A 144,179-nucleotide genomic window follows, 5' to 3' on the forward strand; every position below is an offset into this window, starting at 1 on the left:
AGATAAATCACTTGAATTCAGTCCTGGACTGGTACCACATACCATTCGTCTTTGAGAACAAGTCCATCCTTAGTACTTAATTTGTCCTCCCACTTGCTATACAAGGAGAAGCTTGCTCCTTCCTGTATTGCTTCAACTTGGCATCACTGCTCTGAGCCTACAACATATCTTTAACCTTGGTTTGGCTCCCAGCGATGGCATCTATTTGTTCTGAAATGGGCGGGAGGGAGCTGCCATCCTTCTTTATGGGCGCCCTTCTCAGCCAAATCGTCTGCACTTGGGTTCCCAGTCGGGGGCAGGCTCTAACCTTAATGGTAGCACATTCACAATCTTGGGCAGTTTGGAGAATAAATTTGAGCAGGTGTGCAGACAGTAATGGTTTCCTGTCTGCTGAAACAAATACTCTATCTTCCCCCAGTGACAGGAAGTCAGTTGAATGGATGCAGACATACATGCTGTCTGAGTGTCTGACTGCTGCTGGGGGATATTTTTCAGAGTGGCTGATCATGTAGACCACAGCTGCTAACTCAGCAGCCTGAATGCTATTTTGTCAGGAAGTTTCAGTGCTAACACGATTAGGAGTTCTCCTCTGTGGTTCTCCATATATATGTCACATCCTGTCTCTCCACTGTAGAGTATCTGTCTCCAAATATTCTTCCGGCGATCTCTCTTCTGCTATCCAGATTCCCTTGGGTCTTTCCCTATTTTGTTTTTTCACAAATGGTTTCTTAGGGATATTTGCTGCCACTCTCTTCTGGAGCTCAAAGTTTTGGCCAGGAAAGTGGGCACTTTGAAATCAAGAGAGTGGTGCTAGAAAAGCACAGCAGGTCGGGCAGCATCTGAGGAGCAGGAGAATCAACGTTTCAGGCATTAGCCCTTCATCAGGAATTATGCCTGAAATGTCGATTCTCCTGTTCTTCAGATGCTGCCTGACCTGCTGTGTTTTTCCAGCACCACACTCACGACTCTGACTCAGTCCTCACCTTCTCCAGATACTTTGATATGTTTGATCCTGTAATATTAGGGTCCAATATGTTGTCTTTTATCTTGCCATCAGATGAATGGGGGTGTGCTACGTCATCATAGTTAAGGGGTTCAGGCCAGTAATATATGCAAGATGTTGTACCACCCAGAACATGGCCAGCAAGTGCATCTCATGTGTAGCGAACCCTTGCTCTACTGGTGAAAAACTCCAGGAGGCATAGGTGATCAGTGCAAGTTTATCGTGTCATTCTTGGAGATGTACAGCTGCTGGTGTGGCACTGCGGCTGCAACTTCCAAGGCGAAGGGAAATTCTGGGTCAGATATCTGCAGGACAGGGGCCTGGACTGGGCAGCAGCGGTGTACTGTTCACAAAAACCATTCCTGTTAAGGAGGTTGGAGTGACGGTCAGCTTCAGTGGTGAAACCACCAGTATAGTTCTGACAGTATCCCATTAAACCCAGAAAGGAGCTCACATCCCTGGGGAGGGGCAAACAGGTTAGAGCCTTGAGGTGTTTCATGTTTCCCTGAATTCCCACAATTTTTGAGTATGAGACGCGGGATCTCATGATCTATGTCTTTTTGGGGTTAACTACTCCTGGGGTGGTGAGGAAGGTTAACAAACAGTTCCATTGACAGTCCTTATCTCTGTCTGCAGGGGCCATACATCCATATCCAGTACCCGGGCAGTCTGGTGGGGAAAACCTCTCCAGCCCTTTAGCCAGCCTTAGCCGAAATATTGATGGAGAATTGTGAAAACCCTGGAGCAAGCAGGACCATGTGTACTGCTGGCCCTGAAATGTGAAGGTGAATTTATTGGCTGTGTTGGTGCAAGTGAATGAAACAAAATCCATTAGTTATGTCCAATATGGTGAAATAATCTCCCTGTGGGTCCTGCCTCATTATGGTTTCGGGGCCAGTTGCTACTGTTGATGCTGTGAACTGACAAGAGTCATCCAGTTTCTTAACTAGTCACATTGTGGTGGCACGGTGACTCAGTGGTTAGCTTCCTCACAGGCAACTGACTGTGTGGAGTTTGCACATTCTCCCCGTGTCTGTGTGGGTTTTCTCTGGGTGCTCCGGTTTCCTCCCACAGTCCAAAGAAGTGCAGGTCAGGTGGATTGGCCATACTCACTTGCCTACAGTGTCCAGGGATATACAGGCTGGGTGGATTAGCCATGGAATTGAAGGGTTACACGGTTAGAATAGAAGTGCGAGTCTGAGTGGGATGCTCTTCGGAGGCTTGGTGTGGACTCAATGGGCAGAATGGCCTGTTTCCACGTTGTAGGGATTGTATGATTAGTATATCTGATATTGTGTTGGACTCCTTGCTTTAATAAGTTGCTAATCACATTGGCTATCTCCCCTTTGCCTGCTTGGGGTAAGTGTATTGTCTTTGTGCTTTGGGTCTATCTGTTTATCATGACTTCATCCTCTGTATGACTAGTTATGTTTGTGACTGGTAAACAGACTCCTGCTCTCTATGAGAGTTGCCTGTGCTGCTGGATCTCATTCACCCTGATGGGGCTAATCCACAATTCCCTCGGTAAATGTTTCCCATGGTGAAGGCTGCTGCCTGATCCCTGCTACGGGTCTCTATCTCTCACTGCGATGGGCATATGGATGTGATTGGCCCCAGTGATAACTCCTGTTGTTTCAATCGCCCTCTTCAGTGCTCCACATGGGACTGGGGTTTGGGGATTTACTGGGTACAGTTCTCCCTTTCCTGATTTGGGGCATTCTGATTCAATTAAGCTCTTTTTCCCAAGCCCAGGCCATCTTCCTTTTCACCCATTGTTCTGTGTGGATGGTGTCTGTGGGATCAGAATTCTCATAGGCTTTCCTCATTGCCTCAGTGGTGATACTAGGGTTTGGATCCAATTTTCCCTGTGTGGCAGTGTCCGCACAGTCTGACCTAGGTTACCAAAGACTCCTGTGAACTGTGTCAACAGGTATCTGACAAATCCAATTGGGTGCTCTCCCTTTCACTGCCTACACGTATTTAATTTTATTTACTTTGAAAGGGTGGATTCCAGGTGTGGGTTTTTATCCCCATTTGTCCCAGACCTTCCTGAATGATTTGCACCCTTTGGCCAATAGGGTCACAAGCAGTATTCAATAGAGTCGCATCAAATCCCTTCACTATTCCCACCCTGGGGAGGTGTAATCTGCATGTCCTCAGGCACTGGCTAGAAGTCAAGGGGGCATTAAGTCTGACTGAAACTTCTCCAATACACGCCCTCAGGCTGGTTGTAACTGGTTCCCTTTCAACCTTTGTGACCTCTTTGACTTTGGTGTACACTGTTCTTTGTAGCCAATAGTAGCTGCCTCTGTTAAACTTGGCTTGGTCAGTTTTCTGTTAGGCCTAATTTCTTTAGCAGTGGCCAATTTGGAATGTCTAATTTTGCGCCCCGTGATTGCTTAACCACATCCCATACACTAGATAAAAAACAACACAGTGACAATTCTTGACATGAAAGTCCAAGTGGGTACCTGGTAACTGCAGCTCACCACTTGCTCCTCTGGGCCTTCACCTTGGACAGCATCCCTAACACCTCAGCTCACTCTCCATTAGCAGTGACCATCTGCACCCTCCATCTACAGTATCTGGCTGTAGAAATGCACCACCCCATTCTATCCTCACAGCACATCTCTAACCACTTACACTATTGTCTTTCGTTGGCACAATGTCATCAGACCCCTGTGCAGTGACTCCTGGATTGGACCAGGCTGCATTTCGCTTGCTTTGTTAGTTTTCGCTTATTCTGTGTCCACTTGAATGTTCATTGCCTCTCTATTTTGTCTTGCCTTTTTGCACATTGCCATCTCATTCAGAATTTAAAGGCCCACAATATTTCTGTCTTGACTTACGGTTTAGTGCAGACACAAAGCCAGGCAGCTTGTCAAGGTTGCAGAAGTGACGAGTAATCCTGCAGCGGTTAGTTCACCTCTTAACTCCACAAAGCCTATCCTTCATCTACAGGATACAAGTCAAGAGTGCGATGGAACCCCGCTGACTTTCCTGGATGTGCCCAATTTCAACAAAACTCAAAATGCTTGACACCTTGACATCCTACCAGATGTATCACAGCTGGTATGGCACCTGCTCTGCTCAAGACTGCAAAAAATTACAGAGAGTTGCAAATGCAGCCCAATCTATTGCGAAAACCTGACTTCCTTCCATTGACAAAGCAGCCAACTTAATCAAAGACACCTCCTGCCCCGATTATATTCTATTCCACGCTCTTCCGTTGGACAGAAGATACAAAAGTTTGAAAATGTACTAACGGATTCAAGACCAGCGTCTTCCCCCCGCTGTTATCAGAATTATGAATGGACCCCTCATGATCTTTCTCTGCACATTCTCTGTAGCTGCAACGCTGTATTCTACATTCTGTTCTGTTACCCTGATGTAATTATGTAAGATATGATTTGTCTGGGTAGCATGCAAAATTAATACATTCCACTGCATCTTGGTACATGTGACAATAGAGTCATAGGGATGTACAGCATGAAAACAGACCCTTCGGTCCAACTTGTCCATGCCGACCAGATATTCCAACACCACCCACGCCCTCCACCTCCTCCAGGATTTTCGCTTCCCCGGTCCCCAACGCCTTATCTTCACGATGGACATCCAGTCCCTGTACACCTCCATCTCCCATCACGAAGGACTCAAAGCCCTCCGCTTCTTCCTTTCCCGCCGCACCAACCAGTACCCTTCCACTGACACCCTCCTTCTACTGACTGAACTGGTCCTCACCCTGAATAACTTCTCTTTTCAATCCTCCCACTTCTTCCAAACTAAAGGAGTTGCCATGGGCACCCGCATGGGCCCCAGCTATGCCTGCCTCTTCGTAGGATATGTGGAACAGTCCATCTTCCGCAACTACACTGGCACCATCCCCCACCTTTTCCTCCGCTACATCGATGACTGTATCGGCGCTGCCTCGTGCTCCCACGAGGAGGTTGAACAGTTCATCAACTTTACTAACACCTTCCATCCCGACCTGAGATTCATCTGGACTGTCTCAGACTCCTCCCTCCCCTTCCTAGACCTTTCCATCTCTATCTCGGGCGACCGACTCAACACAGACATCTACTATAAACCGACTAACTCCCACAGCTACCTGGACTACACTTCCTCCCACCCTGCCCCCTGCAAAAACGCCATCCCATATTCCCAATTCCTTCGTCTCCGTCGCATCTGCTCCCAGGAGGACCAGTTCCAACACCGCACAGCCCAGATGGCCTCCTTCTTCAAGGACCGCAGATTCCCCCCAGACGTGATCGACGATGCCCTCCACCGCATCTCCTCCACTTCCCGCTCCTCCGCCCTTGAGCCCCGCTCCTCCAACCGCCACCAAGACAGAACCCCACTGGTTCTCACCTACCACCCCACCAACCTCCGCATACAACGTATCATCCGCCGCCATTTCCGCCACCTCCAAACGGACCCCACCACCAAGGATATATTTCCCTCCCCTCCCCTATCAGCGTTCCGCAAGGACCACTCCCTTCGTGACTCCCTCGTCAGATCCACACCCCCCACCAACCCAACCTCCACTCCCGGCACCTTCCCCTGCAACCGCAGGAAATGTAAAACTTGCGCCCACACCTCCACACTCACTTCCCTCCAGGGCCCCAAGGGATCCTTCCATATCCGCCACAAGTTCACCTGTACCTCCACACACATCACCTATTGCATCCGCTGCACCCGATGTGGCCTCCTCTATATTGGTGAGACAGGCCGCTTACTTGCGGAACGCTTCAGAGAACACCTCCGGGCCGCCCGGACTAACCAACCCAATCACCCGTGGCTCAACACTTTAACTCTCCCTCCCACTCCACCGAGGACATGCAGGTCCTTGGACTCCTCCACCGGCAGAACATAACAACACGACGGCTGGAGGAGGAGCGCCTCATCTTCCGCCTGGGAACCCTCCAACCACAAGGTATGAATTCAGATTTCTCCACTTTCCTCATTTCCCCTCCCCCCACCTTGTCTCAGTCGGTTCCCTCAACTCAGCACCGCCCTCCTAACCTGCAATCTTCTTCCTGACCTCTCCGCCCCCACCCCACTCCAGCCTATCACCCTCACCTTGACCTCCTTCCACCTATCCCACCTCCATCGCCCCTCCCCCAAGTCCCTCCTCCCTACCTTTTATCTTAGCCTGCTTGGCTACTCTCTCTCATTCCTGATGAAGGGCTTATGCTCGAAACGTCGAATTCTCTATTCCTGAGATGCTGCCTGGCCTGCTGTGCTTTGACCAGCAACACATTTTCAGCTGTCAATCTAGTTTCACCTGCCAGTATCTAGCCCATATACCTCCAAACCCTTCCTATTCATATACCCATCCAGATGCCTTTTAAATGTTGCAATTGTACCAGCCTCCACCATTTCCTCTGGCAGCCCATTCCATACACGTACCACCCTCTGTGTGAAAAAGTTGCCCCTCAGGTATGTTTTATATCTTTCCGCTCTCACCCTAAACCTATGCCCTCAAGTTCTGGACTCCCTCACCCCAAGGAAAAGACTTTGTCTATTTATCCTATCCATGCCTCTCATGATTTTATAAACCTCTATAAGGTCACCCCTCAACGTCTAACACTTCAGGAAAAACAGCCCCAGTCTATTCAACCTCTCCCTATAGCTCAAATCCTCAAACCCTGGCAACGTCCTTGGAAATCTTTTCTGAACTCTTTCCGTTTTCACAACCAAATCAAAACCATCCAGGGCAAATCAATCCATTTGTTTGGCACTGCATCCACAAACATTTACTCCCTGTCTATCACAGCAGCAGTGTGAAGCATCTACAAGATGGCAGCAAACCATCACCTCCTCAAGGGCAACTTGGGATGGGCAATAAATGCTGCCCCAGCCATCAATGGCCATATCAGATGAATAATGTTAAAAATATATAAATTTACTATAATTGGTTTTCATTTGAAACTAGATGACCAACTAATTAATGCACACAGTATATCAATGCATTATATCATTACCTTGGGGATTTCTAGGCTACATTTCTCTGCATCCAACAATATACTGATAGAGAGACATAAGTATCACCTATGACTCAAGACGTTACACTCTTGCTTCTGAGTCAGAATGTTACAAATTTAAACTACATTTCAGTGTCTTGGGCACATAACCTAGACTGATGCACCTAATGCAGTGCTGAGGGAGTGCTGCATTGTTGAAGATGTCAACTTTTATTAAAATGAGGTCCACTCAAGTGTAGAAGATCTTGGACCACTGATTTTGTAGAAAGAAATTTGCCCTAGTTGTAATGGCTCATGTTTATCCCTCAACATCAGAAAAATAAAATGCAATCATAATCCTATTGCCATTCATGGGAACATGCTGTGTGTGTACTGGCTGGTACATTTCTTATGTTGCCATGACTTAACTTCAAAAAAAGGTATTTCATTCACTAAAAGTGCTCTGCACCCAATGAAGTACTTTTTGTGTATATTTACTACTTTGAGTCATGAAACAGTCAATTTAAGTGCAGCTAGGTCCTACAGACTGCAGAGTAACACTGGCAACATAACTTGTTTTTCCTTATATTGGTTCAGGGACAATTATTGATAGAACATTAGTGGGAGAAGCCCACTGCTCTCCTTCAAAACAACTGACCCATCATAAGGGCAATTAAGGAGGAAAAAACAAATGCCAGCCTTGTCAGTGATACTCACATCCTGAGAATCAATTTCAAATAAAAAAAATGAGGGATCCATCAGCCCAGATGAACAGCTGTAAGAATTATTGAAATAAAAAGTTACTCTGTAAATTTTATTAGAATGATGCCATTGTAAATGTTTCCAATTAATATTTATATTTGTTTTCTGATAGAATAAGGCATATGTGTAAAATTTGGTGTGTGAAAATAAACAAATTCATTGAGATATAGATAGCCCCAGCTAGATGTTATTTCTGCTATTAGCAAGAGGGAGACTTTCAAACTATTGCCATATTCCATTATTCCAGCACTACTGTACATGACCTAACTGGCTCATTACAGGAACTTTAGCCTGATGCAGGAAAAATGGCTTCTCAAACAGAAAACAACAGTGACAGCCCTTTCAAGGTCATGGTTGCCAATTAGAAGCATGGTCGGCCTGTCTTTTGAGGCCATGTCCTCACTGGGCCATTCTCTCTTCACTTGTAACTGCAGCACCCAGTTTGAGCAGGTGTTAGAGATCAGCCGCAGGGCTGAAAGATGGCACCTCTGTCTGTCAAGTTAATTAGTGCATAACTAAAGCAGTTTCAATGGATACAGACTGATCTCATTAGTGCTTTAGTGCAACTCAACATTGTTATTCTGTCAAATCTCTATTTCTTTCACGAGTCAGTTTGTAGGTGATCAGAGTCCTTCTAATCCTCTTAGAAAAACACACAGAAATAATGATTGCATGATTCCTAATTGAGCTTGCTGCACTGTACTCTACAGACTTCTTTAGGTCAGTCCTGGAAGGAGATCTTACTCTCATGTTTAAATCATTCCACTGCTACACTCTTCTCTGCTATAACATCTTCCAGTCCCACAGCTCTGCATGAGCTCTGTGTTGCTCCAACTCTGACTTGTTGTATATCCCTGATTTGAATCATTCTGCACCTTCAGCTGGATTCTCTTTTAACCTCTCCACTTTGACCTCCTTGTTAAAACCTACCTCTTTGACCAGGCATTTGATGACCTGTCCAAATGCTTCCTTATTTGGCTTGGTATTAGCATGTTATCTGATGATGCTCCTCCAAAGCACCTTTGACTACATTCAGGTTGTTATATACATTTGCGTTATTGCTGAAGTTTACCGTATTCCCATGGTTATTCAGCCTTCACAGAGCAGCAACTCTTAACTCATGGGTCTGTGTAGAAGCAGCTGGCCTCAGCTTGGGTATCATTATTGGCCATGCTGATTCTGGAAAAGTGTTCCAGTTTTAAACGCAATTCCAGGTAGTGGGACAGCACGGCATTTGATAAGGTTCTCTTCAACCTATATCACCCACCCAGATTTTCAACACATTAACCTGTCAATAAAATATTTTGGAAGCCTAACCAGGTGTTAATATTGGTCTTCCTTTTGAACCGCTCTGCATTGGATGACACAGTGGCTCAGTGGTTAGCATTGTTGTTTCACATTACCAGGGACCAAAGTTCAATTCCACCCTCTGGCAATTGTCTGTCTGGAGCTTACACATTCTCCCTGAGTCTCTGTTGGGTTTGCTCCAATAGTCCAAAAATATGGATTGACCATGCTAAAGTGACCAGGGATGTGCAGGCTAGGTGGATCAGCCATGTGAAATATAGGGTAGAAATTTGGCTGGGATGCTCTTTGGAGGGTTGGTGTGGACTTGTTGGGCCAAATGACCTGCTTCCACACTGTAGGTATTCTATGAATGAAAATGTTATGATTAAAACAACTATTGAAATGTCTTGCCTACAAAAGGAATAGATTAAAATCAAATAGGCTGTTTCTGTGGCCCTCTCCCAACTGTTACCTTCATGTGTAAATCTCATGAAGGCAAATAATTTGTTCATTTGTACATCAGAGCCTCAGCCCCAAACCATTAACACCCAACATTCTACATGTTTGTGTTGCTTTCTAGTCTTCATCATAGCATGAACAATGAAGGCTACTGCGTGTAGAGTCAAAAAGGGCAGCATTGAGCATAAGCAAATATTCTTCCAGTATTTTGTTACTGGAAGTTGCCCAGATAATAAACAGCTTGTTGTAAAGGATCAGTAGCTGGAAGATTAACCCATGGGATGGTTTTAAACCTCCCCACTTCCGACAAAAAAAAACAGGCAGGCCAGCAGTTTAAATCACCAGGTGTCCTCCTGAAGTATTGTCCAGCCTTCTAGATCTTTCAGACGTGCAGTTAAAATATCCTCAGCCAATGGGTGTTTCTTTTTAAATGTGCAAATTGGGGTCTGATGATGTACAGTTACACTACCTGGTGTCAGATGGTGCTGGTTGGGTTGATACATAATCAGGCTCTGACAACCATTTTAACTCACCTGGCCGCAGGGTAGGATTAACACTTCTCTAGCTTTACCTCTGCCAGGTTAGTAAAGGATAGTGATGCGAAAACTGGGGAAGATGAATCTTTCACTTTGTTTGTCTGTGGCAGGAGTAGCAGATGGAGGCCCCATGAGATAAATTAGCCTTCCACAACCTGATCTAATCCTCCTTCCGTTCCCTCTCAGAACTCTCTTCCTCAAACCTACAAGGTCTTGCTTATACTTGAAGAGACAGGGTTCAATCCTTAAATTATGTACCTAGAAATAGTTAAACCACTGGATTCAAATTAGACGATAATGCATTCATTGTCTCTTTTAAGGCCATGTATGTGTTTCATATAAGCTAGGTGCCATTAGGTAGCTAATGGTAACTTACCTAAGTTTGTAACTTAGTTATTCATAAATTTTGCCTGAAGAATTCTGCTGCCAGTTAGTTTACATCAGAGTTTTGAAGATCAAAATATATCAAGTTTGGATACTTTAAAGATATGAAATTTGCAAGGACATGAGGAAAGAACAGGAAAGGAAAATTGAATTGCTCTTTCAAAACGCCAGCTCAACTCAAAAGGTCAATTGATCTCCTCTTATGCTGTAATAGTATTCAAACTTAAGAGATCTATCTATTCACTTGGAAATAGCCTGCAGGGGAAGCTGGGGTGAGCAACATAGTATGCTATGACTTTAGGTTCCTGTTTGTTGAATCTGCATCTCTGTATATATGTACATGGTGCTTGGAATCTGTCAATAAAGCTTTGAGTAGTTCAGCAATATCACTATCAAAGACATGGGAGCTTGTAGTATTGAAAATTCACATTGCAATATACCATGTCTTCAGCTGTCCAGGACTGAAGCACTGAAAATTCCTTGCCAAACCTTTCTGTCCCCCGACTGTCATTGACTCACAGCTTTACATTACAGAAAGAAGTCTTGGGGCCCATTGTGTCTGCTCCAGTCATCAAGCAAATATCTATTCTAATCCTATTTTCCAGCGCTTGGCCTTAGCATTGTACACTATGGCATTTTACACATTTATCTAAATACTTCTTAATTGTTATGAGGGTTTCAGTCTTGACCACCCTATCAAGCAGTGAGTTTCAGGTACAACACACCCACTGGGTGAAAAATATTTTCTTCAAATCCTCTCTCAAACCCCTTCCCCTTGTCTTAAAATTATAAGTTCTGGTAATTACTTCTCTCCTAATACAAAAACTTTCTTCTTCTCCAACCTTTCTCAAATTTGTGAGACATGATCTCTCCTTGACAAAGCTATGCTGACTAATCTTAATTAATCCATGCCTCTCCAGAAAGAGATTAAGTCTGTCCCTCTCATTTTGTTCCAACATTTTCTAATAGTGAATTCAGACACAAGGTACACTACTTCCAGCTCCACAAACAAATTACCACTTGGGTTCCTAAGGGGATTCACAATTTTCCTGATTGCCCTCTTGCTCCTAATATACTTAGAAAACATCTTTGGATTTTCCTTTATTTTACCTGCCAGAGTTTTTGCTTGCCTACCTTATCATTCTCACATTTTTTTTTAAGCAATCTAGTAGTTCACTCACTGTTTTGAGCCTTTCATAGCTGCCATGAGCTTCCTTTTCCCCCGATCCAACCATATACATCCTTGAAATATAGGGTTCATTAGACTAGTTGGTTGCACCCTTCAACTTAATGTGAACATGCTGGCCCTGCACTCTCGCTATTTCCTTTTGAATGATCCCATTGTTTGGAGGTAGAGACTGCATCCAGTCCACTTTGGCCAGATGCTGTCTTGTCATATTAAAAGCTGCCATTCCCAAATTCAGAACCTCTACTTCCAGTCCATCTTTGTCCTTTTCCATAACTGCCTTAAATCTTAATGAGTTATGATCACTATCACCGAAATCATCCCTATCGACACTTCTATCACTTGCTTGACTTCATTCCCAAAACTAAGTCCAATATCATTCACTCTCTTGTCACACTTTCCACATGCAAACTAAAAAGCTCCCCAGGATGCATTTTAAGAATCCCAGAACCTCTATGCCCTTTACACTATGTCTATCCCTGTTAATATTGGGGAAGTTGAAACTCCCTACTATTATTTTTACATTTGCCTACATGTCTGGACTTCTATCTTTCCTGACAGGGTGTCTATAATATACTCTCATCAAAGTGACTGCCCCATTTTTGTGTTTAATTTCTATTCATATAGCTTCATTTGATGATTCTAAAATATCAACCCTCTTTATTGCAGTAATTGACTGTGATCAATATTGCAATAATACTTCCTCTTTAACAGAAAGAGTCCCACTCCATCTCACTTGAAGATGCTATACCCCGGAAATATTCAGCTGCAAGTGCTGCCCCTCCCCCAACTGTGTCTCTGTGATAGAAATGACAACATATTCCCACATGTTAAACAACATCCTCAACACAACTGCATCATTTGCAAGACTCCTTGCATGAAAATAAATGCCATCTAAGCTTGATATGCTCCCTTATGCTTTAACTTGACGATATGCATTTTGCCTTTCAGACTGAACTGGCTTTTCTTCCATACTTGTCAGCACATCCCACCCTTCTATACTTTATTTTGTATCCCAATCCCTTGCCAAATTAGTTTAAATTCCCACCAACAGCACTAGCAAAACTCCCCTCAAGGATGTTAGTCCTGTTCTGATTCAGATGCAACCTGTTGGATTTGGACCTACTTTACCCAGACACAGACCCAGTAAAACCCAATCCTCCTGGCACCAACACTTCAACCAATCATTTATCTAATCTGTCCACCTCTTCCTTTACCCAATAGCAAGGGGCAAGGGAGGAGCGAAGGACTTCTGGGAAGTCATATATTTGTGTGGTTGCGCTACCCGAAATACTATTCGGTTAGTGTCTCCCATCCTCCTCCTCCTCTAACCAAAAAAAAGGTTCTGTGCGCCAGATTGGTAAGGCAACAAGTTTATTTTTTAATTCTTATTTTTCAACAGTCTCTTTAGAAATTTTGAATAGTGGGAATGGAGGTTAGGGCAGTTGAATGTTCCTCCTGCAGAATGTGGGAGGTAAGGGTCACCACTAGTGTCCCTGCTGACTACATTTTTGGGAAGTGCACCCAACTCCAGATCCTCGAAAACCGAGAACTGGAGCTAGAGCTGGATGAACTTCGGATCATTCGGGAGGCAGAGGGGGTTATTGAGAGGAGTTACAGGGTGGTAGTCGTTCCTCAGGTACAAAAACAAGGCAGATGTGTTACAGTCAGGAGATGGAAAGGGAACCGGCAGGCAGTGCAGGGATCCACTGTGGCCATTCCCCTCAACAATAAGTATATCGTTTTGGATACTGTTGGGGAGTGGGGGAAACTTACCAGGGGAAAGCAATGGGGCACAGGGCTCTGGCACAGAGTCTGTCCCTGCTGCTCAGAAGGGAAGGGGGAAGAGGAGCAGAGCAGTAGTGGTCATTGGGGACTCCATAGTTAGGGGGACAGATAGGAGGTTTTGTGGGGACGAGAGAGACTTGCGGTTGGTGTGTTGCCTCCCAGGTGCCAGGGTTCGTGATGTCTCTGATTGTGTTTTTGAGATCCTTAAGGGGGTGGGGGAGCAGCCCCAAGTCGTGGTCCACATGGGCACCAATGACATAGGTAGGATGAGAGAAGGGGATTTAAGGGAGAAATTCAGGGAACTAGGATGGAAGCTTAGAGCTAGGATGAATAGAGCTGTTGTCTCTGGTTTGTTGCCTGTGCCACGTGCTTGTGAGACGAGGAATAGGGAGAGAGAGGAGTCGAACACTTAGCTACAGGGATGGCGGAGGAGGAGGGTTTTGGATTCTTGGATAATTGAGACTCTTTCTGGGATAAATGGGACCTCTACAAGCAGGATAGTCTTCATCTGAACCAGAGGGGTACCAATATTCTGGGGGGGGGGGGGGGGGGCGGAATTTGCTAAGACTATTGGAGTGGCTTTAAACTAATCCAGCAGGGGGATGGGAATTAAAATTGTAGTTCGACTATAGAAAAGGTTGAGAGTAGGGAGGTCCGAAATCAAGTTTCAGGGACACAAGATGGCACTGGCAAGCAAGAAGTTGGTTTGAAATGTGTCTACATCAATGCCAGGAGCATCCAGAATAAGGTGGGTGAACTTGCAGCATAGGTTGGTACCTGGGACTTCGATGTTGTGGCCATTTCGGAGACATGGATAGAGCAGGGACAGGAATGGTTGTTGCAGGTTCCAGAATTTAGATGTTTTAGTAAGAACAGAGAAGATGGTAAAAGATGGGGTGGTGTGGCATTGTTGGTCAAGGATAGTATTACAGTTGCAGAAAGGATGTTTGGGGACTCGTCAACTGAGGTAGTATGGGCTGAGGTTAGAAACAGGAAAGGAGAGGTCAACCTGTTGGGAGTTTTCTATAGGCCTCTGAATAGTTCCAGAGATGTAGAGGAAAGGATACCAAAGATGATTCTCGATAGGAGCGAGAGAGACAGGGTACTTTTCATGTGGGACTTCAACTTTCTAAATATTGACTTGGAACACTATAGTACGAGTACCACAGATGGGTCAGTTTTTGTCCAGTGTGTGCAGGAGGGCTTCCTGACACAGTATGTGGATAGGCCAACAAGGGGCAAAGCCACATTAGATTTGGTACTTTGTAATAAGCCCGACCAGGTGTTAGACTTGGAAGTAGGTGAGCACTTTGGTGATAGCGATCACAATTCTGTTATGTTTACTTTAGTGATGGAAAGGGATAGATGTATGCCACTGGGCAAAAGTTACAGCTGGGGGAAAAGCAATTACGATGCGGTTAGGCAAGATTTAGGAAGCATAGGATGGGGAAGGAAACTGCAGGGGATGGGAACATTAGAAATGTGGACCTTATTCAAGGAAAAGCTCCTGTGTGTCCTAGATAAGTATGTACCTGTCAGACAGGGTGGGGGAAGCTGTAGAGTACGGGAGCAGTGGTTTACGAAGGAAGTGGAATCTCTGGTCAAGAGGAAGAGGAAGGCTTATGTTAGGATGAGATGTGAAGGCTCAGTTAGGGCACTTGAGGGTTACAAGGTAGCCAGGAAAGACCTGAAGAAAGAGCTCAGAAGAGCCAGGAGGAGACATGAGAAATTGTTGGCGGATAGGATCAGGGTAAACCTTAAGGCTTTCTATAGGTATTTAGGGAATAAAAGAATAACGAGAGTAAGATTAGGGCCGATCAAGGATTGTAGTGGGAAGTTGTGTGTGGAGTCAGAGAAGATAGGGGAAGCACTAAATGAATACTTTTTGACAGTATTCACTCTAGAAAATGACAATGTTGTCGAGGAGATTACTGAGATACAGGCTACTAGACTAGGTGGGATTGAGATTCACAAGGAAGAGGTATCAGAAATCCTGCAGAATGTGAAAATAGATAATTCCCATGGCCGGATGGGAATAATCCTAGGATCCTTTGGGAAGCCAGGGAGGAGATTGCCAAGCCTTTAGCATTGATCTTTAAATCATCATTGTCTACAGGAATAGTGCCAGAAGACTGGAGGATAGCAAATGTGGTTCCCCTGTTCAAGAAGGGGAGTAGAGACAACCCTGGTAATTATAGACCACTGAGCCTTACTTCAGTTGTTGGTAAAGTGTTGGAAAAGGTTATAAGAGATATGATTTATAATCATCTAGAAAAGAATAATTTGATTAGGGATAGTCAGCACGGTTTTGTGAAGGGTAGGTCGTGCCTCACAAACCTTATTGAGTTCTTTCAGAAGGTGACCAAACAGATAGATGAGAGTAAACTGGTTGATGTGGTGTATATGGATTTCAGCAAGGCGTTCGATAAGGCCCCCACAATAGGCTATTGTACAAAATGTGGAGGAATGGGATTGTGGGAGATATAGCAGTTTGGATCAGTGATTGGCTTGCTGAAAGAAGACAGAAAGTGGTGGTTGACTCATCCAGGAGTCCAGTTCAAGATTAGATTAGATTACTTAGATTACTTACAGTGTGGAAACAGGCCCTTCGGCCCAACAAGTCCACACCGACCCGCCGAAGCGAAACCCACCCATACCCCTACATTTACCCCTTACCTAACACTACGGGCAATTTAGCATGGCCAATTCACCTGATCCGCACATCTTTGGACTGTGGGAGGAAACCGGAGCACCCGGAGGAAACCCACGCAGACACGGGGAGAACGTGCAAACTCCACACAGTCAGTCGCCTGAGGCGGGAATTGAACCCAGGCCCCTGGCGCTGTGAGGCAGCAGTGCTAACCATTGTGCCACCGTGCCGTCCTAGTGGTGTACCACAAGGGTCGGTGTTGAGTCCACTGCTGTTCATCATTTTTATAAACAACCTGGAATGAGGACGTAGAAGGGTGGGTTAGTACATTTTCAGATGACACTCAGGTCAGTGGAGCTGTGGATAGCAACGAAGGATGTTGAAGGTTACAGAGAGACATAAATAAGCTGCAGAGCTGATCTGAGAGGTGGCAAATGGAGTTTAATGCAGACAACCTCACAGCGCCTGAGACCCGGGTCCAATTCCCGACTCAGGCGACTGACTGTGTGGAGTTTGCACGTTCTCCCCGTGTCTGCGTGGGTTTCCTTCGGGTGCTCCGGTTTCCTCCCACAGTCCAAAGATGTGCGGGTCAGGTGAATTGGCCATGCTAAATTGCCCATAGTGTTAGGTAAGGGGTAAATGTAGGGGTATGGGTGGGTTGCGCTTCGGAGGGTCGGTGTGGACTTGTTGGGCCGAAGGGCCTGTTTCCACACTGTAAGTGATCTAAAAAAAAATGTGAGGTGATTCACTTTGGTCGGAGTAACCGGAATGCAAAGCACTGGGCTAATGGTAAGATTCTTAGTAGTACAGATGAGCAGAGAGATCTCCATGTACACAGATCCTTGAAAGTTGTCACCCAGGTTGACAGGGTTGTTAGGAAGGCATACAGTGTTTTAGCTTTTATTAAAAGAGGGATCGAGTTCCGGAACCATGAGGTTATGCTGCAGCTGTACAAAACTCTGGTGCGGCCACACTTTTTAGATTAGATTAGATTAGATTACTTACAGTGTGGAAATACTTGAAGTATTGTGTACAGTTCTGGTCACCACATTATAAGAAGGATATGGAAGCTTTGGAAAGGGTGCAGAGGAGATTTACTAGGATGTTGCCTGGTATGGAGGAAAGGTCTTACGAGGAAAGGCTGAGGGACTTGAGGCTGGTTTCGTTAGAGAGAAGAAGGTTGAGAGGTGACTTAATAGAGACATATAAGATAATCAGAGGGCTAGATAGGGTGGACAGGGAGAGCCTTTTTTCAAGTATGGTGATGGCCAACACGAGGGGGCATAGCTTTAAATTGAGGGGAGATAGATATAGGACAGATGTTAGAGGTAGTTTCTTTACTCAGAGAGTAGTAAGGGTATGGAATGCTTTGCCTGTAACGGTAGTAGATTCGCCAACTTTAAGTACATTTAATCATCATTGGACAAGCATATGGACGTACATGGAATAGTGTAGATTAGATGGGCTTCAGATTGGTATGACAGGTCGGCGCAACATCGAGGGCCGAAGGGCCTGTGCTGCACTGTAATATTCTATGTTCTATAAGGTGCACAATTGGGTAACCCAGAGATTACACCCTTTGAAGTCCTGCTTTTTGATCTGTTTCTTAGCTCCCCAAGTTCTTGTTGCAGGACCTCAACACTCTTTTGATCCATGTCATTCGTCCCATTGTGAACCACAATCCCTATCTGTTTGTCTTCTTCCTTCTGAAATAAACTGCAGCCATTCAGTGATACACTTGACCTTGACCCCTGGGAAGCAACACACTGTCCTGGAGTTGCATGAGCAGTTGCAGGTACACCTGTCTGTACCCCATACTATGCCCTATAATTATTGTTCTCCCTCTTTCCGCTCCCTCCACAGTGCTGTTACACTCAGGTTGCACTCCCCAGTGAAACTGTCACTCTCAATATGAGCCGACACCGAAAATCTAGATTCAATGAGATCCACATGGGGACTTTCCTGACTACCTGTCTGTCTCCCTTCTATGACTGATGGTCACCCATTCCCTCTATGACTGCAATTCATTAAGCTGCAGGGTGACCACATCTAAAAACATGATGGATACATAATTCTCAGCTCGCAGAGCATAGTCGATTCTTAAGTCCTGAAACCTGAGCCCTGAAGCCAGAGGAGATGGTGGAGGCTGACACAATTACAACTTTTAAAAGGCATCTGGATGGGTACATGAATTGGAAGGGCTTAGAGGGATATGGGCCAAATACTGGCAATTGGTATCAGATTCATTTAGGTTATCTAGTCAGCATGGATGAGTTGGACCGAAGGGTTTGTTTCTGTGCTGTACAACTCTATGATTCTATGACTCCAGCTGGCCAAACTGATGGCACTTTCTGTGACTGTGGTCATTCTGACTGTCTCTATAAAAAGGAGCTAGATCTCTTACCTTTCCTCAATGCAGCTTGAAATTGGAGGATAACAATTTCCCTGATATTTATCGAACAGTTCTCTGCTTTGCATTGATGTCCCTTTAGTCATGATGACCAACTTCTGGTGGGCTTCCTTCTGGGCTGTGGCTGCGGCTCCCACAGACTCGGTCTAGACATAAACTCCCATCATTTTATTGGGAAGCTCTGCTGCTGCTGTTCATCCCCAATTTTGATCCATTATGACCTTTTTGACCTTTTCACCCTTTGGCTACACTCTTATCATGGGCTTTGTGACATTTTGCTAAGCTAAAAACATGATATAAATGCAAGTTGTTGCCTTAATAATTCCAGCGTTGAGGGAATTTTGCACAAAGGTTAGGTTGGAGAAACTGGGACTATACTCCTTGGTATAAAGGAGACTGAAAGGATATTTGGTAAAGGTGTACAAGATTTTGAGAAGTTTGAAAAGGTAGATTAGTAAAAAGTGTCCTGACATGATTTATAGATTTTGGAAAGGTATTAAGATTGTGTGGAAGAATTTTAGGTACCATATAATGATATGGAACTCACTGCCTACAAGATAGTGTAAGTAGAGACAAAGAATGATTTCTAAAGGAAATTAGATGGATTCTTGAGGGAAACAAACTTGCACAGGTAAGGAATGGGACTGAGTGGATTGCTCTACAGAGAGAGGCAGCATGGATTCCATGGGCTGAAAGGGTTCCTTTTATGCTGTATTGATTACATGTGTTTACAAGTGAAGTCTAATCTGCATATGTCACATAAAACAACCCATCTTAATGTCCCCTCCTTTAATGAAAGTATAAACTGATATTTTAAATCTATAATTGTAACACATTTATTCTGCCACCTGTGAAAAAAGTTAAAAATCACACAACACCAGGTTATAGTCCAACACGTTTATTTAGAAGCACTAGCTTTTGGAGCACTGCTCCTTCATCAGGTGGTTATGGAGTATAAGATTGTAACACTTTGAATTTATAGCAAATGTTTACAGTGTGATGCAACTGAAATGGTATATTGAAAAGACCTGGATTGTTTGTTAAGTCTCACATCTTTTAGAATGCACATGTTAGTTTCAGTTCTTTCATATGTAAATCTCAGAACATTTTTTTTAAAAGTGAAATTCTCAAGTGATCTTTAACATGTCTTTTCAGGTAATACATTGAAGGTATGAGGTGCCCTGTGTGAGGCTGTTCATGCCCCAATGTTCAGACTGATTCTATGTTTAAAAAAGGGGATTTACAGAATCTGAGATGGATTCATGCAGTTTTTGAACAAAGTAAAATATATTTCTGCAAGTACAAATTTACCCCACAAACTTTTATGTGAGTGTGCGCGCAAGTGGGTGTGTGTGTATAGGGTGTGCTATGAGTGTCTGTGAGAGAGTGTGTGCAAAGTATAAGTCTGTGAGAGGGTGCATGAATGGGTGTGAGTTTGGGTGTATATGTGTGAGCGTATGAGAGAGAGCTTGTGGATGAGAAAGGGTCTGTGTGAATGTATGGGTCTGTAGGTGTGTGTGTGTGTGTGTGTGTGTGTGTGTGTGTGTGTGTGTGTGTGTGTGTGTGTGTGTGTGTGTGTGTAGTGCAGTGGGGTCATCTGTAGTGTGACATGAATCCAAGGTCCTGGTTGAGGCCACCCCCATGGGTACCGAACTTGGCTATCAGCCTCTGCTCGGCCACTTTGAGTTGTTGCCTGTGCTGAGTCCACCTTAGAGGATGGTCACTTGACGATCCAAGGTCAAATGTCCCGGACTGTTGAAGAGTTTTCCGACTATCAAGGAACACTCCCATTTGTTGGTTGTTGTGCAGTGTCCATTCATTCATTGCTGTAGCCTCTGGTCAGTCTCAACAATGTACATTGGTGAATGGATACCATACAACAATCAGCAGACAGGAGTGTTCCCTGACAGGCAGAGAACACTTCAGTGATTCGGGACATTCGACCTCAGACCTTCGAGTGACCAATCTCCGAGGCAGACTTTGGGACAGGCAACAACTCAAAGTGGCCTGATAGCCAAGTTCAGTACCCATGGGGATTACCTCAACGGGACCTTGGGCTCATGTCACACTGCAGGTGACCCCACTGCACTAAACACACACACACACTCCTACAGACCCATACACTCATGCAGACACTCTCTCACACACAAGCTCTCTCTCATATGCTCACACCCACATACGCAACCCTGGCACAGACTTATACCCCTTTATACTCGCACTCATGCACATACACATACACACACTCTCTCACAGGCACTCACAGCCCCCCATACTCACACACACATATATGTTTATGGGGTGAATTTGTACTTGCAGAATTATATTTTATTTTGCTCAAGAATCCATCTAGGAATCTGTAAATCCATTTATCAGTAATAGAATCAGTCTGAACACTGGGGCACAGACAGCCTCACACAGAGCACCTCACACCATCAATGCATTATCTGGGCTGACATGACACCTGTTGTAAAAGTTCACTTGAGAATGTAACTTTAAAAAATATTCTGGGAATTACATATGAAAGAACTGAAACCAACATGTTCATTCCAAAAGATGAGAGATTTAACAAACAATCCAGGTCTTTTTCAGTATATAATTTCAGTTGCATCACACTGTAAACATTTGCTATAAATTCAAAGTCTTACAATCTTATAGTCCACAACCAGCTGATGAAGGAGCAGCGCTCCGAAAACTAGTGTTTCTAAATAAATCTGTTGGACTACAACCTGGTGTTGTGCGATTTTTCATTTTGTACACTCCAGTCTAACACCGGTACCTCCAAACCATGTTAAAAAAAAGGGCAGGTTTGGTGTATTTCTTCACGCAAATGTCTTTAATATGCAGCAGCCCATGTCATATTGTTTCCAGAGTACAGATGTTCACACTTATTTTATCTCAGCCATGCAGAGAAGGTGTAATACATTAGTGGGCAGACGGTGGCATAGTCATAGTGGTTCCTGGATTAGTCATACAGGAGCCCAGGCTAATGTTCTGGGGAAATGGGTTTGATTCCCTTCATGGCAGATGGTGAAATTTGAATTCAATTAAAAAAACAGTTCTGAAGTTAAAAGTGAGCCCAGTATGTATCCACTGTCAATTGATATTAAAAAAATTCTGTATTGGGGATGGAATTCTGCTGTCCTTACATGGTCTGGCCTATATGTGATTCCACACCCACAGAAATGTGGTTGTCCCTTAACTGCATTTTAAACAGCTAGGGTTGGGCAATAAATATTGGCCTAGCCATTGATGCCCATGTCCCATGAATGAATAAAACAATTGAGCAACTTAACTTCCTAAATGTTAACAATTGTCACATGGTGTGTAACAGTCTTATCTCTGAGTTAGAAAATTGTTCATTCTAGTCACACTCCAGACTGTCTAGATTGACACTCTTGATGCATTACTGAGGATGGCAAGCTCTGTCAGAGGTGCGGTGTTTCAGGTCAGATGGTAAATTGGGGCTTGGCCTCTTTTTACAGATAGATTTAACAAATTCCTGTCAACTGTTTTGAAGAGAGAGTTCTGCAACATATGCCTACCCAATGTTAATTAACATCACTAAATATAGATGATCTTGTCACTGTAACAGTGTTTCTGTTTGTTGACTGTTGTTTTTCCTTCAATATATCAGTAACTCCAAAGGTATTTTACCGGGTGTAAAGCATTTTGGAACATTGTGAAATTGGGTAAGGAGCTACACAATTGCAAGTCCTTTAATTCTTTTCATAACTAACTTGATTCACATAGATTCCCTTCTCTCAGGAACCACACAAAATCTTAACTGTCTTTTCCATCTCAAGAGGTTGGGAGATTTTACCTTTTCCACCATCCCAGAGTCCTTCATTCACATTCTTCCAGCCTGAACCCATGACCCCATTGTAAACAAACGGATAGTGCAATTTATTTATTTCCGCCAGTTGTGGAACCTAAATGCAGCACCCTTTACAGGAAAAATAATCTTCCACAGGAGAGCTTGGAATCAATTGAAAAGCTGATTGCCTGTTAAATGTAGAAGGTGACACTGAATTAACATTCCCGGCTCATTTCTTCACAATGTCAGACAAGGAGGAACTATTTTCGTTATCTCTGCGTGATCCCTGTTCCCTTGTCCCACTCTCCTCCAGGCTTGCTGAGCCCGCACTTGTTGTAATGTCTCTTGCTCCCTTTCATTCTACACAGCTGCAAAGAAAGACACCATCTGGCAGCATTACACCAGGAGGGAACTTATTGTAGCAGCCACGACAAATGCTTTTTTATGTGGTGAATGAGTTATTAATTGTTACAATTGTCGATGACAAGTCTTGGAGATAAAACACCCCACTGCAATTATTCCATCATTGTACTGCGCTCTGAGGAACTGTTTACTAACCTGGTGTGTGACACATGTGCTGTGCTTCATTTGTTTTATTGCTGTTAGAACATTTGAACGGAAGCCAGTGCACTCCAAGACAATGCTAGTGTTTCCTGCTTTTCAGAGCATTTTATGTACTACCTATCAATGCCTCTACTTTTCGGCTTGCTCAAATCTAAACTCATTACACTGGTTCCATGTTTTAACTCATTCCTTTCCTAGATTTTAACACTGTCAGGTTGTTTACCTCATGAATTTTTCTTTAAGCAATTTGCAATCATTTAAAACCCAAGGTCAGATTTTTGACATAACCTGTAGCTTTGAGGAACTGCCTCATATTTGTTTCCCTTAGCAGTGAGCTCTGAAATTTGCTCTGTAAACCTCTCCATATCTCTCTCCTTCTTGGTGCTCTCCATAAAATCTACTTTTTCAACTGGAAATTTGGCCAGCTGCCCTGTTTCCTCTATAAGTGGCTTGGTATCACATTTGTGAAACGCTTTTTATGTTTTATTCCATTAAAAACACTATATAAATGCATTTTGGCATTCCCTGTAGATTATGACTGAAACTAAATTGAATCAAATTAAATTAAATTAAATTAGACGAAGTCCTCCAATCATTTTGCAGTTTCCCTCATACCCATCACCATTTTGATTCCTTAATTCGAAAAACAAGAACAGGAGGATTCTGAATATCATGTTCAATACCCCCCATCAAGGAAAACATTCTTGGCAGTCATATAAAATCCCTCCCACTCAATTGGTTGATTTATGATTTACCCTGAGCTGTAAAAGGGTGAGGGAAAATGGAGTTGGGAAAGGGAAGAAATCAAGCTCAAATAATTCTCTCCATTAACAGCCAATCATCTCCTTCTGAAAGGTTTGCACATGGATATTGAGAGAGAACAGTATTAGGATTGTTGAAGATAACCAGCCTCCCACCCTCCTACTCTGTGCCACCAAGGATCCATAATCCTATCACAGTCACCATTCAAGTTCATATTGATTACTTGACACAAGTATCTTTCTTTAATACAACGTTCTCAGAATATGAAAGAATGGAGGCACATTTACAAGTTAAACATTAGTAATTCAACAAGAAAATGTTTACTTGAGAGCTATATCAAGACTTGCAAGTTTAACCCCATGTTTATCTACCTTCTTTGGAAGATGAATTTACCACGGAACAATAAGCATGCAGGTAATTGGAAGGAGTAGGCCTTATTCACCCACATGATCCTTTCCTTTCCTACAGTTATGTGGATGTATCCAGTTAATCTTAATGTACAATGGTTAAATGCTCCCTCATTGATCCACATATTAGGTGTGATTATGTCAGCTCAAGATTTTCTCACCATGGTAATATTCTGAATCAGAAAACTGGAAAACAACAGAAGGTGTTAGAAAACAAAGAATTGACTTTCATTTCAGAAATTGTGGAAGAGAGTAGTGTTCCCACATGATGTGGCACTGATGTGCAAATGTGATTGCATTCTCCTGCTATGAGTCTTAATTTTAAGCTAAAGGTAAAGTGGAGAGGAAGAACAATTCAGAAGCAACTAATATGTTAGAACTTTGGGGGATCAAAAATAGAGAAAAAATCAACAATGGCTATTTTGAGTAACTGTGAACAACTGGTTTTAAATCTGTTGTGGATGAACCGGGAGTATGAACCTATCAGAAGATAGCACTCAAGTGTGGAATGAGCAGTTCCTCTGTAAAATTTAGGTAGAAGCTCATATTTTGCTCTTTCTGGATCATCATGGCCAAAATGTTTTAACTGGTTTCAATCGTTTCGTCTGATTCAGGAACACAGGAGTAAGAGTATGCCTTTGCCACAGATTTTCAGGCTGTTGCAATACCAAATGAATCTTCATGCCTTCAGCAAATTTGAATAGGTGGCTTTCCATTCCATCATATAAGTGCTTAATAAATACAGTGAATGGTTGAGGCCCCCAAAGCACCACTAGTTAAATTATTACAATTAGTGTACTTGCCAATATCTCTACTTTCTGTCTCCCAACACACAGACAAATCAATAATTTATCTTCAATTCTATGAAGTTTAACTTGAGGTGACTGTTTCATGTGGAGATCTTTTATCAAATGCCTTTCTGAAGCCCATAAAAATAGCATTGATGGATATTCCTTTGTTAACATCTCTGATCACTTGTTCAAAAAATTAATTGCGTTTATCAGACATAATCTTGCCTCTTTGAGTCCATGTTGGCTGTCTCTGATCAGCTGAAAATGTTCAACGTGTTCATTCTAAGTCTAAATATAGACTCTAAAATTTCATAGCACTGACGTTAGTACCTGGTGTATAATTTCATGTTTTCCTCTTATATCTTTTTGAAATAGTGATGTGACATATACAGTTTTCCAGTCTAAAGGAGAATGGTTCTTGAATCAACAGAATTTGGAAAATTATAATTAGGGTGACTGCAATGTTCTAACTTTCTTCAAACTCTGGGGGAGAAACCTTCCTAGTCTTGAGAATTTGTCACTCTTTAGTATCATTATTTTCTTCATTCTTGTTATTTTGCTTGGATTAAGTTTGGTGCGTCCTTGCCTTGATTCATTATGAACTTGCATGTAAGTTCCAGCACGCTGACCATTTTCTCTGTAGGATTTTAATGATTTAGCATGTCCCCCATTTCCTTATTTTCTTTGAAAATGTCAGAATTATCAAGTATTTTTCAATGGGCTCCACACTGCTCCTGATTACCTGCCTTTTTTCACCTTTGTTTTTTTGTGTGCTGATTTTCATATCCTTTGCAGATTTCTTCTCATACTCTCTTTTTATAACTCTTACCATTTGTTTTGTCAGCTTTTGCTGTTCTCTGTATTTTTCAGCATTTATTAATGATCCATACACATTTCCCATTGCTGCTAGCAAAAAAGAAGTTACATCTTAGCCCAGCTGCGGATGTTACCTATTTAAAATAAATAAATTGAAAATGTCTTGCTTGCAAATTTTATCTATCTTGGTGTGATCTGAATGGATTCTGCATTACATAATTGTCTGGCACTGAGCAGGAGTGGATGCTGTATTATCTGATTTTAATTCATCTGAATGACCTTTATCACGTGTTTAAAACGTTAAACAAATGAGTCATTAGTACTTGAATAATAACTGTGCTGCATTATTTTGAATCACACAGTTAGTTGGTTGGCTTCCGTGAAAGGCTTGTCTGAGAGAAAAGGGCCAAAGGAAACTGTTGTAGGCCTTAATAGATTTAAGGTCACTTACACCGATGTGAATGATAAGGCAGCCATGTATATGCATGTCCAAGTGGCGGTTTGAGAGATGAGAACAAGATTGACCACTGCTGTGTTATGCCCCAAGATCAAGTCACCTGAGCAGTAATTATTTAGATTTGGACATGAAAAGTTAACACTTGGGGTAGAAGGGGTTTTCAGTAAATCACTCCTCATTCTTCAAAGTATGTCATTGGCTGTAAATTATTTTTATAGCATCCTGTGGTCGGGAAAGACATTACAGAAATATAAGTATTGTTTTCCTCGTTTTAATTCTTTTTATTTCATATTTTGGTTTCTCTCTAACTTCCTCTGTTTCTTTGTGTTTGTTCCTTTCTATATCTTCCTCTCTGTCTCTTTTACTCTCTTTCCTTTGCTCCTTTTGCAGGTGAAGATTTCACTCCCGATAAGAAAACCCATTACTTCGACCAATGAGACAGAAAGAGAATGTGACAGAAGAAACCACTCAGTGCATTTCTTTCACCAGTCCAGTTTTATCCAAAGCTCAGGGCCAGTTGTTAGACATTCACTGGGAACCAAACAGACTATTCTGTAAAATCCGCAATTAAAACCTGATACAAACAGGCAAAAAAATCCAGAAACATCATTGCAAATATAGAAATTTATCTGTACAGAACTGCAGGGGCAAAGGGGGGAATCTTACTGGTAAATATTACTGTACAATGCAAGGTGTGAGCAGTGTGTGAGCTACAATTACACGGCACAGTCCAGTCACGGTGTACATTGTACAACGAACAATGCCCCATGTACACTACAGTGAGTCACAGTCACAGGACAGAGTCATGCGATAAATAATATCCAATATTCCAAGGCATTGGATTTCCTTTTTATTATATATCACATATATATATACATATACATATATATTATATATATGCATATATATATATAGTGAGGGAGAAAAAGAGAAATCCTTTACACAGGTTTTAGAGTTCAGTTTCAAGAATTCTTAGTGCATTCAGTTCTTTTTAAGAAGTTAATATAATTGGGTAAAAACAAATATTTTCATGTTTTTTTGGTCCAATTTAGTCTTGATGAATGAGGAGTCAAGATTTGTGCTGACTGGAAACTCCTTTCCAGTAATCTAGAATATCATGCAAGTCCTCATCTGTTGCGAATTGCACTTTCTTCCTCAGCGCGTAGCCTGCAGCAAGGTATTCATCCTTCCTGTGCCACTTCTCATGAGGTTTGTAACGCTCCCAGACCCCCTTAGAGGGTTTGCTGGAGTATTCTGGGCTGGAGGCATAGCTGACGCTGTGGTACTGGGGGGAGAACTGAGTGTAGGCCAAATTTCTCCTGGATCGAGATCGTGGGAGGGCTTCAAGGACACATGGACTTGGACTCCTCATCTGCTTTCGCTCTCCATGATGCAAGCCAGCATAGAGGTGTGAGTGGTCACTGTAGGGCTGCATTTGCCCTGTTTCTGATCTCACAATTCGACATGGGGTTCCGCTTAGGATGGCACTGCGTGTTGGAGAGGTCCTTTCAATGTATTTTGCTTCTGATTTGTACCTGGGACCAGCATAGATCTCAGAACGCACTGATCGAGGGCTGCGCACAGAGCAGTTGGAAGAGATGCTGGGACATTTGGGTGCTGCGTCCATACTGCTATGTCTCTTTAGTGGGTGGTAGCTTTCCCGGTAAATAGGGGACAGGAACCCTGATTTCCCTTGGGACTGTTCAGAAACCAAAAAGTCCTGGGGCTCCACTGATGCCAAGGTCCTAGCATTAGGACCTCGGAAGGAGCTGGACTCTGTCTGCAGAGCATCAATGCAGTTATTGATGATCAGATTCACTTGATCCACTTCTTTTGCTATGGTCGATATTTCAGCGGCAGAGTCCTGACTCTCTCCAAACATACTCTCGAGGATATCTCTGTGATATGGATGTTCACCTGTCCTCACATCCATATAGTTTCCTCGACTGAGCTTCGGACTTTCAATCACCTCCCGGAGATTGTATTCTTCCAGATCCCCTGCTGAAGGTAGGAAAGGCATCCTGGATGACATCATGTCGGAGGGTGGGACTGGCTTCTGTGCCATTTGGGTGATGGTGATGGTCTCCAACTCTGGGGCATATTTCAGCTCAATGATTGTCTTCTTGGCATTTCCTGATTTCTTGTTCTTTACTTGTTCCTCTTTTTTTTTACGCAGACAGTAATAGGTCACACCCAAGATGATGACTACCCCAAAGAGGCAACCCAGAATGGTCATGATGTAATGGGTGGTATTGGAAGTGGCAGGCAATGGCTTTGCTTTGGCTTTAGCCCTTGTCGAGAAAGTTACACAAGTTTGATTGTATCTCAGCGAATTTTGAATGGAAGCCACGCAATATGTATAATTAGTATGGGGAATTAATTCTTCAATTTTAATTTCCTCCTTTTCTGTGGATAGGCTCTTTATGTCCGTATACATGCTGTTGTTATATTGTACCAGGATGTTTTCTTTCCGAATAGGGAATGGAATGTGGACCAGAAGGGTTGCTGTTGTGTAGGTGATCTCTTTTAGCTTTATTACTGGTGTATCGTCAATATTCATGATGGGGGTCTGAAAGGATATCAATGGAGTAGACTCTTCACCTGATGGGCAATCTTCAGCTTCACAGGGACTTTCTGGGACAGTAGTAGTTGAGGGTTTCTGTGTGAAGATAAACCTGGGATCAACAGAGTCAAGGTCTTCATTGCACATTGAAGCAAGTACACTCAATGCATCCTTGGAATTGGCCTGGCCTTGGTTCAGCAAAAGATACCCAGCAAAATCTGAAGGAGATGTACACTGAGTTCGATCGTAACTCCTGGTGGTGTTGTTGAACTGCACCAGCCATTTCAGGAAGCCCAGAAGATCACAGGAACAATAAAATGGATTGCCGTAGAGTTCACAAGTGGTGAGCTTGCCAAGACCGAGGAAGGTGGAACTTTCCAAGGTTTGCAACCGGTTCATGGAAAGGTCGATGTTCATTACATTGGGACATTCCCAAAAGGAATTGGGGCTCACCACCTCAATGAGATTGGCCTGGAGATAGAGGTATTCAAGCCTGCCCAGCCCCCGCAGGATTCCCTCCGTGATGTTCCGAAGTTTATTGAATCCCAGTTGCAAAACACGCAGGTTGTACTGAGCAGAGAAGGCTCCATCCTCAATGTAAGAAATCTGATTCTTGGTCAGATTGAGTTCTGTCAGGTTACCAAACCTATTGAGCGAGGAATACTGGACGCTTTTGATCTTGTTCTCATTCAGCCGGAGGTCCACTATGGTACTGTTGATGTGCTGAGGAATGGATTCGTATGGTGGTTGGTTTTGGCTACAAATGGCCAGCCACACAAACCCTTTCTCCCCTTCAATGAGCCAGCAGTCACCATAAACACCAGCAGCATTCATCAACGAGGCTAGTGAGACCCAGAGAATGAAACTGTGTAGAGCCATCCCCTTGTGCTCTGGGCGGTTTGTGAGGAAAAGCTTCCAATAGCACTCACCTGCTCAATAAATGATGCTGAATTGTTCTGTAGCTCTAAAATCAAAACTGTCCTTGAAATTCTAGCTATTAAACTGAGGTGTCGTAACTTTCTTGTCTGTATAATTCATGATATTTCCCTATTCCAGTTTTCTTTATGGTAACTTCTCATTTGATCCCTTTGTACTTCCAGTACATTTCAATAGATGGTTTCATATGCTTTTCTGGAAAATAAGAAAAGAGAAAAATGCAGTGAAAATGAACTGAAATCGTTTTCAATCAGGTTACTTTGTGATTTTAGACCTCTTGCCTAGAAAACCAGCCCTTAACTTCCTTTCAGGCTGCTCATGCCTCAGCCCATTCTACTTTGCTACTATGTATACTCACTGCTCCCCTTATTTTTCAATACTACCTGCCCGAATGTTGGGACAAAAGGTTAGTTTTAATGAAGGAGTTTGATAGGGTCATTAAGCAGAAATTGTTTCTACAGGCAAAAGAGTCAGTAACTAGATAGTACAGTTTTAAGTAATGGGCAATTGAGGCAGAGGAGGCTGATAAGAATTTTCTTTTTATGCAATAAATTGTTATGATCTGGAATATGCTGCTTGAAGGGATAATGGAATCAGATTCTGTAACAACTTTCAAAAGCAAACTTGATGAATTAAAACAAAAATGCATGGTTAAGGGGAAAGAGAAGAGTGGCATTGGACTAATTGGATAGCTGTTTCAAACAGCCATATATTCTGTGGACCAACTGGTTCTCTCACATTTATTTGGAATCAGTTTTAAAGTCTAGGCCAATATGAGTGATGGTGGCTCCTTTCTCTGAAGGGGGACTGGAACTGTTAAGCCTTGTGTGCTATTGTTCTTTGCAAAGTGTGAAATTGCTCCCATTATTATCTGTCATAAAACATCCAGCCACGAGTTCTTCATTGTTGAGTTACATTTGATGGATGCATACGACAGAGATTGGATCAGCGCAGGCTGCATGCTGAAAAGCCAGAGAATCAACAGTATAGAAGATAACCATTCAGCCACAGCTCTTTTGAAGAGCTGTTCGATTGACCTCACTCTCTTTCCCCTTCGGTCTAAAATATCTTTAGGTATAAATCCTTTACGAAGTAATTAATGAATCTGCTTCTTTACCCTTTCAGCAGATAACAGGTTGTTACACATAAAATAAAACCCTCATCCTCCTCTTGGCTCATATTTTACACTTCCATCTTCTTGTTAACAACCAATCCACTCTTTATAACAAACATGGACTGTCCAGTTGAAGGCAGCATATATCTGAGCACCATAGACCAGTTTAATTCCCAGCTTTTTCTAACTGTGTATTGTGTACAGCTGTGACAGGGCCCATGAATTTCTCTGTGAAAATACCAGAGGCCAAATAGCACTTCGTGAATTATAATCCTGCACAAATTACAACTACAGGACTGGAAGAAGGGAGGCTTGGCAAAAATTACGTATCCACTCCACTGTTTATGGACTAGTTGGTGTCTACAGAATGACAAAACCTTGAAGGGATTTTTAAAACAGGAAAAACATTTTAAATTTGTGGCATTGCTGGACCTGGAGCCAACAGATGTCAGCAAGCACCGATTGATGGGAAAATGGGATTTAGTGTGAGCTGATATTTTTGAGAAAGCTTTAAGTTTATGTGGGGTTAACATTGACAGAGTTAAAATAGTGATATCTAGAGTTAACAAAGAAATGAATAAATTATTCAGAAACAGATAAACTGAGGCAGAACTGGAAATGGGAGACATCAGGTATGGGAAAGTAAATGCTTGAAAAACCTCCCTCATTTAGTCTTCACTAGAATGCAATAGAACTCAGGTTAATAGTTATTAAAGAAACTTTGAGCTGTAGAATGCCTGTATTTTGATATGCTCTTTAACATTTCCATATAATTAAATCAACTTGACGCCACCTCTCAGAAACATTTCAAAGTGCTTCAAATAGAGTGAATCACATCATACCATGACCACAAAGGTTAACAGATTTAGCATTTCATTGAACAGAGGCACCAGTTCCAACAGTGCAGGACTCTCTGTTATGTGCTGAACTATCAGCATGGATCATACTCTCAACTTTCAGACAGGGATTAAATTTCAGAGCTTTAATTTATGGAATTGAAGGGGAGAAATTGGTTCAGTAATTCTCCCCAGTCTGATGGATAATGCATATGTGGATAAGTGTACAGGCAGGACTTACTGCCATTAGTAGGTAGATTGCTGCCATTCTGAGTTCACATATAAAGAATAGCCACTCATTTAAGGTATTATAGGTTTGCACTGTTTGAAACTACATATAGGTCAGCACATTAGGAGTAAGGAAAATAATGCCTGTGCAGATTTCAATGGGTTTGTAAAATGCTGGGTGAATATGATTATCGCTAATTTTTAGATATAAGTACAGCATGACTTAGGCTTAATTTGCAATCATTGATGCATCCATACCCCATACCATTGCAATGTGCAAATGAAGAATGTAATGAGATGTACCACTGAACCAGGCATAATTCTCTAGTTGGTGTAGATCCTGGGAGATGCACTTTTATCCCTATGAGAATCTACTCTTTATAAGCATCATCTGTGTCTGAGAAGCAAGAATCTGTTACTGCCTGCCAACATTTCAGTCTGCAGGGATATATTCTGTCAATTTTTAAATTTTTGATACGGCGAGAAATGCAGATCAAGTATTAACTCCCTGATACATTCCATCCCTGAAACTGAAAAGATGAGATAACTCAGAAAGGTTCGCAGTACTATCTGGCTTTTGAGGAAGCAAGTAAAAATTGGCTTTCATATTCATGGTCTTGGAGCTCCCCAAAACTCTTTATAGAGAGTGAAGCCACCATTACAGTACACATAGTCAAGTCCCACAAATAAAAATGAGGACCTGATAATTTGTTTTAATGTTGAACATTCTCCTCGGTGCCTTGAGGAGAAATCCTTTGGTTTCCTTTAACCAGCATTATAGAATATTTCATATGTACATGAGGGGCTAGCATCTCTGAAGGTGGTGGAATCTCTGACGCCAAAATTCACTGGATTTATCACGTTGTGTACATGGTGAAGTATCCAGAGTGTAGCTTGATCCTATGTTTTTCTGAAAAGTAAAAGTCCGACCCATTGAGCCATGGCAGACACTTGGCAAAGGAAAAGAAAGGAGTGTAACCAGTTTTGCATTTGTGTAAAATAATGAATTGCAGTCAGAGATTATGCATTATGCCCTTGCTGCTTCAGAAGAGGATTTGGGGAGGATATAAAGAGCAAAATCTGGAGACTTAAAAATGAAGAAAGGACAAGAAAAAATGTTGAGAGTTACCTTATTTGTAAAACAAAGAGAGAAAGGAGCCAGTTAAAAAGCAGATAAAGTGTTTGTAACCTGGTCAAAATCATATGTACAAAAGATAAATATTACTTCCATTGGCAGGAGGATCAATCATCAGTAGAGACAGATTTAAGATAATTGCTAAAAGAATCAGAGGAGGAAAGATTTTTGTATGTAATTGTGTTATTGTGAACTGGAATGTACTGCCAGGAAGGTGGTGGTGGAAGCAATTTCAATCATTCCTTTCAAAAAGGAACAGGGTAAGTACTGGGATGGAAAAGAATTGCAGTGGGGAAAGAGCAGGCTGGGCAGATTAGCCTCTTTCTTATCTGTGTGCTTCTATGAATGAATTTTCTTTTCAAAATGTATCTGCATAATCAATATCCGAGGAGATATGTAAGAGATGTGGAAAGATGATCATTTCCATGAACTCTAGAACAGCCCTATAAGGAGGATTTTCTGGGACTATTTCAAGATTTTAAAAACATTCATCAGCTGCTTTTTAAATAGTAAAACAACCACTATTTATTTATGTCTAAGAATGCAAAGGACGGCTTACACATTAAATGATCTTGGCCAGTATTCATTTAAAAGGATTACATTATGATTTCATATAAAATATGTTCTCACAAGAATATCGGCAGCCTTAATGGAACCCATTAAAACTAGAGGCATGCAGGGATGAGACCAGATTATCCATTCATGAGGACTGAAACATTGATGCAATGTCTGTGCTGATGGAGATTCGGAAAGCAGCACGTACACCCAAATACAGTTAGCTGAGCTGTGTGCATATTTAATCAAAACAACATTTTAAAAAAAATTCACTTGCAGGATGAGGTTCCTGCTAGCCAGGCTGGCATTTATTAGGAGAAAGTGAGGACTGCAGATGCTGGAGATCAGAGTCAAGATTAGGGTGGTGCTGGAAAAGCACAGCAGGTCAGGCAGCATCTAAGGAGCAGGAAAATGGACATTTCGAGCAAAAGCCCTTGATTCCTGATGAAGGGCTTTTGCCCGAAATGTCAATTTTCCTGCTCCTCGGATGCTGCCTGACCTGCTGTGCTTTTCCAGCACCACTCTAATCTTGAGGCTGGCATTTATTGCCCATCCCAGGGCAATATATTGCTGTGGGTCTGTAGACCAGGCCAGGTAAAGATAGCAGTTTCCTTCTCTGAAGGATATTAGTGAACCAGATGTATTTTTCTGACATTAGACTCTTAATTTCAGATTTTTATTGCATTCAAATTCCAATGGAGGGATTTGAACTTAGGTCTGCAGATCAGCACCTGGATCTCTGGATTAAATGTACAGCGATAATACCACTAGGTCATTGCCTATTCATGTGTCATCCCCATTCACTGTTAATTGCACTGCTGTATACGTTCCTGGTTTGGGCACTTTCATGCAGTGTGTGTATCAATATGTGTACATGTACACATATGGATGTGAATGCTTTGTAACATTTAGGTTGAAGCATCTCATCTAATTTTTACAAACATTAATTCACATTGTCCTTCTATTTCTAAAATGGTCCACTGCAATAGTAATCTCCTCCCATTATCACCGCCCACACCCCGACCCCCTGCTCTGTTTTCAGAACATTATCTTGCCAATAATCATTGGCAAAGTTAAACGAGCAATTTTATCTCAGCAAGCAAATGAGTGGGATGATCACTAGATTGTCAAATAATCTTTTGTTGTCTCTCAGAAGCCCTCTGAAACCTAATTTCATATCATTGAAGCAAAAACATAGAAACAAAAAAGTTAGGAACAGGAGTTTACCATTCACCCCTTGAGCCTGCTCTGTCATACATTACAATCATGGCTGATCATCGAGCTCAACACCCTAATCCCCTCCTGCTCTCACCCACTCCCCCAACTATTACCACCACCAGCACCAATATCCCTTGATCCACAAGAGCTCCTCTTTCATGAAAACACATCACGTGTTTCTGTGATAGTGAATTCCACAGCTCACCATTTTCTGGGTGAAGACATTTCTCTTCATCTCAGTCCTAAAAGGTTTTCCCTTTATCCTTTAAATATAACCTCTGGTTCTGAAAAACCATTAAGATCATCCTTCCTGAATATAATCTGTCTAGTCCTTTTGAATTTTATGAGATCTCCCCTCATCTTCTGAACTCCAGTGAATCAATCCTAACCTTCTCAATCTCTCCTCATATGTCAGTCTTGCCATCCCAGGAATTAATTTGGTAAAGTTTGCTGCACTCCCTCTGTAGCAAGAACATCCTTCCCCAGATAAGGAAACCAAAAATGCACACAATATTCTAGGTGTGTCTTCACTATAGCTCTGCATGATTGCAGCAAGACATCCTTGGTCTTGTACTTGAATTATCTTGCTATGGAGGCCAACATACAGTTTGCTTCTTTACTGCCTGCTATCCTGAATGCTTACCTTCAGCAATTGGTACGCAATGACACTCGGATTTCGTTCAACATTCCCCCTTCCAACTTATAGGCATTCAGATAAAAAGCTGCCTTCCTATTTTTGCTCCCAGAATAGACAACCTCATATTTATCCACATTACACTGCATCTGCCAAGCATTGGCCCACTCACTCAATCTGTCCAAATCACACTGCTACATCTCTGCATCCTCCTCACAACTCACCCTTCCACACAGCTTTGTATCTTCTTCAAATTTTGAGATATTATATTTAGTTCCCTTATCTAAATTATATAATATATTATGCATAGCTGGAGTCCTAGTATCAATCTCTGAGGCAATCTACTAGCCATTGCCATTCAGAAAAGGACCCTGTTATTTCAACTCCTTGTTTCCTGTCTGCTCAACTTTTTAATCCATCTCAATACACTACTCCCAATTCCATGTGCTTTAATTTTGCACATTAATTGCTTATGTGGGACTTCTTTGAAAAGTGCTCTGAAAATCCAAGTAAAGTATATCCACTGACTCCCCCATTAACTCTACCAGTTACATCCTTGAAAGATTCCCGTAGTTTATCAAGCATTCACATTTTGTAAATCCATGCTGACTGTATCTGATCCTACCAATGTTTTCTAAGTGCTTTGCAATAAAATCCTTAATAATGGGCTGTAGCATATTTCCCACTATCTACATCAGACTCACTAATCTGTAATTCCCTCTTTTCTCTCTACCTCCCTTTTTAAATAATAGGATTACATTAGCTATTGTCCAATCTGTAGGAAGTGTTCTGGAGTCTAAAAAGCCTTGGCAGATGACCACTAATGCAATCACCATTTCTAGGACCACTTCCTTAAATACTCTGGAAAGTAGATTACCAGGTCCTGGGGATGTATCAGCCTAAAATCCTGCAATTTCTCCGAAATCATTTCTTTACTTATACAGATTTGCTATAATTCCTCTCTCTCTCTCTTTTTTTTCTCTCTCTCATTACAAACTGTTCCCCATGATTTCTGGTATGTTACTTATGTCCTCCTTTGTGAAGAGAGAAGCAAAGTTATAATGTCATGTCAATGTTATCCTGCCCTTGATAGCAGGTCTTTGCCTGATAACAGTTTTAAAATATGCTAACATTTTATCTAGACTAATCTTGTCTTTCCTGCTCTATAGAAGGTTAAGACCAACTGGATTGAGTTCCTTTTACTTAGAAAGGAATTAATAGGGTAGCAAGAGAGAAACTATTTCTATTGGTAGAAACTTTAAACAAGAGAACATCATATTAAAACCAGTATCAGGCCATTCAGGACAGAAGGCAAAATGGTGGTGCAAGTGCGGAATTCACTCTGAGAAATAAACAGTTGATGCCAACTTACTAACATTAAATATGAAATTGATATATTAGTTGATATTAATTAGAAGCCAAAGTAGATCAATGGAGTAAATCAGCTGCTAACACCTTCAAAGGGTTGAACGGCCTATCTTTGCTTTATTCTAATAAGTAATTACATTTGTCAACAGTTTTAGCTTCTCACCCTCGTATTCAAATACTTCACGTTATCAACTCTCTATCTCCGTAAGCTCTTCCATCTGTATAACCCTGCATTCACTCTGGAACTTTCCACTTTTATCCTTTTGTGCTTTCCAATTGTAATCACTGCACCACTGGCAGCCATGCCATGAACTGTCGGTACTGGGAAAGATGCTACAGCCCATTATTAAAGATTTTATAGCAAAGCACTTAGAAGCACTAAATTCTGTCATCCCTCACTTCAACATTCCCACTCTCTACCTGGCTTTAATCCTTCCAAGACGCACCTTAAAATGTAACTCTTTGATCAAGCTTTTGGTCACCATTCTAAACATCGTTAAGTAGCTCAATGTCAAATAATTTTTGATAACAATTGTGTGAAACAAAATGGAACATTTTACTATATTAAAGACTCTGTAGCAATGCCAATTGTTAACATTTTTCTTTATTCTTTTGTGGAATGGCAAGGACAGCATTTATTGCCCATCCCTAATTGCCTTTGAACGGAATCACTTGCTCAGCTATTTCAGAAGGCAATTCAGAGGGGAGGGGACTGGATCCTGGGGGGCAGTCTCTTCTGCAGAAATGGCTATAAGGCCATTATGACTATCATTTATGTGGCAACCTTCTGAATGTTATTGGAACTGCACCAATGTACCTAAGTGGAGCACATCCAATCATTCACACCATTCTCCTGATATGTGTAGCGTGGCAAGTCGAGAGACCTTGCGGAGTCAGGAGTTGAGCAACTCAACACACTGTCTATCCAGTCTTTATGTATTAGGCTGTTTGGCTCCTGTGACTGACAGAACTGCCTTTCATGAATCTTTAACCTGATTTGAAACATGCGAGATTACGCCAGTTTATGGTTTTGATAATATCCCATACACTGCATGGGTGAATTAGTGCTCAAGCTGTTCATGTACTTTATTGCATCTTGAAGATCTGCACAGAACACAAACCTAATGATCCTCTTCAATTACCTGCTGCCTGTCAGATATCCTAACAAATTATTTTGAATAGTGAACATACATTGCGCTGTATCATATGCTTTTTCACATTCTTTCATTTGTGCATTAACCTGGCTGAGAAGCTTTAGCCTGTACCTGTTGATATGAATGTCATTTTCTCTTTTCAGAAGGAATTGAAGAGAACATGCTGTGATTAGCGAATTCATTATTGAACCTGGATCCCTACCTGTAGATGAAAGTGATTAAATATGAGATGTAACTCACAAAGAACTTAATTTGTTCATAGAGATTGTTTCAATTTGCCAAGAGCAGATATAAAATCAATTTAATATCACTCAAAATACTGTCAATGTTGTTTAAAATTTAAATTAATATAGAGAGAGCAGGAGAAAGGAGGGACCACAGACAGAAAGCAGCACCTTAAAGAGTGGGACAGAGAGGTTCCTGGAGATAGACAGCAGCAGCTAAAAGAGCAGAAGACAGGAGGACCAAAGACAGGGTAGTAGCTAAAACATCGGAGAGAGAACATTGTGGATACAGAGCCACATCTGAAGGAATAGAAGAGAAGAAAGACCCGGAGATAGGGCAGTGTTATGGGAGCTTTGTGATTCAATCCAATTCATGATTCTAGAATTCGCCTTCTGGGAAATGTCTAACTGCAGTATCTCAGGATTATGGGTTGGTGATTGGTTGGTGATATTTTTCTCTTTAATTTTTCAACTCACAGCTAATTTTAAGATTGTATTGTTTAATTACCTGTACCAAACTTTACTAATAGTAGTAAAGTACATTGGACTGACAGATGAGTATGAGAAAGTGAGGAGTGCTGGCGGTCAGAGTTGAAAAGTGTGGCACTGGAAAAACACAGCAGGTCAGGCAGCATCTGAGGGGCATGACAGATGAGTATGTCCCAATTATCTGAAATAGGAAATTTCAATCAGGGAAAGTAGAACATTTGTTGACATAATAAGAATTTAAGCAAAGGTAGGAATATAGACATTAAGTAAAACAAACAGTGAAAAAAAAAACAATTAGTTAAACAATATATAGATAGCAGGGTAGATAATGTGTGGTGGTTATAGAACAGGAATTCTTATGTAATCCAAGGCAACATGTTTGTAATGTTTATGATGTGAGGAAATTTGGCTGCAATTGATCTAGAGGCTGAGCTGCAAACACTGCAATACATCAGGGAAGGGATGTTCCCTCAATATTTTGTCACACCTCTTCGAATATTCATGATTTGGAGGTGCCAGTGTTGGACTGGGGTGCACAAAGTTAAAAATCACACAACACCAGGTTATAGTCCAACAGATGTATTTGGAAGCACTAGCTTTCGGAGCACTGTTCCTTCATCAGGTGGACAACCCTCCGTGTGAAAAAGTTGCTCCTTAGGTCTCTTTTACATCTTTCCCCTCTCACCTTAAACGTATGCCCTCTAGTTCTGGACTCCTCCACCCCAGGGAAAAGACTTTGCCTATTTATCCTTCCATGGCCCTCATGATTTTATAAACTTCTATAAGGTCACTCCTCAGCCTCCGACAATCTAGGGAAAACAGCCCAGTCTATTCAACCTCTCCCTATAGCATAAATCCTCCAACCTTGGCAACATCCTTGTAAATCTTTTCTGAACCCTTTCACATTTCATAACATCTTTCCAATAGGAAGGAGACCAGAATTGCATGGAATATTCCAACAGTGGCCTAACCAATGTCCTGTACAGCCGCAACATGTCTTCCCAACTCCTGCACTCAATACTCTGACGAATAAAGGAAAGCATGCCTTCTTCACTATCCTATCTACCTGTGACTCTGCTTTCAAGGAGCTATGAACCTGCATTTCAAGATGTCTTTGTTCAGCAACACTCCCTAGGGTCTTACCATTAAGTGTATAAGTCCTGCTAAGATTTGCTTTCCAAAATGCAGCACCTCGCATTTATCTGAATTAAACTCCATCTGCCTCTTCTCAGCCCATTGGCCCACCTGATCAAGATCCCATCAATCTGAGGTAACCTTCTTCATTGTCCACTACACCTCGAATTTTGGTATCATCAGAAAACTTACTAACTGTACCTCTTATTTAGATTAGATTAAATTAGAATAGATTCCCTACAGTGTGAAAACAGGCCCTTCGGCCAACAAGTCCATACCAACCCTCCGAAGAGTAGCCCATCCAGTCTCATTTCCCTCTGACTGATGCACCTAACACTATGGGCAATTTAGCACGGCCAATCCACCTAACCTGCACATCTTTATGCTCACATCCAAATCATTTCTATAAATGATGAAAAGTAGTGGACCTAGCACCCAATCCTTGTGACACTCCACTGGTCACAGGTCTCTAGTCTAAAAAACAAATGTCCACCATCACCCTCTGTCTGCTACCTTTGAGCCAGTTCTATATCCAAATGGCTAGTTCTCCCTGTATTTCATGAGATCTAACCTTGTTAACCAGTCACCCATGGGGAATCCTGTTGAGCGCCTTACTGAAGTCCACATAGATCACGTCTACTGCTCTGTCCTCATCAATCCTCTTTGTTACTTCTTCAAAAAACTCAATCAAGTTTGTGAGACATGATTTCCCACGAACAAAGCCATGTTGACAATCCCTAATCAGTCCTGGCCTTTCCAAATACATGTACATCCTGTCCCTCTGGATTCCCTCCAGCAACTTGCCCACCACCAACGTGAAGCTCACTTGTCTATTCTTCCCTGGCTTGTCCTTGCCACCTCTCTTAAATATTGGCACTACATTAGCCAACCTCCAGTCTTCCAGCACCTCACTGTGACTATCGATGATACAAATATCTCAGCAAGAGGCCCAGCTATCACCTCCCTAGCTTCCCACAGAGTTCTAGGGTACATATAATCAGATCCTGGGGATTTATCCACTTTTATGTGTTTCAAGACATCCAGCGCTTCCTCCTCTGTAATATGGACATTTTTCAAGATGTCGCCATCTATTTCCCTACATTCTATATCTTCCATGCTCTTTTCCACAGTAAATACTGATGCAAAATACTCATTTAGTATCTCCCCCATCTCCTGCGACTCCACACAAAGGCTACCTTGTTGATCTTTGAGGGGAAAGTGAGGACTGCAGATGCTGACGTACAGAGTTGAAAAAGATTGTGCTGGAAAAACACAGCAGGCCAGGCAGCATCCAAGGAGAAGGAGAATCGATGTTGCGGGCATAAGAAGTCCCAAAGAAGGGCTTATACCCGAAACATCGATTCTCCTGCTCCTCGGATGCTGCCTGGCATGCTGTGTTTTTCCAGCATGACATTTTCCAACTCTGCTCTTTGAGAGGCCCTATTCTCTCTCTAGTTACCCTTTTGTCCTTAATGTATTTGTAAAAACTCTTTGGATTCTCCTTAACTTTATTTGCCATAGCTACCTCATGTCCCCATTTTGCCCTCCTGATTTCCCTCTTAAATAAACTCATACTTCCTTTATACTCTTCTGAGGATTTACTTGATCTATCCTGTCTATACCTGACATATGCTTCCATCTTTTTCTTAACCAAACCCTCAATTTCTTTAGTCATTCGGCATTCCCTATACCTACCAGCCTTCCCTTTCACCCTTACAGGAATATACTTTCTCTGGCTTCTCGTTATCTCATTTCTGAAGGCTTCCCATTTTCCAGCCATCTCTTTACCTGTGAACATCTGCCCCCAATCAGCTTTTGAAAGTTCTTGCCTAATATCGTCAAAATTGGCATTTCTTCAATTTAGAACTTAAACTTTTAGATCTGGTTTATCCTTTTCCATCACTATTTTAAATCTAATAGAATTATGGCTGCTGGCCCCAAAGTGCTCCCCCACTGACACCTCAGTCACCTGCCCTGCCTTATTTCCCAAGAGTAAGTCAAGTTTTGCACCTTCTCTAGTAGGTACATCCACATACTGAGTCAGAAAATTTTCTTGTACAGTCTTAACAAATTCCTCTCCATCTAAACCCTTAACACTATGGCAGTCCCAGTCTATGTTTGGAAAGTTAAAATCCCTTACTATAACCACCCTATTATTCTTACAGATAACTGAGATCTCCTTCCAAATTTGTTTCTCAATTTTCCTCTATTAGTGGATTTATAATACAATCCCAATAAAGTGATCATCCCTTTCTTACCTCTCAATTCCACCCAAATAACTTCCCTGGATGTATTTCCAGGAATATCCTCCCTCAGTACAGCTGTCATGTTATCCCTTTCCAAATACGCCACTCCCCCTCCTCCGTTACCTCCCTTTCTATCCTTCCTGTAGCATTTGTATCCTGGAACATTAAGCTGCCAGTCCTGCCCATCCCTGAGCCACGTTTCTGTAATTGCTATGATATCCCAGTCCCATGTTTCTAACCATGCCCTGAGTTCATCTGCCTTCCCTGTTAGGCCTCTTGCATTGAAATAAATATAGTTTATTTTATCAGTTTGCTGCTTTGTCCCTGCCTTTGACAGGCTTCTGTTCTTAATTGTACCAGTCTCAGATTGACCTCTTTCCTCGCTATCTCCGTGGTATCCCCCAACCCCGCCTCACTTTACTAGTTTAAATCCTCTTGAGCAGCTCTAGCAAATCTCCCTGCCAGTCCCCTTCCAATTTTTATTATAAGTTTGGGTTTCTGGTTTTTGAGTTAGTAAGCTGCGTGTTTACTTTTTGTCTGAATTAAGGAATTAACTTGTAAATATGTTTGTAGTCACGGTGATCTCTTTTAAAACAGAATTTGAGGTCTGGCTTTCAAATGGATGGGTTGGTGTGCACTATCTTAAGTTGTTTTGCAACCCAGTAAGGTAAATAATAGGATCTCAAAGTTTGTTAGGGAGTTATAGGACTTGTTATTTTTAAGCTTAATCAAAACATCCGTAGTTTAAAGAAGGAAACCTTCGATATCAGTCTTACTTTGAGTTTTGGGCAGTCCTGTGAAATGCTTGCCAGGTGGCTGTGCTTCTGAGAATGAAAGGATATATATAGTAAACTAGGTTATCTTAAAGTAAAGAGTTAATGTTAGTTGCAGACCAGAAGTGTTAGAATAAAACCTGGAAGAGGTTACTTAAAACTGTATACTTCAAGCTCAGGCAGTGCAGAAAGTTGAAGTCTAACCTACAGGAACTGTCATATGAGTATTATACAAGTAGCATTTGAAGTACTATATAAGAGCTGTTTGTTTCTTTTTAATTTTTAAAGAACCTGTGGGATTAATGCAATTATACTTCTCTTGGATATGTTTTAAATATCTTTGAATTTGTATCATGAGCAGATTGTCTGATTTATTCAATTTCATCTTCATTTTCTTTGTTAATAAACTTTTGTTTTAATGTTAAAGCAAAATCTGCAGCATTGTGTGCTTATATTTCAGTGAGACATTACTTCATTAAATTAAATTGAAACAAAATATGATATTTCAACCAGTATTAATCTTGGATCTGATTTGTGCAGTAATAATATCAGCTGGGATCAAAATAATTTATAGGCCACAAACAGCAATGATATTGTAGAACACAATAAAAATCAGGAAATTAAAAAGTGCATACAATAACGCATACAAACACATGAAATAGGATTAGACTTGGACCATTAAGGCTTCATTATTCAATAAGATCATGGCTGACCTGTTTGTACTTTGAATTTCTATCTATTACTGATAACCTTTGGTCCCAGAATTTATCTACTTCTGCCTTAAAAATATTGAATGACCCCACCGTCACCATATTTTGAGGCAGTGAGTTCTAGTGAGTTACAAAACTTTCTGAAAGAAAGAACTTCACCTCACCACTGTCCTAAAAGGATGACCTCTGATTTGAAAACAGTGTCTCCTGTTTCTGGATTGACCCACAAGAAGAAATATTCATGTAACACTCACTTTGTCAAGCCCATTCAAGATCGTTTGCATATCAAGTAATTTTTCTGAATTTCAGTGGAAACTAGACCAACCTGTCCAACCAAGCCTCAAAGAGAAATAGCAAAGTAGTTGGATAAATACTTTGCATAGGGGCTCACTATAGAAGATACCAATAGCATTCCAAAATGACTAAATATTCAAGGGGCAAAAGGAGAAATGGAAATAAATGCAATAACTTTCATTAGAGAAAAAATGCTGAGGAAACTAATGGTGCTAAAGACTGATATGTCCGCTAGACCTAAGGGTATGCACTTTAGGATATGAACGGAAGTCACTACAGAGATAGCGGATGCAGTAGTAATCTTTCAGATCCTTAGGTTCTGGAACAGTCCCAGAGGATTGGAGAACTGCTAATGTAACACCTTTATTTTGAAAGGGAAGGAGATAAAAAATGTCTAATTAGCTTAATAACTGTTATAGGGACATGTTAAAATCTCTTGTAAGGGAAGTAATAGCAAAGCAGTGAGAAATGCATAATATAATCTAGCAGAATCAGCAGGGCTTTATGAGAGCAAATCATGCTCAACAAATTTACCAGAATTCTTTGAAGAGGTTAAAAAAGATAGACAATGGGGAAACAAATAATGAAATATATATGGATTTTTAGAAGTATTTAATAAATACGACACATAGGGCTACTTAGTAAGAGCCATTGTTTTGGATGTAGTATATTAGCATGTATAGAGGATTAGCTAACTACTAGAAGGCAGAGATTTGGAATGAGGAGGGGGCATTTTCAGGATGGCAAATATGTAACTAGTGGAGTGGCACAGGGATCAGATTGTTTAATTAATTACTATATATTAATGACTTGGATGGTGGAAGCAAATGTACTATGGCTAGGTTTGTGGATGACTCAAAAATAAGTAGGAAGGCAAGTGGTGAGGATGACACATGAGTCTGCAGGGGATTAGGCGAGTGGGCAAAATCTTGGCAGATGGAATATAATGTGGAGAAATGTGAGGTTATGCACTTTGGCAGGGTATTAGTTAAATGGAGAAATACTGAAGAAAACTACAAAACAGAGAATAAAAACAATAATTGCTAGAAAAGCTCAGCAGGTCTGGCAGTATCTGTGGAGAGAAATCTGAGTTAACATTTCGGGTTGAGTGACCCTTCTTCAAAACAGGGGGATTTGGGAGGCCTCATCCATGAATCACAGAAGCTAGCATCCATATTCCGTGGGTAATAGGGAAGACAAATGGAACACTGGTCTTTATGTCAAAGGAAATGAGTTTAAAAGTAAGGAAGTATTACTAAAACTGTACAAGGCATGAATCACACAGCAGCTGGAATATTGTGATCCCTTATTAAGGGAAGATATACTGGAGACAGCTCAAAGAAAGTTCACTCGGCTTATATTAGGTATGGAGAAACGATCTTATGAGGAGTGGTTGAGCCTGTACTCGTTGGAAGAAGATTGAGAGGCTACCTTATTGAAACATATAACATTTGCAGATGATTATAAATGTGAAGATATTGTTTCCACTTGTGGGAGGATCTACAATGAGAGGGCATTATCTCAGAATAAGAGGTCGCACATTTGAGATAGAGATGAGGAGAAATTTCTTCTGTCAGAGGGTACTGAATCTGTGGAATTCTTTACCACAGAAGGCTATTGAGGCTGTGTCTTAAGTATATTCAAGGCTGAAATTGGCAGATTTTTAATCAGAAAGAGAATCAAGAATCATGGGGAAAAAAAGCTGGAAAGTGGAGTCAAGATAGATCAGATTAGCCGTGAATTCATTTAATGGCAGAGCAGACTGAATGATTTACTCCTGTTCCTACAGTTAACTGTTTTACAAGACAACCTGCTCATTCCAGATATCAAACCAATAAACTTCTAAAATGACTCAAATGCATTTGCAATTTTCCTTAAACAAGGAGACCAAAGCTGTACACAATATTCAAGATATGGCCTGACTAATGACCTATACAACTGAAGCACAATATCCTTACTTTTACATTCAATTTCTCTCATAATAAAAGCTAATACTCTATTAGTCTTTTTAATTACAAGTTGTCATTCTATGTTAATGTTTTGTGACTTAGGCACTAGAACACCTAAATCCCTTTGCATCTCAGCATTCTGCAGTCAGTCATTCCTCTATTTAAGTAATACTCTGCTTTCGCTTCCTGCCAAAGTGAACAGCTTCACATTTTCCTGTGTTATACTTCACCTGCTAGATTTGTGCCACTCACTCAACCTATCATATCCTTTTGCAATCTCCTTATATCTTCTTCACAATATACTTTCCTTCCTATCTTAGTGTTGTCTGCAAATTTACTTACCATCCCCCCATTCCTCTCATTTAACTATGGGATATAAATTGTAACACCTGAAGCCCCAGCACAGACCCCTATTATCCTGATAATTAGACAAAAAGCCATTTACACATAGACTCTGTTTTCTGTCAGCCAATCTACCTTCAATCCATGCTAAAACATTCTCCCTAACCATGAGCTTTTACTTTCTGCAAAACTGTCTGTATAGTGCTTTAACAAATGCATTCTAGAAATCCTAGTACAGTACAACTGGAGTGTCCCCTTTATCCACTGTAAAGTTATTCCTTCAATCTCACTGCACCTTTGTCAGGTAACTAGTGGGACAGGATCATAGGACACAGAATTTATAGCTCCAAACGCTTGTGCTTCCAAATGACCCTGTTGGATTATGGCCGGGTGTTGTGTGATCTTTAACTTTTGTCTACCCAAGTTGAACACCAGTAGCTCAACATCTCAGAAAATGAGACATTCTAATGTTGTGGGTCTGGATTGGTTTACACTTAGTGCAAGAATTACTCAGTGGGTCTGGTAGCATTATAGAGAGGAAAATAGAGCTAACCTTTAGAATTGAATATGATTCGTGCTGTTTGCTTAATTTTGGAATTGAATATGCCTTTTTTACAGTTGTCTGCTTTGTGTGGATGTTAGTTGTCAGGGCCAGATATTTTAATGCCTGAGATGATATTGGTATAAACAGTCTGATGAATTGAAATAAGACACTTGCACAGCTTATAAACATGTTGGTCATAAGATGCATTAATAAATACATTTTTACGTATTACCAGGAAATCCAAAATTAGACTGTGAAGTTTGATGTGATCTAAAATATTCTTTGAACATGTTTATATTGCAGTGTAAGATTATGCACTTTGAAGCTAGTTCTTCACCAGACAATTCAAATTGATGAAGTTGAGCTGTTTCTCTTGGATACTTCATTGCTGTGTTCTTTCACAATGTCCTCAACGGTTTCTTAAGGAATAGCACTCCTACTTTCCTATTGGCGTGTCACCTCAGTATAAACATGATGCATTATTTTTAACCCTGTTACCATTTCCAAAATATCCACACACACTAAACAATAATGATTTAAGTATTGTGCAAATGTTCCACTATCCCCCCACAATCGGGTATCACACAACTCATTTCGGTAGCAACTCTTTCAGCCTGGTTGAGATAATCTCTGCTGAAAGTCAGATCTAGCAAATTCCTTGTCTGCATGGCTCAGTTGCCCACCAGATAAACTGAATACTTGTGAGAACGCTGCAATTCATTTTTATGCTCTGCTTGTTTCAGGACAGTTTAATTTAATTCATCTTTATATTGACATGTTTATATCACTAATGTGTTCCCAGCAATATAACTGTAACTAAAAGATCAATAGAAGAGGTTCTCTGTACAAAATAATTTTGTATGGATTATATTTCCTCATTCCTGATGAAGGGCTCTGGCCCGAAATGTCGAATTTCCTGTTCCTTGGATGCTGCCTAACCTGCTGTGCTTTAACCAGCAACGCATTTTCAGCTCCACCCAACTGTAGGATAAAACTGCACCTTAAAACCTGGTGGCTAAGTAACATTTCACAACTGAGCTTGCATACTAATGAGCAGAAGCAGGTTACTCAATCTATTGAGTTTAGTCTACTCGTGTGTTAGCCATTGGCAGCTTTACCCTTTCAGGCCGAATTCTTCCCAACATGGTATCTGTCTGCCTTTTTAAATATAGATCATTCTACTATAACACAGGTTTTGTGAATGCGAATTGATGAATAGGGGATGCTGTTTCTAAAGTGCAAATTTTTAAAATGTGTATTGGCCATAAAGTGATTGCCTTACCGACACTTAAAGTTCTATTTTCATTTAGAGTGGGGTTGCACAAGAACGCAACCATTACTAGTGTTAGGTGCATTAGTCAGAGGGAAATGGGTATGGGTGGGTTACTCTTCGGAGGGTCGGTGTGGACTGGTTGGGCTGAAGGGCCTGTTTCCACATAGTAAGGAATCTAATCTAATCTAATCTAATCCAATAAATTGATTAAGCATTGCTATTCTTTGATGAAACTATGCTGACTCTTGCTGATTACAATGAGGTTGTCCTAAGGGCATAGCTGTAATCTATTCATAGATGAATTTGAGATGCTCCCCTATTGGGTTACTGTGGCATAGTAATCGTTTCCCTATCTTTGATTCAAGAGGTCTGGGTTCAAGTCTCACCCCCACATCTGAACAGATTGATTCAACATATCTACCCGCTTCCCCATGACAGAGGTCAAGTCAACTGACCTACAGTTGTTTGCCTCCCTCTCTTTTTGAATAGAGAGGTTGTATTTGCTATTTCTCAGGCTAATGGAACCTTTCCTCAATCTCGAGCCTCTTGGAAAATTAATATCAATGCATCTACTAGCTTATTAGCCATTCAATCTAAGACTCTAGAAAGAAGTCCATTTGAATGCAGAGATTTGTCAACTCGCAGCTCCACCCATTTCCTTATTGCCATTTCCCTTGTGATTATAATTTTGCAAGGTTCTCTCTCCCTTTGATGTCCTGGTCTACAACTTTACTGGACTATTTTTGTATCATCAATAATGAGGTCAGAAGCAAAATATTTGTTCATTTCATCTCCCTTTCCTTATTATCTACAATTAATTCCCTATTCCCACTTTCTAATGGAGCAACACTTACTTTACTTCATTTTTCCTTTTTAAATTCCTATAGCAACTCTTGTTGCTTTCCAGTTATACCATGCTAGCTAGCTGCCTTTCACAGTCTAATTTATTTCTTATGACTAACCTTTTAGTCATTCTGTATTGTTCTTTGTATTTGGCTGGTTAGCTGATTTACCACTTATGCTTACACAGTTAAATAAGTTTTCCGTAAATTTGTTGCTTTCCCCAACTCCTTTCATTAACCTACAGAATTTTTATTTTAAAACGTAATAAACTTATTCTGACTATTCTGAAATATCCTAAATATCTCCAATTGTGTCTCGATTGATTTATCCTCTCGTCGAATTCATCAGTTCACTTCAACTAGCACAGCTTTCATGTCCAAATGACTGCTCTTTTTTAGTCTTAAAATTCTAGTTTTAGACCCAATCTACTCCTTTTGAAACTCAATGTAAAATTCAATTGCACCATGATCAATGCTATCTAGAGATGCCTTAACTCCGAGTTTATTAATGAATCCTGTCACATTGCACATTACTTACTAGTCATCGCCTGCCACTCAGAAAAAGACCCATTTATTCCCAGTCTCTGTTTCCTGTCTGTTGAACAACTTTCAGTCCATGCCTATACATTATTCCCTATCCCATGTGTTTTACATTTGTCCACTAACCTCGTATGTGAGTCCACATCAAAAGCCTCCTGAAAATCCAAGTTCATCACATCCACTGGTTGTCCTTTATTTATTCTAACGTTACCCTAAAAAAACTCTGATATATTTGGAAAGCATGATTTACTTTTCATAACCCCTGCTAGTTTTGTCTAATCCTGTTAATGGTTTTGAAATGTTCTGTTCTGACGTATTCTATAACAGACTCTGGCATTTACCCTACTAAAAGTTAAAAATAAGAAAAATAACTTCAAGAAACATAAAAGAAACAGTAAAAGTATGAAAAAAGGTAAAGATTAGCAAAGACAAATGTGTGCCCATTACACACTAGCATCTGACGCATGTCAACCTCCCAGGAGCCTCATAGAATCACACCGATCTACAAAAAGGACTCTTTAAGCTATATTTCAGAATGCAACAGCAACTAGCACTGCAATGCTGCTGCAAGTACACTTTCTACACAGGAATAAGCATTATGTTCTTGAACTGGACCAGGCTGCATGTCAGGGCTGCTTGCTTGCTCTCTTAGCATTCACTCACCTTGAGCCTACCTGGCTGCTTGTAGCATCTCTGCCTTGCATTGTCTTTCTGCATTTGGCTCCCTGAGCCAGAGCTACCAGGTTCACCGTACTTATGCCTTGCCTTGCTGTTTAGTGCAGGCACAAAGCCAGAAAACTTGCCATGGTGTCAGCAGTCCAGAGTCAACTCAAAAAAGCCAGCCTTTAGTCAGGGGCCTCTGGCACAGTAAGCATCTGACATGAGTCAAGAGGCTAAGGCAAGATCAATCAGTCATTTGGGACAGTCGGGGGCAGGATTATTACCTCATAGGGCTGAAGAGCTGAATGTCAGGCAGTCCACCAACTGTCTTGGCTTTCTCTGTCTTATTGTGGGTTGCTTTCTCCTGAAATAGGAGAAGAGATTGAGTGACATGAAAGTAGATGGCACAGCAGTTAGCACTGGTGCTGGTGCGTGGGAAATCTGTTGAGGTGTCCCAAATGTGGCGAGTCAGCAGTATGGAGATCTTGCAGGGTTAAGAGGCTTGGAGATGGGAGAGGTGAGAGCTAGTGAGGGAAGATGTTGCATGAATTCGTGAGAGTGTTGGAGAATGAGCCTTAGTGGGAGGTGAGTGCAGGAGGAGAGATGGAGTGAGTGTAAGGTAGCAGAAAGATGATGATGGCATTAATAATCTGTACTGGACAGGCAGGAGGCTGGAAGAACACAGCAAGCCAGGCAGCATCAGGAGGTTCAGAAGTCAACATTTTGGGTGTAACCCTTTTTGCCTCTAACCTGTCATTGATAATCTAGCAGTGATGGTCCTTGGTCTTCACAGCAAGTGGTAGAATCCGGCTAGCAATGGACAAGAGGAATGCAACATGGACAAGGAAGGTAATTAATGAAGTGTATTTTGGATGTTAGCATAAGAAAACTCACTAGGCCTCACAGAGAAAAAACTCCATGAAGTCAACAAAACTGATACTTTTCAAAAACATTAAAATTCAGTCCTTTGTGCACATTGGCATAGAACACTCACAGGAATGCTAGAGAATCAAAGAACTAGTGAGAATGAGAAACTGAAAGAAATTAATAACAAAAGAGCAGGACTGGAGAAATTAATTGGACTGCAAGAACCTGATGATCTACATCTCAACAAAGATAATAGTTGTGTTGGCTGTCATCTAAAATTCTACAGATTCTGGAATGGTGCCTGCGGATTAGAGATAGCAATGATAAACTCACTGTTTAATAGAATGAAGAGAAAAGACACAGACACATTAGCCCAACTTCAACAGTAGGTAAAATGCTAAAATCTATCCTAAATGATGTGATTACTGTACACTGAAAAAGTAATGACAGGATTGGACACAGTTAACATGGATTTATGAAAAAGAAATTATGTTTGATCAGCCTGTTGGAGCTTTTTTTGACAATGTTGCCAGCAGAATAGTTAAGGGGGAAATGGTGGATGTGGTATATTTGGATTTTCAGAATACTTTTGGTAAGCTCAGATGCAGAATGTTAGGAAATGAAACGTGAGCACATGATCTTGGGGGTAATATACTGGCATGGACTGAGAACGGTTTAACAGACAGAAAACAGAGATGGGGATATAAGTGAGTCATTCTCAGGTTGGTAGGCCATGGAGTGTTGATATCTAACCTGTCCTCCAGTCCTCAGTCTCCTTGTTAATGAGTCATTAGTAGCTAGCATACAACTGCAGCAAACAATTAAGAAGCTAAATTGTATATTGGTCTTTATTATAAGGAGATTTGAGTACAGGAGTAAAGAAGTTTTCCTCCAAGTGTATGGAATCTTGATGAGGTTGGTCTTGGAGTAGTGTGTATAATTTTTGATGTCCTTAAGTAAGAAGATTACATTTGCTATAGACAGAGTACTGCAAAGGTTTGCTAGACTGATCCCATGGATGACAGGGATGAGGACAGCTTGAAGAGATTATACCTATATTCTCATGAGTGAGTGAGAAGAGGTCTCATTAAAGCAAACAAAATTTGGACAGGGTTCAACAGGGTATGCGCAGGAAGGATGTTTCCTCTGGCTGGTGGGATCTGGAACTAGAGGACTCAATTTCAGAATAAGAAATAGGTCATTCATGACTGAAACAAGGAAAAATTTCTTCACTCAGGGGATAATAAATGTTTGGAATTCTCTCCCCCAAAGTGCTGCAGAGGTTCAGTCATATTGAAGACCGAGATTGACAGATTTCTCAAAATTAAAATATCATCAGGTGTGGGGAAAATGCATTGAAGTGGAAAGACTAGCTATAATCTAGATGAATGGTGGTGTGAAAGGCTGAAAGACCCAGTGCTGCTGCTATTTTCTATGTAACAGTGCAAGATCTCAGAAAGGGAAGGAGAGGGTTTGAATTGGCTCAGTTTGCAGTGTTGGAAAGACAATGCTAAAACAATACTGCAAACATGGGCTGCTGACAGGAGAGAAAAAAATGCTACAGGAATGGGTTTGAATTAGTTCAATGTGAAGCAGAGCAACACATGAATGAGGAGGCAAAAGAGGAACAGTAAAACAAAAATTTTGGAATTTCACAACCTTGGACTGTCCCAAAGTATTTTACAGCCAAGAAAATACTCCTGTTTCAAAACATGTACATTATTGTAATGTACATCAGGAAGTGCAGCAGCCAGTTTCTGCATGGCAAGTTCAAATAATAATAATGCACAATAATAACAATAATAAGCAATTTTTTCTTTAGTGGTGTTGGTTGAGGAATAAATGTTGGTCAGGACTTTGGAAAATTTTCCTTTTTGTTTTTGGATAAAGATCACACAATCTGGTTTTACTGTTGTTTGAATGAGAAACATTGGCCCCAGCGACAAGCAGGCGGACAAAGGAAGGCATTGTGAGTCAGGGCCTGAGAAGGAGGGAAAGGAGGAACAATATCTTAAATCTTCATAAGGTTGAAGGAGGTCATTTGTCTCATTGGACAAAATTGGGCAGGGATCTGAGAGACATGGCCTACAGTGAGATTTGTGGCAGAATGAGAAGTCCAATGAGGAATATCTCAAAGTTGTGAGCACATTGCTCCAGCTTTTCAGCTTTAGCTGAGCGGTGAAGTGAGTTTCTCGTTAGACAGTGGCAAGTTGTCAATTAAGGCAAATTATAGCTTGTTAAACACCTTCTTAATGCCAAAATTATTCTTATTAATATTTAACTTCCTATCTTACTAAATCGGCCAAATAAGCTGGATGTCGAGAATTCGTGACATGAAAATTGGGGCAGGCACTTGGTGACTTTAGCTCATCACTGACTATCAGGAACCTTTGTGTTGCTCAGCAGCTCAGGATATGATCCAGGGCCATCAGCCACTTGAAATCTGAACTACAGGCTTTGGCATTGGACACTTATCACTCACTCATGACCTTTATGATTCCTCTCTGATACACTAGCAGGACACATCCGGGAATACAGTCTCGCATTGCAGAACACACAAGCAACTAGCATTGAAAGGCCTCAGCATGGACACTTTGTGCACAGGGATAGGCTCCCACTTCACAGGTTAGAACAGACTGCATCTAAAACCACTAACTGGCTTTCTTAGTGCTTGCTTACTTAGCAAGCATTAATGTGCTCACCACATCCATACATTGTCTTGTCATGCCACGCCAATTAGCACATTGATGCTTCAGCCAGAATCAAAAGGCTATTAGTACTGCTGTATTAAGTGGCTCCTTTGTACAGATACTCAGTCAAACTGCTTGGCATGCTCGTCAGTAGGGATCTGTCCAGGAATCAGAGGAGACATCTTCATGTACTGCACATTGAGACGTCAGTCTAACAGTTGTAGCTGCAAGCACATTGCATCAACATTCAATCAAATAGCCATGTCAGAAACTGGTGGTTAGTCCTTAATCCAGTGAAATGGGGGTGCAGAAAGTGGTTGTTCCCAGCCAGTAGTCCCGGGACCATCTGCACACAGTCCAGGGATTTGACTGCACTCAGTTGTCAGCTTTGGCTGCTCATCAGCAGAGAACCTGTCTGACTATAGTCTTGGAAAATGGGCTGTAGGGACTGGAGCAGCAGTCAGGGAGCTGCAAAGACAGTGATCAGTGATCAGTCATGTCTGGGACTGCTTGTCAAAGTCAGTCAGAAATCTAGTGCAAATATAATCTTGTGCATCCATCCATTAATCATTAAAGAGAACATAAGGGGATCAGTAGGGGCAACAGAGTGATGACTGCCACAAAAGATGGGAGAGTCAAGGCTGGGGCATAAGCATAAGCACACTTGGAGGTGGAAGCAAGGGTAGTGATGGGGAGAAACTCAAGGTGTATGGAGGAATATGCAGAACAGCATTGAAAGGCATAGTAGGAAGTGGGGTGGAGGTGTAAGAACTGTGACCATCACCATGACCTCTACCTCTGCTGAGCTGTGTTCTACCCAATTGGAGCAGGCAACAGGACAATGTGAGAGGTGCTGAGGAGCAGTCACCCAAGAAGAAGGATGTGGACACTAAGCTGGAGGAAGCACTCCTTGTGGGTAATGGAGCTCAGCTGTATTGCCAGTTATGACCTGACCTGACTGGTTCCAGTGGATGCAGAAGACAGTCATGGACTGTCAAGGTCAAGATATCCACATTTGGTTCACATTGTGGTGAGTGAATCGCACTCTGGATACATTTTGTTTGTGTTCCATTTTCATGGCTGTCAATAAAAGCTCATGTTTGGACTTGTCTGATTGCTTGCCTGTATTGCCTATACTGGAACAATAACCAGATGTGGTTGTTCATAGACCACCGGGAAATAATCGTGTGCACACAGAGAGGGTTTTCAGACTTTATATATCTGAGTACAGGTATAATGTGTGACCTGGTGTTTTAAGGGTGACGCCCTGAGAGAGTGAGAGCCATGCCAGCTATGTGCTTTGGGCTTTGTGTCTGGTGTGCCATTACTCTGCTGGTGAGAGGTAGTGCTGGATTGGCAATACCTTTCCAGGTATACAATGGCCTTTAAAAGATAGCACAGGAGATGCCAGATCTTTGGTGGATATCCATTAAGGACAGGTAGTGAATGAGTTGAGTTTGTAAGCTACTGTGAGAAGTCTTGCTGGACATCACAATAAGAATCCCTCCAAAAAAACTTGACACAACTCGCATTTCGCCAAAAAAATAAGGTTCAGCTCAGTGTGTCTGTGAAAGAGCTTTTCAGTTAATCCCACTCCATTTGCCTTTCCTCCAGAGCTGTGACTATTTTTCCATTTCAAAAATACCTGCCATTTGAAAGTTATTATTGTATCCATCAAGCAATACTTTCCAGATCATAACAAATGACTGCATTAGATAAAGTCTCCTCTACCCCTCTGTTACTTTCACTAATCTCTGGTTAATGACCCTCTCATAAGTGGCAACAGCTTGTCAACATGCCTTAAAAGGATAGTGGGAGAAATCTCTTTCATGTCAGTGAGTAATGGTGAAGGTGATTCAGATGATGCCTCGTTTGGAGTTCGTAGGTTTGCATTGAATCCTCACTCCAGTGACTTGAACGTAACTTTACAGACTGACACTACATTACAGTTTTGAAGGAATGCTGCAGATTTGGAGGTGTTTTCTTTCAAATGAGGTGTTAAATAAAAGTCCTTCTTCCCTTACATGTGGAGGCAAAAGATTACATGGCATGATTTGAAGAGTTCTCAAAAACATCTCTTGTCAATTAATATTGCCAAAACAAATAATCTGAACTTTATTACATTAATGTTTGTGAGATCTCGCTGTACACAAATTGGCTGCCATATTTCTTACATTACAACAGTGGCTACACATCCACAGAAGGTATTAATTAAAGCCAAAGAACTCTGGGCCCTCCTGAGGTCAACAAGAGTGCTATATAAATGCAAGGTTGTCATTCTTTCAAAATAACTTCATAAACTCTAAGGAAGGCTCACTAGACCCAAAACGTTAACTCTAATGTCTCTTCATAGATGCAGCCAGACCTGCTGATCCTTTCTAGCCATTTCTGCTTTGTTTATAACTCTATTTTAAATTTCAATCTTATTTCCTGTTTAACTAAGTTTCTGCAATAGAAAATGGTGCAAGTAGATTGATGAGATGTGAATTGTTAGTGAGCCTTCATGAACTGGGCTGGACAGTCTGGGGAATGGTTCACAGTCATTCCTGTGGGTCCAGTACAACCAACCTGTTTGGCCCATAAGTCAGGCTGCTGCATACAGATCAATCAGTATCAAAATAGAAATTGCTGGAAAAGCTCAGTAGATCTGGACAGCATCTGTGGAGAGAAATCAGAAATAATGTTTTGGGTTGAGTGACCCTTCCTCAGATCAATCAGTGGTTTGTTCACTCATCGGTTAAGGCTATTTATCAAGGTCAGTCAAGGGTGTTGCACATGGTCTATTCTGGGTCTGTCCACTAAAAGTCAAGGGAGCATTTTCAGAGGCCACTGCTGTGGGAGGGAAGCTGGAGAACTCAGTCCAAAGATGTGCAGGTCAGGTGAATTGGCCATGCTAAATTGCCCATAGTGTTAGGTGCATTAGTCAGAGGGAAATGGGTCTGGGTGGGTTACTCTTCGGAGGGTCGGTGTGGACTGGTTGGGCTGAAGGGCCTGTTTCCACACTGTAGGGAATCTAATCTAATCTAATCTTTTCAGAGGATTGAATGCAGCACGCTGGAATGCAGAAGGGCCAATAATTGTGAGTGGAGAAATTCAGTATTTAAGGGTGAGAGATGATAATGTTTTGGAATAAGTGGGCTACTATGTGACAGAGTGGTAGTCATCGATAGTCACAACCATTGCCTGGGGAGGCAGTGCAGCAGAATGTTTGACATGACCAAACTATAGGGCTTGGTTTACAGCGATACCATTGAGAGATCAAGTCATAATTTAAAGTGGCGTTTGAGAATGTAAGAAAGCTAAGTATCAATGGGAGTCAGTATGCCAGTGCACTCCTAGCTGAAGCACTGGTATTTTAAGTGGATGGGAGATATAACAGGAAGGTTTAAGGATGCTGGCTCAAATCCAATGCCAACATCTGTGGATGGGGTGCTGTAGGCAATTGCCGCCCAGCTTGCAAGCCCTTAGAGTCAAGATGGAGAGCTGAAGGAGTAAGCAGTGAGCTGGAGTTGCCATGTAATTGTTCTGACTTTCATATTGGGAATTGTTGCTGTTTTGTTTCTGTACGAAGAGTGGGAGAATGGAAACTGTGTATAAATGAGGTGAAATTAAGTAATAATCATATGCTAATGGATACAGACAAGCCCCTTGCCATTCACTAACAGGATTTTTGTCATACTATTCAACAGTTGATTGGAAATTAGGACTGTTTTGTTTTTGAAACGTTCAATCTCTGCTGGTCCCTATTTTCTTGTGGCTCAAAGCAGAATGGCTAGAAGAAAGGAAGGTGGTGTTGGTTGAAGATGTGGGAGGGCTGCATCACCGTGGTGAGGCTGCAACACACTGTATCCTTTTGTGATGGCCTTTTAATGCTAATCACACTCAACGTGACTCGTACATGTTCTCTGGAAATGGAAAATGGCTGTCATGACACCCAAATTCGGTAGTCTGTTTTATTTCTATCTGAGCATCCAGTCTTTACTTTTGAGTTATGTGAGGGTCTTTGTAAAACTGTAACATATAGGAGCAGAATTAGGCCATTTGATTCACCATTCACCAAATCTGCTCCACCATTCAATGATGACTGTTATGTTCCTCAACAGTGTTGTCCTGCCTTCTCCCCATAACCCTTGATTCCTCACCAGTCAAGAACCTATCTGTCTCTGTCTTAAATACTCTCCATGACTTAGCCTCCACCGCCTTATGCAGAAATGAGTTCCACAGGTACACTATACTTTGGCTGAAGAAATTCCTCCTCATCTCAGTTCTAAAGGGTTGTCATTTCACTCTGAGGCTGAGCCCTCGGGTCCTAGTCTTTTCCATATCCGCTCTATCCAGGTCTCTCAGTATTCTGTAAGTTTCAATCAGATTCTCCCCTCATCCTTCAAAGCTCCATCGAGTACAGACTCAGAGTCCTCAACCGTTCATTATACGATAAGCCCTTCATCCCTGGGATCATTCTTGTCAGCCTTCTCTGGACCCCCCTTAATGCTAGCACATCATTCCTTAGTAATGGGGCCTAAGAATGTTCACAACATTAGAAATGTCTGACCAGAGCCTATTACAGCCTCAGCAGTAATTTCTGCTCTTGTATTCTAGCTTTCTCGAAACGAATGCTAACATTGTATTTACCTAGCAAATTTTGAGAAGATCTGTAGCTCAGGTTGATGATAAGTACGTATGTTAGCTCACTGAGCTGGAAGATTTTGTTACCATGACTAGGTAATGCCATCAGTGAGAGTCTCCAGTGAAGCGCTGGTAGTGTATCCCACCTCTCTTTCGGGTCTTGGTTTCGTAAAGTGGGTGTTGTCATTTCCTGTTTTTTTTCAAGGGAAGGTAGATGGGATCTAAGTCGATGTGTTTATTGATGGAGTCCTGGATAGAATTCCATGTTTCTAAGGATTCTCGTGCATGTCTTTATTTCGACTGTCGTAGGATGTGTGTGTTGTCCCAGTCAAAGTGCTGTCCTTCTTTGTCTGTATGTATGCAAACTAGTGATAGTGGGACATGTCTTTTGGTGGCTAGTTGGTATTCATGTATCCTGGTGGCTAGTTTCCTGCTAGTTTGTCCAATGTAGTGTTTTTTACAGTTCTTGCATGGTATTTTCTAAATGACTTTAGTTTTGCTGGTAGTATCTAATGGATCCTTTAGCTTCATTAGTCGCTGTTTAAGTGTGTCGGTAGGTTTGTGGGCTACCATGATGCCAAGGGATCTGAGTAGTCTGGAAGTCATTTCTGATACGTCTTTGATGTAAGGTAATGTGGTTACAGTTTTCGTTGCATTGTAACTGCTTGTTTGGATTTGTTTCCGAGGAATCGGCAGATTACGTTCATTGGGTACCCATTTTTAAAAAAATGTTGTATAGATATTTTTCTTCTACTTTTGTAGTTCTTGGGTGCTGCAGTGTGATGTAGCTCATTGAAATAATATCTTGATGCAGCCCCATTTGTGGATGTTTGGATGAAGTTAAGTATTTGGTTTGTGTTTGTTGTTTTTCTGTAGATGCTGGTTTGAAACTCTCCGTTAACTGTACGTTCAACTGTCACGTCTAGGAATGGGAATCTGCATTTACCTTTCTAACTGCCAACTAAACCTGCATGTTAACCTTTAGAGTATCCTGAACTAGAACTTCCAAGTTCCTTTAAGCTTCAGATTTCCAAAGCCTTTTCCATTTAGAAAATAGTATACACCACTATTCTTCCTACCAAAGTGCATAACTGCACACCTTCCCATGTTGAATTCCATCTGCCACTTCTTTGCCCACACTTGTAGGCAATCCGAGTCCTTCTGCAGCCTCCTTGTTTTCTCAACATTTACCTGTCCTTCACCTTTCTTTGTCCCATCTGCAAACTTAGCAATGATGCCCTCTGTCCTTTGGCCAGATCATCATTAAGGTATAATGTGAATAGTTGTGTTCCAACACTGTGTAACACCAATAGTCACTGGTTGCCGTCCTGAAAAAGAACCCTTTATCTCCACTCTCTGCCTCCCACTGGTCAGCTAATCTTCTTTCCATGCCAGCAGCTTGTCCCTTAAACCATGGGCTCTTATCTTATTTAGCAGCCTCCTGTGCGGCACCATATAAAAGGGTTTTTTTTGGAAATCTAAGTCAATCATGTTCACTGTCCATTGTCTAAATTGCTTGTTACCTCCTCAAAGAGTTCTAACAAATTTATCAGCTAGGACCTTCCCTTGCTGAAGCTGTGCTAACTCAGCCCCATTTTACAATGCACTTCCACATTATTCCGTACTCTCATCCTGAACAATGGATTCTAAACTCTTACCAACGACCAACGTCAGAATAGCTAGCCTATAGTTTATGGTGTCCTTAAACAGGATTATTACATTAGCCATTTGCCAGTCCTCTGCGACTTCCCCTGACACTAGTGATACTTGAAAGATCATCACCAATGCCTCTACTACCTCCTCAGCTATCTCTTTTAGAACACTGGGGTGCAGTCCATCTAGTCTGTGTGACTTATCTACCTTCAGACTTTTCAGCTTCCCAGCATCTTCTCCTTCATGATGACCACTCCACTCACCTCTGCCCCAATTCTCTTGAAGTTCTGGTATGCTACAAGTGTCTTCAACCATAAAAACTGATGCAAAGTATCGCTCAGTTTCTCCACCATTTCTTTGTTTCCTATTATTATTTCTTCAGTCTCATTTTACTGTGGTCCAATGTCCACTCTTACCTCTCTCTTCTTTATTTCTCTAAAAGAAACTCTTGCAATCTTATGCTACTAGCTAGCTGACTCTCATATTTCCTCTGCTGTTTTAGTTATCCTCTACTGGTTTTTAAATGTTTTTCAATCCTTTGGCTTCCCACTATTCATCACCTCATTTTATGCTTCTTTGTTTGTTTTTGTGCCATTCTTATCTTCCCTCATCAGCCATGGCTGCCTCATCCTCCCCTTCGTACGTTTCTATTCTTTGGGATGAATTTCTGTTGGGCTTCCTGAATTACCTCCTGCCATTGCTGCTCTATCGTCTTCCCTGTTATGCGTCCATTCCACTCAACTTTAGCTAACTCCTCCCTCATTTCTTCATAGTTATGTTTACTTTAATCATAATACCGTTAAATCTAATTCAATCTTCTCTCTCTCAAATTGCAGGGTGATTCCTCTCACATGGTCACTGCCCCGTAGATGTTCCTTTACCTTCAACTCCCTAATCAAAATTGCCTCATTATAGATCACTAAATCCAGAACTGCTTGCTCCCTAATGGGCTGTACTTCAACTGCCTCAATAATTCATAGACATTCCTCTTCTTGGAATCCACTACCAACCTGATTATCGTACTCCACCCATATATTGAAATCCACCATGATGATTGTAATCCTGCCTTTCTTACATACCTTTTTTTTATCTCCTGATGTATTTTCTTCCCCACATCCTGACATCTGCTGGGAAGGTCTGTATATAATTCCCAGCAGCGTCTTCTTTCCTTTGCAGTTCCTCAACTGTCCAACTCAATATCTTTTCTCGCCATTGATTTAATTTCATTTCTTACTAACAAGACAACCTTTCCCCCTCTGCCCATCTGCCTGACCTTTGGATAGGACATCTTCAAAGGACAATTACATTAGTCAGGCACTTTCACAGTACAGGGTGAAGAGCATCGTGTAGTATCCATGTCCAAAAGTGGTATCCCCAGACCATAATTCACAAAACATCCCGAAGATCTCATAAGCATGGAACTGACTCCCTCTCACCTTGCATTGTATGTATTTGCTGACATGCTCTTATATGCATGCTCCTTTTCTTGACTGATATGGGGGGATTGGGAGGACAAAGTACCTGCAATCATAGTGCAATTACAAACTCCTACTGTATTTTCATGTCTTATATAGCATTCATTTGAATAAGGACCCATGTCAAAGATCCATGTAGTGGCATTTCATAGCCCTCCTTGTTGGAATCCTCCATGTCCCAATGTATGGAGGAGTATATTAATCTATTAAGGGTCAGATGCCTTACAAGGATGGCGACTACATAAGAAGCACTCCCTGCTGTGACCACAGATGATGGCTTCATCCTGAGTTTGGCCAAGAGTAGATACATTGCAGCATATTGTGGAGGCCAATGTGAAGTAAACAACTGGTCTGCTGAAGATAGGTTCCAATGCTTGGATCAGTCTGGGGGTGTTCTTGTAGCTCACTCTGAACAGAGTGCACTGCATACAACTGGAGTAGACAAGAAGGGATATGATGGATTCTGAAGAGTTGTGAGAGCAGCAGCAGTCTTTCGAGAAGGAAGATGAGAATGTTGAGCTGGAGGAACATCAACTTCTGCATAATAGAATGCTGCAATAGCAAAGTAGCAGACAGGGATTAATCAACATCCAGTTTCAATAGGTGTGAGCTGGGTGAAATGATCACTTATTGACCGTACGTTCGCTGTGAAACAGAAACCATGCAATCCTTGTTTGTTTCCAGGGGCAAATTAAGTTTCTGTTTGCTTGCTTATTGTACCCTTTGGCTGTTGTTGAAGAAAAGTGAATGTTTTCAACCATTTGCAGCCTTTCCAGTATCTGATGACCCCACATTGAACAATGAGGTTAGGTTACACGCAGCATTGGGGAAAAGAGTAGCACTGTCTTTGACAGGGTTCTAAGATGGGATGAGAGTAAGAATGGGTAAGCTATGTATCTTGGTCCTTCAATAGCAACAGATACATACAATTAAATGTCAGACATGTTACCTATGCATTCTAAGAAATATTTGCTTTTGCATCTACATTCACGGCACTGTAAAGGGCAACTTCTGGCTGGCAGCACTTGACTTGGAGTACAGCACAACTCTAAAGCTGGTGCCAGGATGCCCAGGAAGTTCCGGCAGTGGTGCGTAATTTCACAAAATGGAAGATACAAGTAGGGCATCATTGTGGCATGGTGCATAAGTAACAAGATGAGTTTCAGAGCATAGCATGAGGAACCTTACTGAGCTTCACAGACAGAAACCCTCCATGAAACACAATAATATTGACACTTAGCCAATTTCTGGTCAAATTCAGTTCAATTCAAATTTTTCAAAAAAAAACGTAAATTTTGATCAGTTCTACCCCTGAATGCTACTCCCAAACAGATGCCTCCTGTTAGGTATCAATGGATATTAATCAAGAAATGCTTGCAGTCAGTACAGGAGTGGATCAGTATGGAGACTGCATCCCTTTTTCAGCAGGATGAGTTGCATTCTGTAGTTTGAATGTCTTTCACAGCAACAGAGAGAAGATAATGTTGTAAGGTAGAAGCAGGAGTAGGATGACAGGTTGGTGATGGGAATAATGTGCAAAGTGGTGAAGGAGAGTGTGCCAGATGGCTGAGGGGTTAGGTGCCAGGGTAGTGAGGAGCTAGAGTGGCAATGGATGAGGGTGTAAGGTGTCAGGCAAGTGAAGCTAACTATGGGAGTCAGTGGATTCCATTCCATTCTTCCAGTTCCTTTTCCTGCCCTAGTCCATTCCTCAATGACCACTAACACCACCCCCAGTCCCCATGTAACTGGACAAGGTGTAGTGCCTGCCCCTTCACCTGGTCTATTGTTTTTGTTGCACCCAATGTGGCCTACCCAACATTGGAGAAACCAAACATAGATTGGGCGATCACTTTGCAAAACATCTCCAATCCATGCAAGCATAACTCCAACCTCCTATTATTTTAACACAACTTCCTGCTTGCTTGCCCCCTAGCTCAACATGCTGCAACGCTCCAGCAAATCATAGTGCAACCTGGAGGAACACCATCTCATCTTCAGACTAGGCACTTTACCAACTTTTGGACTTAATATTGAGTTCAACAACTTCAGGTTGTGAACTCACTCCCATTTCTTTCCTTTCTTTTACATTTACTTGTTACATTCTCTGTCACTATCTCCTCTCTTCCCTCCCCCCCTACTCCAAGTGGGACCATCTGTTCTTTCCAGTTTGGCAGTTGGACACACCATTGTTCTGCCATTCTCACATTCCAATCACTTAATCTGCACTACCAGCACCCTTTCTTACAGCAGTCCACCCCCCTCAACTATTGCAAAAATGCTGCCCCTTGCCACACTTCTCATCAGCTCTGATGATGACTCATCTAGACCCAAAACATTTGCTTACTCTCTTTCTCTCTGTCTCTGCGAATGCTGCCTGACCTGCTGTGACTTTCAGAATTTTTTGTTTTCATCATTTTTAAATTCTTTAAGATTTAAGATTATTTCTATCATTTCTTTGCCACAAGTTGTAATTTCTCCCTATTCAGAATAATTTATCCTGTACATAACAGAAATACTTCATGAAGTCAACAGGTCACGGAGCCATAGAAATCTATAGCGTGGAAATAGACCCTTCAGTCCAACTTGTCCATGCTGACCAGGTATCCTAAATTAATCTAGATATTCTAGATTAATTTGCCAGCATTTGTCCTATATCCCTCTAAACCCTTCCTATTCATATAACCACCCAGATGCCTTTTAATGTTGTAATTGTACCAGCCTCCACCACTTCCTCCGTCAGTTCATTTCACACATGCACCACCCGCTGTGTGAAAAAGTTCTCCTTAGGTTTCAGTTAAATCTTCTGCTCTCACCTTAAACCTATGCCCTCTAGTTTTGGACTTCCCTATGTTGGGTTAAGATCTTGACTATTCACCCTATCCATGCATGATTTTATAAACCTCGAATTGGTCGCCCCTCAGCCTCCAACGATCTAGGCAAAATAGCCCCAGCCCATTTAGCTTCTCCCCATAGCTCAAACCCTCCAATCCTGGCACCATTTCTGAACCCTTCCAATTTTAACAATATCTTTCCTATAGCAGGGAGACCAGAATTGAATTTTGTATTCCAAAACTGGCCTAACCAATGCCCTACATGGCTGTAACATGACCTCATTCTCTTGAATTTTTGGCGTATTGCTCATGTCTTCCAACTTGAAGAGTGACGCAAAGTAATTATTCAGTTCCTCAGCCATTTCCTTTTCCCAACTACTATCTCTCCAGTGTCATTTTCCAGCAGCCCAATATCAACTTGTGCTTCATGTTTTCCCCTTATGTATCCAATATTCAATATTTCTATATTCAATGCACTGACCAATAAAGGCAAGCATACTAAATGCCTTCTTCGCTACCATGTGTACCTGTAACTCCATTTTCAAGGAATTATTAACTTGCACTCCAAGATCTCTTTGTTCAGCAACACTCCCCAAGACTTTACCATTAACTGTATAAGTCCTGCCCTGACTTGCCCAATCTTAATATAGCAACTCACATTTATCTAGATTAAATTCTATCCCCCACTCCTCGGCCCATTGGCCCATCAGATCAAGGTCCCATTGTATACAAAAGCTCTGTTTCTGTCCTCAGGGTTGCTGCCCATCCTCCATTTTTCTAAAATTTCCCACTTTAATTTTGGAATTCCAGCACACATTTTTCAGGATAGATAGTTTCCTACTCTCATTCTTTCCCTTGAGCATGTTAATAATGGGGCTTTTAATATCTAAAGGCTTATTACAATGTAGTGCAGTGGAGACTGAAACAATGTATGTAGATGATAGTGAGGTAACAGACAAGGTGCAATACAGTGTTGTTCTGAGTCCTGGATCATGGGATTTTGGGATATGAGTTTAAGACTGACTTTTAACAAAAGGCTGCAAAAAAAGATATAAGGATGGAGAAGATTAAATATAAGAGTAAGCTAGCCAGTAATACAAAGGATGACTGTCAGAGTTTCTTTGGATACATAAGGGGAAAACATGAAGCACAAGTTGATATTGGGCTGCTGGAAAATGACACTGGAGAGATAGTAGTGGGGAAAAGGAAATGGCTGAGGAACTGAATAATTACTTTGCGTCACTCTTCACGTTGGAAGACATGAGCAATACGCCAAAAATTCAAGAGAATGAGGGGCAGAGCTAAGTATAGTGGCTATCACCAATGAGAAGGTGCTAGAAAAACTGAATGGCCTGAAGATGGATAAATCAAATAGAACAGATGGACTACACCTCAATATTCTAAAGGAGATAACTGGAGATAACAGAGGCATTAATGGTGATCGTTCAGGAATCGCTAGAATCAGGGAAGATCTCAGAAGATTGGAAAATCATTAAGGTGACATCACTGTTTAAAAATGGAGCAAGGCAAAAGACAGAAAATTACAAACCAATTAGCCTAACCTTGGTTGCAGGTAAGATTTGGAATCAATTGTGCAGGATGAGATTTTAGAATACTTGGAAGTGTAGGGTAAAATAAGGCAAAGTCAGCATGGTTCCATCATGGGGAGGTCATGCCTGACAAATCTGTTAGAATTCTATATAGAACAAAGAACATTACAGCACAGTACAGGCCCTTCGGCCCTCGATGTTGTGCTGCCTTGTGAAACCAATCTGAAGCTATTCCATTCTCGTCCACATGCCTATCCAATGACTGTAAATTCTCACAAAGTTGGCAAGTCTACTACTGTTGCAGGCAGTGCATTCCATGCCCTTATTACTCTCTGAATAAAGTAACTACCTCTGGCATCTGTCCTATATCCATCACCCCTCAATTTGAAGCTATGCCCCTTCATGCTAGCCATCACCATCCTTGAAAAAAGTCTCTCATTGTCCACCCAACCTAATCGTCTGATTATCTTGAATGCCTCAATTAATTCACCTCTCAACCTTCTTCTCTCTAACAAACACAGCTTCAAGTCTCTCAACCTTTGCTTGTAAAACTTTCCCTCCATACCAGGCAACATCTTTGTAAATCTCCTCTGAACCCTTTCCAAAGCTTCCACATCATTCCTATAATGTAGTGACCAGAACTGCATGCAATGCTCCAAGTGTGGCGGCACAAGTTTTGTTCAGCTGCAACATGACCTCATGGCTCCAAAACTTGATCCCTCTACCAATAAAAGTGAACACACCGTACACCTTCTTATCAACCCTTTCAACCTGGGTGGCAACTTTCAGGGATTTATGCACGTGGACACCGAGATCTCTCCGCTCATCTACACTACCAAGATTCTTACCATTAGCCCAGTACTCTGTATTCCTGTTACTCCTTCCAAAGTGAATCACCTCATACTTTTCTGCATTAAACACCATTTGCCACCTTTCAGCCCACCTCTGCAGCTTATCTATATCCCTCTGTAACCTGCAACATCTTTCCGCAGTATCCACAACTCCACCTACTTTGGTGTCATCTGCAAATTTACTAACCCATCCTTCTATGCCCTCATCCAGGTTGTTTATAAAAATGACAAACAGCAGTGGACCCAAAATATATTCTTGTGGTACACCACTGGTAACTGAACTCCAGGATGTATGAATATTTCACATCAACCATCACCCTCTGTCTTCTTTCAGCTAGCCAATTTCTGATCCAAACCGTTAAATCACCCTCAATCCCATGTCTCCATACTTTATGCAGTATCCTATCATGGGGAACCTTATCAAATGCTTTACTGGAATCCAGATACAACACATCAACAGCTTTACCCTCATCCATCTGTTTGGTCACCTTCTCAAAGAACTCAATAAAGTTTGTAAGGCACGATCTACCCTTCATAGAACTGTGCTGACTACCCCTAATCAACTTATTCCTATTGAGATGATTATAAATCCTATCTCTTATAACCTTTGCCAACACTTTACCAACAACCGAAGTAAGGCTCACTGGTCTATAATTATCAGTGTTGTTTCTACTCCCCTTCTTGAACAAGGGAACAACATTTGCTACCCTCCAGTCTTCTGGTACTATTCCTGTAGACAGTGATGACATAAAGATCGAAGCCGAAGTCTCAGCAATTTCATCCCTGCCTTCCCAGAGAATGCGAGGATAAATCCCTCCAACCTGGGGATTTATCTATTTTCACACTTTCCAGAATTGCTAACACTTCCTCCTTTTGAAGCTCAATCCCATCTCATTTAATAGCCTATTTCTCAGTATTCTCCTGGACAACATTGTGTTTTTCCACTGTGACTACTGACAAAAAATATTAATTTAGCGCTTCCCCTATTTCCTCTGACTCCACACATAACTTCTCACTATTGTCCTTGATTGGCCCTAATCTTACTCTAGTCATTCTTTTATTCCTTATACATATAGAAAGCTTTAGGGTTTTCCCTGATCCTGTCTGCCAATAACTTGTCATATCTCTTCCTCACTTAGCTCTCCCTTTAGGTCTTTCCTGGCTACCTTGTAACTCTCAATCACCCTAACTAAGCCTTTACATCTCATCCTAACATAAGCCTTTTTCTTCCTTTTGACAAGAGATTCAACTTCCTTAGTAAACCACAGCTCCTGCGCTCAACAACAATTGCTCCCGGTCTGACAGGTGCAGACTTATCATGGATACACAGTAGCTGTTCCTTGAATAAGCTCCACATTTTTATTGTGCATCCCCTGCAGTTTCCTTCCCCATCCTATGCATCTTAAATCTTGTCTAATTGCATCACAATTGCGTTTCCCACAGCTATAACTCTTGTCCTGCAGTATAGAACTATCCCTTTCCATCACTAAAGTAAACATAACTGAATTGTGGTCACTATCACCAAAGTCCTCACCTACCTCCAAATCTAACACCTGGCCGGGTCCATTACGCAGTACCAAATCTAATGTGGCCTTGCCCCTTATTGGCCTGTCTACATACTGTGTCAGAAAACCCTCCTGCAAACAATGGACAAAAACTGAACCATCTAAAGTACTTGAACTATAGCATTCCCAGTCAATATTTGCGGAGTTGAAGCCCTCATAACAACTACAATGTCACTCTTGCTCCTATCGAAAATTATCTTTGCAATCTTTTCCTCTACATCTTTGGAACTATTCGGAGGCCTATAGAAAACCCCCAACAGGATGACCACTCCTTTCCTGTTTCTAATCTCAGCCCATACTAGCTCAGTTGATGAGTCCTTCCTGCAGCTGTAATACTGTCCTCGACTAACACACCTGCACCCCAAACAATGCCACACCTCCCCCTCTTTTACCATCTTCTATGTTCTTACTGAAACATCTAAATCCCAGAACATGTAACAACCATTCCTGTCCCTGCTCTGAAATGGCCACAACATCGAAATCCCAGGTAACCAACCATGCTGCAAGTTCCCCCACCTTATTCTGGATTCTCCTGGCGTTGAAATAGACACACCTCAAAGCAACATTTTGCTTGCTGGTGCCCTCTTGCAACCCTGATACCTTACTTCAGACTTCCCTACTCTCAACCTCCTCTATACTCGAACTACATCTTAGGTTCCCATCCCCTTGCTGAAGTAGCTTGAACCCACACGAAGACCATTAGCAAATGTATCCCCCAGGATATTGGTACCCCTCTGGTTCAGATGAAGACCATCCTGTTTGTAGAGTTCCCACCTACCCCAGAAAGAGCCCCAATTATCCAGGAATCCAAAACCCTCCCTATTGCACCATCTCTGTAGCCATGTGTCCAACTCCTCTCTCTTCCTATTCCTCGCCTCGCTAGCATGTGGCTCAGACAACAAACCACAGATACAACTCTGTTTGTCCTAGCTCTAACCTCCACCTTAGCTCCCAGAATTTCTGTCTTAAATCTTCATCTCTTTTCCTACCTATGTCGTTGGTGCCTTTGTGGACCACAGCTGGGGCTGCTCCCCCTCCCCCGCAAGGATTCCGAAAACACGATCAGAGACATCATGAACCCTGGCACCTGGGAAGCAACACACCAACTGTGAGTCTCTCTCATTCCAACAAAATCTCCTGTCTGTCTCCCTAGCTCTGGAGACGCCGATGACTAATGCTGTGTACCTCTTCCCACTTTTCTCTGAACAACAGGGACAGACTTTGTGCCAGAGACCTTGCCTCACTACTTACCCCTGGTAAGTCACCCCCCACCCCCAACAGTATCCAATTCTTTGAGGAAGTAATGAGCAGTTTAGACCAAGGAGAGCCAATGGATGTTATCCATCTGACTTCAAGAAGCCTTTTGACAATGTGCTGCACAGGAGGCTACTGCGTAAGATAAGGGCCCCTGGTGTCAGAGGCAAGGTGCCAGCATGGATAGAAGCTTGGCTGTCTGGCAGAAAGCAGAGAGTGAGGATAAAAAGGTCCTACTCAAGACGGCAGCCAGTGACAAGTGGTGTTCCGCAAGGCTCAGTGTTAGGAACACAACTTTTCACTTTGTTGCAAGGTTTGTGAAGGTTTGTAGCTCAGGTTGAGGTTTAGAGTGTAGGTTTGCTCGCTGTGCTGTAGGTTTGATATCCAGACGTTTCATTACCTGGCTAAGTAACATTACCTGGCTAGGTCGCCACTGATGATGTTACCTAGCCAGGTAATGAAACATCTGGATATCAAACCTACAGCTCAGCGAGCAAACCTACACCCTTTTCACTTTGTACATTAACATTCTAGATGAAGGAACTGAGGGCATTCTGTCTAAGTTTGTGGATGATACAAAGATAGCAAAGAGGGACAGGTAGCATTGAGGAGGCAGGGAGGCTGCAGAAGAATTTGGACAGGTTAGGAGAGTGAGCAAAGAAGTGGCAGATGGAGTACAATGTGGGAGAGTGTGAAGTCATGTGCTTTGGTAGGAAGAATAGAAGCATGGACTATTTTCTAAATGGGGAAAAAATTTAGAAGTCTGAAGTGCAAAAATTGGGAGTTCTAGTCTAGGATTCTCTCAGGTAAACTTAAAGGTTGGGTCAGTAGTTAGGAAGGCAAATGCAACGATGGCATTTATTTTGAGAGGACTTAAATATAAAAGCAGGGATGTACTTCTGAGGCTCTACAAAGCTCTGGTCAGACCAAATTTGGAGTATTGTGCACAGTCCTGATCCCCATATCTCAGGAAGGATGTACCGGCCCTGAAGCATTGTCAGAGGAGGTTAACAAGAATGATCCAAGAATGAAAAGCTGAACATATGAGGAACGTTTGGGGTCTCTGAGTCTATACTTGATGGAATTTAGAAGGGTGAGGGGGAAGTTAATTGAAACATACAGAATACCAAATGGCCTGGACAGAGTAGACTTTGGAAAGGTGTTTCCATTGGTAGGAGGGACGAAGTCTCGAGGGCATAGCCTTAGAGCAAAGGGAAGACCTTTTAGAACAGAGATAAGGAGAAACTTCTTCAGTCAGAGACTGGTGAATGCGTGGAATTAATTGCCACGCAGGGCTGTGGAGGCCAGGTCATTGAGTATATTTAAGACTGAAGCAGATAGGTTCTTGAATATCAAGGGGATCAAGGAATATGGAGAGAAAGCGTGAGAATGGGTTGAGAACGTTATCAGCTGTGACTGAAAGGCAGAGCAGATTCAATGGGCTGAATGGCCTAATTTCTGCTCCTATGTGTTATGGTCTTAGTAAGGGTGAGTTAATATTCTCAGCCATGCACGTGTAACAAGTGGATTTCCAACGGTGAGAAAGGTCGAAAGAAAAGTTAAGACTTGAATTTACAGCTTATAGCGATTAAATTGATCTTTGTAAGTAATACGGTGGCACAAAGCAGCATTCTGTTGTCTTCAATGGAAGGAAAAAGTCGATAATAAGTAAAACTTACTGGTGACTGTCTATTGCTCACAGTACACTATCACCGATGACCAACTTCACACGTCACACATCTGTCAGGGAAATCTTTTGATGTTCTTGCAAACAGCAACAAAGGGTCAGTTAGACTCAAAATGTCAGCTCTTTTCTCTCCTTACAGATGCTGCCAGACCTGCTGAGATTTTCCAGCATTTACTCTTTTGAGATCACTCTAAATGTAATGTAGGAAGACTCAGCAACCATGAAGATAATATAGTGCTGGTTTTCATATGAAAACCTGCCCATTCAAGGTATTAGTCTAATAAACCTTCTCTGAATTGTTTCTAATGTACTTAGGTCCTTCCTTAAATAAAGAGGTCAACACTGTACACAATACTTACTAACGTCCTGTATAACTAAAGCATAATCTCCATACTTAGTACTCAATTCCTCTCACAAAAAGTTCTCACATGCATTTCTTTTTCTTTTTTTTTATCTATACCTGAATAGCAACCTTTGTGATTCACGTACAAGGACACGCAGATCCCTCTGCAGTTCATAGTTTTGCAATCTCTTTCATTCTTCCCACCAAAATGGTCAATTTCACATTTTCTCTCATTATACCTTACCTGCCAGACTTTTGCCAATTGGCTTAATTTATTAATGTCCCTTTACAGCCTCATTTCTACTTCATAACTTAATTAACCAAAAATCTTTGTGTCTTTAGTAAATATAGCAACTATAACCTCCACCCCTTCATCCAAATCATTTATATAAATTGGAAATAGTTGAGGCTCCACTACTGATCCCTGTGACACATCACTCATTAAACTTTGCCAGTCAGAAAATTATATCTATTCTATACTCTTGTTAGATCTGCCATGTTCTATCCATACCAATATGTTAACCCTTACACCACGGGCTTTTATTTTTGACAATAACCTCTTATTTCATGACTTCTGGAAATCTTACAGTAAATTCACCACTTCCCCTTTTATCCACAACACATGGGACTTCCTCAAAGAAATCCCAATAAGTTGGTTAAACATGATTTCCCTTCCTCAAAACCATACTGACTGCTTGATTAACTTTTCTAAGTGAGCTGCTATAGCATAAATTATAATAGCTTCTAACAGTTTACTTATGAGTGATATTAAGCTAACTTTCCTGCAGTTTGCTACTTACTGTGTCTTTCCATTTTTGAATAAAGGAGTTGCATTCATTGTTTTGCAAACAAATGGAATTTTCCCTGAATGTAGGGAATTTCAAAATCAATGCATTAACTATTAACAGAATCTGGTGTGCCATTTTGGTAGAATAAAACTCAACAGCCGGAACTGGGAACATACATCTGAGAAGGCAGATAGACCTCATTCAAAGTATGGTTGCTCTGACAGCAGCACTAGCATAGGGCTTGAACCTACAACCTGCTGACATAGCAGCCAGACTGCTATATGCCAAGCTGACACATATTTGGCAGGCTAGCTCCTGGCAACCTGATAGAGATGACATCAGCAGAGGGCAGTGAGAGCACGTTGGCCCCTTGACAGGACTAAGGGGAACCAAGAAATGAAGATAGACAGAAATGAAATACGACAGACCAGTAATGAGGAAAGATAACGAAAGAATGAGCAGATAAAAAGCTGAGATGTGTCAAAGATGTGTCAAGTAATAACAAGTGTTTGTAGCTTAAATGAAAATTTTGTCATTTGGTATAATGAAATTTCAATTCAATTGACTTGAGAATTTGAAGAATCCAGTTATGTTTATATAAATAATGAAACATAAGGTTTCTAGTGTCATTAAATTGAGTGTTCTATCTAAGTGCACAGTGTAATAAGGCTTACATAAAAGGTTCATTAATAAAATATACTAAGTGTATTTAGCAGCCTTTGCTAGTATCTATGATCTATTTTTTAAAGTGCACTACCTAAGTGCATGATCTATTTTTTAAAAGGCCAGTTGCAGGTTTGAATGTCAAAAATGAGATGGAAAAAAATGTATATTTTTTTCTTAATCTTTTTGATTGTTTCACTCCCCTTCTTAACAGGACTTATTTTTTGTTCTAAGGGTAGCAGCAACCAAAGTTCAGCTGTGATTTTGGGATATTACTTTTGCTTTTGAGGCAATCATCTGTGGGTTCAGGCTCCACTCCCAAAACAGACTGCAGTACTGTCTTTTGGTTGAAACATTCAACAGAATTGCTTTCTGCAATATCAGGTAGATGTATAAGGTCTATTCATACCATCTTGAAGGAGAACAAGAGAGTTTTCAAAATCCTGATCAATGTTGAACTCTCAACCAAAATCACTAACAGATTATCTGTTCGTTGTCTTGTTACTGTTTGTTGTGTACAAAGTATTGCCAGTTTCCTACATTACAACCATGACAACATTTTAAGAAATGCTTTGTCAAGCAAGAATCAACCTATCTCTATTTTCAAAATATTCAATGACATTGTTCTCTAAAGAAGAGAATTCCATAGACTCACTGCTCTCTAAAAGAAAGAAATTCTCCTTAACTCTGAAATAGGAGACTTCTTATTTGTAAACTATCTTCCCTAATCTTCCTTACAAAGGAAAACATCTTTTCAGCATTCATGTTGGCCAGTCCCCTGAAAACATTTTAACATTTCATGTTTCAATAACATCATTTCTCATTCGTCTAACCTCCACAGAATACAGGCCAACCTTTCTTCATAACTGCTCAACTCAAGAATCAGTTGTGAAGCTTCTCTGAACAATTTCCAAAGCAATTTCCTTTTTAAATAAGGAAACCAAATCTGTACACAGTATTCAAGATGTGATCTCTCCAAGTCCTTGTGCAGCTTTAGAATGGGTTACTCTGGGGTAGTTGGGACCTCTGCAAATGGGATGGTTTACATCTGAACCAGACGGGTACCAATATCCTGGGGTGGATATTTGCTAATGCTCTTCAGGAGGGTTTAAACTAATTCAGCAAGGGGATGGGAACCTGAATTGTAGCTCCAGTGTTGCGAACTTGAGAGTAGTGAGATCACGAATAAGGCTTCAAGTTCACAGGAGTGTACCAGCAGGCAGGAAGGTGGTTTGAAGTGTGTCTACTTCAACTCGAGACACATCCGGAATAAAGTTGGTGAACTTGCAGCATGGGTTGGTACCTGGGACTTTGACGTTATGGCCATTTTGGAGACATGGATAGAGCAGGGACAGGAATGGCTGTTGCAGGTTCCGGGGTTTAGATGTTCCAGTCAGATCAGGGAAGGTGGTAAAAGAGGGGGAGGTGTGGCATGTTAGTCAAGGACAGTTTTACAGTGGCAGAATAGATGTTTGATGAGTATGTGGCTACTGAGATAGTATTGGCTAAGGTTAGGAAAGGAGAGGTCACTTTGTTCAGAGTTTCATATAGGTCCAAAAAGTTCCAGAGGTGTAGAGGAAAGGATTGCAAGAAATTCTGGAAAGGAGTGAAAGTAACAGGGTAGTTGTTGTGAGGGAGTTTAACTTTCCAAATATTCACTGGAAAGGCTATAGTTCAAGTACTTCAGATGGGTCAGTTTTTGTCCAATGTGTGCAGGAGGGTTTCCTGAAACAGCATATTGACAGGCCAACAAGACGCAAAGCCATATTGGATTTGGTACTGGGTAATGAATCGGGCCAGGTGTTAGATTTGGAGGTAGGTGAGCACTTTGGTGATAGTGACCACAATTCAGTTACATTTACTTTAACGATAGAAAGGGATAGGTAAATAACACAGGGCAAGAGTTGTAGTTGGGTGAAAGGTAATTAGGCAAGGTTTAGGATGCATAGGATGGGGAAGGAAACTGCAGGGGATTGGTACAATTGAAATGTGGGGCTTACTCAAGGAACAGCTGCTGCATGCCCTTGGTAAGTATGTACGTGTCAGGCAGGGAGGAAGTGGACGAACGAGGGAACCATGGTTTACTAAAGAAGTTGAATCTCTTGTCAAGAGGAAGAAGGAGGCTTACGTAAAGCTGAGGCGTGAAGGCTCATCTTTGCATAAGCCTCCCTCCTGAGAGATACTTGAGATACACAAGTTAGCCAGGAAAGACCTAAAGAGAGAGCTAAGAGAGCCAAGAGAGAACAAGAGAAGTCTTTGGCAGGTAGGATCAAGGAAAACCCTAAAGCTTTCTATAGGTATGTCAGGAATAAAAGAATGACCAGAGTAAGATTAAGGCCAGTCAAGGACAGTAGTGGGAAGTTGTGCGTGGAGTCCAAAGAGATAGGAGAGGAACTAAATGAATATTTTTCATCAGTATTCACACAGGAAAAAGACAGTGTTGTTGAGGAGAATACTGAGATACAGGCGATTAGACGAGATGGGATTGAGGTTCATAAGGAGGAAGTGTTAGCAATTCTGGAAGGTGTGAAAATAGAAAAGTCCCCTGGATGGGATTTTTCCTAGGATTCTCTGGGAAGCTAGGGAGGAGATTGCAGAGACTTTAGCTTTGATCTTTATGTTGTCATTATCTACAGGAATAGTGCCAGAAGACTGGAGGATAGCAAATGCTGTTCCCTTGTTCAAGAGGGGAGTAGAGACAACCTTGGTAATTACAGACCAGTGAGCCTTACTTTGCTGTGGGTAAAGTATTGGCAAAGATTATAAGACATAGGATTTATAATCATCTAGAATGGAATAAAATGATTAGGAATAGTCAACACAATTTTGTAAAGGGTAAGTCGTGCTTCACACATCTTTTTGAGTTCTTTGAGAAGGTGACCAAACAGATAGATGAGGGTAAAGCGGTTGATAAGGTATATATGGATTTCAGTAAAGAATTTGATAAGATTCCCCACGATAGGTTATTGCAGAAAATAGCTGAGAATTCCCTGGCTTATTACAGCTCAGTTTCATATTGGACCATATGGATACCAGCTCAGGTCCAGGGTATCTTCAAAGATGTTTGGTTATCTGGAGTTTTGTGACGTTAAAGTGAACACCGCTTTTGCAAAGTGAAGTTCAATATCTTGGTTGAATAGAAACTGAATAGTGTTTCCACATTTGTCACTTTACCAACAGTGAGTCTGGAATGCCATGGATAGTAACAACATAAAATTGTGTCCTTACAGATGAACACTGCTCTTTCTCCAATCCAGCTGATCACAAAAACAGCCCTGTCAGAATTCTCAGAGTTTGGTCACCCACATTAGCCCAAAATAGGATAACGCAAAAGGGGAGAAAATGAATTAAATAAACACCAAAAATATCTTGGATTGATATGATGCAACTCAGAAAGGGCAATGGGAAATCACCCCTGGAATGGAGTTACAAAGGACAAAGAGCAAAGAACAAAGAACCTTACAGCTCAGGAACAGGGCCTTCGGCTCTCCAAGCCTGCACCAATCCAGATCCTCTACCTAAACTTGTCGCCTATTTTTGAAAGATCTGTATCCCTCTGCTCCCTGTCCATTCATGTATCTGTCTAGATACATCTTAAATGACACTATCGTGCCTGCCTCTACCACCTCCATTGGCAATGCGTTCAAGGTACCCATCACCCGCTGCATAAAGAACTTTCCACACGCATCTCCCTTAAATTTTTCTCCTCTCACCTTGAACTCATGACCTTTAGTAACTGAATCCCCTACTCTGGGAAAAAGCTTCTTGTTAGTCCTCTCATAATTTTGTAGACCTCAATCAAGCTTCCCCCACACCTCCCCCACACAGCCCCCCCAACCAGCCTCCATCCTTCTAATGAAAATAATCCAAATCTACTCAACCTCTCTTCATAGCTAGCACCCTCCATACCAGGCAACATCCTGGTGAACGTCCTCTGCACCCTCTCTAAAGCATCCACATCCTTTTGGCAATGTTGCACCCAGAACTGTACATAATATTCCAAATATGGCTGAACCAAAGTCTTATACAACTGTAATATAACCTGCCAACTCTTGTACTCAATAGCCAGTCTGATGAACGAAAGCATGCCATAATACTTCTTGACCACTGTATCGAGCCACGTTGCCACCTTCAGGGTACAATGGACCCGAACATTCAGATCTCCCTTTGCATCAATTTTCCCCAGGGCTTTTCCATTTACCATACAGTCACTCTTGAATTGCATCTTCCAAACGCATCACCTCGCATTTGCTCCAATTTAACTCCATCTGCCATTTCTCTGCCTAACTCTCCAAATTACCTATATTCTGCTTCATTCTCTGACAGTCCCCTTCAATATCTGCTACATCACCAATCTTTGTGTCATCTGCAAACTGGCTAATCAGATCACCTATACCTTCCTCCAGATCATTTATGTCTATTACAAACAATAGTGGCCCCAGCATGGATCCCTTTGGAACACCACTGGGCACAGTTGTCCATTTTAAGAAACTCCCTTCCACTACTACTCTCTGTGTCCTGCTGCCCAGCCAGTTCTCTATCCATCTAGCTGGTACACTCTGGACCCCATGCGACTTCACTTTCTCCACTTTTTGTACTTTACACACAGGGTACATTTGTCATTTACTGACCCCAGGTTAACCAATCTCCTGAGAAATCTGAATCAGTGCAGCAAAGGTTTTAAAAGTTCTGCTTGACTTCCAAGTCAACTTAATTAACAAACTGCCTTTAACATGAGGAAGCATTAACAAAATTCAACTGGATGCAAGGCACCAGCTACTTTCCAGAAAGTTACAGGTAAAACGAAGGTTACTTACAAATGGTTGAGAGTATCTGCTTAATAATCAACAACATTATGAGACAGATCTCGAGTGGATCTTTAAATCACAAGCACTACCAACTGAGCTGGGTTGACATCAGAAGAACTTGAAAGAGTTACATAAATATTTGAAAGTGTGAATATTGAATGTGACTGTGACTAATTGTAAAGCAAAAGTTGTCAGGACAGTGACAGGCTAATCAGCCAATTTTCTCACTACACTCCACACACACCAGTACACATTCAACCTTTCCCCTAATTCCACAGTCATCCCATTCCCCCCTTCTACTTCCTTACATGAGCTTACTGCACAAAATATCATTGGACTGAAAGATTGAAGGCATATGTAAAGAAAAGTTGCAATTTCCATTCATTTCAGTTGACCATTTTCACAACAGTAGAAGAAAAATGAACAGCGAGGACAAGGTCCCTTCAACGTAAAAGCTTTCGCTCTTCATTTCTCTCCTTGTTGTTCACTCGAGCTTGAACATTTGCAAAGTTATTTTGCTGTGCACACAAGCATTAAATTGAGTTTGCACTGTGGACCAATTTTCAGGGCTGTGCTTGCCTAGTAGCGAAGCTGCTGTACATGGGTAATTTCAGCACTCCAGCAACTGCATTAATTAGGGAATGTAAACAGCCACTTTGCCCATTACATGCAATTATACAGTTCAAACGCAACTGTGAATCCTGTTTAGACTGTGTCTTTAAATATGGACAATTCATGCTGAGAGACATACAGCATCAGGGAGAATTCTGAGTTATTTTAACGTTGTGAGACAAAGTAGGAGAAATAAATTCTTAAGAATAAAGTATTAATAGAATTTAAAGCATAGAAACACCTGTCCAACCCATTGGGTTTCTGCTGGAGTTTATGATCCTGATGTGCTTCCTGTCTCCCCACTTCACCATCTCAGCATAACTTTTTATTTCTTTCTCTTATGTATTTACCTAGCTTCTCCTTATATGCATCAATGCTACTCTCTTCAACCACTCCATTTGCAATAAGGTCTTATATATTCCGTCCACCCTCTTGATAAAGATGTTTCTTGGATTTATTAAGGACTAAATTAAATATATGACCCATCTAAAAGTTGAAATCTGGCTTATCATATGGAAGCCTTTCATGATCTTAAAGAAGCGGGAGAAAAATATTTTGCTAGGAATCAGTACATAAAACCTGTGCAATTTTGTCACTTCCCCAGGTGAAGCCTCTGCTGGAAAGAATGTATTAGACTGAGTGCAGAGTAGATGTTGAACCTACGTTCTATCTTGACCAGTTACTTTACAGTCAGCATTTGAACTATTCTTAAACGCACAGGCCTTAAACTCACATTCTTTACAAGATCGAATTGTTGCAGGTTAGGCTAGCAAATGCCAAACATTAAGTAATTAATTTTCCTCTGTACTTTCCAGGTAAATAGAGAGGCAAAATAACTTATTAACAACTAAGATAGTAGATGATACATTAGAAGAAGAGATTTAAAAGCAAAAGACATTTGAGGTAGAAAGGGGCAAGATATTGATAAACAAATTTAGGATTGATGACTGATACAGATTAATTGCATCTACACCTATTAAAAATGTAAGGAAGAGACAGCAGAGGCAGTATAGAAATTCATTAGGAAAGGAAATATTTCAAAGTTCTGAGGGATTGTGAATGTAACTCCTCTATTTAAAATGTTAAATAGAACAAGTCCGGGTAACAATAGACCCATTAGTTTAATGCTGGCGTTAAACTGATAATTAAATCTTTATTCAAATATATATTTTTAAAAAACAGTACAGATATTAAAAAGGATATTCTTGCTTGACCAATCTTATTGACTTCTTTGAAGAAGCAACAGAAATGTAAACAAGATTAATACAGTAGATACAATATATTTGGAGTTTCAACAGGCCTTCAATGAAGATCCAAAGTTTAACCCGCTTATTTCTGACTATAAAACTTTAATATCTTTAATGAACAGTGTTTATCTTTTTCCTTTAAAATGCTTTATAAATCCTACTTCTTTGACAAATCATTTGTGGTATTACCTCTTTCTATTGTTCAATATTTTTTATTCTTCTTGGGATGTGGACATTGCTCACAAGGCCAGCATTTGTTACTCATCCCTAAATGCCCTTTGAACTGAGCGGCTTGCTAGGCCATTTCAGAAGGCTGTCAAGAGTTAACTGCATTACTATGGCCTGGAGTTGCATTCAGGCCAGACCAGGCAAGGATGGCAGATTTCCTTCCCTTAAGGATATTAGTCAATAAGATGAGTGTTTATGACAATCAACAATGATTGCCATTAGACTTGCTTTTAATTCCAGTTTATGTTGAATTCAACTTTCAGAACTGCCATGTTGGGATTCAAACTCTTGTCCCTAGAACATTAGATCCCAGGGTTGTTGATAACTAAAGCTGTGACATTGCCACTACGCTACTGCCTCCCGCAATATGAAACCTCTATTAATGATTCTCCTATGATATGTTTTGGATGCTTTACTAGGTTAAAGATATGAAATAATTGCAAGTTGTTAGCTCAGTTGAGATATTTGTGCTAAGCAGTTTATATTTTCTAAGTATAATAGTGTAAGCTCATAGTGTTGCGTGCTACATTACACTATCCAAAGTCCAAGGTCCAAAGTGACCCCTATTAGGATCATAAGCTGAAAGTTTGAGCTCCCAAACTCTAAAGCAGCAATAGACACCATGGAGCTCTGATTGTGTTATGATATCTGTGCTCCAGCTCTAACAGGCCCCTACTCAAATGGCCTCCCTGGCCTCTTCCCATATTTCTCAGTGAGAGGTCATAACATTTTTCAAACCTTGATATTGGGTGACAGTGTGAAAGATTGGGGAAGCACTGGCCTCTTGGAAGTCAAAGCTACTTTTATGTGAAACATTTACATAAAGTCCACAGCACAGAAACAAGTCTATTGACATACTGTCCAATGCTAGCTTTTCAAATCCACATGAGCCTCCTGCTAAACCTCCTTCATTTAACCCACCAGCTACTCCTTTTTCCCTTAGAGTTATCTAGCTTTCTGTTAATTTATAATTCCTATAATTTGTATTACGCATCTCAATTATTCCTAACAGTAGATTGCCACATTCTCTTCAAAAAGAAAGAAAATGGCATGTTGTTCTTTACTGCAAGGGGTTTGGAGTGAAGGAAGAAAGAATTCTCATTAAAATTTAATAGGATTTAAATCAGATTATATCTGAATTTGGTCTTCATACTTAATAATTTAATAAGGGTAAAGTCAATGTAATCCTAGAGAACCGTAGGGCGGCTCTGTTATTAGAAAGAGATGACTGGTGTTAAGTTTAACCTACCCTAGGTGAGGGGCAAGGTTAAGAAGGCAGGACCTTCATAGTGACCTTAGACAGTGTGGGAATTGAAAACATGCTTTTGGTGTTGACTCTACATCTCAATTCCCTGTCCAGTCAACTGAGCTAATGAACCCCCAAGTAAGGAACAAAATGCTTGTGGTGGAGGCAGAAAATGCAGGTTCATTAACTTGGTTCCTGGGATGAGAGTTGAAAATGTGTTGCTGGAAAAGCTCAGCAGGTCAGCCAGCATCCAAGGAGCAGGAGAATCAACGTTTCGGGCATGAACCCTTCTTCATGAGCCCTTCCTGAAGAAGGGCTTGTGCCCGAAACATCGATTCTCCTGCTCATTGGATGCTGCCTGACCTGCTGAGCTTTTCCAGCAACACATTTTCAGCTCTGATCTCCAGTATCAGTAGTCCTCACTTTCTCCTGGGATGAGAGGGTTCAATGATGATAGGCCATGTAAATTCATTATTTTCAGGGAAACGATAGATGATCTCATTGGAACAAATAAGATTCTGCTGGGATCTGCTGGGGTAGACACTGAGAAATTGTTTCTTCTGGCTGAGAACCTAAAGCACAAATGGACTGGGAGGTGAAGAATAGTCTCAAATAAGAAGCGGATTGCTTAGGAGAAATTCCTAAATGAAATCATGAGGAGAATTGACTTCACTCAAATAGCTGTGAACCTAGAAGGCTGTGGATGCTCCATTATTCAATACACTTAAGGCTGGAATAAACAGATGTTTGATCTGTCAGGGCATGAAGGAAAATGATGAGCAGGTGGGAAAATGGAATTGAGGCGACAATGAACTATCACCTCGTTGAATGGCAGAACAGGTTTGTACAGTCTACTCCTGTTCCTATTTCTCCTTTAAAGAAATTTCTGCTGAATTTCTTATTGGATTTATTACAATTATTTGTAGCTTCGAATTTTGGTGTCCTCTGGAAATGAAAACATTTTCTCTATATTAGTCTTATCAAATCAATTCATAATTGTAAATATTTCTGTTAGATAACTCCAGATCCTTGTCTTTCTTTTAGTAGAGACTCCCAGCCTGTTTATACCCAATTAGTGTTCAGAAATAAAAGAACAATTTCATCACTGAATGTTGGCATTTAAAATCATTTCAAAATTGTTGTTCTTGTTTACGACACCATCAGTACCCCAAGATTCCATTATAGTCATATATCTTATGACTATTGAGTAATTTACAATTTTAAAAGAAGTAGATTAATCTGCATTGTTACTTGGGCAATTAACATGAAGTCATACAACTGAAGATTTAAAACGGCAGGGAAATTGCTATGATCAAATGCAGTTCAATTTACCAGCCCTATAACAAAAAGGATATGCAAAGTTGCAGGGATTTACTGATAGTTTTTGGCATTTGTTTTTTCAAAAGGCTATAGTTTTAGCAATGAAAAATAGTTATAAAATCCTTGAATTCATTGACAGATGCTCACCCTGACAGTTGCAGAGGTCATTTCTGTTTTCACCTGTCCCTTGTCTTTTAAGACCTTCCAGGATAGAATTGAAAATGCTCAAATCATGAAAGACAGTATAGATTTTTGAATGATTGAATGATTTTATTGTCACGTGTACTTTACAGTAAGAATACAATAAAATAAGTGAAAAGCTTTCATTGTCACCATGATTCGGTGCCATTTCAAATAATTTAAGAGTAAGGAAAAAGAAGAAATGAATGATATAGCTTAAAGACAGTCATCAGTCGTGAGCCAGCTTATCACCATCAACGACGCCTATGCTGCCATCCCTCCTCCACTGCTTCGTCACCATCTACACCAAACCCAACCAACGTCAAAGTCACCGATCCTCAGGTGCCACCTTTTGCTGCAGGGTGATACTCCTCCACTGCTGCCTCACTGTTGCCTGCACTGCACCAAACAACATCGGAGTCACCTCCCTCACCGACATCGCTGTGATGTCCTTGTGCCTCCACTTAGCCACTACTGGCCTTGGATCCAACCAACGATGAAGTCGCCAATACCAGGCGCCATCTTTCTCTGCCAGGTCTATCTTGCTGGCGTCATTTCCACTGATGTAGCAGCCACTGATACCGACGTCAGGTCCTGTGTTCACCGTAGAAAAGTAAGTCAGGGCTCATTCGAGGTCCACTCTGGGCACATTCTCCTCCGTGCTGGGCCCATTTGAGATATGTACAGGGCTCAATTGAGGTTATCGTTGGGCATGCTCTCTTCCACATCGGGCACACTCAAGGTCAGCACTCAGCCCATTCGAGGTCTGCGTGGTGGGCCCGTGTGAGTTCCATGGTGGGTTCTCACTGCTGCCAATGCTGACTGAGCTCAGGTCAAGAGTTAAACAAAGGTATAGAAAGTGAAAAAAAAACAAGAAAACAGAAAAGAAAGGAAAAAAAAGTGATCAGAGTGGACGAGCTCTGGCTCAGAAACCTTACTCGGAATCCATCTTGTAATAGAGATTTATGGTTTATGGGTGTGCTCACTGTTCATGTCGGAGTGTGTAACCTTGATAGTAATGGATCATTGGGTTGATAATTGGGTAACATAAAGATGTCATAAAAAGTGAGCGAGAGAGACAGTGATTGGATAGCTGCTTCATATTTGGCTCAATGTTGATTTGTATCTGGGGCCACTTGGTTCTTGCTGGAAAGTAACAATGTGTTAACAATACACACCATTATTAATAGGCAAATCAATTAGAATATTCAGACAATTAAAAAGATACTTTGCAAATTCCAAATCTTAAGAACTTTCTGGATAACTTTTTCAGCTGTCTTTGCAAAATACCTTTTTTTAACAAATTTGTATTTCCTAATTCAATTCTAATTAAGCTTGCTGGTCCAAAAATTGAACAATTGTAAATATGAATTTTCTTTGTTTCAAGTAGTGAATTTTTCTCAGAGATTTTAAAATATAAAATGTAATACATACATTCTTTTTCATTATATTTTGTCTGTTGTCTTTAATTCACTTTGAATCTAGATTTTATTTTCATCTTTATCTCTATCTTATTTATCTTCTTCTGTAACTGACTTTAATTCCAATTTCCTTCTACTTGGGGCAGCATGGTGGCAAAGTGGTTAGCACTGCTGCCTCACAGCGCCAGAGACCTGGGTTCAATTCCCACCTCAGGTGACACTCTGTGTGGAGTTTGCACATTCTCCCCATGTCTGCATGGGTTTCCTCTGAGTGCTCTGGTTTCCTCCCACAGTCCAAAAATGTGCAGGTTAGGTGAATTAGCTATGCTAAATTGCCCGGAGTGTTAGGTGAAGGGGTAAATGTACAGGTGTTTAAACCGCAATAATTCAGGAGATAGACTGTTTACCCCATAGTTCACAAAGATTCCAGATGCCTCAATGAACTGTTGGTCTCCCCACACTTATCAGCTCACAATTTCCAGCAAATAATGATGCTAACATCTTTGTGCCACTGAATGGAGAAAAATGTTTAAAGGGACATGATACAATATTATATAACATAACTTAGAATTTCCAGTACAGAAACAAATCATTTGGCCCAAACGGTTTATGTCAGAGTTTGTGGTACACAAGAGCTTCCTCCCACCATACTTCATCCACAGTTCCAGCAATATTTCCCTTATTTCTTTCTCCCTTATACTTGCCTTTTAGAAAAATGCTTCTATGCTACTTGCCTTAACTACACCGTGCAATAGCAAGCTCTATATTCTCACCACTCTCTAGCTAACAATGTAAACATCTAGTCTTAGTTTTATTGCAAAAGTTAGATGAAGAACAACAGGTGACAATGCAAAAAACAAAGCACAATGTTAGACTGCACAGGTTTCATCAAGAAATTGGGATTAAGCAATTATTTATATCTAGATCTGGCAGCATCTGTAGAAAGAAAACAGACTTAACATTTCGAGTCTGATGACCCTTCTTCAGAACAGAGGGTCACTGAACTTGAAATATTAATAGATGCTGCCAAATTGGAAGTTTCTCCAGCAGTTTCTGTTTTGTATGTTTCAGAGCTCCAGCATCACAATTCTTGTTTTACTGATTTGTATCAAGATGATGAGGTGCTTGAGTTTTTAAAAAGTCTCCTTTTGGATAAAGGGAAGACTGAGGAAGGTGAAGGGTCTTGCCAACCCTATGAAAGAATTAATAGGATTGAAATAAAGACGGAAAGTGAATAGAAGATGCACGATGGTATACTTGGAACCTAGCAGAGAATAAGAAAGTTCAAGAAAGCAATAATTAATGCAAAATTGCTAAAATAGAGATAAGGAAACAAGGTTTAAATAGAAAGAAGGTAAAGTGAAGTTTTATTTTTACAGAATATAGACAAGATAAGCAACATTATGTTCCACACAATTACAGATTGTTCAAGAGAACATTAGAAGAAAGGAGGTCAAAAGAGTTTTGACTTTTACACAGACTAATGAATATGTAATAGTCTGTCAAGGAGTGTTCCTGGTAAAATATTTGATGGAAAGCTCTGAGAGCTACCATGGATATGATTATCTCCTAGAAACTGGGCTAGTTAAATCAACACAGTGGTATGGTCTGACCCTGTGCTATCCTATTGATCTCTGTTGTGCCTCATCACTTTTCACAAACATCTTACAAGCAGGTCATAACTATTTATGATAATCTAAAACTGGCTGCACATTGTAAATCTCCCAAATGTTTTTCCTTTGAAGTAACTCATTTTATACTAATGCACAAAGTCAAGATCTGTCCCAATTGTTTTTTACAGTACAATTTTAGGCTCAGTAAGATCCCACAGCTAGCAATGAGACAAACAAACAACTAATCTGTTATTAGGTTTTTTTTGAAGGAGACTAACAGAACGCACATGCTCTTAGTTAAATACTGCCGTTGGATCATTTGAATCTACCTGAATCTCAAAACATGAGATCTTGGCTTAACATTTTATCCAAAGAAAGATCATAAGTAGAGTTTAGAGGCAGAACCTTTTGATTCAGGAGGCTGAGTGACTGGTTCAGAAAGGCAGTTGTAAGGTTCAGCCATCATGGTCATATATCAATAAACAGAGGTGGGTCCTAAAAATCCCAATTGGCTTATTTTGCGGAACAGCAGAGGAGCTATCCCTGGAGTTCTTGTCAATGTGCAACCCTTAAATCAACATTACTAAAAAAGATATAATCTTGATATTGTCTCATGGCTGTTTTGCGGACCCTTGCTGTGCGCAAATTGCTGCTGTTTCAAAAATTACAGCGGTAACCGCACTTCAATAGTACTTGGCATTTTGGAATGTCCTGAGGTGGTGAAAGGCACTGTATAACTGAAAGGAGTCCTTTCTTTCTTTCTTCATTCACAGAGTCAGGAAGAGTTGCAGGCTTTTTTCCAATATTTACATACATGGGCATTGTGGCACTTAGAAACTGTGCCGAAGGTAATATCTGTTAATCCAATTACTTTACAAAGACTACATACAATAACCACTGGGAGAGAGTGTGGGGATAAATTTAACTTTGGCACAGCTGAAAGGTGAAATCCAACACATAACAAAATTAGACGAGGTGTATAACAAAATATTACAAGTTATTTACAGCACAGAAACAAAAGGTGCATGTTGCTTTCTGTTCCACACAAGCCTCCTTCCAATCCTCTTCACCTAACTGTATCAATACATACTTGTAGTCTTATCTTCCTTGTGTGCTTTTCTGATGTCCATAGTATCTGTGCTATTCAGGTCTATGACTACATGGTAGCATGACCTAACTGCTCTCTGGGATTGGATTTATTCTCTTTATGACCTTATTTCTGGCCTCTTCGGTGAGTTGAAATGTTTCTTCCTAGCCTAAGTCTAACCTATCAAACTTTTTATTCATTTTCAGGTGACTCACAACCCTTTATTTTCCAGAGAAAAAAAAGTTCCAGCTTGTTGTGCTTTTCCTAATAAGTACAGGACTTTATTTCAGTTCTGGAATTGTCAGTGTGAATTAATTTTTCACCTTCTCCAGTACATCTATAACCTTTTCAGAACAGGAAGATTAGGACCTTGAACAGTACTCCAAAAGCTTCACTTATGTTTTCCGATTTAGCTAAACTTTATAACGCCACCTCCGACAGAACCAGCCTGACCCCCATAAGGATATGGTGAGTTTTGTGTCCCATTGGCAGCAAAGACATTAATCTCTCTGAGAGAGCCAATGACATGGACCAATGAGACAGAAAGAGAATGTGTCAGAAGAAACCACTCAGTTGATTTCTTTCACCAGTCCAGTTTTATACAATGTTCAGGGCCAGTTGTCAGACATTCACTGGGAAACAAATAGGCTGTTCTGTAAAATCTGACTAAAATTAAACCCTGATACAAACAGGCAAAAGAATCCAGAAACATAATTGCAAATATAGAAATTTATCTGTACAGACCTGCAGGGGTAAAGGGGGAGATCTTACTGGTAAATATTACTGTACAATGCAAGGTGTGAGCGGTGTGTGAGCTACAATTACACGACACAGTCCAGTCACAGTGTACATTGTACAACGAATAATGCCCCATGTACACTACAGTGAGTCACAGTCACAGGACAGTCATGCGATAAATAACATCCAATATTCCAAGGCTTCTGGGTGTCCTTTATATATGTATTTATATATTATATATATAATTAAAGAAAGAGAAATTCTTTGTACAGATTTTAGAATTCAGTTTGGAGGATTTTGGTGCACAAACTTATGAGAGAGGCTAAAGTTTATAAGAACAGTAGAGCTGGTCAGGTTAAAAACAGCAGCTGTAAAGTTTTTGTGTTTTTTTTGGTCCAATTTTAGTCTCTTAATAGTTGGAGGACTCAAGATTTGTGCTGATTGGAGACACCCTTCCAGTAATCGAGGATATCATGCAGGTCCTCATCCTTGGCAAATTGCACCTTCTTCCTCAGGGCATGTCCCGCTGCCATGTACTCTTCCTCACTTTCTTTGTGCCTCTTCTTGTGCAGTCTGAAGCGTTCCCAGATTCCCAGAGGCTTGCTGCTATACTCTGGGCTGGATGTGTGGCTGAGATTATGATACTGAGGCGAGAGTTGGGAGTATGGCATTTCCCGCCGGGGCCGGCTGAGTGGCTCTAGGATGGAGGGTTTGCTGCGACTGATTGGTCCCTCTGGCTGTGCCTGCTCAACCTGGCACTGCCCTGGATATGTGTGGCGGTGCTCGCTGCGCTGCTGTGTCCGTGGGACTGTGGCTGGACTGCTAGCCGCGATCGGAGAGGCCTTCTCGATGTACTGTGCCTCGGATCTGCAGGCATGCCCTGGTACCGAGGTGTCAGAGTGGAAGGATCTGGGACTTTTTGCAGAGCCACTGGAGGAGGTGCTGGGGCGTTTTGGGGTGGCTTCAATACTACTGTGTCTCTGCAGTGGATGGTAACTCTCCTTTGAAATCGGCAACAGGAATCCAGGTTTGCTCTGGGGTTGCTGAGTGATCATTAGCACCTGGGGATCCACTGAGGCCATGGCCCCAGTCTTTCCTCCTTGGAAAGAGCCAGTCTCTGATTTCAGTGCATCAATGCAGTTATTGATGATCTGGTTCACCTTATCCACTTCTTTGGCAATGGTCGAGATCTCTGTGGCAGGACTCCGGCCCTGTCCACCTCCTTCCAAGTCTCTCCGATCAGAATGCTCCCCTGTTCTCACCTCAATATAGTTGCCCTTGGTGGTTTTGGGTGTTTCACTCAGTTCTTGAAGCTTATGTGACTCTGTATCTCCTGACAATGGCAGGAAAGGCATCCTGGGTGCAGCCTCACAGGCTGGCATTGGTTTCTGGACTAATTGAGAGATAGCGCTGGCTTCCATCTCCCCCCCATACTTCAGTTCAATAGCAGTTTTTGTCATGCTGCCAGATTTCTTGTGCTTTTCGTCTTGTTGTCTCTTCTTGCGCAGGCAATAATACACCAGGCCAAGTACTATGACCATCCCAAACAGACAGCCAAGGATAGTCATAATATAGTGCGTGGCAGTTGAAGGTGGGGGCACAGTGCCTCTTGTCTTGTTACTTCCTGTAGAGAACGTGACACAGGTTTGATTGTATCTTAAGGCATTCCGGATAGAAGCCACACAGTATGTGTAGGCAGTATGGGGCTGAAGCCTATCCAGCTTAATTACCTCTTGTTCTGTTTGCAACGTTTTTATATCTGCATAAAAGCTGTTGTTGTATTGCACCAGGATGTACATTTTACTGAATGGCCGGGGGATCTGCACCAACAAGGTGGCACTTGTATAGGTAACCTGTTCCACCTTTATTGCTGGTGAACGTGTTTCACGGGTAGGGGAGTGAAAGGTTATAATAGGAGTGGGATCATCACCTGAGGAGCAGTCTTCAGCTCCACAAGGGCTGTCTGAGGTGGTTGAAGTTGAGGGCATCTGGGTAGGCATGAACTTGGGATCAAAGGTGTTGGTGTCGTCGCATGTTGAGACCAGCAAGCTGTATGCACTTTGTGTCTGGCTTTGACTCAGCAATGCGTGACCTGCATAACGAGACGGAGATTCACACTGCATCCGATCGTAACTCCTGGTGGTGTTGTTGAACTGCACCAGCCATTTCAGGAAGCCCAGTAGATCACAGGAACAATAAAATGGATTGCCGTAGAGTTCACAAGTGGTGAGTTTGCTGAGACCCAGGAAGGTGGAACTTTCCAAAGTTTGCAACCGATTCATGGAAAGGTCGATGTTCATTACATTGGGACATTCCCAAAAGGAATTGGGGCTCACCACCTCAATGAGATTGGCCTGGAGATAGAGGTATTCAAGCCTGCCCAGTCCCCGCAGGATTCCCTCCGTGATGTTCCGAAGTTTATTGAATCCCAGTTGCAAAACACGCAGGTTGTACTGAGCAGAGAAGGCTCCATCCTCAATGTAAGAAATATCATTCTTGGTCAGATTGAGTTCTGTCAGGTTACCAAACCTGCTGAGCGAGGAATACTGGACGCTTTTGATCTTGTTCTCATTCAGCCGGAGGTCCACTATGGTATTGTTGATGTGCTGAGGAATGGATTCGTATGGTGGTTGGTTTTGGCTACAAATGGCCAGCCACACAAATCCTTTCTCCCCTTCAATGAGCCAGCAGTCACCATAAACACTAGCAGCATTCATCAACGAGGCTAGTGAGACCCAGAGAATGAAACTGTGCAGAGCCATCCCCTTGTGCTCTGGGGGCTTGTGAGCAAAAAGCTTTCAATAGCACTCACCTGCTCAACAAGTTAAAATATTTTGCAGGGCTCAAAGTGTACTCATGTTTTTGAACTGTTAATTAGTAAACTGGGGTGCAGTTATTTGCTTGCTTCATGACATTTTTCTTGTCCAGTTTTTCTCTATACACTGTTCTCTTTGAATTCTTTTGTGCACTGTATCCCCATCTGCAGACATTCCTTGAGATAGTTTCAACAGCTTGTCTTGGTTTTCCTAGGGAAGGGAAGAAAAGACAATATAATAAGGCTGATTTGAGATTGATCTTGATCATAATTAATTCCTATAAGAGTTTGGTCCTTACGTTTATCAGTTTTTCAATTGAAGTATGAAGGATTTATCACGTTTTGTTTTTGCTTGACATTCATGAGGCTTTCTATGGTTTGAAATAGTGGAAATCAAATATTTTGGTTATTTCAACAAGATGTCCAAAAAACTCCACGCCACTTGAGAACCAGGAGATGGGAGGCATAGGTTTGATTATTCTATCCTACTGGAGCCTTCCAATTTTTCAAGAAAACTTATCATTGCAGAGACATTGCAATATTCCCTCTGCACCCAGATATGAAGAACACCTCATTTCAGTGACCACATTCAAATTTCAAATCAAGAGGGATATAAAAAAGATTCACTATTATTTCTTTGCCATGAATCATGAGCAATTGGCTGTCCAGGTGACTCAATCAATAAATTGATGTGATATAGACCAGGAAGTTTCAGGTTCAATACTGAGGTTGGTTAATCTTAATCAGGATTTTACAACGAGCCATCACACACTTAAACTAGAGCGAGGAAAACCAATTAACTATGAGTCTGCTCACTATCCATTTAAGAAAGTAGACGTGGTGAATATAAGTATTAGATTTAGTTGTGCCAACCTCTCTGGTAAAATTGCCTTGCTCACTCTCAAATACAGAGCTCAACTATCTGCTATGCCTTTGTGGAGAACATTCTTCCTTCTGAAGGGTTGAAGTTTAACTCAATGAGCTGAATCTCATTCTCCCCAAGGAACAAGTTGTGCAGTGAGGACCTCATATAAATTGGGAGGAAAGCATGAAATAAAGAACTCATCACCTTTTTGAATCTCTTCTTGTTAAGGGCAAGAAGATTGAGGACAGCTTTTTGGTCAATTCCAGTCCTTGTGATTAATTAGTGATTACTTAGGGGCCCCTTCACTCTGCCTGGGTGGCTCTAGGGGCTCAGGGTTTGCTCTTGATTGGAAAACTACTGGAACTACTCCTCTTGCCCTCCGTGTCAATCATTGACCCCTTTCACCCTCTAACCCATTTGCTGGAGGCTGTCGAACTAACTTTGGGGGAATCTGTCCCCTCATCTCTCATCTGGAGCCTTCTGCAGTCCCAACCATTGCTACACTCCTGGTGGCTCTACTGGGACCAAAGAGTTGTCAGCCCATTAGCACTGGCAACTTTTGGAGGCAGGTGCTTTGTTTTTAAAGACAATAAAGCCTTGACAGCAGGCAGTTAACTGTGTTATTTAATCCTGTCAAGGCTCCTGAAAAGGGCCACAGTAGGGTTGCCTTCATATTTCTGGGGCCACTGCTACACACACTAACTTCAACTGAAATGCGTATAAAAATCTAGGCTGAAACTCCAGTGCAGTAGAAAGGGTGTGCTGTATTGTTGGAAGTCCGGTGTTTCAGATGCGACAATGGATCTGGTCTGCCCTTTTGGTCCCAATCCCATTTTATGCATGGCTCTTTCTTTCTTCCAAGGGCCAGGATTAGATCACAAAGTAATACTTGTAACTGTTGCATATTGTTTGCAAACAATTTGGATGAGTCCAATTTGAAACAGAGGGAATTACCTCTTCCAAACTGAATAGTGACGTGATGATAATATAGCTGCCTTCAGATTTCCAATTTATTACTGATTTAGCAGTAACACTTGCATGAGTGAGAAAGAGAAGTAGAATTTAGGAAACAGTACTAGCCATAAAAATTGCTTTGCTCTTGTCATAGAGTCATAGACATGTACAGCACAGAAACAGACCCTTTGGTCCAACTCATTCATGCCAACCAGATAATCTAACCTAATCTTGTCCCATTTGCCAGCACTTGGCCCATATCTCCCTAAACCATTCCTATTCATATACCCATCCAGTTGCCCTTTAAATGCTGTAGTTGTACTAGCCTCCATGACTTTCTCTGGCAGCTCATTCCATACACACACTAAGATCTGCATGAAAAATTTGTCCTTTAAGTCCTGTTTATATCTTTCCCCTCTCACACTAAACCTATGCTCTTGAGTTTTGAACTCTCTCACATCAGGGAAAAGACCTTATCTATTTACCCTGTGTCCCTCATGATTTTATAAACTTCGATAAGGTCACTCCTCAGCCTCTGACACTCCAGGAAAGTAGCCCCAGCCTACTCAGCCTCTCCCTATAGCTCAAATCCTCCAACTCTTGCAACATCCTTGTAAATCTTTTCTGAACCCTTTCAAGTTTCACAACATCCTTCCAATAGGAAGGAGACCAGAATTACATGCAATATTCCAAAAGTGGCCTAACCAATGCCCTGCATAGCCACAACATGACCTCCCAACTCCAATACTCAATGTTTTGACCAATAATGGAAAGCAGATCAAATGCCTTCTCCACTATCCTATCTACCTGCAATTCTACTGTCATGGAATTATGAACCTGCACTGCAAGGACTCTTTGTCCAGCAACACTCCCCAGGACCTTACCATTAAGTGTATAAGTCCTGCTAAGATTTGTTTTCCCAAAATGCAGCTCCTCACATTTATCTAAATTAAACTCCATCTGTCACTCCTCAGCCCATTGACTCATCTGATCAAGATCCCGTTGTACTCTGAGGTAACCATCTTCGCTATCCACCACACCTCCAATTCTGGTGTCATCTGCAAATTTACTAACTATACCTCCTATGTTCACATCCAAATCATTTATATAAATGACAAAAAGCAGTGGAACCAGTACTGATCCTTGTGGCATTCCACTGGTCAAAGGCCTCCAGTCTGAAAAGTAACCCTCCACCATCACCCTCTGTCTTCTACATTCACGTCAGTTCTGTATCCAAATGGCTAGTTTTTTTAGATTAGATTACTTACAGTGTGGAAACAGGCCCTTTGGCCCAACAGGTCCACACCAACCCACCGAAGTGCATACCCCTACTCCTACATTTACCCCTTACCTAACACTACGGGCAATTTAGCATGGCCAATTCACCTGACCCGCACATCTTCGGACTGTGGGAGGAAACCGGAGCACCCGGAGGAAACCCACGCAGACACGGGGAGAACATGCAAACTCCACACAGTCAGTCGCCTGAGGCGGGAATTGAACCCGGGTCTCTGGCACTGTGAGGCAGCAGTGCTAACCACTGTGCCACCGTGCCGCCCATGAGATCTAACCGTGCTAACTAGTTTACCATGAAGGACCTTGTCAAATGCCTTACTGAAGTCTATATAGATCATATTTACCACTCTGTCATCATCAATCCTCTTTGTTACTTCTTCAAAACACTCAATCAAGTTCATAGATTCATTACAGTGTGGAAGCAGGCTATTTGGCCCAACAGGTCCACACCGACCCTCCAAAGAGCAACCCACCCAGACCCATTCCCCAACTCTATTACTCTAGATTTACTCCAGACTAATGCATCTAACCCACACATGCCTGAACACTATGGGCAATTTAGCATGACCAATTCACCTAACCTGCACATATTTTGAATTGTGGGAGAAAACCAGAGAACCTGGAGGACACCCACGTGGACAATGTGCAAACTCCATGCAGACAGTCACCCGAGGCTGGAATCGAACCCAAGTCCCTGGCACTGTGAGGCAACAGTGCTAACCACTGAGCCACCATGCTGCCCCCAACCACCGCCTTGTGGTTAGACATGATTTTCCACGCACAAAGCCATGGTGACTACCCCTAATCAGGCCTTGCCTTTTCAAATACATGTAAATCCTATCCCTTAGGATTCCCTTCAACAACTTGCCCACCACTGATGTCATGCTCACCAGTCCATAATTCCCTGGCTTTTCCTTACCACCTTTTTTAAATAGTGGCACCACATTAGCCAACCTCCAGTCTTACAGCATCTCACCTGTGACTATCGATGGTGCAAATATCTCAGCAAGAGGCCCAGCAATCACTTCCCCACCTTCCCACATATTTCAAGGTATATCTAATCAGGTCCTGGGGATTTATCCACTTTTATGTGTTTCATGACATCAAACACCTCCCCCTCTGTAATATGGACATTTTTCATGATGTCACCATCTATTTCCTCACATTCTATAAATCTTTCCTTTGATCATTCTCATATGTTCAGTAATAAAAATAACTTGCATTTATATGATCTTCTTAAGATAATAAAACATTCCCTTCATCAGAGGATTAGATCAGAAGACCATCAGAAATAGGAACAGGAGTAGGCCATTTAGCCCTTGAAGCCTATTTTTCTATTTAGTAGGATCATGGCTGGTCTGACATTCCTCACATCCACCTTCCTGCCCTTTTCCCTTGATTTTCTGACTGATCAAAAATTTATCTATCTTAACCTTAAATATACACAAGGTCTCTGCCCCACAAATTCTCTGTGGCAAGGAGTTTCCAGGACTCAAAAACCTCTGAGAGACAAAATTCCTCCTCATCTCAGTCTTCCATTAGCACGGCTTTAGTCTGAGATATGCCTTCTGGTCCTAATTATCAGACCAAATCACATGAAGAGATATTAGGACAGGTGAACAAGGTTTGGTAAAGATGCAGGTCTTGAAAAGTACCCTAAAAGAGAAGTGGTGAAAAGGGAGGAAAGTTTAGGGAAGAAGTTTTAGAGCTTAGAACCTAAGCATCTGCTAGCATGGCTCACATTGATACAGTAATTAAAACTGGCCAGGCATAAAAGGTCAGGATTGGACAAGCACCGAAGTCTCAGATAGTGGCAGAGCTGGAGAAGGTTACTTTGATAGGACTGAGCCAGGGACAAACTGCTAGATCATCAAATAGGATCAAAATGTTAAAAAACTGCTAAAGTACTCTATATGAATATGTTTATGAGACAGAGAGTTGGAAGAAGGGAAACATTTTCAGCATGGCAACTAGTGAGTGCCAGACGGATCGATGCTGGGGCCAGAATTATTTACAACATATAAAATATTGACTTGGATGAAAGAAATCATGAATTATCACCAAGTTTGCAGACGATACAAAAATAAATGGGAAGATAAGTGCTAACGATGTCACAAAGAATCTATAGATGGATATAGACAGGTTTCGTGAGTGGGAAAAATGATGTTATACACTTTTACAGGAAGAATAGAGGAGCTGGTTATTATTTAAATGGTGAAAGACTGCACTCAAAATTAATCCAGTCCAACCAATGGAAACCATTGGGTGTATGAGAGGCAAGTGGGTACAATGGATTGGGAAAGCACACTAAACGATGTGAAGGTCAACAGACAATGGTTAGTATTTAAAAAAATACTACAAGGTCTACAACAGACATACATTCCTCTAAAACACAAACACCAAAAGAAAAGATAAATTGTTGTTGAAAGAAGTTAAAGATTGAGTTAGATCAAAGGAAGTGGCTTTTCAGAATGTCAGAATCATAATAGCCTCTATGGATTAGAAGCAATTTTAAGACCCAGCAAAAGAGAAATAAGAAACTGATGAGGAAAGTGAAAAGAGAATATGAATGCACGCAAGTGGGGAACATGAGTAAGGACTATAAATGTTTCTACTGATATTTGACAGGACAAAGACTAGCAAGGATGAATATGGACCTATTACAGGGGAGGACAGAAGAATACATAGTAGAGAACAGGGAAATGCAGAAAGGAAACAATTGATTTTCACCTGTTTTGCAAACAACATGGAAAAACATCACTGAAAATATTGGGTGGCACTTGCGTAACTGAAGAGTGCAACAGAATCAATATTAGTAAAGAGGTTGTATTTAGAACTTTAGCTGTTTTTAGGGTTAATAAATCTGGACCAGATGAGCTTAACCTCAAAGTGTTGAAGGAACAAGCTGTAGAAATAGTAGATGTTTTGATAGTTGAATATTCAAATTTCTACAGATTCAGTTCAGCTGACTAGAAGGTGGCAAATGTAACCCCACTATTTAAGAAAGAGAGTAGAGAATTATAGGCCTGTTAACTGTCAGTAGTAAGGAAAAGGTTGAATCTATTCTTCAGGATGTGACAACAGAGCATGTAGGAAATAATCCAAAAATTGGGCACAGTCAACATGGATTTATGTAAAGCAAATCATATTGGACAGATGTTATGCAGGTTTTGAGGATGATGCTTGTTACATAAACAAAGGATGTAGTGCATTTGGATTTTCAGAAGGATTTTTGATAAAGTTCAACACAAGAGATTTGTAAATACAATTAGATGGTTAGGATTGGAGATAGTATGGATTGGGAGTTGTTTAAAAGATATAAAGCAGATATAGGAATAAGCAGATCAGGATGGTGTACCAAAAACAGTCAGTGCTAGGTCTAACTGTTCACAATCTATACTGATGATTTGGATGTGAGGACCAATTATAATATTTCAAAATTTGCTAATGACACTTAATTGGCTGCATATTTAACCTGTGGGGAGGATTCAAGAAAGCTTCAGGAGGACATGGACAGGCTAGGTAAACAGTTTAGAGCATGACAGCTGGAGTGTGATGCAAATACATGTGAAGGTTATTCAGTTTGGTACAAAAAACAGCAAGATAAATATTTCTTTAGTGATGAGAGTTTGGGAAGCAATAGTGTCCAAACAGATTAGGGTGCCATTGTCCTTGCCATTAAAAGCTAGCAAGGTGTAGCAAACAATTGGAATAGAAAACAATATCATTATTCAAATTTCAAGGAAATTTGAGTACAGAAGAAGTTTTTTTTTATTTCAAAAATATACTTTATTCATAAATTAATTTGATGGTCTGTAGAGTTGGTCATGCCATACATATGTAAACATTTACATACAGAGATCAGAATTTATCATTGTTATATACAGGTCTGTACATTTTTCAATCATATGCCCATATATTTAGCTGAGGCATCAGCAGAGCCCAAATGACTGCATGGGCCCCCTGTTCTTCTTTAGGCAGGCAGATGTTACACGGTGGTCTTTCCCCACCGCGCCTTGGCGGCAGCTGCCCCAAGCTTCAGCGCATCCCTCAACATGTAGTCCTGCACCTTGGAATGTGCCAGTCTGCAACACTCAGTCGGGGTCAACTCCTTCGGCTGGAAGATCAACAGGTTTTGGACCGCCCAGAGAGCGTCCTTCACCGAATTGATGATCCTCCAGGCGCAGTTGATGTTCGTCTCGGTGTGCGTCCTGGGGAACAGGCTGTGGAGCACGGAGTCCTGCGTCACGGCGCTGCTCAGGATGAACCTCAACAAACACCACTGCATTCCTCTCCAGACTTCTTCTGCGTAGGCACATTCCAGAAGGAGGTGTGTGACAGTCTCTTCCCCCCTGCAGCCGCTTCGAGGGCAGCGTGTGGTGCGGCTGAGAGTCTGGGCGTGCATAAGGGATCTCACAGGCAGAGCCCTTCTCACCACTAGCCAAGCCATGTCTTGGTGCTTGTTGGAAAGTTCTGGCAATGAGGCATTCTGCCAACTGGCTTTGACAGTCTGCTCAGGGAACTGCTCGATAGGATTCGCCCTCTCCTTTTCCCGAAGAGTCTCAAGGACACTACGTGCTGACCACTTCCTGATGGACTTGTGGTCAAAGGTGTTTTTCTTCATAAACTTCTCCACAAAGGACAGGTGATACGGAACGGTCCAACTACTTGGAGTGTTCCATGGCAGCGAGGCCAGGCCCATCCTTCGCAACACTGGGGACAGGTAGAACCTCAGTACATAGTGACACTTGGTGTTTGCGTACCGGGGAAGTCTTGCAGTTGTGAAGAGCCTCAGTAAGACTTCTCCTGGAGTACTGGGTTGAGTTTTGTTTGCCTTATGTTATGAACGATATATTTTCCATAGATGGTGTCCAACAGAGGGTCACCAGATTAATCTCTGGGATGATGGGAGTTTGGATTTTATGAAGAGAGATTGAAGAAACTATGTCTGTATTCACAAGAATTTTGAAGAAAGTGCAAAGAAGTTTTACAGGGTGTTACATGGTGCACATCGATTGGATGATTCCACTAGATGACTCTAGAACCAGAGGATATAATCTTTGGATAAGGGGCAGACCACTTAATACTAGAATGAAGAGGAGAAAATTCTTTACACAGCAGGTAATGAATCTTTGGAATTCTCCCCCAGGGGACTGTTGAAGGTCAATCATTGACAAGGTTTAAGACAGAAATCAATAAGTGCCTGGACGATAAAGACTTTAACATGCATGGAAACAGTGCAGGAGAATGAGGAGATGATCAGCCATGCAGTAGAATGGCAGGGCAGACTTGGTGGGCTGAATTGCCTACTTCTGTTCCTGTTTTTCTCGAGGGCAGTGATGTCTAGTGAATGGAATCTAGTGCAGGTTAGGATATGAACTTAATAGTAACTTTATCAGAAGTGAAGGCAGAAACCACTGGAAGGTCTATGGACTGTAATTGCTTTTTTTTAAAATAATTAACTTTGGTGAGAAATGGGTGATTGATTATATGAGCTTATGAAAAGCATCTAAAATATTGAATGAGTCTAGGTGGTACCTACTAATTTGTTGGGTGTGCTATTTAGGTAGTTTTAATCATTCCACTACATTATAAAACAATCTTCCCTTGAGCTTCCATCAATCTACAATCACTCCAGCATACATTTTCACATTCCCCAACTTGCCCCATGTGAATGAAGATGCCAGTTTCAATTGGATATAAGATTGAATCAATCACAGTTTCTATTTTATTCAGTCCTTCAAGCAAGAGCTGTATCTTAACTCTAGCTGGGCAGGGATCAGATTGAATCTAAGGTGAACTCTTTCTGACCATTAACCAGAGACAAGGTGATCTCCTTGACCAGTTTTGATTCCCTAATATGGCTTGTGAGGAATTCTTCAGATTTTTATTGTTTTTGCAAATGACATGTGGTTTTAAATCTTTTTGTCCCCTCTCCCGGGAAAGCGTGGTTCGCAGGTGAGGTGGGAAGTGTGAAGCACAAGGCATCATACGTGTAAGATTGGTGAATGGACCAAAGTGTATTTTCCTGCTTGTCAAAATTCATACGTTGAGACAGCAGTGTGAGATCAAATCTTCCTTGCAATCTGTTTGCAGAGCCTTCTGCATTTTTTTGCAATAGAACTTTGTAACTGGGGCCGAGGTTTTGAATGGGCTAGATCACAAAGACACACAGTAGCGTTTCTGGATTGTGTATGTATACATTTTCATATTCATTCTTGGGATGTGGACATCACTGACATTTGTTGCTAATCCACTATTATGAAGTTAGCAATGAACCTACTTCTTGAACCATTGCAGTCTGCTGATGAAGGTGCTCCCAGAAAGCAGTACGATAGTGTTCCTACAGATGGTGAAGGAAAGCTGATGTACTTCCAAGTTGGGGGTTGTGTGATTTGAAAAGAAAGAAAGACTAATATTTATGTAAGGCTTTTGTGACCGCCAAATTACTTTACAGAGTATACAGGGAAATTTGAGGTGACTGTGTTCTTATTTTTCTGTTTCTTTGTTCCTCTAGGTTTGAGAAATGTTTTTGAAGAACATTTTGAAGATGCTACATTATATCTAATATACTGTGCACATTGTTGTCACTATGTGCTAGTAATGGAGGGAATTGATGTTGAAGGATTTTTATCTGGTGGATGAAATATCCTTATATTTCAGTCTTGGGTGCCCTCAGATTAGATGTAGAATGTTTCAAATCAAAGGCAAGCTCTCCTCTGCTGCTTTAGTTAGTTTAGTTCCAACAAAGTAACTCATAAGCCATACACCAGAAGGGCCCGGAGTGCCACTTCCTCTCTTCTTCAGAGAACTGAGCTCCTTTTCAGAGCAGTGGGGTTGTCTGAACTCAGTGACTTCATGTTAGGGACTGTAACCACTGACTCAGCTTGTTGTTGCATGTTTATTTGTAAAGCATTATAAAACCAATTTGCTCTTCTAACTGCATGGGGCCCTCAGTATATAAGGTATAAAAGAGGAGAACATTAATCACAGTGTTTGTGGGACTAACAGTGCACAATAGTGCTAACACTGTCGTCCACCAGACTGAGTTAGTGTAACTGATACTGTGATTAATGCCTACTCTATTAAATACTGCAGTGTTAGCCTTGTGTACAATGTACAATTTGTGTTTATTCAGCATAGTAAGGGTCAGAACATCAATCGTTGCTTGAGTATTAAACCAAGTACAGCTTCCATTTATTTAGCATAATAAGAGTTACTGTATTGTTGCTTACCAGAGGTGATTTATGACACTAGTCACCACAATTAATTAAATTTCAACATAGTCTACACAAGTCATTCTAAGCCAGCAAAGGAGGACAGTAATATCCCTCAACAAGACAGCCTCTTGTCTACTAAATCAGGGCAACACTGAGACAATAGGTCAAAAGCAAAATACTGCAGATGCTAGACTTCTGAAATAAAAACAGAAAATGCTAGAAATACTGAGCAGATCTGCCAGCATCAGTGGAGAAAGAGGGACATGCACTACCTCTTCCAGATTATATGTATATATTTTTATGTTCATTCTTGGGAAGTGGGGCATCACTGGCAAAGTGCATTACTCATCCACAGTTGCAAAGATAGTGGTGAATTTTCTGCTTGAGCCAATGCAGTCTATGTGATGAAGGTGTTGCCACAATGTGGTTAATATTTCATGTCTGTGACCTTTCATCAGAGCTGCATGAAAGGTTTGAAGAAAGGTTATAGCCCTGTTAAATTATCTTTGTTCCCCTCTCCACAGCAGCAATAATGTTTTAGTTTTGATCACTGGGTCTGTTAACTGATCTAACCAGAGGGAATGTTACAGCAACTACCATTAACCTTACTGCACCTGGACTAGCTGTGAGAACTAAATTGATGAATGATTTTCCTATTAACCACTGTTCAGTGAACTATGCTTGAAACTGTTCCTGGTAGTCAATAAGGTTAGAATCAGTTGTAGCTATAAACAGTGTGATCAAATAGCACTCCGACATTTACCATAACCTGTGAAAAATGAACATGAGGACAGAGTAAATGAGGGATAACCTGCCTCTTGGGCAGTTCAGTAAACTAGATGTCTTTTCTCTCTGATCACCCAGGAAAATGTGACATGTTTGGCTCCTTGTGTTTCAAGCGTACAACAAAGCAGTGTGTTCAGCTGTTGCAGGGTTTTATTTTCATGAAGTTTGGATGTCTGCCTACAGTGTATATATGCCACATGGTAGAGGTCTTGTGGTTACAGTATACTGGAAGGGTTATTTATACATGATTACATTTCAGTCCAAACATCCCCTTTTTATACAAAAAGAAAAAAAACATACATCACCATGTGCATTTTGAGTTACTGAAATTACCAAATATATATACAATTGTTTTTATGCCTCAGCAGTTTACTATTCCCATCAGTCTATGTGTATGCATTGCATACATAATCCTTAACTCATGTTTACTAGTACATATACGTATTGTTATCATTAACTGTTCATTCGGACGTTGTTGTTCCCTCAGAGTGTGTCATTCCAGTGCCATTTGGTGTTGCTGTGGCTCTTGTTACTGTTCTTTCTCTGTTGTTGGGTTGCTGTCATCCTCAGAATCTGATGGTTGATGTGTGATCTGTACAGACGGTGCATTAACCTCTTCCTGATCAGCTGCATGCAGTTAAGGATCAGCTTCTCCAGTTGGGCGCTTTTGCCTGTGGTTGCATTAGTATATCTGGTCATTCACTTCTATTGCATGCGATCAAGGTGACAACTGCTACACAGATGTCTCAAGGTGCCACTTTTGTGCTGTCTTTTCTTGAGAATATTGATGATTTCTTCCCAGCTACTCTCTAATATTCAACTCTGTCAATGACTTTACAATCCTGTCAGTGAAATTTAGCTTTCTGTCATTTCACCTTGATTTTGTTACTCATGCCTGTATTACTTCTGGCTTCAATAGCCTTTTGATATTGGAAGAGAAGTTTGCTTGCGGTATGACATTATTCTTTGTACCAGACTACTTTCCGTGCCTTTGGGATGTATGTTTCTCCACACCAGTATTATCGGTGTGCTCAATTTCTTTATGATCAGTTTGGTGATTTTCATTGTTACCTCAGCTTTTCCATTTGCCTGTAGATGGTGTGAAAATGATGTATGGAGTTGAATTTACCAATCTTTCAAGAAGTGACTGAATTCTTCAGTGTGAACTGAGGGCTATTGTTGCTCATCACAATGTCAGGAATGCCATAATGGCTGAAGTGTGCTTTCAGCCATTCAATAATCTTAGTAGCAATCATTGGATGGAAGTCTACCGTGGCAGTATAAAGTTTTTATTTACAAGTTGGTGAGTAAAAAGGCCTATTCCCACTGTATCCATGTTCTGTGTGGGATGTTGTGTCATCAGTGGCTCTCTTTAGGTTGCTTAGCTTAGTATTCATTGGCTGATGTGGCCCTTGATTTCATTACTCATGTTTGGCCAGTAGAGCACATCCTTTGCCTTTTTCAGACTTGATTCAATTCCTTGGTGACTTAGCATGTGTATTAGCATCCCTCCTCCCAAATTCTTCAAAATAATCATTCTATTTCCGTTCCTAATCGCACAAGTTCATAGATTTCAATGTGCCTTCTTGATCTGTCAATTCATCTCTAAATGCCCAAAATTCTCTTACAGCAACGGATGTGTCTTTGATACTCTGGCCATTCTTTTATCAACAGCAGTTGAGGTTTACATCTTATTGGGCGGTTTACTTGATTTCAGCAAGACGCTTGTCTGCTCCATTCTGGGCTGACGACTTCCAGAGCATGGCAAGCTGCTATTTCATGTTGAATCTACTACAAATGTCTTTTAGCATAAAGGTTCCAGCTTTAGACTTGCTCTGGCTGGTATTTGTTTTCCATCTTTAATCTGCAATTCCAGAGCCTTCTTCACGTGATTACAATCGGCTCACGGGGAGGAAGGTCCTCTCAGCATAAGTATGGTGTCCTCATATAGTGTATTCCTAACTTTACTTTCATGGGATTTATTTTTGGATTGTCATGTTGAGCCATTTTACAGGACTGCAAAGGTCACTATGTTGCTTGATGCCGCAGTGTCCATCTGAGGCATGATGCTAACACAATTCTCCTTCTGCTGTTCTCATTCCAACAGTCACAAATTATGTCTCACCTATTAATTTGACTGAAGTGACTTGTTGTATGATTTTCTTTTTTGTTGCCCATCCCAAGAATCAACTACATTACTGTGGGTCTGGAGTCACATATAGATTAGACCAAATAAGGACAATAGTACATTAGACTCTTCATTCCAGATTTTTATTGAATTCAGTTCAACAAATCATGCCATAGCTGGATTTGAATCTAGATTCCCAAATTCTAGCATGTAATGCCCAGGACTTTGCCTGGGTCTCTGGTTAATAATCTATCAATAATATCACTAGGCTATCACCTCCATGATGTATAAAGTGATTTGTCTGAATTTTCAGCCATTATTTCTCTTGTGGTCATCTGTATTTCCTTATTGTGCTTCTTTTTAGTCAAACGCACGTGTGAAAAATTGCCTCTTGCAGTGAGAATATTGCTTTTCTCAGACTAGATATGCCATCTTCTTTACATGATGTTTTCCACAGTTCTTGCAGTCTACCCTTGTCTATGATTATTCTACCCTTTGTGTCTCAAAGATCTGCCAGAAGAATGGTCTGTTCTGCCACGAAGCTGCTCTAGCTGTTGATTCACGACCTTAGAACATTTGAGTATGGCAATTGCTCTCCCAAGAGTAAGCTTCTCTGCATTCAGTAGGCATGATTTTACTTCTAGGTCTCTTACGTCTAATACAACCCTGTCTTTAATTAGATCATCTTTTAATCGCACAAGTTCACAGATTTCTGTGAGCTGGATTAATAATGTCATCATCAGTTGACTGTTTTCCACTTTGTTCCCAAATACTAAATACACAGTGTTCATACATGAGATTCATTTGGGGCTGAATATATGCCTTCAAAGCTTTAGAAAAAAAAATCTGCTGTGTTTTATTTCCTGTTCTTCAAAAAGTTTTGGGGTGATATATTTTGAAACAGTGTCTTCCCAACATTGATAGAAGTGTTGTGAATTCTAATTATTCTCATTTACCCAACAAATCTATTACTATTTCATACTTCTGTCATTGTGCACAGATGAAATTCCAATTTGACTTCAAATCCTCTATCATTTGAACAGGAGCTGGCGGGAGAAACACTGCAGCCATTTTCTCTTAACAAATGCTTTAATTGTACCTGGCCTCATTGTTTTTCTTAGTGGCATCCTACAGCTCTGAATATATCTGTGTCTCCTTGTCAGCAATAGTGCTTTCTTATAACTTGACAACAGTCACCACATTGACACCATGTCTCAAGTGTACATTACAGCAATGTGTTTAACAGGAGGACTTCATTTTAGTGAAACTTAAAATGTCTGCCTTCAACATGCATGCCTCACGATAGAAGCCACGTGACTATGGCAGACTAGCAGGGGCATGTGTACGTGATTGCATTTCAATTGAAACATTTTGTTTAAGCCAGGATGATGGCGTTAACACTAGGGTCGGGTTCCTTTATTTATCTTCCCCAGTGGACCTCTCATCCATGCTTAAAGTTTTGCCAATGAAGTAGGAAACAGCTGCTGCTCCTCAGAAGGTGGCAACAATACCTCAAATGGATTGCTAACCCATCAGGCTTGTCCTGGACATGCCAGAATATGAAGATTAATCCCCTGGACTGAGTATGGGCAAACTCAAGATAAACATAGAAAAAGTATCAATTTGTATTTTGATAATGCTCCTAGAGTAGTAAATATACCTAGGTGGTTCACAGGAATATTATCAAACATACTGTAACATTGATTTTAGAAGAGGTGGCCACAATCTTTGTTAAGGGGGTAACCTTTAAGGAGAATCTTATTAAGGAGAGGTATTGGAATTCAAGGAGGGAATATCAGACTTTGAGACCTAGGCAAATGAAGGGATGGCCTTCAATGGTGGCCCCAATTGATACCGAAAATGCTTAAGCGGTTAGAATTGGAAGAATACAGAGACTTTCAGAAAAAGTGTCATTGGACCCAAAACATTAACTCTGCTTTCTTTTCACAGAAGGTGCCAGACCTGCTGAGTTTCTCCAGCAATTTCTGGTTATGCTTCACATTTCCAGAATCTGCAGTTCTTTGTTTTATTTAACAATTCCAGGAGATTGCAGAGAGAGGGAAGGAAAAGGCCAGGGAATCATTTTTAAAGATTGTATTTTTAATTTTAATTATATGAAGCATTTTATTTCTTACTGATTACAAGCATTAGATTGCATGAATATTTGGATCCCTTAACAGAACATTCCTGGTATTTATTGTGTAGCTTGAAATTTCATTTAAAGGCCATTACAGCAGGTACGCAACTTTCCAGTATTCTAGCATATGAAAACAAAAGGAAAAATTATGAAAAGCACAGAGGTCACAATGCCTTTTGAACTAGTGTCAACAATTTATCTGGTGTTAAACACACCTTATTATCAGTGTGTCGTTTTTGTAAATAAGCTGAGAAAGAATGGAAGGCAGTGAGTGGGATGACGATCATTCATGGCTATCCCCTGGCAATTGGCCAAAAAGGATCAGGTAATTGACTCGGTGCATGTTACTTGCCCCTGGAAATATAATATAACAATAAATGCCAGGCTTTAGAGAATAGGAGCACTCAGGAAAGGAGGTCCTGAGGGAAACATGTAGAGCCAGTGGATTCTGTGTGGAATAACAGTGCTGTAACCAAGGAAGTTAGAGAAGCCAAATCTGTGCTGGAGCATCTGCGCAGGCACTAAGTATACAGTAGATCCTGGGGCAGAGGGGAGTTTTCCCAGAGAATAATGCCACATGACTATGGCAGACTAGCAGGGGCATGTGTATATGATTGCATTTCAACTGAAACATGTTGTTTAACACAGGATGATGGTGTTAACACTAGGGTCAGCTTCCTTTAATTATTTCCCGCAATGGACCTCTCATCCATGTTTATAGTTTTGCCACTGAAGTAGGAAACAGCTGCTGCTACTCAGAAGATGCCAACCATACCTCAAATGGGTTGCAGTTTTCATCAAGCAATCCTCACTAGGCAGATAGAAAATCAACCAAAAGAAATGGGGAAGACCGAGAGAAGAGCTCCCTAACACTTCAGCTGGAAAGGAGGAGGCTTTAACAAGACCGAAACATTCCTCAATGACAGTCTGTTTATCCACTGGTATCATGAACAATCCCCAGTTGTCAGTTTAATACTTTCTTGATCTAATTAATTAATGTATCATACCTAAATTGCTATTTTGTAACAAACACACTAAACTATCAAAAATTGCAATAAATCATTGAGTGCCTAACTGTGATCACAAAGCCTTTAAAACAACAAAGTAAAAGAGCGAAGGCTGTTAAACTAATAGTCTAGTATCAACTGAGTTAAGTTCATAGCTTCAATTTCTTTCTTGGATTTGAGTCCCACTATCTAGATTTACAATGATGCTCATTAGTGATGGCTGACAGCGACAGAGATTTGCATATAAATCTAACTGACACTCCAGCATGGAGTGAGTGCTGAACTGTTGGAGGTACTATCTTTTCCACAAACCGTTAAACCGTGCTTCTTTCTGCTCTTTCAGGTGGATAAAAATGATTATAAAAAAGAACATCACGATAGTTCTCCTTGGTATTTAGAGTCATAGAATCCCTGAAATGCAGATAAAAGCCATTCGGCCCATCAAATCAGCCCTTCAAAGAGCAATCCCACCCAGATCTGCCCAATCCTCATAACCCTGCATTTACTATGGCTGTTTCACTTAGCCTGAATACTACGGGGCAATTTAACATGGCCAATCCACCTAACCTGTACATCTTTAGACTGTGGGAGGAAACTAGGGAACCTAACAGAAACTCATGCAGACACAGGAGAATATACCAACTTGATACAGCCAGCCACCCAAAGCTGTAATCAAACCCAGGACCCTGGCACTGTGAGACTGCAGTGCTAACTACTGAGCCACCAGGTTGGCAGATGTCTGTTGTGGAATCTTGCTATGCATCACATTTCCTACATTTCGTAAGTGACTCTAGTTCAAAACAATGATTAATTAGCTGTAAAGGAATTCCTGAGGACATGAGAGGTGCTATAATAAGGTGTAGTTTATTTCTATAACCTAAGATCAAATTGTGGGGGCTATTTCTAGAGAAAAGTCCCAATTTTCTACCTTCCCTTAACTGAGTACTGTCAGAAAGATAGTTATCAAATAAAAGAGGTCAAGTTCAGTGTCAATTAGAAAAGATGGAAGGAAATTGAAAAAAATGTTGTTTTTCAAAATAGGACTAAATAGGCAAGTTTCAGAACATGATGACATTGGCAACAAAATTTGCAATCTCAAAAGTAAGTTTAAGTGAAGGGACTTAACATGTTATTTCATGTTATCATGTTATGAAAACAGAGATACTGGATTCTTCAAGGGTATTGTATACTCTTGAGGTTTTGAAGACATTTCTTAATCTACTTGAGCTGCCTGGTAATACTTGAAGCCATCTGGTGCTGTCTCTATATTACGCCCTCAATCCTTTGAGAGCTGCTGTAACATTGCTGTAGGCAAATTAAAAAAAATTAAAAAGATTAAAAGATTATAATGAGCTAGTTTGTGTAGAGATGACAGTAGATTTGGGTCTTTTGTAGAGGGCAGCTGACACTGTCAGCAAAGAATAGATGATTTGTATAGGTTTGTCCTGATCATCTACTCTAGTTTGTGAAGTGATTTGAAATATTTCACATTAAATCAAACATGTTGGAGTTAAAGCTGGGTTGCCATTCTAGTAAAATTAGAAGAAAGTGTGTGCTGTTTCTTTAACAGTAGTTTCAAAATCTGCAATTCTCATCATGTAGAAGAACAAAAGCAGCAGATGCATGAGAACAACATTGCTTTCAAGTTCCCCTCGAAGTCACAGGCACCATCGCAATTTTGAATATATAATTCTTTCATTTATATTGAGCCAGAATTATGGAATTTCCTTCCCAACAGGACTGTGGGTCACACCATGGCAACAACAACTCAAATGGATCAAGGAGGACATGTCGTACCACCCTCTTAAGAGAAACTAGAGCTGACCAATAATGTCTGACTCCCTCAGTTCCAGAGACCAAATTAAAATGAAGTAGGTTAGTTTTTGACCAGAACCAGGCTGAGCATTTCCTTAATGTGACGTACGACATTGTTACTGTCACTGCACTTCAAAGTGATTCATCAGGTGGGGAGTGGTCAAGTCTGTCAATCTGATGAGGTTCCACCTCAATGCAAACAGGTGTGGAACGTGGTGACGCTGAAATTAATCAAGACTAAAATTACCATGCGATTCAGTTCAGATCCTTCTCAGATTGTGGGCAACTAATTGTGGGCAACACAAATGAAGAACATTAAACTGTTGACAACAATGGAATGAATCAAACAATGGGAATTAGAAACTGGATGACCTGTTTTGTCAATTTGTAATAAATATGTGGTAAAAAAAAGCTTGCATTTCTGCAGCCCCTTTAAATAAAACATTATCCATCGGCAGATCTAGCTTGAGGGGCAAAATGACCTGCTCTTACTTTTTTTATTGTTCTTATATTGACATCTCAGGATATTCCAATTTGCTTTACGGCTGAAGAAGGACTTTTTGAAGTACTGTCATTGTCACAATGGAGGAAATGCCACTTATCCAGAGGAAAGTCTCATAAAAAACAATCAGATCATGACAATTTTATTTTAGAATTGATGGAGCTAATCTAGATTAGATGAAATTTGATTTCCTTTTGAATTCAGAATTGTACTATTATTGCCCACATTTACTGGAGGATTGAACTGAGATTTATCAGAAAAAAACTGAATAGGCTGAAGATCCTTTCTCTAGAAAAGAGAAGGTTGCTAGCTGTCTGATTGAGGACATTCTAATTATGAATAGGTTTGATAGAGTAGACATAGAAAAGATGGCTCTACTTCTGGAGAGATCAAGACTAGAGTTATAAATGTAAGATAGTGCCTAATAAATCTGGGAGGACATTCAACAGATATCTTTCCCTCGAGAGTGGTCAAAATGTGAAACATGCGGCTACTTGGAATAGTTGAGACAATAAGGAAACTGGGGAGTACATAAAGTAGAAAAACAGAAGGATGTATTAATAGAATTAGGAGAAGATAACTGGGAGGAGACTTTTGTGGAACATAAAAAGTATAGATCAGTTGGGCCCATATAGCCTGTTTCTGTGCTGTAAATACTACCTAAACATAAATGAAATGATTCTTAATATAATTCACATCATCCACTGAAGAGCTTCTTCCTGTTGTAAGATATTTAGCAACTATAATGTGGTGTCCTCAAAGGTTTGATGAAACAAGACATTTATCTCTGCAAAATGGCCATTAAGTTCAACTTAAGACTTGAAGGTGAGGCTCAGCCCCTCATCTTTCACCCAAGAATCACACAGATTGATCACTTTATGCTGTCCAGAACAAGCTTCTGAACCTCTTAAATATCAACAATGACTACGGGTTAAAAACCATTTAATTTGCTTTAAAGTATTTGGGACATTCTGAGATTGTGAATGACATTACAGATCTCTCTCTCTCTGTGTCTCTCTCCTTCCCCTCTCTCTCTGTCTCTCTCATTCCTCTGTCTCTCTCTCTCACTCTCTTCTTCCTCACTCTCTATCTCTTCCTTTCCTATCCCTCTCCCTCTCTCTCTCTCCTACACCTCTCCCCTTCCTCTCTCTCTCTCAATCTCTGTCTCACTCACCTTCTCTCTCTTCCACTCTCTCTCCTTACTCTCTTCCTCTCTCCTCCTCTTTCTCCTTGCTTCTCTCTCCTTCTGTCCTTCCCTCTCCCTTTGTGCTTCCCTGTCTCTCCCTCTCTCTCTCACACTCTCTCCTTCCTCTTTCTCTCTCTCCGTCTCTCCTTCTTCTCTCTCTCTCTGTCTCTATCCTTCCTCCCTCTCTCCTTCCACTCTCTCTCTCTGTCCTTCCTCTCTCCCCTTTCTCTCACTCTGTCTGTCTCAATCACCCTTTCTCTCCTGCTCTCCTTCCTCTTTCCATCTCTCCTACTCTCTCCCCTTCTCTCTCCTTCCCTCTCTCACTCTCTCTTTCCTCTCTCTCTCTCCCTCTCTTCTTCCTCTCTCTCTCTCCTCTCTCACTCTCTCTCCCCCCTTCCTCTCCCCTCCTTCTCCTTCCTCTCTCTCTCCCCCCACTCCCCCCCCCTCCTCCTCTCTCTCTCCCCTTCTCTCTCTCTCTACCCTTCTCACCCTCACTCCTTCTGCTCTCACCCTCTCTTCTTCTGCTCTTTCCCTCTCTCTTTCTGGTCTCTCCCTTTCCTTCCTCTTTACCTCTCTTTCCTCTCCCCCTTTCTCCTTTCTCTCTCCCTCTCTTTCCTCTCCCCCTCTCTCCTCACCTCTCTCCCTCTCCCCCTCTTTCCTGTCTCTCTCTTACCCTTGCACCTTCCTGTCTCTCTCTCTCTCACCCTCACTCCTTCCTGTCTCTCTCTCTTACCCTCACTCCGTCCTGTCTCTCTCTCTCTCTCTCTCAGCCTCGCTCCTTCCTATCTATCTCTTATCCTCGGTCCTTCCTATCTCTCTTTCTTACCCTCACTCCTTCCTCTCTCTCTCTCTTATCCCCACTCCTTCCTGTCTCTCTCTTACCCTCGCTCCTTCCTGTCTCTCTCTCTCTCTCACCCTCGCTCCTTCCTGTCTCTCTCCTTTGTCTCGCTCTCACCATCCTCCCTCTCTTGCTCTCATTCCTCTCTTACTCTCTGCCTTCTTCCTCTCCCCTCTCACTCTCTCCTCTCTCTCTCCCCTCTCTTTCTCTTCCCTTCCTCTCCCTCTCTCTCTTTCATGTCTCTCTCCCTCTCTCTCCTTCCGCGCTCTCCCTCTCCTTTCTCTCTCCTTCATCTCTCTCTCTCCCCTTCCTCTCTTCTCTCCCCTTCCTCTCTTCTCTCCCCTTCCTCTCTCTCTTTCGCTCTTCCTCTCTCTCTCCCACCTCTCTCTTTCTCTCCTTCATATCTCTCTCTCTCTCTCCCTTTCTTTCTCTCTCCCTCTCCTTACTGTCTCCCTCTCCTTCCTCTGTCCCTCTCTCCTCCTTTGTCTCTCTCTCTGTTTCTCTCCTTCCTCTTTGTCTCTCTCTCCTTGCCATCTCCCTCTCACTTCCCTTCCTCTCTCTCCCTCTTTCATGTCTCTCTCCCTTTCTCTCCTTCCGCGCTCTCCCTCTCCTTCCTCTCTCCTTCCTTGCTCTCTCTCCCACTCCTCTCTCTCTCTTTTCTTCTTCCTCTCTCCACCTCCGCTTCATCTTCTCCCCCTACCTCTCCTTCCTCCCTCTCCCTCTCTTCCCTCTCTCCTTTCTCTCTCTCTCTCTCTCTCTCCTTCCTCTCCCCTCCCTCCCTCTCCTTCTCTTCTTCCTCTCTCCTCCTTCTTTTCTCCCTCTCTGTCTCTTTCCTTCACCCCTCTCTCTCCTTCCCCACGCTCTCTCTCATACTTTCCTCTCTCTCTCTCCTTCCTCCTTCTCTACCTCTCTCCTTCTTTCTCCCTTTCTCTCCCTCTCCTCTCTCTCTCTCCTTCCTCTCTCTCTCTACCCTTTTTGCTCTCTCTCCTTCCGCTCTCCCTCCAGTTCCTTTCTTTTCCTATCTTCTTCCGCTCTTTCACTCTCCTTCGGCTCTCTCCCTCTCTTGCCTCTCCCTCCCTCTCTCTCTCTTTCCTCATATCTCTCTCTCTCTCCCACCTTCTTTCTCTCACTCCTTCCTCTCTATCTCCTTTGTCTCTCCCTCTCTCTCGCCTTCCTCCCTCGCTCTCTTGTTCCTCTCCCATTCTCTGCCTCCTTCCTCTCCCCCTCTCACTCCCTCCTCACTCTGTCTCCCCTCTCTTTCTCTCCTCTTTCTCTCCCTTTCTCATTCCGCTCTTTCCCTCTCTCCCTCTCTTTGCTCTCTCCCTCTCTCTCTTTCCATGCTCTTCCTCTCCTTCCTCTCTCCTGCGTCTCTTTCTCTCTCTCTCTTCCTTTCCTCTCTCTCTCCCCACTTCCTCTCTCTCTCTCCTACATCTCACTTTCTCTCCCTTGTCTCTCTCATTCACCTCACTGTCTCCCCCTCCTTCCCATCTCCCTCTCTCTTTCCTTCCTTCCTCTCTCTCCCAGCTCCTGTCTCCTTCCTCTCTTTCTCTCCCACTCTTTCTCTCCCACTCTTTCCTCTCTCTCTCCTTGCCCTTCCTCTCTCTCCATTCTCTCTCTCTCCTTCATCTCTCTCTCCTTCCTTTCTCTCTCGTTCCTCTCTCTCCCTCTCCTTCCTCTCCCTCTCTGTTTCCTCTCTCTGCTCCTGTCTCTCTCCTTCCTCTCTCTTTCTCTCCCTTTCCCCTCTCTTCCTCCTCTCTCCTTCATTTGTATCTCTCTCCATCCTCTCTCCCTCTTCTCTCATTCCATTTCTTCCTCTCTCTCTCTTTCTCCTTCCTTTCTCTCTCCTTCCTCTCTCTCCCTCTCCTTCCTCTCTCTCTCATTCTTTCTCTCTCCCTCTTCCTCCTCTCTCCTTCCTCTGTCTCTCTCTCTCCTTCCACTCCTTCTCTTCCTCTCTCCTTCATTCCTTTCTGTCTTCCTCTCTCTCCTTCCTTCCTTCCTCTTCTTTCTCTCTCCGTCCTTCCTCACACTCTCTCTCTTCCCTTCCTTTCTCCCTCTCTCTCCTTCCTCTCTCTTTTTTCCTACCTTCCCCTCATTCTTTCCATCCTCACTCTCTATCTCTCTCTCTCTCTCCATCCTCTCTCTCTCTCCCCCTTCCTTTCTCTCTCCCTCTCCTTCCTCTCTCTCAATCTCTCCTTCCTCCCTCCTCTCTCTCTCCTTCCACGCTCTCTGCCCTTCCTCTCTCCATTCTCTCTCTCTCCATCCTGTCTCCGTCCTCTCTCTCTCTCTTTCTCTCCCACTCTTTCCTCTCTCTCCATTCTCTCTCTCTCTCCTTCCTGTCTCTCTCACTCCTACCTCACACCCTCTCCATCTTCTTCTCTCTCTCTCGCTCTCCTTCCCCTCGCTCTCTCCTTCCTCTTTCTCTGTCCATCTCTTTCCTCTCTCACACACACTCCCATCCCCACTCTCCTTCCACTCTCTTTCCCTCTCCTTCCTCAGTCTCTCTCTCCCTTCTCCCAGTCTTTGCTCTTTCTCTCCCTCTCCTTCTTCTCTCTCTCTCCTTCCTCTCTCCCTCCAGCACCTTCCTCACACTCTCTCTCCTTTCTCTCTCTCCTTCCTGTCTCCTTACTCTCTCTCCCTCTCCTTCCTCCCTCTCCCTCCTCTTCCTCTTCCTCCCTCTCTCCTTGCCCCTCCCTCTTCCTCCCTCTCTCCTTCCCCCTCCCTCTTCCTCCCTCTCTCCTTCCTCTCTCTTCTTCCTCTTTTTCTCTCTCCTTCCTCACTCGCTCTCTATCCTCTCTCTCTCTCTGGTTCCTCTCTCTCTCTCTCTCTCCCTCCCCCCTGTCTCCTTCCTCTCTCTTTCCGCTCTCTCCACCTCTGTCTCCTTCTTCTCTCTATCTCTCGCCATCCTCTCTGCCTCTCTCTCGCTTTTTTCTCTCTCTCCCTCTCTCTCCCCTTCCTCTCTCTCCATTCCTTCTCTCTCTTTTTCCCCCTCTCTCTCCTTCCTCTCTCACTGTCTCTCCTGCCACTCTCTCTCTCTCTCTCTCTCTACTCCTTCCTCTCTCTCTCCCCATCCTCTCTCCTTATTCTCTCTCTCTTTCCTTTCTCTCTCCTTCCTCTCTCTCTATCTCTCCTTCCTCTCCCTCTCTCTCTGCTCCCTGTCTCTATCCTTCCTCTCTCTTTCTCTCCCTTTCCTCTCTCTTCCTCCTCTCTCCCTCCTCCTCCTCTCTCCTTCCCTGTATCCATCTCCATCCTCTCTCTCTTTCTCCTTCCTGTCTCCTTCTTCTCCCACTCCGTTTCTTCCTCTCTCTCTCACCCTCGCCTTCCTCTCCCTCTCTCTACTTTCTCTCTCTGTTCCCTCTCTCTCCTTCCTCTCTCTTTCTCTCCCCTTCCTCTCTCTCTCTTCTGCCACTCTCCCTGTTCCTCCTCTCTCCTTCCTCTGTCTCTCTTTCCATCCTCTCTCTCTCCTTCCTCTCTCTCCCTCTCCTTCCACTCTGTCTTTTCCTCTCTCTCCTTCCTTCCTCTTTTTTCTCTTTCCCTCCTTCTTCTTTCTCTCTCCCTCCTTCCTCACTCTATATCTCTTCCCTTCCTTTCTCCCTCTCTCTCCTTCCTCTCTCTTTTTTCCTACCTTCCCCTCACTCTTTCCATCCTCACTGTCTATATATCTCTCTCCAGCCTCTCTCTCTCTCTCCATCCTTTCTCTCTCCCTCCCTCTCTTCTTCCTCTCTCTCTCCTTCCTTCCTCTTCTCTCTATTCCTCCTTCTCTCTCTCTCCCTCCTTCCTCACTCCGCACTCTTCCCTTCCTTTCTCCGTCTCTCTACTTCCTTTCTATCTCTCACTTCCTGCGCTCTCGATCTCTCTCTCCATCTTCTCTCTCTTTCTCTCCTTCCTCCCTCCTCTCTCTCTCCTTCCTCAGTCTCTCTCTCTCTCTGTCCTTCCTCTCTCCATTCTCTCTCTCCATCCTGTCTCCCTCCTCTCTCTCTCCTTCCTCTCTTTCTATCTCTCCTTCCTCTTTCTATCTCTCCTCGTCTCTTCTCGCTCTCTCCTTCCTCTCTCTGCCCTTCCTCTCTCCATTCTCTCTCTCTCTCCTTCCTGTCCCTATCTCTCCTACCTCTCCCTCTCCATCTTCTTCTCTCTCTCCTTCCTCTCTCTCGGTCCATCTCTTTCCTCTCTCACACACTCCTACGCCCACCCCCCCTCCTTCTACTCTCTTGCCCTCTCCTTCCTCTCTCTCTCTCCTTCTCAATCTCTCCGTCCCCCTCTCTCTCCATCTTCCTTCTTCCCTCAAGTACCTTCCTCACCCTCTCTCCTTCCTCTCTCCTTATCCTCTCTCCTTCTCCTTCCTCTTTCTCTCTCTCCCTCCCTTCTCCTAGTCTTTCCTCTTTTTCTCTCTCCTTCCTCGCTTGTTCTCTCTATCCTCACTCTCTCTGGTTTGTCTCTGTCTCTCTGTCTGTCTCTCTCTTTCTCTCTCTCTCTCTCTTCCCACCCCCCCCAATCCCCACCCACTCCCTCTCTCCTTCCTCTGTCTCCTTTCCCTCTCTCCACTTCTATCTCCTTTCTCTCTCTATCTCTCACCTTCCTCTCTCTCCTTCCTCTCTCTCTTCTTCTTTCCTCTCTCTATCTCTCCTTACCCCGTCCCGTTTTTTTCTCTCTCTCTCTCCTTTCTCATTCAATCCTCTTTCTCTCCTTCCTCTCTCCATCCTCTCTCTCTCTTTCCTCTCTCTCTGTCTCTCCTTCCTCTCTCTCTCTCTCCTTCCTCTCTCTCTCTCTCTGCTTCCTCTCTCTGCTCCCTCTCTCTCCTTCCCTCCCCTTTCATCTCTCTCTCTTCCTCCTCTCTCCCTCCTCTGTCTGTCTCTCCATCCTCTCTCTCTTTCCTTCCTCTCTCTGCCTCTCCTTCCACACCATCTCTTCCTCTCTCTCTTCACTCTCCTTTCTTTCCCTCTCTCTGCTTCCTCTCTCTGCTTCCTCTCTCTTTCTCTCCCCTTCCTCTCTCTCTCGTTCCTCTGTCGCTCTCTCTCCATCCTCTCTCTCTCCTTCCTCTCTCTCCCTCTCCTTCCACTCTGTCTCTTCCTCTCTCTCTCCTTCCTTTTTCTCTCCTCCTCGCTCTCTCTCCTTCATTCCTTTCTGTTTTCCTCTCTCTCCTTTCTTCTATCTTTTTTCTCTCTCCTTCCTTCTTCTTTCTCTCTCTCCCTCCTTCCTCACATTCTCTTTCTTCCCTGAATTTCTCCCTCTCTCTCCTTCCTCTCTCTTTTTTTCTACCTTCCCCATACTCTTTCCATCCTCACTCTCTATCTCTCTCTCTCTCTCTCATCCTCTCTCCATCCTTTCTCTCTCCCTCTCCTTCCTCTCTCTCTTTCCCTCTTTTCTTCCTCTCTATCTTTCTTTCTTTCCTTCCTTCCTCTTCTCTCTATTCCTCCTTCTTCTTTCTCTCTCCCTCCTTCCTCACTACTCTCTCTTCCCTTCCTTTCTCCATCTCTCTCCTTCCTCTCTCTCTAATCTCTCGCTTTCGGCGCTCTCAATCTCTATCTCTCTCCTTCCTCTCTCTCTATCTCTCCTTCCTCCCTCCTCTCTCTCCTTCATCTCTCTTCTTCTTCTTTCTCTTTCCTTCCCTTTTTTTTAACTCTCTCCTTCTTCACTCTCTCACTCCATCCTCTCTATCTCCTTCTGCTATTTCTATCTCTCCCCATCCCCCCACTCTCCCTTTCTCTCTCTCTCCTTCCTCAGTCTCTCTGCGCTTCCTCTCTCCACTCTCTCTCATTCTCCATCCTGTCCCTTCCTCCCCTCTCTTTCTCCTTCCTCTCTTTCTATCTCTCCCCATCCCTTCTTTCTCTCTCTCTCTCCTTTCTCTCTCTCTTCCTCTCCTTCCTTTCTCCCTCTCTCACCTTCCTCTCTTTCTATCTCTTGCTTTCCACGCTCTCTATCTCTCTCTCTCCTTCCTCCCTCCCTCTCTCCCGTCCTCCTTCCTCTCTCTCTCGTTCATCTCTCTCCTTTTCCTTTCACTCCTCTTACTTCCTCTTTTTCTCTATCTCCTTGCTCGCTCTCTCTCTCCATTCTCGTTCTCCATCTTCTTGCCTTCCTCTCTCTCCTTCCACTCTTTCTCTCTCTCTCTCTCTCCTTCCTTTCTCCCTCCCTGTCTCTCTCTCCTTCCATTCCCCATCTCTGCTTCCTCTCTTTCCTTCCTCTCTCTTTCTCTCTCCTTCTCTGTCTCTCTTCCTCCTCTCTCCTTCCTCTCTCTCCATCCTCATTCTCTCTCCTTCTTTCCACTCCCTCTCTTCCTCTCTCCTTCCTTCCACTCCCTCTCTTCCTCTCTCTCCCCTTCCGTTCTCTCCTTCATTCCTCTCTCTCTCCTTGTTCTCACTCTCTCTCCCTCTCCTTGTTCTCACTCTCTCTCCCTCCTTCGTCTTTCATTCTCTCTCTCCTTCCTCTTTCTCTCTCTCTCTCTGTCCCTTTCCTCTCTCCCTCGCTCTCCTTTCTTCCTCTCTCTCTCTCTCTGTCTCTCTCCATCTTCTCTCTCTATCTGCCTCTCCATCCTCTCTCTCCCCCCTCTCTCCCCTTCCTTTATCCCTTGCTCCTTCCTTTCTCCCTCCCTCCCTCTCTCTCCTGTCCTCTCTCTCTCTCCTGTCCTCTTTCTGCTTCCTCTCTTTCCTTCCTCTCTCTACTTTCTCTCTTTTTCCTTCCTGTCTCTGTCTGTCTGTCTCTCCCTCCTTCATTCCTCTCTCTCACCTTCTTCTCGCTCTCTCCCTCCTTCCTCTTTCTCTGTCTCTCCCCTTCCTTTCTCCCCCTCTCTCTTTCTCCTTTCATCCCCCTCTCTGTCTCTCTCCATCCTCTCTCTCTATCTGCCTCTCCATCCTCTCTCTCTCTCCTATCTCTCTCCCATTTTCCTTCCTTTCTCTCTCTGCCCTTCTCTCGCCATTCTCTCTCTCTCTCTTCCTCCTTCATCTCTCTCTCTCCCCTTTCTCTCTCTCCTTCCTCGCTCTCTCTCCTTCCTTTCTCCCTCGCTCCTTCCTTTCTCCCTCCCTCTCCCTCTCCTTTCTCTCTCTCCTTCCTCTCTCTGTCTTCCCTTCTCTCTCTGCTTCCTCTCTCTCTCTCTGCTTCCTCTATCTCTTTTCTTCCTGTCTCTGTCTGTCTGTCTCCCTCTCTCTCCTTCATTCCTCTCTCTCTTTCTCTCTCTCTTTCTCTCTCTCCCTCCTTCCTTTCTCCCTCTCCCTCCTTCCTCTCTCTCTCTTCTTCCTTCCTCTCAATCTCTTCCCCTCTTTCTCCTTCTTCACTCTCCCTCCTTCCTCTTTCTCTCTCCACACGACTCTCTTTCTCTGTCTTTCTCTCTCTCTCTCTCTCCCCTTCTTCTTTGTCTCTCTCTCTCCCTCTCTTCTTCCTCTTTCTCTCTCTCCTTTCTTTCTCCCTTTCACTCCTTCCCCTCTCTCTACATCCCCCTTTCCACTCTCTCTCACTCTCTCTCTCTCCTTCCTCCTTCTCTCTCTCTCCTTCATCTCTCTCATAGAGTCATAGAGATGTTCAGCATGGAAACAGAATCTTCGATCCATCCCGTCCATGCCAACCAGATATCCCAACCTAATCTAGTCCCACCTGCCAGCACCCAGCCCATATCCCTCCAAACCCTTCCTATTCATATAGGCAAAAGTGAGGACTGCAGATGCTGGAAATCAGAGTTGAAATCAGAGTGGTGCTAGAAAAGCACAGCAGGTCAGACAGCACTCGAGGAGCAGGAAAATCGATGCCCCAGGCAAAAGCCCCTACCAGGAATTCCTAATGAAGGGCTTCTGCCCGAAACATTGACCCTCTCGCCCCCCCCAGACGCCGCCCGATCTGCCGTGTACCTCCAGCACCACTCCGGTCCAAACTCCTTCTTATTCATATACCCATCCAAATGCCTCTTAAATGTTGCAAATGTGCCAGCCTCCACCACTTCCTCTGGCAGCTCATTCCATACACGTACCACCCTCTGCATGAAAGAATTGCCCCTTAAATCTCTTTTATATCTTTCCCCTCTCACCCTAGACCTATGCCCTCTAATTCTGGACTCCCCCACTCCAGGGAAAAGACTTTGTCTATCCTATCCATGCCCCTCATGATTTTATAAATTTCTGTAAGGTCACCCCTGAGCCTCCGACGCTCCGGGAAAACAGCCCCAGCCTGTTCAGCCTCTCCCTGTAGCTCAAATCCTAAAACCCTGGCAACATCCTTTTAAATCTTTTCTGAACACTTTCAAGTTTCACAACATCTTTTCGATAGGAAGGAGACCAGAATTGCACGCAATATTCCAACAGTGGCCTAACCAATGTCCTGTACAGCTGCAACATGACCTGCCAACTCCTGTTCTCAATACTCTGACTGATAAAGGGAAGTGTACCAATTCCTTCTTCACTATCCTATCTACCTGCGACTCCACTTTCAAGGAGATTGAACCTGCGCTCCAAGGTCTCTTTGTTCAGCAACACTCCCTAGGACCTTATCATTAAGTATACAAGTCCTGCTCTGATTTGCTTTCCCAAATGCAGCACCTAATATTTATCTGAATTAAACTCCATCTGCCATGTCTCAGCCCATTGGCTCAACTGATCAAGATCCTGTTGTAATCTGAGGTAACCTTCTTCGAGATTGACTACACCTCCAATTTTGGTGTAATCTGCAAACTTACTAACTATACCTTTTATGCTCACATCCAAATCATTGATATAAATGTTGAAAAGTAGTGGACCTAGCACCGATCCTTGTGGTACTCTACTGGTCACAGGCCTCCAGTGTGAAAAATGCCCCTCCTCCACCACCCTCTGTCTTCTATGTTTGAGCCAGTTCTTTATCCAAATGGCTAGTTCTCCCTGTATTCCATGAGGTCTAACCTTGCTAATCAGTCTCCCATGGGGAACCTTGTCGAATGCCTTACTGAAGTCCACATAGATCACAACTACCGCTCTGCCCTCATCAATCCTCTTTGTTACTTCTTCAAAGAACTCAATCAAGTTTGTGAGACATGATTTCCCACGCACAAAGTCATGTTGACTATCCCTAATCAGTCCTTGCCTTTGCAAGTACATGTATATGCTGTCCCTCAGGATTCCCTCCAACAACTTGCCCACCAATGAGGTCAGGTTCACTGGTCTATAGTTCCTTGGCTTGTCCTTCCCACCCTTCTTAAACAGGGTCACCACGTTTGCCAACCTCCAGTCTTCCTCACCTGTGACTATCGATGATACAAATATCTCAGTAAGAGGCCCAGCAATCACTTCCCTAGCTTCCCACGAGTTCTAGGGTACACCTATAAAATGTTTTTTTTTAGTTCCCCCTTTTCCATTAGTTTGCACTTTGCAGGGCCTTACAGAATAATGAGAAAACATTAAACCTTATGGTGGATATTGATAGCAAGGTCAGCATTTGTTGCCCAATTCCAAATGCCCTTAACTGCTAGGCCATCTCAATGAGCAGTAAAAAGTCAACCGCTTTGCTGTATATCTGTAATCACAAGTTGGCAGGACCAGGTAAGGATGCCAGATTTTCATCTGTTTAAAGGACATGAGTAAACCAGATGGCTTTTTGCAACAACCAATAATAGTTGTACAATCACTATTACAGAGACTAGTTTTGAACTCTACAGTTCATTAATTGAAATTAATTTCCACCAGTTGCCATGGTGGAATTTTCAAACATATCACTAGAGTTATCAGCTTCCCTTCTTTCTCTCTCTTTCCTCCTCTTTTTCTCTGTCTCCTTCCTCACGCTCTCTCTCCTTCCTCTCTTTCTATCTCTCCCTGTTCCCTCTCTCTCTCCCCTTCCTCTCTCTCTGTCCTTCCGCGCTCTCCTTCCTCTCTTTCCCTCTCCTACCTTTCTCTGTCTCTCTCCTTCCTCTCTCTATCACTTTCTGCGCTCTCTATCTCTCTCTCCTTCCACTCTCTCTCTCCTTCCTCCCTCTCTCTCTTCCTCCATCCTCTCTCTCCTTCATATCTCTCATTCTTCTTTCTCTCTCCTTCCTTCCTCTTTATCTCTCTCTCCTTCCTCACTGTCTCTCTCCATCCTACCTCCATCCTATCTCCTTCCTCTCTCTCTCTCCTTCCTCTCCTTCTATCTCTCCCTGTCCCTTCCCTCTCTCCTTTCTCTTTCTCTCTCTCCTTCCGCTCCCTCTCTCTTTCTCTGCCCTTCCTCTCTCTCAATTCTCTATCTCCCTTCCCCCTTTGCCTCTCTCCCCTTCCTCTCTCCTTCTTTTCTCCCTCCCTCTCTCTCTGCTTCTTCTCTCTCCTTCCTCTCTCTTTCTCTCCCTTCCTCTCTCTCTATCCTTTCTCTCTATCCTCTCTTTCTTCCTCTCTCTCTATCCATCCTCTCTCTCTCTCTCTCACAATCTGCCCTTCGTCTCTCTCCATTCTCTCTCTTTTCCTCCTTTGTCTTTTTCTCTCTCCCCTTCCTCTCTCTCACTCCTTCCTTTCTCCCTCCCTCTCCATCTCTTTACTTCCTCTCTTTGCTTCCTCTCCTTCCTCTCTCTTTCTCTCCCCTTCCTCTCTCTCTTCCTCCTCTCTCTCCATCCTCCCTCCTTCCTTCCACTCCCTCTCTTCCTCTCTCCTTTCTTCCACTCCCTCTCTTCTTCTCTCTTTCCTTCCTTTCTCTCCTTCATTCCCCTCTCTCTCCTTCTTCTCGTGCTCTCTCCCTCCTTCCTCTCTCACTCTCTTGCCTTCCTTTCTCCCTCTCTCTCCTCCCACTCTCTTTCTCCTTTCTTTCCCTCTCTCTCTCCATCCTCTCTCTCCCTTCCCTTTCTCTCTCTCTCTGTGTCTCTCTCTCCTTCCTCTCTCTCTCCCTCTCTCTCTTCCCTTCCTCTCTCTCCATTCTCTCTCTCTTCCTCCTTCATCTCTCTCTCTCCCCTTCCTCTCTGCTTCCCCTCTCTCTCTCCTTCCTTTTTCCCTCCCTCTCTCTCCCCCTCTCTCTGCTTCCTCTCTCTGATTCCTCTCTTTCTCTCCCCTTCCTCTCTCTCTTCTTCCTCTCTTTCTTCCTCTCTATCTCTATATCCTCTCTCGCTCTCTGCCCTTCCTCTCTCTTCATTCTTTCTCTCTCTTCCACCTTCATCTCCCTCTCTCCCCTTCCTCTCTCTTTCCTCTCTCTCTCGCTCCTTCATTTCTCCCTCCCTCCTTCCTTTCCCCCTCCCTCTCCCTCTCTCTGATTCCTCTCTCCTTCCTCTCTCTTTCTCTCTTCTTCCTCTCTCTCCCTATCCTCTCTCTCCATCTTCTCTCTCTCTCTCCATCCTCTCTCTTTCTCCATCCTCTCTAGCTTTCTCTCCATCCTCTCTATTTTTCTGGAGAAAGAGAGAGAGAGAGAATGGAGAGAGACAAAGTGAGACTGCACTCACTCCTGCGCATTCCTTTTAAAGCAGAGTTGCAGGATATTCCAGGGTCACCCTCTTTCCTCTTTCACGTCGTCTATCATCTGTTATTGTTACCCAAACACAGAAATACTTCCTTTCTCCCTCTCTCTCCTACCACTCTCTTTCTCCTTTCTTTCCCTCTCTCTCTCTCTCCATCCTCTCTCTCCCTTCCCTTTCTCTCTCTCTCACTTTGTGTGTCTCTCTCTCCTTCCTCTCTCTCTCCCTCTCTCTCTCTTCCCTTCCTCTCTCTCCATTCTTGTGAATCACATTCACTGCACACAGCACTCAATTATAAATATTAGCTATCAGTAAACAGATGGCTGCAATAAAATCAAAGTAATGATAATAATCAAAGAAGGGTTAAAGGCCATTATTTTTAGCTAATAGTGTCTTTGCATATGAAATGTAAACAAGGACAAAAATATCAAAGTTTCAATAATTATAACATTCTCCCAAAGTTGGATCACAATGAACCTCCATCATAAATTTGACTGAACTGATTTCTGAATAAAATCATCAGAGGGTGAGGGAATGTCACCTTTTAAATTACAAGAATTAAGGCATTTGTCCTTGATTTCCTTTATATAAATTTACCTGCAATGAACAGCAAAGAGTCAGGCCACTTGGCCCAGTCGGTGCATTTGCTTATGGTCCACCTAAGCTTTCTCTCAATGCTTTTGCACTGAACCGAATACATTCTTCTTCTCCTTTCTCCCACATCTACCATTTACATTTTCTCAATGTATCTCTGCTATTCTTCTCAACTATTCCATGTGATGGCAGGTTCCACATTCTAAGCACTTTTAAGATAAAGACACTTCTTCTGACTTTCCTTTTGGATTTTGTGATTATTATAAAATTATAACCCTAACTTTGGACTCTGGCTACATCTCTGATCAGCCAATCAAACCTATTCTTAAGTTTAAGAATCTTTATCAAGTCCTCCTTCAGTTTATATTTTTCTAGAGAGAATACTCACAACCCCTGCTCACCTGATATACAACTTCCCAGCTTTTGAACGCAATACAGTAAAATGATTTGGGAGCAAGGTTCCCTGATTGCAAGGCTTTCATTCAGTGTGGGAGATTTACTATCTGGTTGAGGGTCTTTTTACTGTGCTGAATCAGGTAATCTGATCCTTTTTGTCACTTTGGGTGAAAGATGGTTCACAGAGGCCAGGCTGAGGAAATGTTGGAGGATTGAGGTGATAAATTAAAATCATAAATTTGTAATCAAGACCCAACTAAAAGGCAGCATAAGTTAAAATGAATGAGTGCTTGAGTTTTTAATCTAAAATAATTGGATCCAGGCTTTCTGCCCATGAAACATTTATCGAGTGTGTTTAACTCTTTGTGAATTACCACATTTGCTTTAAGGATTTCATCAATCAATGAGATAATTAATTGGATGGGAGAGTGGGTAGGCTGGCACAGAAACAGGATCATGATTAATGATGATTATCATTTTCACTTAAATGACCCTAAGAACACTGAAGTAATTTCAGTTATTAAATGGTACCATTCCCAAAACCAAAGACAATCAAAATTAATGCTTTAAAAATAATTAAAACATCAAAGAATGATAGTTGAAAGGAATGGGACAATAAATGAGGTAGGAAGGAATTAAAAATTGAAGCAGACTAGGGCAGGTGAGTAGGTCTGTAGCAATGAGTTCTCAGGGAAGAATGCATTAGAGCGTGTTGAATCTTGATTTCCACATTTGGAAGGTCTAGAAAAAGGAAGATTGACAATTAGGAAAAGGAAAGAAATTACATTGTGGCCTTGATACAATGAGAAGTACAAAGAAGTGCTGAAGAAAGTGAAAAAAAGATTTATAAGGATGCTACCAGCGCCAAAGGGACTATAGCTATCAGGAAAGATTGGATGTGTTTGGCTTCTTTATCCTCATCATGCCTGCCTTCTTCGTGACTCCAGTCCCACACTGCTATGGTTGACCCTTACTGCACTCTGAACTGGCCTACTGAGCCACTCAGTTGGCTATAAACTTCTAATAAGACTTATTTCAGGGACAGGAATAAATTGCTGGCTTTACTAGGTGTTTCTTAAAAACATCCACTGTATTTTTTTCACTTCTACTACATATACATGCACAGGTCGTCACTTAAGGTATAGTGATTCTTAGTAACTACACTGTACATTTACTAAATCTTGAATTAATTTTTATTTGGTGCCTTACTCACGAGACCAAGATGTTATTTAAAGTTACTGCAGTTGCCATCCTAGAAAGGGATGGATGTGGAGAAGTCCATGGGACAACCAGAGTCTGGTTTCACTGCTGATAACAGGATCTTAATAACAGGATCATGACTTTTGATCTTCCCAAGATCAAACAATCTGTTGTAATTCACAATTAATAATCATTTACTCTTGTACAGGGACAAGCTTATCTTTTGGGTGAAATGTTACATTGGGACTCTGTTTGCCCTCTCAGATGGGCATAAAGGATCTCATGGCATTATTTCAAGGAAAAACAGGGAAGTTCCCTTGTGTTCTTGTCATTGTTTATTCTTCAATAACATCATCAGAGGAAAAACGATTCTCTGGTCATTATTATATTGCTGTTTGTGAGGTCTTGCCATGCATAACTTGTTTGCTAAGTATTCCTGTATTACTAGACTACATTTCAAAAATACTTGGTTGACTACAAAGTGGAAGACCATATGAAAGATGTTACACAAACACAACTCATGTCTTTTCACCATCATCACTTATGTGGTACAACACCCCCCCCCCTCCGTTTATAGTGTCTTTCCCTCCTTTATCTTTGTAACTTTCTCCAGACCCACTGGCCAATGAGATGGCATGGTGGCCCGGTGGTTAGCACTGCTGCCTCACAGTCCCAGGTTCAATTCCAGCCTTGGGCAACTATCTGTGTGGAGTTTGCACATTCTACCTGTGGCTGTGTGGGTTTGCTTTGGTTTCCTCATGTAGGCCAGGTGAATTGCCCGTAGTGTTAGGTGCATTAGTCAGAGGGAAATAGGTCTGGGTGGGTTACTCGTCAATGTGGACTGGTTGGGCTGAAGGGCCTGTTTCCACACTGTAGGGAATCTGATCTAAAAAATCTAGCTGTAGTGCTCCAATCTAGTTTCTTGCATCCTCGAATTTCTTTGTGGCAGTCTTGGCAACACGCTTTTAGCTGCCCAGACTATATTCCTTGGAGTTCCATTCAAAGGCTGCTCCATCTTTCTATTTCTTTCCTTCTCTAGGATGTTTCTTAAAAGCTACATCTTTAATTAGTCTTTAATCATCTGTCTCAATGTGTTCTTATGATTATGACTTGATAGTAAAATGAAACTTCCTGTGAAGCACCTAGTGATTTTTCTTCCAATAAAAATGCTATTTGAATACAAGTTGTTATTATTGTATAGTTTGTACAGATCTATTGTATAGTTTGTAATATTCCAGACACACCATTTCCCATCTTGTAGATGGATAGCAGATACAATTACAGAGCAATGGCACTGATCACACAATTTAAACCATAGCAGTCAGTGATTCTTAAGTATTCCAGCTAATTTAATGCTGAAAGCCTTTGCAAAACAGTTAAATCTGGTGAAATAATTTTAAAAATAATAAAGACAGTAATTGGAAACACTAATCAAACAGACGAGGGTATTACTGTACTCCCTGTGCGTGTTAACACAAGACCTGTGAGAGGCATTGAACAGAGATAAATGACGTGTGCAATATAGGTAATTTCAATGAAAGTGAAAATAAATAGCATTTTACGATCTTATTTCTCTCTTTATAAGCAAAAAGCTGTAAAGATAAATTTTCTTGTAATGGATGAGTGTGTATATTATACACGAGTGCATTGGCTAAACCAGGCACACAATAAAAATCTCCACAAGTGATAGATCAGAAAAGACAGGAGTGATAAGGCTGTACAGTAGTTTCTCTCCACCTATGCATTCACGGGGGGATATGTTCCAAACCCTATCACAGATTCCCAAAACTTAGTAGTGAACCCTTCATTTAAATGAGAAAATTACCTCCCCGGCAGCCCCTGGCCCATGATTCTGGAATGTTCCATGTAATATTTTCAAGCCACAGCAAACCACGGATAATTGAAACCACGAAGCCGATTGCGTGGAATACAGGGGTTCCCCTGTATATAGAAATAGCCATTGTATTGTATTGACAATACCAATGTGGAGGTGCTGGTGTGGGACTAGGGTGAACAAGGTCAGAAGTCACACGATACCAGGTTATAGCCCAACAGGGTTATTTGTCAGGCCTAATGAAGGAGCAGTGTTTAGAAAGCTTGCGATTTCAAATAAATCTGTTGGGCCATAACCTGGTGTCATGTGACTTTGGACCTTACCCATGACATTGCTGTTGGTTGCAGCTGGGCAGTTTCTGAGTTAAGAAAGTAATGCAGGGCTAAGGACTTTCAGTTATGTGGACAGACTAAAAAAGGCAAGTGTGATCTCCATAAGCAGATGGGCTTAAGGGAGATTCTGTAGACATATTCAAAATCATGAAGAATTTGCTACATTTCATAAGCAGAAATTGTTTCCATTGGCATGAACGGTCATAACCAGAAGAAAAAGATTTAGAGAAAATGGCAAAAAAAAATGGGGAATGAGGAATGCAAGGTGTTATGATCAAGAACATGCTACCTGTGCTTTGGAGGAAGATTCAGTAGTAAATTTTCAAAAAGGCATATACTTGAAAAGGAAACTTTTGCAGGGCTACAGAGAAAAATGCACAGGAGTGGGACTTATTAGATAACTATATCAAAGTTTCAGAGCAGCACAATGACCTCTTTTGGTGCTGCAAATGCTGTGACTTCTTTTTTCCATTGTCACTTGGTCATGTACTTGACCATCTTCAGAATCTGATCATCACCAGTCATTTCCTTTTCCACAGAAGGTGCCAAATGGGGAGGGTACTTGTCCATGGACCCTGGAAAGCTTACCAGCAGTTTTCCTTCAGTTAACAAAATGCCAGTAATGGTTCTGCTTATCATTCAGTGGCTAGAACCAACAGATCTGCTACAGAATAGATCAAAACTGGGGGTCATTCTCCACTGTGTAGCTCAACTAAATCGATTAACAAGAATAGAGGGCACAGAAACAAACCATTCAACCTAGCTAATTTATGCCCATGTTTACACTTTGCACAATACTCCTCCCGCCTTACCCCAACTTCCCCTATTACTTTATCCTTCTATCTCTGTTGCTGTTATATTGTTATGCACTTTCCCATATGTGTAACATCTGAGCGTGGTTGTGCAATCACTCACCAAACCACAATTATTACAGGTAAATACAAAGTGAAATAAATAACATTTATTCATTCATATAACTATTCCCTTCCATCATATACACACAACTGGATTTGCATACTGAAACTTTAATATTACCAGGCTACAGGTTATCATGCATTAAACCTACATATCCTGTATTGTGGTTTAGGCTGTTTGACAAATATTGTAGCCAAAGTGAAAGTGAGGACAGTAGATGCTGAAGATTAAAGTCGAGACTGTGGTGCTAGAAAAGCATAGCAGGTCAGGCAGCATCTGAGGTGCAGAAGAATTGATGTTTTGGGCAAACGCCCTTCATCATATTGTAGCCATCCAGACTTTGGTAAAGTTGACATTGTTACTCTGTTATAAAGGATCCCCCTTGATATTGTTCATGGGCAGTCATGCAGTTGCGCCAAGTAGGATTAGGTGTAAGCTATTCAGTTCCTTGAATGTGCATCACCATTCAATTAGATTGCTGTTAAGATGTAGCTCAATTCCACAAAGAGCTCTCACCTCTCTATCCATTGACCAAACAAAAATCTTGTGATCTCATTTGCTGCTATGTTTGCTACACACTGTATTTCAATGGCTGGATTATAATTTGGTATGTCTTGAAGTTGTGAAAAGTGTGATATAAATGGTAGTTTTTTATTTTGCATATTCACAATCTCATCAGAAGGAGATGCAGAAAATATAGATTTTGCCCCAAAATCCAGGACCTTTTAAATAATAATCCACTGTATGTTTCTAACCAAAAAGAATACAAGTAATAATAGGTACAAATTGAAAACAGGTGCCGTTGCATTTACATCATAGATACCAGATCAATGACATACAGTTTATTTTAAGATTTCTACCATGTCTGGAGTACAGAGGTGAAAAAAAAGCGGATTTTTATTTATTTGCTTGTGAATTATTTGACTCATTAGTCATGTTAAATGAGGTGATACACTATTTTATAAAGATCAGATGGTCGTGCATGTAAAAATGCAGTGTATTAATTTACAGATAAAAAAAAGTTGAGCTTTTTAAGGGACAAAGGCCAACTGTTGTTAAGTAAACACTAAGAGATTTATGTAAACATCCAACAGTATTCAGTTTCAGAAACGTGTTTGTGGCAAAGTCAATTAGTTGGCTGGAACTCATATGACTTCGATATTTGCTAGTGCTCTCTCCTCCATTATACTACCTTCCATTCAGAGATTGTCAATTCACAAAGTAAAGAATTAACATTTATATAACACCTTCCACAACTTCAAGGCATCTCAAAACAAAATCCAGCCACTTAAATAAAGTACGTAGGAAACATGGCAGCAAATTTGAGCATGGCAAGTTCCTTCAAATGCAAAGGCAATCTCCTCTGCTGTTTTTCACAAGTGTATCTTGGAAGCATTTCCATCCACCTCAAAGAGCAGACAGAATGTTAACTTTAACATCCCATCTGAAAGTTTAACAGTGTAGAACTCACTCAATTTTACTCAAGTGTGTTAACTTGGATTATGTGCTCAAGTCTCTGGAACAAATTGAACTCATAACCTTTTTCCTGCCCACTGAGCTGACACTTTACATCACCTGCTCAGAAACTTGCAGCCTTTGAGGGCTTTAAACATAAGTCTGGAGAGAAATGTAATGGTTCATCCCACATAGCTCTATGATGTAGGATTCTGTACCTTACGGGTTGTTCCTCGAAATGCACACCAAAACAAACATCAACTGAACCTGGAGGACCATCATGTAGTAAACAATGCTCTGCCTGAAATATGTTGGTCTTCCAGTAGAAAGAGCTGAGTGTTGCAGACTGGTGCATTCCAAGCTTCAGAACTATGTGCTGATGGACGCACTAAAGCTTGGGGCAGCTACCACCAAGGCCAAAGGGAAAGACCACTGTCTAAAGTTTTTCTGCTAAAATATAATTAGAGTCCATTATGTTCTTAGACACCCTTCTTGCCTCAAAATGCATCTAAATAATTTCTTGCGTGAGTGGAAAGTGTTCTTGACTTTACAACAGTAGGCAAGCTCTGAGGAATGCCAAATTCCAATGTGTTGTTTAGAGTCATAGATAGAGTCATAGAGATGTATAGCATAGAAACAGACCCTTCAGTCCAACCTGTCCATGCCGACCAGATATCCCAACCCAATCTAGTCCCACTTGCCAGCACCCGGCCCATATCCCTCCAAACCCTTCCTATTCATATACCCATCCAAATGCCTCTTAAATGTTGCAATTATACCAGCCTCCACCACTTCCTCTGGCAGCTCATTCCATATCCATACCACCCTCTGTATGAAAAAAGTTGCCCCTTAGGTCTCTTTTATATCTTTCCCCTCTCACCCTAAACCTATGTCCTCTAGTTCTGGACTCCCTAACCCCAGGGAAAACACTGCCTATTTACCCTATCCATGCCCCTCATAATTTTGTAAACCTTTATAAGGTCACTCCTCAGCCTCCGACACTCCAGGGAAAACAGCCCCAGCCTGTTCAACCTCTCACTATAGCTCAAATCCTCCAACTCTGGCAACATCCTTTGTAAAACTTTTCTGAACCCTTTCAAGTTTAACACCATTTTTCCGATAGGAAGAAGACCAGAATTGCACGCAATATTCCAAAAGTGGCCTAACTAATGTCCTGTACAGCTGCAACATGACCTCCCAACTCCTGTACTCAATACTCTGACCAAAAAAAGCATGCATACCAAACGTCTTCTTCACTATCCTATCTATCTGCGACTCCACTTTCAAGGAACTATGAACCTGCACTCCAAGGTCTCTTTGTTCAGCAACCCTTCCTAGGACCTTACCATTAAGTGTATAAGTCCTGCTAAGATTTGCTTTCCCAAAATGCAGCACCTCGCATTTATCTGAATTAAACTCCAGCTGCCACTTCTCAGCCCATTGGCCCATCTGGTCAAGATTTTGTTGTAATCTGAGGTAACCCTCTTTGCTGCCCAATACATCTCCAATTTTGGTGTCATCTGCAAACTTACTAACTATACCTCTTATGCTCATGTCCAAATCATCTGTGTAGTTGACAAAAAGTTTCTTTTCTCTCTGCAAAGACTGTACTGAACTACTTTAGGCCCTTTTGGATGTACTTAAAGTTTTTTTTATGAATAAAATATATTTTTGCAACTGACAAACATTTGATATGATTGATTTAGGAAATCCATACACCTTCTTCCAAACAAATTTCCTTTCTCACTCACTTCTAATGGTACTAAGTCCAGTAGGTTAGAGCTGAAAACACGTGTGCTTACTACAAAGTTAATTGGGGTTAGATTTCTATCATGATGGATTTCCTTAGGTTACACTTGAATAATGTTACTAGCAATATGTAGCAACAGATAGGGAGCGTTCAGAGGGCCTGGTTAGTCCAGTAGGAGCCCTGGCTAGTTCAGTAGCACACACGACTTGATTTGGTAGATAGGGCAAGGCCTAGTATGAATCGCTGAAACCTTAACCTTTATTTTATGGTACCAATTCGGTCAAGACATTTTTCGATTGAACTTCATATGGTTTCAGTGTACTTCACTCACAGGCTGTTTGAATTACAAAATGGTATTGATTTTGCAGTGATGGATAACAACTACAGATTACAGGTTCACATGAGGCAGAACAAATTCACATGAAGACCAACCAAGTTTCATCGTGTTGAAAGTGCTTTTGTGGATTGGGGGGACAGAGCTGTACTTAATAATAATGTCTATAATTTAATGGTGAGTACTAAAATACTATAAGCACATGATCTTGTCTAAAATGATGAGACAGAGACAATGGAATGAAGAATGAACTGGATCTAAATTTATCCTATAAAAAGTTTTTTTTAAACATTGAGGAGACCATTCTTTTTGTTTATGTTTATTGTGATAAGGCCTAAACATCATAGGCCTAAATTTTGATGGGGATGGGAGGGATCTCTGACTTAGCCATAATAGTGCAGGAGCCCAAATCTAGAAATCTTGCTCACAAACCTGTCACCCACTATTTTTTCCAAAGATTGGATGAGAAGGGAAATCAAGGTCAGTTTAAAGTTTGCGCATCCATATTTCTTAGATGCAACTGCATATTAAAAAGTATTGACTCTATTTTCATCAATGACATGTTTAAAATATCTCTCATGGACTTCAGACCTTGAAGAAATAGGTGAGGAGAGTTGAGGTAATCTTTCAGATTTGGTCCATGAATTCTTTTTGGATTGGTCCAAGTATCAATTTTAGAGAGCTATGATGCCCTTTGGGAGAAGCGCGCCGTCCGTTAGACTTGGAAAGATTAGACATAGATATATGTAAAGTGAATAGGCTCTGTGGAACTTTTAAGCATCTGAGGTATTTATATCTCCTGTCCTTTAAATTAAAAAATAATCTTCAGATTAAAAAAAAATGGTGCTTGCAACTTCAATTAGCCTGTTGATACAAGTTTGATAGGATTATTATAGGATTACTATTGCATGGTTGATTCCACAATTTATCATTATCATAGCAGGCACCTGTTAGGTCACAGTTTCATTGATAGTTCCAATTGGTTTCAATATTTGATGTGGGACTATGAAGATAAATTTGTGTTTTCATAGATTCACAGAATTGTTTCCCTGCAAAAGGGTGCTGTCCAGCTCATGTGTCTACACCATTTCTCTGAATGGGCAATGATGTCGTGCTATTCTTCTGCCTGTTCCATATTATCATGACTATATTTCTATTTAAATAACAATCTAAAACCTTCTTTAATGCCTCATCCAAGCCTGCCTCCACCACACTTCAAGGTTTACAATCTAAACCCTACCTACTTCTTGTGTTTCTTTTGAATGTTATCTGATATCTGTTTTCAAACATTCTTGATCTTTTTATGAATTGTCTCTATCTCCTCAGTCCTGTCTCCTCTTGATTTGAAAATGTTTATTAAATCTCTTCTTACCCTTTCTATCTCTCAGAGAAGATCCCAATCTTCTCCATCTACCTTCACAACTGAAACCTTTCATCCATGAAATCATTCTGCATTCTCTCCAGTCCATTCACGTCCCTTCTAACATATGGCACTCAAAACTGTGCACCATACAGTGCACAGACCTTTACAGTGCTGAAGTCTAACTAATGTCATGTACAAGTTCAGCATAACCTCCCTACTCCTGTACTCCATGGGCCTACTAAAACAGCCGAAGGTAGTGTATGTTTTAGTAACTGCTCACTTGACCTGTCATATATAGACACAACCAGGTATCTCTGCCCCTGAACACCTTTTTAGGGTAACAGTTTACTTTGTACTATATCTCCTTGTCCTCCTCATAGACTATTATGCTTCCAAGTTTTATATCATCTGAAAACTTTGTAATTGTCCCCTGCACATGAAGATCTAAGTCCTGGAAAAGCAAGGGTCCTACAGATGGCACCTGGGAACTCCATTATAAAATTCCTACAACCTTTAACATATTTATAAACCATTATTCTTTGTTTCCTACGCCTCAGTTAACTTTGTATCTGGGTTACTGTTGCTTATTTTATTCCATGAGCTATAACTTCTCTCACAGGTCTGGTCTGTGGCGCTATATTGAATTTGAAGTTGATGCATATCACATCAACAATACCCTCATCAATGTTCTCTGTTATCTCTTCAAGAAATTCCAGCAAATTAGTTAAACATAGTTTTCTCTTAAGAATTTCATGACATGTCTTCCTAATTAGCCACTTTTCCATGTAGCTACCAATTCTATACCAAATAATTGTTTCAACAAATTTCCTTGCCACTGAAGTTACACAGGTCTACAATTGCTGGATTTATCTTTGCATTTTTGAATAAAAATGCTACATTTGCAATTCTCCAGTCCTGTGGCACCACTCCAAACTCTAGGGAAGATTGAAAGATTATTGCCAATGTCACTGCAATATCTATTCTGACCTCCTTCAATATCTTTGGATGCTTCTCAACCCGTCCTGGTGCCTGATCAACTTTAAGCGCTGATACCTATGAAATACCTCCTGCATATTAATTTTAACTTCTTCAATTGGCTGTGTTTCCTCCTCTGTCACCATGATATGAACAAGATCTGCTGATAGACAAAGAGAGATGCCTCAGACATACCCTTTGCCTTCATAAGTAAATCCTCTTTTTGGACCCTAAGTGGACCTACTCCTCCTTTTATCACCTTGTTACTGTTTACGCTGATACTAGAATTAGATATTTCCCTTTATGGTAGCTTATTGTCATTTTTATAATCCCTCCTTTCTACACATATTTGCCTTCTCACCTCTCATCTCAACCTTTCATGTTAGCTTTAGACTCAGTTTTGTTTTTTGCCTGACACTTGTCATAAGCACACTGTTTTACTTTACCTGAATCTCCATCACCTTTATTATCCAGTTTTTCAAGCTGGCCTTTGGTTCCAGCCTATCTTATCCAATTCTGTTACTGCCTCATTGAAGTCAACCTTTCCTCAATTAATTATGCTCACTCTATGTTGTCATTTGGCCTTCTACCATCATCTGAAACCTTATGGTACAACTAAATGTTCTCCCACTGTCACTTGATCTACTTGGTTTACCTTGTTTCTAAGATCCAGGTCTAGCAGGAACTTCTATCTTGCTGGACTGTACTCATACTGCAATAGAAAATGTTCCTGAATACAACCAAGAAATGCTTGCTCTTCACAGCATTTTTCCTGTAACCTAGTCTATATTCAGGTGATTAAAGTCCCCCATTATAACTACTTCAGTGATGTTTGTACCTCTTCATAATTTCTTGCAGATTTGTTTCTCTACATCCTTACCAGTTGGTTGTTTGTAGACTACGCCAAGCAATTATATTGGACCCTTTCTGTTCTTTAATTCCAGCTAAATTGGTTTGAACCATTTGGGACATTCTCTTTCTGCAGTATTACAATGTACTGCTTAACCAAATATTAGCACCTCTTTGCCTTTTTTACCTCTCCTGACTTTTCATGACAGCTTGTGACCAGGAATATTTAACACCCAGTATTGCCCTTCACTGAGTCATATCTCTATTTTATGGCCACAACATCATAATTCCACATGGCAATCTGCCTATGTAACTCATCAATCTTATTGGCTGTACCCACACTCGCATTTACAACTCGCAATGTAACCCTGAGTTAAGCTTGATTTCTTTCGTTCATTCTGCAACTCTTCTACTAACTTACTACTCTCTATTTTAATGCAATCTGTCTCTCCCAGTGTTTTGTGCAGTCTCATATTACTCTCTAATGTACTGTCCCGATTACCACACACTGAAAAGTTAGTTTAATGTCCCTTAGTCCTAATTCTGTTTAGGTGCAACATACATAGCTTGTACAAATGCCATCTTCCCGACAGACAGTCTCAGTTTCCAGGATTATATTGGACCGCATTATCTTTCCAGCCATGCAATCACTTGCCCTGTCCTTCTACTTCTGTATTCATTTGCACATGGTGCTAGGAGTAATCTGAGAATTTGGCGTGCAGTTTGCTAATTTTCCACCAAGCTCCCTGAATTCAGATTGCAGGGCCATGTCCCCCATCATCTCCTCTGTCACTGGTGGACTAACAAGTACCACGACCACTGGCTCTTCAGTCTCTACCCAAAGAATGCCCTGTAATCACACTGTGACATCCTGACTCCAGTATCAGGAAAGCCACATACCATCTGGAATCATGTTTACAGTGAGAGAAATGCTGTCATTTCTCCTAACCAATGAATCCCTGATCACTACTGCTCTCCCACTCATCTTCCTCCCCTCCTGTACAGCTGCCATAGTGTTGGTTCTTGCTACACACCTTCAGAACAGAAAATCAATTAGTGAGCAGGACATCAGGGGACTCTAGCACTCTGTCTCCTCACTTCGACAGCCTGGCAGTCATCCATTCCCTATCTGCTTGCATGCCATTACCCTGTGGTGTGTCTACCACTCTGAATGTGGCCACGGAGTTGACTGTTCCCTGGCTGTACCACAATGAGTCTAGTTGCTGTTCTAGCTCTGAAAACCCCAACTCAAGCTTGTTCTGCTGGTAACACTTCCTGCACTTGTCCTTGTCAAGGTCACATGAGGTGTCCAGAGACCCTACATATCATAGGATGGGCATTTTGACTGAGATGTCTTAATTTTACTTTTATACTAGTTATTATAAACCTATTGTTCTTACGCTAGATTGTTTGGACAATTTACATCTTTCAAAATTTCCCAACTTTGAGAGACAATTCATTACAGCATCTGAACATAAAGGAACATTTCCTCTCCTCTGTTCACTAAACTCACCGTACAACAAGATTAACTTCTTGTAATAAACATTATTTTCGGCACGTCTTTCCCCAAGTACTTGTTTATCATTATGTAAAATTGGAATGAATTTGTTATACACTCCCCCAAAGGCTGTTGACACTGGCATTTAATTGGAAACATTTTTTTGTTGCTTATCAAGAAACCTTGGTAGGAAATGGGAGTTGAGGCACAAATGAACCATGATTTAATTGAATTCTGTAGAACAGGCTCAAGTGGATGAATGGCCGCTTCCTATACTTGTGTTCTTATGACTACCACCTATTTAGACTTGATTCACTTGAAATCATATCACACAACTCTGCTAAATGTTTACTCTCCCTTATCTGACACTAATGAGATTTTTAAAAAACTTTGCAATAGAAATGTCATCCATTTCCCTAGGTTGCAATGATCCATTGAACAGCCACAGCCAGGATGTGAGGCAGTCACTCCTTTTCAAACGCTGCATTAGAATACTTCAAGCCTGTAACAGACACAGGATGCCCAGGAGCCAAGTGATGACTGCTGCCTCGAGGACTATGGCCTCCCTGTTCAACACCTTCCCACAATGACATGTCCAGAGTTGACTGAAGCAAGACAGGAACACAAAACCAGCATTCCATACTGTTGTGCTTCCTTCTGTCATTCAGACAAAACATACCCAGACAAGACTGGTAAACTATATTGTTAAAAATCACACAAAGCCAGGTTATAGTCTAACAGGTTTATTTGGAAGCCCTAGCTTTTAGAGCGTTGCTCCTTCTTCAGGTTGTAGTGAAGCAGGACCATAAGACACAGAACTTGTAGCAAAAGATTACAGTGTCATGCAAGTAAAATGATATATTTAACAAACCTAGATTGTTATTCAGTCTTTCATTTTTAGAATGGGTTCCAGGTTTCGGTTCATTAATATGTAAATTGCAGAACTTTTTTTAAGCCACACTAGCAAGATAAGGTTTTATTTAAAACAAAAGGTGACTTTTCAGCTCAGACAGTGCATTAAAAGTGTGAGGTCAGAGTCTGTTTGTACCCCAATTTTGAGTCAGACTGGATCTATTTCCAAAGTGGAATTTACAAAATATAATATGGATTGACTGTCAGTATTGCCTGCCTACAGGTTGTGCATTTTTTGAGCAAAATAGAATGTATGTGCAAATATTATTCTGCAAATACAAATTCACCCCAGAGACGTGTGTGTGTGTGTGTGCGCGAGGGTAGAGGTGGTGGGGGGGAGAGAGAGAGAGAGAGAGAGAGAGAGAGAGACAGTGTGTGAATATGTCTGTGCGTGTGAACGCACATGAGAGAGTGTATGCTTGCAAACTCGGTAAAGTGTGTGAGTGTGATGGGGTGAGAAGGTGCGTGCGTGGGTTTGAGTATAGGGGATGTATGCGTGTGTGTGAGAGAGAGAGCATATGTACGAGAGAGGGTCTGCGTGACTGTGTGAGTATGTAAGAGTGAGTGTGTTTGCATGTGTATGAGAGAGTGTATAATGTAGTGGGGCCACCTATAGTGTGACATGAACCCAAGGTTCTGGTTGAGGCCATCCCAAGGGTACCGAATTTGGCTATCAGCCACCTTGTGTTGTTGCCTGCCCAAAGTCCACCCTGGAGGATGGTCACCCAAAGATCTGAGGCTGAATGTCCCTGACAGCTGGTGACTGTTGAGCGGTGTCCATTCATCTGTTGTCGTAGCATCTGCTTGGTCTCATCAATGTACCATGCCTTGGGCAACCTTGCCTGTAGCGTATGAGATAGATAACATTGGCCGAGTCATATGAGTACCTGCCATGTACATGGTGGGTGGTGTCCCCACATGTAATTGTGGTATCCATGTCGACATTCTGACACGTCGTGCAGTGGTTGCCATGACATTGTATGGTGTTGTGGTCGATGTTGTCCTGAAGGCTGGCAGTGTGTGAGTGTGTTTGTGCGTGTGAATTCACATGAGAGCGCGAACAATGATCTGTTTAAGGTTTGGTGGTTGTTTAAAGGTACACACACATACACCCCTCACACTCTCACCCACACAGACACCCTCTCACAGGCTTATACCCCATCACATTCACACACACACTTTTACTGAGCTTGCACATATGTAAACACACTCTCTCATATACACTTACACTTGCATGCATGCAATCATCTGTACTTTCTCTATCTCTCTCTCTCTCCTGCATGCACACACACATATGAAGTCTCTAGGGTGAATTTGTATTTGCAGAATTATATTTGCAGACACATTCTATTATGCTCAAAAAATGCACAACCGGTCGGCAGTCAATGCAGACAGTCAATCCATATAATATTTTGTAAATTCTACTTGGAAATAGAACCAGTCTAACTCAAGACTGGGATACAGACAGACTCTGGCCTCACACCTTTAGTGCACTGTCTGAGCTGAGATGTTACTTTTTTTTATAAAACCTTAAATTATCTTGAGAATGTGACTTAAAAGAAGTTCTGGGATTTACATATTAATGAACTGAAACCTGCAACACATTCTAAAAGATGAAAGATTTACCAACAATCTAGGTTTGTTAAATATATCATTTTACTTGCATGACAATGTAATCCTTTGCTATAAATTCTGTGTCTTATGGTCCTGCTTCATAACCACCTGAAGAAGAAGCAGCACTTCGAAAGCTAGTGCTTCCAAATAAACCTGTTGGACTATAACCTGGTGTTGTGTGATTTTTACCTTTGTCCATCCCAGTCCAAAACCAGCTCATCCACATCAATACTATATTATGTGTTCCTTATTCAAAGATTGCAGTAGTTGCTGGAGAGTTCTTGATAATGTATCAACACAACATATCCTGTTTAATGACACATAAAGATACACACTTAAAGACAAACTCCACATCCATCTTTCTTCTGAAATTAAGATTTCATTTATAATAATTAAGCAAGGATTTAAAAAATCATAAAGCTGTTTTTATTACAGCAAATGTTCATGCATCCCGCAGGTTCTCCTCTGAACCACATACCATTCTGACTTGGAATCTCTCACCATTCCTTCACTGTCATTGGGTTAAAATCTTGGAACTCCCTAGCTTATATTATTGTGGGGGTCTTTACACCAAGTGGACTACAGTCAAGAGAATTCACCACCAGCTTTTCGCGGGGAATTAGGGATAAGTGATAACCAGCGATGCCTGCACACTATGAGCAAACCTATAAAAAAGGAGGGTTTGCTGATTTTACCTGACCAGAGTACACAAAGACTATGAAATCTTTGTTACCATACTGGTCTTGACTCAAGGGTGCATTACTTCCATGACATCATGCTGACTGTCTTCACGATAATCTTACACAGTGCTATGTTCACTTTTTTTTAAGATTCTCTACAGTGTGGAAACAGGCCCTTCGGCCCAACAAGTCCACACCGCCCCTCGGAAAAGAAAACCCACTATTCACCCCTGACTAACGCACCTAACACTGTGGGCAAATTTGTATGGCCAATTCACCTGACCTGCACATCTTTGGATTGTGGGAGGAAACCCACACAGACACAGGGAGAATGTGCAAACTCCACACAGACAGATGGGAACCAAACACCAGGACCCTGGTGCTGTGAGGCAGTAGTGCTAACCATTGAGCCACCATGACGTCCATTTTGCATGTATGCTGTTTACAACAGGATTGCTGGATGTTGAAAAGTCAGACATCTCCCTACATTGATGTCAACATATGCACAATGTTGCTCGATTTGGTGCCACCACTTTATAAAATATTGACCTCTGACAAACCTTAAGCCATTCAGCAACAAAATTCCCTCTTTGGGATGTAGAATCCAAATGTTTTAGCTTATGGTCAAATTTGGCATGACAGTCATACATATCTTTAATAAAAACTGAAAGAACTATGGACGCTGTAAATCAGAAACAAAAAACAAAAGTTAATGGAAAAGCTCAGTTAGTATAACAGCCTCTGTGAAGAGAAATCAAAGTAAATCCAGTGACCCTCAGAACTGATGGTAGGTAGCAAAATGTTGGTTTAAATGCAGAAGTTAGGGTGGGGGGGAAGGGGTAAGAAGTAACCGATAGCAATGGATAGAGCCCAAAGAGAGAGCACAACTGGGCAAACAAAGGAGTTGATAATGATTTGGCTGGGAGGGTGAATAGCTGTTAATGGAGGCTGTTATTAGCTAACAGTAGATAGTGCGTAATGGCAGACTATGTGATAACAAGGCCTGATGTGTGTGTTTGGGGGGCTAGAACACAGGGGAGTTCAGGCCCTAACATTATTGAACATGATATTGAGTCCAGAGGGCTGCAAGGTCCCCAAGCGGAAAATAAGATGTTGTTCTTCCAGTTTGTGCTGAGCTTCCCTGGAGCACTGTGGCAAACCTGAGACAGAGATGTTGGCCAGGAAACAGGGTGGTGTGTTAATGTGGCAGGCAACTGGAAGTGCAGGGTCTTTTCTGTGGGGAGAATGTAGATGTTCTGCGAAGCAGTCACCCAGTCTATGCTTCACTTTCCCAATGTAGAGGAGACCACGTTGTGAGCAGTGAATCAGTAGGCTAGATTATGAGAAGTTCAGGAAAATGCTGCTTCATCTGGAAGGTATGTTTGGGCCCTCAGATACTGAGGAGGGAGGAGGTAAGTAGGCAGGTGTTAGACTTTGGCAATTGCAGAGGAAGGGTACTGTGGGGTTGTGGATTGGTCTTGGGATTAAAGGAAGATTGGAACTGGGCGTCCTGGAGGGAATGGTCCCTGCAGAAAGTGGACATTGGATCACAGATATCTCTGTGATGTTCAATGTTCCAGACAGCTGCTGATCCACATACAAAATATTAACTTTCCATCTCTCCAGAGATGCTGCCAGACTTGCTGAGTTCCTCCAGCAATTACTGATCTTATTCATTTCAGATCTCTAGCACCTGCAGTTCTTTGTTTTTTTAAGAGACTGAGGATATTTGCTCTGTCAGTGGCTAATTAAACACCTCAAACATGTATTGATAGTACTTTCTTAACTTCCTAAGCAATTTTGCCTTCTGAATAAATTTAGGAATTATTGAGGCAAGGATGTTAAACAATCCCAGGCAACAATGTAGACCCTCTCTGTCCCGTGGAGTAGGCATGAAATATCTGTCTTCCAATGTGCTTGGATCTGGATGAATAGCACTTCCTGAATACATGGAGCTAAAAAAGTTATTGTGATGCATATTCACCTTGCATTTTTATTGATTAGAGTCACAACCTTCATATTATGTTGTCTCCATTAAAGGAAGGAAGTTGTGATCATGGACTCCTTTCATCTTGCAGTTTCATCAGTGATGCAAATGCATCCATGTGTCTCTGTGGTGGATCAGTCCATGTGCTTTTGGAACAGATCCTGTCTGACTGTTAATCTAAAAGGAAATCTTCAGAATGGTGTCTAAAATATTGTCAGTTCTTGCTAACCTACCACCAAGACCAGTAATGGATTTTAGCAGCCAATTTGGAGAAGAATTTTGTACCAGAAAATGTTAGATTCCATTCCTCTAATGTTGGGACCTTGCTTGGACATCTTTCCATGCTGGTCTAAGACAACTTAGATCTAAACATATTTTCACCATTTTATCCTTTGTTGCCACATATGTAATTGAACTGCATCAGTCTGTGTGCTGTTGTATTTTATGGATAATAAGGCCCTGCTCTATTTTGACTGGCTCAAGTTTTAATTTTTGTTGGAGGGTCTAATGATAGAATTGCATCCACTTGTAGGTGCAAGATTATGTTACTTATTAAAACTTGATTGCATTGAACCGGCCTGGCTCAACAGATTTAAATCGAGACTAGAGTGGTGCTGGAAAAGCACAGCAGGTCAGGCAGCATCCGAGGAGTCGGAAAATCAACGTTTTGGGCAGTAGCCCATCATCAGGAATGAGGCTGGGAGCCTCTGGGATGGAGAGATGATATATGGGGGGGGGGGGGGGGGGGGGGGACGCTGGGGAGAAGGTAGCTAAGAGTACAATTGCTGGGTGGAGGTGGGGATAAATGTGATAGAATAATAGGTGATACAATAGATGAAAATTGTGTAAGTGCAGGTGAAACCTTGATGGATGTGGACCTGCACTTCCATTTATCGTATCTGTTGCTCCTGATGCGGTCTCCTTTACATTGGAGAGACTGGACTCCTTCTCGCAGAGAGCTTTAGTAAACATCTCTGGGACACCCGCATCAATCAACCCCACCGCTCCGTGGCCAAACATTTCAACTACCTCTCCCACTCTGCTGAGGACATTCAGGTCCTGGGCCTCCTCCATTGCCACTCCTTCAACACCCGACACCTGGAGGGAGAACACTTCACCTTCCACCTTGGAACACTTCAACCCCAGGGCATCAATGTGGACTTCACCAGTTTCCTCATTTCCCCTCCCCCCACCTTACCCCAGTTCCAACCGCCCAGCTCAGCACCATCCTCATGACCTGTCATACCTGCCTATCTTCCTTCCCACCTCTCCGCTCCATCCTCCTGTCTGATCTATTACCTTCATCTACACCTCCATCCACCTATTGCACTCTTAGCTAGCTTCTCCCCTGCCCTACACCCCTCCCATATATCTCTCCACCCCAGAGGCGCCCAGCCTCATTCCTGATGAAAGGCTCCTGCCCGAAACATCGATTTTTCTGCTCCTCGGATGCTGCCTGACCTGCTGTGCTTTTCCAGTACCAATCTAATCTTGACTTTGATCTCCAGCATCTGCTATCCTCACTTTCGCCAAGTTGATTTTTTTTCTACAGATTTTAAGTTGAGAGCTGACTGAATAGATTGGTGATAGTCTGTGTTGTTACAGATGTGTCAAGACATGTGGCAAAGTGACAAATTTAAAAAGGGATGTGTGCTCAGATAGTTATAAAGCACAGGAGACCAATTGACCCATCATGCCTGCACTGATAACTTGAATGAGCTCCTCTTTTTGTCTCATCCCATTTCTTTTTCCCAATTTGCCAGCAATTATGTCCCTTTTAAATGTTTATCCAATTCCTTTTTGCAAGTTCCTATAAACCCTGCTATCATGACCTTGTCAAATGCTGGCTTCTTGATGACAAAAAAATTGCTGCATAAAAAGATTCTCTTCATTTCCAATTCTTTTGCCAATTATTTTAAATGTTTGCTACTGGCTCTCCTTATTTCTCCTTATTTACTCTACCAAAACCCATCACAAATACTAACATACAAGTATCCGGGGAAAAACGTCCTTAATAGTTGTTAGCCCTGCTCCCACTATTTGCTAAAACAAAACAACAAGAAAAATCAACAACACCTCGTTCAATAAAACTCAATAAGTTGGGGATCTCCGATATAGCATTGACATTCACTATCAGCACTGCACTTGGTATTTGGCTGCCTCTTGCTCTATTGAATTTTTTTGAACTTTAAATTCCATACATTAGTGGGTGTAAAGTAAAGGTCACTACAACACACTGTAATGTTCCTTTCTTTTTGTTTGAGGAGAAATTAAAGAGAAAAGTAGAAAGAACTTGCATTTCTATCGCACTTTTCAGAACATTAAGATTCTCAAACCACTTCATAGTTTAGTCGCCATTTTAATGTGGAAATCATAATTGCAGCAAATTTTTGCATTGGAACACACATAAACAAGAGTAATAATTATTATTATGAGGAAGAGTTACTGAATCTGAAATGTTAACTCTACTTTCTCTCCATAGATGCTACCAGACTTGCTAAGTTTTTCTAGTAATGTCTACTTTTGTTTCTGATTTCCAGCGTCCACAGTTCTTTGGGTTTTTTAATGGGAGACTACCTGTGTTCTTCCTCAAAATCGTGCCAAAGATCTTAGGGTCATATAAGCCCTATAGTGTGGAAAAAGGCCATTTAGCTTGTCAATTCTGTACTTACCCTCAAACAGCATTCCATCCACACCCAAACCCTCACCCTATCCTCATAACTGAATTTCCCATGACTAATCCACTTAGCCTACACATCCCTGGACACCACTGGACAATTTAGCATGGCCAATTCACTTAAATTACAACCACTCATGAGAGAGGTCACAGCTTTTAGTTGAACATCTCAATAACATCTTGAATCGTGCTGCATATCCTCATTACAGCATTGGAAACATCAGCTTGGAATTTGTGGTCAGTTTTCTGGAATAGGCCTTGAACAATCAACCTATTACAAGTTGAGAGCTGAGAGTACTGAAGTTCCTTTATTAAAAGTACCACTGCATGCTTTAACATTTAAAGTTTTCCTTTAAGTTTACCAGCAGCATATCATACACCATTCATAAGCTGAACAACATTAGAATACACTGAAAGAAATGTAGTAGTTAAAGACAACAGATGGTGATTGGGTGACACAACTGGGCTCAAAGGAAACTGGTGAAGGACTTTTGCCCAAAACGTCGATTCTCCTGCTCCTCAGATGCTGCCTGACCTGCTGTACTTTTCCAGCACTATACGCTCGACTCTGGTCTCCAGCATCTGCAATCCTCACTTTCCCCTGGTATTCTGGGGGTCAAGGTACAGACCGATAGTCAGCTTGATGGTCCCATATATTAGCAAACAGTAATCTAATTGCTGCGCACACAAAAATGGAACTGTCACATTAAGTAAGTTGGTATAGTCTTGTGAAGCTGGGGTTCAGTCGCTTTGGCACTGACCAAGTGTTTAG

At 41.7% G+C, this 144,179-nt stretch overlaps 2 protein-coding genes across 2 annotated transcripts; both read right to left on the reverse strand.

Moving 5' to 3' along the window:
* Positions 1-27,108: 27,108 nt before the first annotated feature.
* Positions 27,109-86,448, reverse strand: LOC132825607 (protein ELFN1-like). The gene is made up of 5 exons (XM_060840990.1): positions 86,409-86,448; positions 82,718-82,878; positions 50,085-50,164; positions 49,815-49,909; positions 27,109-29,531 (listed from the first exon to the last, which is right to left on the reverse strand). Exons 1-5 carry the CDS (start codon positions 86,446-86,448, stop codon positions 27,109-27,111), a joined length of 2,799 nt encoding a protein of 932 aa, XP_060696973.1.
* Positions 86,449-87,568: 1,120 nt separating this feature from the next.
* elfn1a (extracellular leucine-rich repeat and fibronectin type III domain containing 1a) lies at positions 87,569-103,944 on the reverse strand. Its single transcript, XM_060840991.1, has 2 exons — positions 103,861-103,944; positions 87,569-89,923 (listed from the first exon to the last, which is right to left on the reverse strand). The coding sequence occupies exons 1-2, from the start codon at positions 103,942-103,944 to the stop codon at positions 87,569-87,571; spliced, it is 2,439 nt and encodes an 812-aa protein (XP_060696974.1).
* Between the last annotated feature and the right edge of the window lie 40,235 nt (positions 103,945-144,179).

Source organism: Hemiscyllium ocellatum, chromosome 20, assembly GCF_020745735.1.
Source record: "Hemiscyllium ocellatum isolate sHemOce1 chromosome 20, sHemOce1.pat.X.cur, whole genome shotgun sequence".
NCBI lineage: Eukaryota > Metazoa > Chordata > Chondrichthyes > Orectolobiformes > Hemiscylliidae > Hemiscyllium > Hemiscyllium ocellatum.

What these genes read in the sequence shown, in the direction of transcription:
- elfn1a (XM_060840991.1), bottom strand. Translation starts at nt 103,944, where the DNA reads ATGACATTATTAATCCAGCTCACAGAAATCTGTGAACTTGTGCGATTA. An exon ending in AAGACAGGGTTGTATTAGAC is followed by an intron (nt 89,924 to 103,860) that starts GTAAGAGACCTA and finishes TTTGCTCACAAG; the next exon opens with CCCCCAGAGCACAAGGGGAT.
- LOC132825607 (XM_060840990.1), bottom strand. Translation starts at nt 86,448, where the DNA reads ATGGACATCAGAAAAGCACACAAGGAAGATAAGACTACAA. An exon ending in AGGACATCACAGCGATGTCG is followed by an intron (nt 50,165 to 82,717) that starts GTGAGGGAGGTG and finishes CTCCTATTTCAG; the next exon opens with GAGAAAGCAACCCACAATAA. An exon ending in CAGCTCTTCAGCCCTATGAG is followed by an intron (nt 49,910 to 50,084) that starts GTAATAATCCTG and finishes TGCACTAAACAG; the next exon opens with CAAGGCAAGGCATAAGTACG.